Below are 144,179 nucleotides of genomic sequence, written 5' to 3'. Positions count from 1 at the left end.
GATGCATCCAGAAGTGAAGGCAGCAGGTGAGGGACCAGGATCAGCCAAGCACAGGCTCACCTGCAAGGCCTGAGCTTAAAGCAGCTCCCGAGTCCAGAGCAGGCAGCCCCCACAGCGCTTTTCACGTGGCTCCTTTCACATCAGTCATGTCCAAGGTTACGCAGCTGTGCCGTGGCACAGCCAGCAGTGCTCAGCACAGGCAGCTAAACTTTGACAAGGTTCCTGACACTAGGAGGGAAAATGTTAGCTTAATCAAAAGGATTGCTGCAAATCTCACTTTAATGTCATCCTTAAATAGTCAAACACCATTTTTTGTCCTCCATTCAAGTATCTCATATAATCCAAAGTCACAGGCCAGTTCTGGCAATAGCAAATGGCAGAATGCCTGGCTGTGTGGTCCTTCTGCCCTCAATTTTCTTCACCCTCTTTCTCTCTTTGTAATTCAGAAGGTTCTATTTTTTTCTGAGTTACCTTTCAGCCTGTGATCAGCTTTTTGGAGGAAAGAATACTACACTCACATAAATGGATTTGATCATGTAAGCACGCAACTCTTATTTACTTTAAATAAATTCTTTACCATAAATTTATATTCTGCAAACAATATTTCCAGAGCATATCCCAAAGCATCAGGGTGACTAAAAAAGAAAATTATGAGAAAATATCTCTTTCAAATTTCTTGTGACACACTAAACAGTGAGGAGGGAGCACTGATGGCCTCTTTTACACTGTTCAAAAGAGATATTTAGACCAATACTCCCCCCCCTGGCCTGGCAGAGAGGCTGGGCAGATATCAGCTAACAGGTATCTCCTGCACATTGTGGGGAGAACCCTCAACATGAGCCACCCAGAGACATCCAGGCATTTCCTTTTCTTTGCAGTCTGGGCTGTGTGGGCCGTGGAGCTTTCAGCCTCCCAGAGCTTTGAGTGTTTTGAGTTTGCAGAGTGGCACTGCTTGGCCACTCCCAGAATAAAGTCACCAGCTCAGCTGTAGGATTCCATAAACTCCTCACAGACCTGCTGGGGGACCCAGATTTTAGAGGCTCCTGTTTGTTCTCTTTGTAAATACAGCTCTTCCCTCTGTCTGACCACAGACACCACTGCCTGTTTTGGCACAGCCTGGTCACACAGAGACCAAAATTTAATGCCTTGACCTCACAGCTTGGAAAGGCTAAGACCAACACCTTAGCAGGACCAACCACCCACCTTCTGGGCCAGATTCCCCACTGTTTTAATTCAGAGCAAATCTGTAAAAACTGAAATTCTGTCATTTGATCCTAATTTATCACTAATCAGTTACAGTCCTTTGAGTTAAAGCAGTCAGATTTTACTCCTGTTAGCAGGAAAAAACCCAACCAAAATGAAACCAATGAAACACTTGCTGAACTGCACCAGACAGAGCCCAAGCTGCTGAACCTGGAGACACTTTAGAGCTGGAAATGGCCATTCCCAGGGCCAGCAGAGCTCAGCTGTGCCCCATGTCACAGGTGCAGTGTCCTCACAGCTCCCTGCACAGGAGGGACATCACTTCATCTCAGGCCAGACTAAGGACACGACACATTTTACTAATGGCCAGAATGAATGAATTCTTCTGAAGTCCACAGGTAGATCAGGTAACGACATCATTGTGTGAAACTGGTTTACCTAATGAGAAAACTCCAGCAGATTTACTCAGAATCTGTCCTAGAGTGATTTGATCTGACAGGTTGCTCTTTTCTGACACGGAGGTTTTTCATTGTTTTGCACCTCATTTAGTCATCAGTAACAGCAGAAAAGGTGTGGAAAACGACTGTCAGTTTTCCTTCACATTTTACATCCACTCTGTGGAAGTGTGAATGACTGTACAAGGTAGACAGGATTGGGGAAGCAGAATGCCGAAGTCCAGAATGTCGACTTTTGCAAAACAGGGTGCTAAGGAGACTGGCTCCTATGTGTGGTTTTGCTTTATTTCCAGGGAAATCTGACTGGGATCTCCTGCACAAGGGATAACAAAGCTTTTGTTACAACTTCTGTGGCCAAATGCTGCATTCAGGCACTGAGCAAGTCCCCTCTTGGGATTAGTGGGAGTTTTGTTTCTTTGCTGGCCTGCAGAGTTTGTTCCTTGGTAGATATTTAAAAGAAAATCCACTGAATTAAATACAAGTAAATAGTATAATCCTTCTGAGCTGGAGGAGAGGCAGCCAGTCCCACTCCCACCAGGAAAATGCCCCCTTTGTTCACCTGCTTATCCTGAGGGTTTGAGAGCACTGACAAAGTGAACCCACCAAGAAATGAAAATGAGTGAAAGTAAATGAAATTCAACTGAACTAAGGAATAAAATGTTTACTGTCAGCTCCCCACCTCACATCTCACATCCCACAAAGCAACAGCTACACCAATATAGTCGGGAAAACACCAATTTGTTAAAAAAAAAAAAAAAAAAAAGAGAAAGAATATGTTGAAGATAACTGCTCCATGATCAAACAAAAGGGGAGAAGTGCCACTACCTGCTTTGTAATTTGAATTTCTGTAAGTGCTGCCACATTAATTATTCACTAGCTGAGATATCTTTTATTAACCTAGTTAACAGCAAGTCACGGTAGATATTGGAGGTAGTTACCACTTAACACTGGGATTTCACAAAACCCTGAGGGAGCTGTTGAAGGGTTCCAGGTTACCGGGCTGAGGGGTCCCAGCAGCGCAGCCACTGTGCGAGGGTGCCCCGGTTACAATCTTTCCTCCTGCCGCTAGTCTATGCTGTTGTATAAAGTTCCAGCAGGCTGGGGAAACTCGCTCCAAATGCTGGGATGATCACTTTTGTCTCAGAGTCTTCTGAATTCAATTGCAGAACGGTTGGCTCTATTGTTCTGTTCTGTAAAGTATATTTAGCTTGCTTAATTAACCTATATTTCAGACAAGTCATGCAGGCATTCACCTAACTCTGTATATGCCTTTGTGATTAAACTTTAATGAAAGGAAGTCTAAAGTAAATTCCTCCATGCTGTGGTTCTGAAACAGACACACAAAAAAATCAAAACATAATACTTCTGTCAGATGAATTATTATTATTATTATTAATATTAGTCTGAATTTTATCTGCGAAAGAGAAAAGAATATGGATCAGAATGAACACAGGGCTGAGAGGAAAAGGTGTTTCTGGTTATGCTTAATAAAGGCTACTTCAACTGAAGACAGGTACAGAGATGTAAAACTGTTCGATGTGAAATCTGGATGGGGTGCAGAGCACAAGAGCTGCTACACAGCTGTCAGAAGAAAGTTTATATTTCTCTGTGATATGTATGAAAACCCACATAATTCTATATATGTGCATTTTCTCCTAAACAAATACACAGTGGTGCTATTCCTAAACAAGAAAAAAAATCAATGCCAGGCAGACGAGCGCTCATAAGCAGCCTTACAATGGCAAAGCAATATGTGTCCATGAAGGAAGAAAAAGGGAATAGATAAAAAAATAGATTTCACTTTCAAGCCTCTAGTGGATTCTTAAAAACAACTGAAGGAAAAGATCATTTTATCCACTGTTGGGAGAAAAATGCTTTGCCCGGTGTCCTTTAAACTTTCAATTAGAGAAACTTGAGGGTCACAAAATAGACATTTGTATGCTCTTCTGTTTTATGTTAAAAGATATTTTGAAAAGATATTTATTACTAGAATGTGATGAAGGTTGGTCTGATGAAACACTGGCATTATTATGATCTTAGTACATATTAATGAACTTTTAAAATGCAAATCATTGACCCACTAGATGGTCTCATGGTCTCATAAATAGCAATCTTTTGCATTCCAGCATCCAAATACCTAGTTAGGAGCTTTCCAGAATGCACATTATAGGTGATACAGACCATAACAAGTACTTTGGCAAGGGAAAAAAAGCCATTCCAGCCTATTGTGTCAATTAAAATGAAGGGATTTTTATGTTATGAACCATATGTTCAAAGAACATTACATGTAAAATTACATACAATCCTTCTGACTCTGAAGAACACAATAATCCTGGGACATTAGTGGATGGCTTCTGGTGAAATTTGATACTGGTGTTTTAGCTTGTGTCAAACAATCATTTGGATGGCAGCCATTCCTTCCCCTGTGCTGTGATGCCACCAAAACTCCAGAGCAGGATTAGGGTGGTTAGGAGGGAAAGCAGAGCAGGGGTGAGATCATTCTGGAATCAGGGATGGTGGTGAGGGTGTGACCACTCCCTTTTAGCCATGAATGAACAATTCCACTGGTGCTAAAGAGATGGGGTTTAATGACAGGACAGAGACCCAGGTGGGCACACACAGCCTGAGGTTGACACTTGAGCACAGATGCTCAACTCCAGGGTAGCTGCTGCAGAGGGAGCAGCCACAGTTTTAAGGAAACATTTCAACACAATTAATATTAAACTACAGAAAATGTTTACTAGTTTGTAAAATTATTAATTTGGTTTTTACTGATCTACTTACCAAATTAAGCCAATATATCAAAACTAATGTCTTACCTCTCTAATTATTCTTAATAAAGACTGCTTATTTCCCCTTATCAAGAATTCATTTTCTCTTTTCAAATTAATAACAGTCTGAGGTAACTCAGGAACCACAGAGCCTGATTCCAGGCTTATTTTTGGTCAAGTTAACCTGCAGTAGCTCCAGAGCTTTCATGTAGCAAGAATTACAATTCAGAGGAGAGCGAGATCTATCCCTTCACCTGTAGGCTCTTTCAAGAAAGTTCTTCTGGTCTAAACTCCAAGTCAAATTCTCCCACTATACTGAGCAAATTAAAACCATCAGCAGCACCATCTCAGCTTGTGCTTCTGAAGCCCATGCAGCCACATATGCTGATTTTCACCACGAATTTATTATTGAATTAAATTATCGAGAAAGGGCAGAAACAAAACAAAGCCATCCTTGGAACCCTATCTAGATTTCGGCAGATCTCAGGATGTTTCTCCTGGAGGTTTGTGTGAATGTCCTGGCTCTCACTTCCCTTGCCTTGGGGCTGGCCTGGGACCACTGCAGCCCTGGTGGGGTCTGGCACAGCCCAGCCTGGGAGAACACAGCAAGGACAATTCACAGCCTCTAGGGAAGGGGAAGCTGCCATCAGCAGCTCTGCCTGAAACCACAGGTTTTACAGGCACGCAGCAGGGGAGACTGAAGGCTCCCTGCCTGGATCCTGCCCTCACTCCTGTCACCAGCACAGGGTGCCTGGCGAACTGGGTGCTGCTGGTGGGGGCCAGAGGGGTCCTGACTCCCACCACTGTTTTCACAACGTTTTGCCCCAGTTTGACGCAGTTGTTTGGCTTCTGTCCATGCCTTTGAACGGAAGACAGCCTAAGATGAACTGCAAAGGAACGGGTGCTTGCCATTTTCTTTGGTTGTTTTTCCCTTTCCAAAGCCCTGGCTGCTGCTTTATAAATGCCCTTCTGACACACACTTGTGCTTGAGGAGGTCAAGGAACTTTTGCCTCTCAGAAATGATGTCCTCAGTTTATCCACAACCTCTGTACAGCGAAAGCAACTGCAATCAAATACCCTCCTGTTACCCAGCATTTAGCACAGCCCTGACCTGACAGTGCCATCCTCTCTAGGGAGGAGAGGTAATTTAGACTCCCTGATAGCTTTCTTCTGCCCAACTCTATAGTACTGGATGTTGCCTAATTATATCTGGACTGTGCTTTGCTTTGTATCTTTTTCCAAATTAAACCTCCCCTCATCTTTTTAGCACAGCTTTTGTACTCCTGCTTTGGCATCCCAAAGCTGCATCTGTACAGCATCTTCACCCGAGCATCATAAAAAATGCTAAATGACTTATGTAGGTCTTCTCACTTAAGGTCATTTCAATTATGGCAACATCAACAGATGTATATGTTCATTAATAAAAGTGTGATATGTGTTTGTGTCCCTCTGAAAGTTCAGTCAGAAAATTATAGATTATACTGAGACACTCCAGGAATTGCTGCTCTGTAAGTCAAATGCTCTATTATTAAAAATGTCATCCCATATGAATTTCATAAATAGCAAAGCCAAGAACAGAGTAACCATTTTAAAAAGTCTAGAGGGGATTCCATAACAACATTTAAATGCATTACTACTCAAACAATTTGATTGGATTATAAAATATTTAAAACTGCAGCTGTACTTGTGGTGTTTAATGTTGACTACTTTGATTTCTGGAATATCTTACCTAAGAAGTACAAGTTTACAAAACTCTTATATAATTAGACTATAAATATATAAGAAAATCTATAACCCATGAAAATACAGAGTTTCAAGAGTACTGTGTATAGCTGCACTATTCTACATATACAAATAGAAGAAAACTGAAAAAAGGACATTAAGCATCAAAGTTCATTTAAGACTCGCCCCTGGAATAAAGAAGGAGCTTATTTTGCCAGAGGTATCCTAATGACTAAGAATAAATACCACAAGAGGTGTAGGACAGTGTGTGCTAAATAGATATTATTGGCCAGATTCTCAGGTGGCGTAAACTGGCACTGATCCATTGTAGTTAATGATTACACTGACAAGTTTTGGCTTTAATTTCTTTCTGTGTCCTCTAACATTTTTTTCCCAGGATCTCTCTTACATATGTATTAGGTATGTTTGGGTTTATAATTAAATCTTCATTGACATTTTAAGCAGAAAGGACAATTTTAAAACCTATTTTTCAGGAGAATAGCTATGTATTAATCCACAAATATATACTGATGCCCATATGTTATAGATATCCTTTCATATGCTAACTGTACCCCTTCTGCCAAACTATCTGTCATCTGCGCTGCTTTACCTGGATCAGTGTCAAGACATAATTCATCCACCAAAGTCATGTTATTGGTCACTGAACTTGCACAAAAAGCAGCCTCATTTCAGGAGCACGGTGACTATTCTGAGTCCCTTTAGTAATGGCTGCTCTTCCAGCTGGGACTTCTTCTTCTGGCTTAGGCTGGGGTTAAAAGGCCAAAGCTTTGCAGCTCCAGCTCTGGGATCCACTCTGCAGGCAAATGTTAAAACACACCCACATTCTTTATGTGTGTGCAGGACATAGTGTGGGGTACCTTGGTCTTACCCCAGCTGTCCAAGGAATGCTCTAACATGGAAGCTGCCCCAGGGATCTTGTTGCTGATGTCCACTTGTGTCCTGCAGGACAGCCCAGCTAATGAGCTCTGGCAGCGTCCAGCTCTGTGTGTCCTGGCAGCAGGGGACAGCAGGCAGGGCCTGCTCTGCTTGACATTGCTGCACAGGGAAGAGCTGGAGGCGCACATGCTCTCACCCTGCATTTAAGCCTGTGCCACAGGGAATGTCAAAGCTGTAGGGATTATAGCAGACTCATCCCAAAACACACTCCTCAGGGTGATGGTTTAAACAGCAGCCTGGTTTTTGCCATAAGAGCACAGCTGTGACACGCTTCAACTTGAAGAGGCACAGGAACATCCTCCCACACCCTGCATTCCTTTATGGCCCTCATTTCTCAAGACATTTTGGTTTAGGCTATCCGATCTGCACACATACAAATTCCAAATGCCCTCTGAAACTTCTCTAATTGTGCCCACCATTTAGGCTTGGCACAGAAACATCCACACAGCTCAGCAAGCCAAATGACCCTGCAGACCCTGTTTTCCTGAGGGAGAGTCACCTGTATTTATTTCTGTTAAACAGAAATTAACTCGGACCTCCATATGCAACCTCATTTGGCATAGTTAATTCCAGATTCCAGAGTTACCATTAAAACAAAAAGCACTTCTTACCCATTGAAATCAGCGGGAATTAGGCTTCAGTAAAGCGCACAAGGCTATAACAAAGATAATCAAATGGCATAAGGATAATCCACTAATTGTTGAAATGAGGCGGAACATCTCCATGGCTTCTCAACAGCTCGCCCTGGGCTGAGTCGTGTTTGGAGTTCAGGAAGTTTTTATCATTTCAAAGTATGTCAAGCCTGTGCACTTGAGGGCACAGCAGGGAGCGGCGGGAGGGCTTTGCCTGCCCTGAGGTTGGCAGTTCTACTCAAGGAAATGAAGATCACCCAGTTCCAGGCGAGCGAGGGAAAGCTCCTCGTTCCAGATGAGGGCATGCAAACCCACCAGGCCTTCAAAACCAGGCCAGTGCCTAACTGGTACACATTCTGCTTCCTCCCATGGCCTCTGAAAAACCAGCCAGTCTTTAAAAGGACCACAGACTTGAAGTTTCTGTAATTTTCTTGGTTTCTATGTGATACGGAGGCCAAAGGCTGCTGAAGCAAATTAGGATCATGCTCTCAGTATATCTTTAAAACTATTTTGTTCTCAGCCTGAAAGCAGAATTTGACATTCAGTAACCTCTGTAAGTCCAAAGAAATTCTATTGACTTCACTGCAACTACTATAAATTTACACTCAATATAAGTGACAGTGGAGCTGTGCCACAAGTTGGTCATTACTCTATGAATTTGTGTGATACAGAGTAAGTCCAGCAATTATTTGTGGGGTTTGTATTTTAAATGCCTGGCTTCTTGGAGAATGGTCATTTTCATGAGTGGTCCCTACCCTTGATCATTTCAAATAGTTTTTGAAGCATTTGGATCTTAAAGTTCTCACTGACTTCTCGGAACATCACCTTTTCTCTGGCTGATTCTAAAGTTAGAGCTGTGCCCCTCAAGAGAAAAGTTCAGAAAAAGGTGCACTGGAAATTTGTGCATAGAACTATGTACAAAGGTGAAAACATCACAAAATTCAAGAAAATGTAATGCCAACAGAGCTCTTAACTTTTGTCTGCCTTTACTCCTCTCGCTCTACCTATGTGTGGTCTTCTTGGAAAAATAATTAAGTATTTGAAAAATATGTAAGCAAACTTTAACTTTCAGGTGTAGCATGAAGGAACCTGCAATACCTTTCTCCCTTACTACAACTTGTTAGGATGATCCACCAGCTTGAGGCCACAGGGTGGGCACTTACACCTGGAATAAGGTCAGTGTCCTCCTGCACTTATATAATATTTAGGATTTAATGGACAGACATCTCTCATTATTATGTACTTAAAAGTCTGCTATACTTTTACAGATGATCCTGTAAATCTAAATTAGAACAAAGACTATTTTAGAGACAAAAGGATCAGATATAAAAAGGCACCCAGCTTCAGTCTTCAACATTAAAGAAGGGTTTAAGACTCAAGTATCAGAGTAGAAGGGCTCTATTTTACCTCAGTGGAGTTATTCTTGATTTACACCAGCTTAGAATTAGTCCTCACAACTGGAAGAATCTATTCTACCAGGCTGGTGATGGAGGCATTGATCCCAAACAAATAAAATGACCTTCTCCTTCAATTACTTTGGTCTTCACTAATTAAAATAATTTTGCTAATGAAAGCTGCAAAAATATTCACACAATCTCATGAAGTCAGTCTGACCTTCTGCTGATGCTTATGATGATGGCAAATACTTTACTCACCAGAAAATGCAAAACCTGTAGAACCTCCTCTACAAGTTAAGAAGCCAGAAAATCTGAAAATAATTGTTCATGAGATACTTCAGTATCAGTGGCAGGTTCTGGGGACCTGTGCATGGTGACTTCAAGGTGCCAACACATCCTCCAGTCTCATGGCTTCATTATTTCTTATGACCTATGGATCCAATCCATGGGTGTGATTTGCAAACCACACCTGGAGATCCTGTGCAAATAGAGGCTACTTTTGTTGACAAAGTGTTCCTAGGGATGAAACTACTGACTCAAATAGGCAGTCAGAATTTAGGCAGAATCTCTTTTGAAAGCAGAATATTGAAATCAGAATGCTGAATGAAAACTGTTATTTTGAGAGATATATTAATACAAGTATCTGTAATGTATGGTTTAATGCTGGAAAATAATGCCAGTCACATGCTTGTTCACTTTATACTGATAAAATGTAGGAGTTTTCACACATTCTTAAGAGTTACAAATGTTAAGATCTCTTTTGTCAGCACTAGCCCAGATTGCAATGATGTTCTAAACAAAAGAAAGCATTTTGTTTGGGTGGGCTTCACCATTCCCTGCTGGTGAGCAAGAGAAGCACAGAGATTATTGCAGAATTCTCACACTGGTCATTTGAACACATCTGTGTTCTATAGGTATCTCATTCCAAGTCCCGAGAAAATACTGCCATACTAAAGAAATTGTGTTAATTAAGCAGCTGCTTCCAATACACAGTTCCCATCATGACTTTTCAAGTGTTCTGACACACTGACATACCACTTTTATTTGTGGGACAGCTTAAGGACCACAGCTTACCCTTAGGGCTCTTCCAAGACAAACCAAACCAACTGCTGGTTGAGCCATGCACATGGTAGTTCTTCCCAAAGTGAAAGGGAGGAAGACACACTGGGAGGGAATGGAGGTGAGGAAGTCTTTGCAACACAGAAAAATCCCAATTCCCAAAACATTTTAGATGCTGGAAGCAACAGTTTCAAACTGTTCAAAGTGTTTCAAACATAAAGCTGGAGTTAAAGGGAGGATCATTGAAGGGATTGACACCAAAATTATCAATCCCCTCCCCATGGTTTTAGTTACATTTCACATTAATCTGTACCTTCCAAAGATTTAGCTGTATGTTTATCATTATCCAGAATGAAAAATGTGTGCTAAATTCCCTGTTTCACTTTGAGGATTTCAACCTCTTATGTTGTGCAAATTCAGCAATCACAATATTGTATTTTAACAACCTTCCTCCCATAAAAGTTCTGATTCTCCTCAAACTTGGCACCACTTGCCTGGCAAGTGGGAGTAAGGATCACAGCCTACAAAGTCCTAGGATTTATTACAGAATGCATAGAAACACATGCATAAAATTCTTGTGGTCAAGAAACAATGACACATGGTCTGGTTGACAAGGTGGTGATCAGTCAAAGGTTGGATTTGGTGAACTCAGAGCCCTTTTTCAACCTAATTGATTCTGTGATTCTGGAACTTTTAGTTTCCATTTACCAAAGTGAAGAAAAACAAAAAATATGTAAGACTGGGTAGATCAGGAGTTCTGGTGTATTTAATATTTCCTGATTTCTATTGACAAAGGTTATCACCAATTGCTGCAGGCAGAGCAGCAGTCAGACCTCTCCTGGGGTGAGCATGCATATTTTCTCCCCAGCCCACGTTAGGTAATGTCTGGCATATGCTTTGAAGCAGGATGGTTTATTTCCCCACAAATTTTTTTCCTCCTGTCTTTAAATATTTGCCATTAGAAATCTGGATAGTCTTGTTATATTTATATAAATGCCAGTCCTTAGACTTCACTGATATCTTCTGGCAATGAATTATTTATTCTACGAGCGCACTGTATACTCGTTTTTAATGTACAACCCTTCAATTCCATTGCAAGTTCCTTTTGCTCATATTATAAACACTGCGTGGTGAAAATCAGCAGGGAAGAATCCCAGAAACCCCAATCCTAATAGATGCAATATTAACTAGACATCCCTGAACAAGTGTGTGGTTTCATACAGCGGTGTGTGCATTTTATCCCTATTTACTATTTGCACAGCTGCAGCATGCAGAGAACCACACAACTGTGGATCAGGGCTATATTGTTCCAGGTACTCTGCAGAGAGATTGTCACCTTCCTAAGGGCCTTGGTGCAGCACAGGACAACAGAAAATACCAGAGGTTGGCCAGATATGTTGTTATTTACAGTGCCCCTTCCAATGGCCTTACGCTGCCATTGCTGTGAGAATTTGTATTTTGAGTCTCACTTCCCTCCCTGCAGATGCCAAACTGCTCTGATTCACTGAGGCAACAGGGCAGCTGTTATTTGGCTAAATTCCCTGTAAACCGGTGTGCAAGGAAGAGGAATGCAGTGAAGGCAGAGGAATGCAGGATGAGCTTCCAGCAAGGCTCCTTTCGTCCTTCCTGCTTTCACAGGACCCACTGGGAGCACAAAGGCTGAGGCTGCACCCTCATTTTCCAAGGGCAGGGCTCTCACCCACCCATGGTCAGGTGTAGGGGCTGAGGGGAAGAAAGGGGAATTTGTTTGGGATACCATTCCATGTTTTAAATAGCAAAGCACAGGAATTGCCACCTACCTCCAACTGGCTCTGCATAACTCCACCTTTTTCTGCCTTTCTGGCATTTACAAAGGACTGTGTGAGGCTGCATCCTCCCTAAGCAAAGCCTTAATCAGTTTTCAGTCAGTCACTTTTTTTCTTCCTGGCAGCAGATATAAGGCCACACAGTCAAATAATGAACTTGTCTTTCATTTGGATATAGTTTATTAATGACAAAAACACTAATCCATTAATCAATTTAAAACAAGTTGGTAAATGAAAAAAATTCTCAGTCTCCTTTAGTAAGAGGATCACATGCATCTTAAAAGGGGGCCATTATCTCCATGGGTTTCTCAGCTGAAGTTAAAAATCTAAAAATGATTTTCATTCATTTCTCATTAATATGCAAAATTATTCAAATTAGATAGTAATTAACCATCTACTCAGTAGAAAACCTTTTCATGATAATTTATGATAAACTCAGTAGCAGCTTTGATTGAGATTGATTTTTGGTGTTGAGAAGCTATCGTGAATACAAAAAAGCACCTGAAAAAATATTTTTAAACACCTAACTTACAGCTCAGCTAATTATATGGGAACCGTGTTCACAGATTATTTCAAAGGAAGGCCTATAGGCAAGATACTAATGCTGAATGAAACGGGCAAAACATCCTTTGGAGTTTGTCCTACATTTCATCTTAAAGCTCAGCTTTCTTCACATCTCCCAGCCTAATTCATTTAGAATGTTAAATGTTTAGCGCTGTTTAATTCAGCGAACGGCTACAGTGGAACCAGGGCTTTGCTTGATAAGGCTTACAGGATTGCTTTCAAGATAAAACTGGTTTGAAAATCAAAATGCATTCAAGACAAACTGTTGTTTTACAGCACAGTGTTCCTGGGAATACCACTATGATTTGTAAACAGACTCCAGGTCTGGTTTTGCAGATGGTGACGGGAGGTCAGTGGGTTATGGGGAGAATTTGGTTTTGTTCTCAGTAGCAAAGATGAGCTTCAGGACTGGGGGCTTGGTGCTCTAAACACTGGGGACTGGTGTTCAGTAATGTGATTCTCCTGAGGTGGGAAAACCAGAGGGAAAGCAGCACTGACCTTGTGCTGCTGAAGTGGCGTTCAGGGACGGAAAAAACCCCACTCAATCCTTACTGCTCCTAGTGGGAATTGCTGCGAGCACCCATGCCAAAGAGGCAGGACTACAGAGGCAAGGAAAAACTGATATTCCTAAAGGCTTTTCCTCTGAACATGATCACAGAACTAAATGCAATCAACAACTGACAATCTCAGAATTCACATTCGGGGGATTTCGTGTTATTTAAATAATTACCCACAATAACAGGAGAAACGGGAACCTTGATGCCAAACCCCTTGAATTCTGTCATCAGGGAGAAGGAGGAGGGGAAGGATCAAGTTTCAGTTATGAGCTCTGGGACTGTCCCTGAGGTTTAGTTCCAGCCCAGATCCAGAGCTGAAGGTCTGTTCTCCAGGGTGAAATCAAGGCCATGCATAAGCTGCATCTCACCACCGGTAAATCTCTCCAGCCCTTAAACCAAGACCCAGAGGTGAGTAAACAAGTAACTAGCAGCAACAATAAACATGTAACTGGCAGCAAAAGGAAAGCTTTGAGCAAATCTCCACTCCTTTAAGTACAATGCCATCAGCATCCACACACATTAGGTCTTGGCTGAGTTTTATTTACTGCCCCACTGCAACCCCCAAAATCCTTTTGTTCATCAGTGCACTCTATAAATGTCCTGGTTAGTCAATAATCCCCAGCTGGACTTCTCAACCCTGAGTTATTTTTTTACTCTTCAATGTATTTGCCATCTTTTGACCTGGTACCTACTACACAAGCCAAAGCACACTGGATCTGACTGCATTGTTCCTCCTTATCCCTCCTGCCTGCAATTGCTTCCAGATGGTCCTGCGCTACAATGACTCCATTCATTCCTCCCTGGAAGGCCCAGCGGGTGCCAAAGGACAACCTTTCCCAAGAGCCCTCCCTTCTGCAGGCATGGAAGGGACCACATTCATCCTGGTCACATTCATCCACAGTCCTGACATGAGAATGTTTTCAAAGAGCGATAAAAAATTCTGTCAAGAAGTTACTGATGACACCCAAGTTAGTATTTCCTCTTCCAGGGAAATGGTGAGAGTCAGCTCAGACGTGGAACAATGGTTTTAGGATGTTGAAACCAAAAGTCCTGCTCAGGTGACATGTCTCAGATGGGCCTCAAAAACAAGCCATTCTGGAGAAGAAAACATCATCTCTCAGCTGACACATTTAACTACTGGATCAAAGTGAGGGGAGTAACATGGGGAAAGATGATAAACAAGAATTTCAGATGAACTGATGCAGTTAACAGTGATTTCTGAGACAGGAGAGACTAAAAGGAACAACAAATTGGTTCCAAGCTTCCACATCCATTGCTTTTCAATGATCATTTTTCCTACATTTTGAGATACAAATAAATTGAAGGTAGCCATATTTTTGACAAAAGCAGAAATAACAATTCTTTAAGCACTTATAAACCTCTTATTTTATTCCTTCCATTGTAGTATCTCAGGGGATTCCATAAGTGTGAACTTCTCAAGTACTGAAGTACTATTCAGCTTATTTTACTAGTGGGGAAATCGCAGCAAAGGACAGGTTTGGTTATGTGTCCAACAGTTCACAGAGGAAGTTTTTGTCAGAAGAAGAAACAGTTACCTAACATTAACCTGGAGCCCTCAGCATTAGTCACTGGATGTTCTCTGTGGTTAGGAGAGAACAGATGCCAGCAGAGTTTAGCCAAGTGAGTCTAGAATTAAACAAGCCCTGATAAGCAGTGCTGATAGGCCCTGGTGAACCACAGTAACATCACACTTCAATGGGATGTGAACTTTTTAATCTGACGGACAAAAGCTGAACAGCATCCAGTGGATGGCAGCCAACTCCTGAGGTCCAGCTGGAAACCAAGTGGGATCTCTCTGATCACTCTGCACCGCTTGAACGAGAATAAAGCTACTCAAGCCAGCAAGGCAAAGCCATCAGACCAAAAAGAATCAGAAAGGTTCTGCCTCCTCAGAGTGCTGGAACAAACCTTTTCCACGAGATGCTACACACATCCTGGTGCTCAGGTTACCCAATCAAAGAGGACTCAGAATGAGGGGGGATTGTGCATGGCCCAGCTGGGAAATTGGGCAGCAGGGACACCCCAGTAGCTCCACTGGGCAAAATCCCCTCAGTGTCAGCCTATTTACTCTGTGTCAGCGGATGAAGCTGTAGCTTTGTCCTTGTGGGTTTTCAGTTCAATTTCTTTCTGCTACTTGTGGAAATGTGAAACAGTTAACAACCTTGTTTCAGTAATATGCAATTCTGAGGGAGGAAAAATTGGGACCTAAGGAACCTGGCTTTTTTTCCTTCCCTTATTATAAAGTCATTTTTCAAATCACCTTTCTGACACATTTGTCCATATTGATTAGCTGCTTTTAGAATGACATTGTCTGACCTGTCTAAATCCATCAATTGCTCTCCTGCTGATGCTTCATTCCCAGGCTACTTTAGCTTCTAATGGTATGGTATGAATATTATTCATACAGTCTTTTTGCTGAAAAGATCAATAATCACATACATCTTACCTTTGCATTCTGGGTGTTGTTCAAGAAGCCCTTTAACTGGCCACAGACTCCTCTATTTCCCTTTTATCACCGTAGACTGTAAATGTTTCATTAGTAGCATTTAGAGAGTACATACTTGATACTATATCCCCAGGAGTTTCAAGTGAGTTATTAGGAACTTGTTCAGCATTAGGATTAATGCATATTCCCAGTAGTTTTCACTGCATTTCCATTCTGTGTGCCACAAACTCTACAGTTAAATATGTTTTGTCCACTTAGAAACTGTTTGGTAGGGAAGGCATGCCTTAATTGTTCCCAAGACATTGGGTAATGCTCTACTGATGGGCCTAAGGTTGAACTAATAGGCAAGTAAGATGGAGTTTAGCTTCAGCAGGTTTTAAAGTACTAATGAGGCACAATATAATGAAGTTAAGAACTTGTCAAGACAGGCAGTTCATATAAAAAGTTGAAATAACCTTTACATTTTTTTTTCTTTTAAAAAAACACAAAACCAACAAATCCAAGATTATCCCAAGACTGAGAGCATTTATTCAAGTTCAATATTTTCTGGATGAATAGAATTTTTAAGAAAGACTTTTTAATACTAAATGCCCTGGTTGAGCAAGGGGCAAAACATTTCTGCCTAAATATCAGTAGGTCAAATATACTTGCAAAATACAGAGTTTTTAGTCTGAAGAAAGAGTGAGTTGGATATCCTGTATTCCAAGCTGCTTTTTATGCAACTGCTTGTCTATATTTAGCAGCTTTGCAAGCTGGGAAATTTTAGAGCTTTAAAAGAACAAATACTGACTAGTCACCATTTTAACTTTATGACATTTTCCTGGAAGCCCTCTCAGAACAAAATCACAATATTCTAGGTATTTTAGTAACTACGGGACCGATTGGAACTTCATTGGATTTTAACTACTGCATGCTAGGCTGTTGTGCTCAGTAACATAAAATATTTCATTTTAATTTTCTGACATAAAAGTCTAAGTGTCCTGCTGCTGAGATGTATCAATCAAATCAGAGGTTCAAATAGAATATTATCTTTATGCTGGTATGAGAGGGAAAATGATGCTTTAGTTCCCAGTCAATCGGTACCAAATGTCTTCACAGTCACTAACAGATTTCTGCACACACTTGTGCAGAGCCATTACTTCAGGGTTCATAAAGTGGAACACTGCATTTCTGAGAAAGCTGTAGCTTTTTTTTTTATTTTTAGAACATAAAAATCTTGCTTGCATCAAAAAGGAAAATCCAAACTTGTCTTTAGAAGGTTCATTTTAAGACAGGCAATGCAAACAATTAAAGCCCAAGTGTTTTGTGGATAGAGATATTTCAGAGATGTTTGAGGAATGGTTATAACCTGCCCAAATCCATTTTTTTTTATGAAGACCACTGGAGAGCTGCAGCAATGGGTAGGGATTTTTAATTTTGTTTAATGTGACCACCTCTTTGGCCCTGAAGCACGTGATTGTTGTGGAGAGGTGGAATGAAGTATTCTCTGCACTTGAAAAGCTTATTTCAATGCAGAACGATGAACAAAAATGTCTAATTAATAACTATTTTGGCTTATATTACATTTACACTCTAAGTGTGCTTTTTCTTTCTAGCTTATGTCACCACTCAAGCTTAGCATAGGCTTTACAAATTTAATTTAAGACTGCACCAAATGTACATACCCCAAATACCCCTTCTAGTGGCTCACTGAACAGTGGCTCACAGACACTTTTCTTTCATGACCTATCCAGCACATGTTCAATTTCCTTAGTCAGCTGAAATATTCAAATCAAAGTTGCTGCTGCAATTAGAGAAAAAGAGGAGTTAGGGTTTGGTTGCGGTTTTTTCATGTCTTTCTGGTAGTAAAAGAATAAAAGCTGACTTAAGTGCTTAAATGTTAGAAAAAGTATGACCTGCAGGTAGAAACCAGATCTGGGGGAAAGAGAAAGAAAAGAACAAGTCCAAAAGATGAAGTGCTCAGCCTCCAGGCTAGGCTGCCTGCTGATTTCCCATGACTTGGTGTGGGAATGAGCACACACCAAAAGGCCTCTATCAGACAACCTACTCAAATGTGACTTTTTGCACCTCCCAGTACCAGAATCCTTCAGTTCCATGCTGTAGACAAGCAAGTGCTCAATTTCATAGGAATTCAGGATCTTCTTGAGTGACTTTCCCAATCCAGGGGAAAAGGACTCAGGCTCAGCACTCTGTGCTCCTGAATAAAATCAGTCTGGTTTAACCACTGGCCTGGAGCACAGTGGGGCACAGGCAGCTTTTTGCCCCTGGAAGGCACAGAGATCATTTCTGGACATGCTTTTGATGTTTCTCCAGGCACAAGGCCAGCTCTTCTCCCTCCCTGCATACTGCCAGACTGGGTAGGATGCCTCAATTTTCACAGACCAGACACCTGAGACTGCAGAAAGGCATCAGGGAACAAAACCTAAGCAGTGAAAATGTGCAAACTTTTGATGGTTTCAATTGCTTCTTACTGTTCCTTAACAAGTTGTCCTTTCCTAAGGCAGATGTGAACCAGAAACTTAAAGAGGCACAAATGAACCTCCCCAGGACTGGACTCTAATTGTTACTCTGGAGAATGTTTCCCTTGGTACCACCAATACACAGAACATTTCCCTCCAAACACAGAGATAATAATAATAACACTTTACTTTTGCTGACCCTTCACAAGATCATCTTCTTTGCAGCTTCTCCTACTCACAAGTCAGTTTGAAAGTGCTTCTGTCCTGTGCTTAACCTTGACCCAAAGGACAAAAATCATTGCACTTCAAGGAATGCTGCAGCACTTGTGCTCACCTTCTCTTTATTCCTTATTACTTCTGCCCACCACATCATGGAGTTTTCTATGAAGTACCAAGGAAGAGAGGGAGAAATCCAAGTAAAGGAATTGCTCTGAAGGTTTGCTGCAATAGAACTCATGATGTTTCCTTAGCAAATAACTGAGTGAGGCTTCACTAAATGCTGTTGTTGAGATTTTCACAGTAATATCCTTTTTCATCTGAGGTAGGTAATATTGACAGTGTTGCAAAGTAATTACACCAACAAAGCAAATATATGGCATTGTGCCCTTACAACTCCTCTTCTGGCTGCCCAGCATGCAGCTCAGCAAGCAAGGCTACAGGCCACTGACAGCACAAGAAATTGTTTTATTTCTTAATTGTGAAGCTCCAGGTTACAGAAATGCCACTCAGACTTGCTAAGCTTCCCAAATAAATAATTGATTATTTCACAGCTCAGTACAGTTACTGTACAAGCCCTAAAGCAGAGAGGAACAGGCATTTGTTGGCACTTAGTGCAGTGTGTTGGCAATCCAGTGGAAGCCAGACTAAATTTGTTCACTTGGTTCTTTCCCTCTCCAACACAGGCTCAATGTGGTTGTGGGAACTGCCAGTTCAATCAAAACCCACCTCTAGAACACACCAGCACATCCTTTGCAAGATCATCTTGCTTCATCACTGCCAGGAGATTTCTTGGAAATCTCTGGAACTCAGTGTAATGTCCCTTCAAATGGACACACCTTGTCTCACCTCGAAGGTCAACCAGTCCCATTTGTAAATCTCAGTCCCCAGATTTTATGCAATGTCACTTGGTCAAACCAATTTCCATTCTCGTATTGGAAGAACAAACAGTGCTCCTCAACATGGAGACAGTTTTTTAAGATGCTCCATCTCAACCAACATTTGGCAATGACAATTTACTCTGGTTAGAAAATGTAAGGATTTTTTACTGTTTACTCTGGGGAAAAAAAAAAGAAAAAGTTCCAGTTATCTGCTCAGTGGATCAGTTACTTGGGTTATTTCCCCTACAAGTGAAAACTGCCAAGCTGGCAGCATGGAAGTCTAAATCCCCTACAAGACACACTTGTTTAGTAAAGGAAACAGCAAGTTATGTGTCCCCACAGCAGAACTGCAGTGTTTCAAACCTCCTTTGGAAGGACAAGCACAAAGAAGTGGGACATAAATCCCTTGCAGTGCCCATTCCCTGCCTGGTCTGTGGCTCTCACTGCTAAGCAGAGTGTCCATTAGTGTCAGTTGTAGCGGTGGATTTGCACTACAAACCTTCTTCAGCCGGGAATTGGACTGCAAACCCATCCTCTCATTTCACACTGCAAACCAAAACAGTCATCATGCAGTAATAACTTTTGGTCACTGCTAACCCAGACCCCATCAAAGCAGTGACCTTGAAATGAAAAGGTCTCATCTCACTCCCCTTCCTTTCATTTCTCAAGCAGAACAGTAACACCAAGAGTTCTTAGGATTGGAAGGAATCCAAATGTAATGGGTATGTCATTGAACCTTGAGCTCTAAACTGGAAGCCAATGAGAATTATTTCCTACCGCTCTTCTCAAGGAAGATTGGAAACAACCAACCCTCCCAAAAAATCAAACCCTCAAGGATTTAGTTTTCAGCAACAGGTCAGGAGCTGAGCAATACCTACAAAACTCATCACCACTGACCTCAGGACATCTCTCACCACCAGTTGATAACATCCAACATTTCACTATGGCAACCACCCTTGCTACATTCTGATTTATATGTACAATATTGCAGATTTTGGAATCTGTCCACGGTAACTGACCACCTAAATTATTGAGTCCTTATTTATTTGAATTATTAGTTCAAATTAATTGAAAAAGCTTGCTCCTGAGCCAATGCTGCTCTGTAAGCCCTGTACAACTTGAGTCAAGTGGTAAGGTTGTTTGGAATAGCAGAGAGGAAATTTTAGTTTGGTTTTTTTATGTCTTATTTTTACTTTAAAGAGTTATAAATATCACATTAACTGGGTTATAATATAGATAGTGATCTCTTTAATTTCCACTCCTTATGGTCTGGTTTTTGGTTGGTTTTCTTGGTACAACACTTGCTGCCTTTTCACTTTCAGAAAATGGAGACTGAGAACTTAAAGTGAGATCTGTGTATAACTATATATACATATATGTATAGATGTGCTATAAAAATTACAGCACAAATATCTACATATGCTGTGTGTTTTAAACACATTAATCTAAGGCTCTGAAAATATCCAGTATGTGAGCATTCTACTTTTAGTTCCATGGTATTTAAAATGGCCAAGGCTGGTTTTTGCATTGCATATAAGGTTTTTTTCTGTTAAAAAATAATAACTATAAATCTGTTTTCTCATGCCCAAGTAGTCCTTTATGAGACGTGAGGAAACGCAGTGTGGATTGTCATGAACGGAGCAATAATCATAAAATTAGAAACAAAAGAATGAGACAGAACAAAGCTGCCTTTTTTTTTTTTTTTTTTAAAGATTCTAAATCACACACAAAACATTTGTTCTGCTCCAGCTCTTTGTGAACTAATTGGCTCTCCTGGAGGGACAGGTAATTGTACTTGACTACACAAGCTGTCCTGAAGCTCCCTTGGAAAGCTCCAGTAAGCTTCCAGTGTTAGCAGCCATCAAGGATTTCACAGGTCAGGCATCGGATCGATACAGCTAAAAGCAGCAGGGACTGTAATGTCGACAGCAGGTTTCAGAAAACGCTGCAAGTGCCAGTTTGTTCCCCTTCATGCAGAAGCTCAAGACAGCTTAATTAACCCTTGGAAAATAGAATTTATCCAGAGGCTCTGCGGGTCTGTACTGGGCCTTATTGGTGAGCTGCTAGCGGAGATGCTGTAGCTGGCAGCTCTGAATTCCCATTTCCCCCTTTAATGCTGTTCAGTTAGGATGCAAACAAGCCATGATTTTAGGAGAAGGTGCTCACCCTGTCCTGAGGAGCTGCTGCAGGAGGCCACGGTTGCAGCTGCTTTGTTAGAACTCGCCTGTGATTGCAGCAGGAGCCTGGCCCAGCAGGAGCATTGATCACTCTCGTCTTGGGCTCTGTGTGTGGCTGTGTGTGCGCGAGAAAAAAAGAGAGAGGGGGAAAGAGTCATCTCCCACAGGTCTAAATGCTTCTTTGCCCTCTTGTAAAGATGTTCCCTTGTTAGTTGTCTACTTTTACTGTCTTTTAATACCACATGGCCATGAAAAGTACAGACAAGGTAATTTTCCACATCCCAAAACACCTACATTTTAGAAGACAAAGAACTTGCCAGGGGTGACAGACCAGTAAGAAGTTAGCTTGTCTGATGTGATATTCAAATTTGTGTCTCCAATGTCAAGCCAACAGGCTGAAGGGTTTTCCTTCCACAGCTCTTTTCAAGCTAAGGAAATCTTCTAAGACATGCACAGAACAAGTATGAAAAAATACTCGAGTTACTGAGGCTTGGCAGTTTTAACACAGAAATCTGCTTGTGAATTCAGTTAAATTATTTATAATATAAACTACTTTAAAACATTAACTATACTTCGATTATGTGTGGCTTTAATGTCTATAATTTCAATTAAATCATGTAAATGTATCTTGTTCAGTTTACATTTACTTCCTTTAAAGAATGAAAACCTGCTGCTTTTGTTCTGGAACAGTGAACTCTCACTGGAGAAATGAAAGTAGACACCACTTTCTGTCTATTGGTTTGTTCCTGTTTCTGATGGTAAAATACTACCTGAATTGAGTAAGATGAGGGAGATAAAATCAAATTAGAAATTTGATTTTTTTACATGAGTGCACACAGATCATCGCATAGACTCACACAGAGACTTGTGGCATTAACTATGCAACCCTGAATCCATATTTTCATCTTCAATAACCATTAAAGACATGGGAATTTATGATAAAATACAAAAATGATGAACAACAAGCAACAAGGATTCTAAAAAAAAGCCAAAGCAGCCTGGACTATATTTGTGATTGTTGTATTAACACCCTCACAAAAATGGCACCCTAATAAACACTTGATAGGATTATTTAATAAATCTATGTCAGAGTTCCCCTGTCCAAGAAACTAGATGTTAATTTTTCAGGATAGCTTGTAGGAAACAGAGGTGTTGTTTCCTCTGCAGAGGTAGTGAAAGATGCTGCTTGAAGGTCTGTAAGCAAAGGGGAACGACAGGTACTTGACACATTTCAACCTGGCATGTTGCTGCCTCCTGGGGAACCAGAAGGTTCTGAGGTGGGCCCATCCCATTTGTATTAATTGACTCATCCACATTTGTATTAATGACAGGCAAGAAAAAAATAAACCAGTGCTGCAATGACAAATGCAGGAGTTAGAAAGGGCTGGGCTGTGTCCAACAGAAGTGAACAAAAGCAGATCTACTGGAGAGGGAGAACTTGGGTTTACTCATGTCACATGAGCATCTTACATACAGGCACACTGTACTCCCCTCGAGAAGAGGGTTTACTGAACAACTGGCAATGAAAAAAGACAGAAGTAGGTGACAGAAAAGAAGTTTCATGGCTGCTTACACCAACTGTGAGTCTGTCTCCAGAACTGGAGAAAACACCCATCCTAGTGTTTTAAAGTCTTTACTTGCAGTTTGGACTACAACCAGCACGTGCTTGAAGGGACCACAGAATTCAGCTGGCTATCTCTGATTTGTGAGATCGAGCAGGATAAAAGAAGCATTGCTAAACCCTTTGCCCCAGCTCTCAGGAAGGCTTGAAACTAGATTGAAAAATGTGCAAGATTTTGGTAGATGGTAGTAAGGGAAGGAAATATGATTACTGCTAGAATATCAATTAAGTAAGTGAACCTTTCTGACTCCAGAGCACTGGATTCCATGGAAAGATGCTGAGGTACACAGGTATGAAAAAAAGAGCTGAATTCTTCTACCTCTGCCACTATTCTCTTGCAGTTTCTGTTTTTCCTGTCACTGTATCTTTTTTTTATCTCCATTTCTAATTTTGTTTTTACTGGTTTGGGGTTGAAGTTCTTTTGCAATATTACCTTGTCAGGGCCTGACTGTACTGGAACTGCTTGGTGCCACCATAACACACAGCAACATCTGACCAGTTGCGGGGTGTGGGAGAACAAAGGAACAAAAACAACATGTTGGAAACATTTTCTTCAGGAAATGCAAATGATTTCTGGTGAAACACCATGAAGTGCATCTTAGCATTGTCTGACAGCTCCAGAATATAGGAGGTAAAGATCCTTAAGGAGAGCTCTGCTCTGATATATTCTAAGCTTAGTTACTCATTAGGACCTGGAAGAGCAAAATCTAAATCTGACATAACTCAAGAATTCAATTTTAATAATATCAACAAAGAGCTTTTACATTCCCACAATACAATTTAAAACCAAAATCCTCCTGTTAATTACCAGGGAGTGCAGGCTCTCCAAGCTTGAGTACCTATTTCTGTTTAAAGGTCGACACTTTAAGTGCTCTAAAATCCACATACTTGCTCAAATTGCCTTGAAATTTGGTGTGTGCCATGGGGACCCAAGGGAAGGTTAGAGTCATATGCTGAGGGTCACGTTTGCCTGGGCTTTTCAAGATATGCTTGAAAAAGCAGCTTTTTCTAAGTGATAAAATTCTGATAAACTGGGGTTTTTTTCTATTCTTGCATATCCTTAGCGGGTCAAACCACAGTTCTATACAATGTTTAAATGTGTGTAACATTCAACATCTGTCACCCTGAATAGGAAAGTGTCCAACTCCCCAATCCTATGAGACTACAGAACATCAGTATCCTGAAATCAATGGCTCCCACCTCACTGGCCAGCTTTCAAATGAGCTGGAGAGTACAAGAGGATGCCTGATATTAACTTACTCTGTGCCTGGTGGCAGTTTGCATTTGGTCCCCCAAATGAATTCTGAAACCAGCTGATTTGATATTATGAGTGATGGAAAAAATCAAATATGTATTTTATCATGTGGGGTAAATACAGTTAAAATTGTTTTTTTAAAAGCAAGTTACACATATGAATTCTTGGCTTAATGAGACAGGAGAAAAGGCCTGGAAATGGTGACTGGGGAGAATTCAATGTTTTCAGGAAAGTTAGAGAAGACAGACTCACTCATTAGTTTTATGCAACGTATTTAAAATTCCTGTAGCCATCCCATAATGAAAAAAAAAAAAAAAAGCCCAAATGTTGGGCAATGTGTCATATTTGTGATTTCTCTGTTAGTAAGCAGGAATTTCTGATTACATAAAGCATCTGCTTGCTGATGGTGTTGTGAGGAAAATATGGTAGGAGCTGATGACCATACGCTTCGTTATTCCCTGCAACAATTTGGTGAGGGGCTGTCTCAGCACGGGGCATGTGGTGTCAGCCTTCCAGGAGACAGCAAACTTGAGCTTTAATGCTGTTTAAGCTCAGAAAGTCTTATGTTTTATATAAAAGGCAAGATTTGTTCATGCTCCATGCACTGGGATTTATTTGTTTGTACTGAGAGCTTTGGAATTGGCAGTCTGGAAGAGGTCTTTACAGTCCAGTATCTTGGTTCCTCCTTTTCCACTTTAACATGCCTGTAATTTTTGGGGGACAATGCTACCACCAAAAAAAAAAAAAACCTTTAAAAATAAAGACCTTGTACAATCTTATCTACGTAGAATAGGACATCTATTTATGCTATTTATGTTTCACTGTGTATTAATCAGGAAAATGTTCTGAATAGTAACTGGCTCAATAATAAATGTGGTTTAAAAGATCTCCAACCTGTCAGTGTAGTCAGGGAGAATTAACTTAGAAGTTCAGGTGAAAAAAGTACTTGAAGAGAAAATTCCTATTCCTGTTGTTTCCAAGAGAAAACTTGGCTAGCACCAAAAATGGGTTGCTTAAGGCTGTGCTTGCACAAAATTTAGTCTAAGAAGCTCCTGATAAGGGTATCACTTTATTGCATGACTTTTTCTGCCACTGTTTTAGAGAACAAACTTTGAAAATCATTCTATAACCTTTTGGATTTGATCTAATTAGATTTTTACTATTTCACTCATTTATTTCCCTGATGTATCACATAAAAAGCATGAAAAAGACAAGCTTTACAAGTCAAAAAATTTGCTCCTTTTACCTTTTGTCTTTTTTAAGTTTAGTGATTTAACTCTTCTCACCTCTCATCACTATCATCCACATAAGGCCAAACGATTTTGGAATGCCAAAAGGAAGATCACCAGAGCCATGAAAACTGACAGCCATTGCTCTATCCCAGAATGGGGAGGCATAGAGGAATTGTACAGAATTAGCACAAATTCAGGTCAGGAAAATTCACCCTACTGCTCCTTTTGCTCACAGAGACAGAGAGAAGAGAGTTTTTGTACTTTTGAAAGGAACAACTGCCCTTTACAGCAGTTTAGGAGATCTGGCCTAAACACTCCAGGTGATCTAATTTGCTTTTCAAATTTCACCAAGATATACCAAGATATTCCTGAGAAGTGGAATGGCACAACATAAAATTATCTTTAGGCTTCCCTTCATTGCAGTGTGGTGGCTCAGGCAGTCTTTGGTAGAAGGGTGAAGGAATAAAAAATAATGATAATGGGATGATCAGCTGGAGAAGTCACCAACACCTTTCTGTAGGGACAGAAGAGCTCACAAAGCCAGAAGTCTCTGCTAATCACAGAATTCTGTTCCTCTAGGTAACCACCCACAGGTGAAGTTAGTCCCAGTTTTCTTTTTAGAGGTGTTGTGGCTCCATTCCCTGAGATTTTCAAGGCTGCCCCTGTGAAAGCCATCCTGGGAAACAAGCATATGTAAGAGGGGTTTTTTGCCTTGCTAGAAAGAACATAAGGACCATATGGTTAGAAAGGGACAGGCTTCAATTTCTTTGTCAGCATGAGGACTGTGCACACTCCAGAACAGAATAAAGCTTCTGAAAGCTGTGGGAGAAAATGGTTACTGTTAGCTATTAACTCTGTAATTTTCTACATGTGCTGGGCAAGGATCCTGTGAAATAGCAGGACTCTCTCTGCGGTTACAGGCACTATAAAGCAACCCTCAACAACTGTTTAGAGAGGAACCTGTTTTAAATCTTGAAAGCCTGGAATCACTTTATTTAGTCAGCAGTGGGGCAAAAGATGATTTAGAAATAGCTTCCTGGTGTGTCTGGAAAAACATCTGTATTTCATCATATAATGGAACAAATATGGTGTAGTTCAAATACAGGAATGGGTTATATAGATGATGTGTTCATTATAGGTACAAATTAGGAAGCTCCTTTGGGAAGATCAGTCTATTCTGAAGGTCACTGTCAGGTCAGATTTATTCCAAAGCAGCTTCTTTTTTACAGAACTTGGAACTAACACGCTTCTTTAATACACTCAGCTTTTGTTCAGCTGAGTTTTTATTTGTGTTTTGCTTTCTAAGTTCAGTAAAGCCCTAAACTTAGGCATATTACTGCTGTCTTTACAACATGCAAAGCCTTCATGCTGCAGTGTTACACCTGGTGAGAGCCAACACGTGCCAGTGCTGTCACTGCTCCTGCTGCTGCTCCAAGGCTCCTGCACTGCTCCTCCTGCACTGAATCCTGTATCCCTGTACCCCTGCAGCTCTGCTCCAGCCACAGGGGACATGTGGGAGCACAGGAGAAGCAGCACATCTGTCCCCAGCTGGATCTCACAGCACAGCAAAGCAGCACCCCAACTTACAGAATTAATGATCAGTGTGAGATGGAGCTGCAGAGCTTTCCTGCAATGAAGTGAGAGTGTGGAGAGCTCTAAAAAAGAATAACTGAGAGGCGAGGTGGGGCTTTCCAAGAAGAGGGGAGTGAAATGGGAAGGGAAAGCAAGAGAAGCAGAGGGTGAACATGCTGGCAGAAAGACACACAGGGAAGGGAAGGTCCATACATTTATGGCTGTCCATACACATCTGTTCTGGTGTTTGATACTGGTTGCCTGAGGGCCCTGGAAGAGCACGACTCCATGTGCATGTGGAAAGTGAAGACAGAGATACTTCTGCCCCACAAGGGACTGGCAGGAAACACGGCTGCTTATGTGGGCACAAACACCAATGTTTCTGTGCTAAAAGCAGGGAGTGAAAGTAATCAATTTCACTCCTCCTCCTTTTTTTTCAGTCAAAGTAATCAAAGCAAAAGTTTAAATACTTCATTGTGGCAAGCCAGGCTGAGGAAAAAGACACAAAATCCTATCTTTTCTTCTCTGAGCAGTTACCCAAAAGCTCAGGAGTCTTAAGAGTTTATTCTGACTAGAAGGCAGAACTGGCAATAGAGCTGTGCTTCCCCTCCAAGAAATTATGTTCCTCTGCAAAGAGCCTGGGATGCTCCATTCCCATGAAGGTGGCAGGACTCAACAAGAAGCATTATTTTTCCTCAAATTCTCAAGCCCACTAAATAGGCAGTAAGTTTTATGGCATGGTCACAGAAGATCTTTAGATCTTTAGACAAACAAATATAAGACATTTGAACATGGCAAGAAGTTGTGGATACTGTCAGCCCATGTTTCTGTTAGGATCAGAATTTACAAATTCTGATTTTCAAACCTGTACTTGCAGGTGACTGAGCATCATGTGAATGTATAATAAAAGGGTCTTGGTGGCATAAATGCTTGGAAGAATCTTTGAAACCTTTCACAAGAATAAATTGTGCAGGAAATCTTCCTTTTGTTTAATAAATTAAGCTTTCATAATACTAGACTGAACAGATTCTTTAGATGTTATGCAAGCCTTAACTAAATTCAAATTATTCTAGATATTCTGTTCTATATGTTACAATTTACTCAGTGGGTTTGTTCAGAATTATAGAAAAATGACAAATCATTAATAATTATAATCCTTACATGACAATTTAACAAGGGGTAAAAACCAGAAAAGAAAGCAAAGTAGTTGAAAGAATTTTCACTTGATTAAAAAAAAATAAATTAAATGCTATCTAAAAAGTTGGGTTTGTAGTGGGTTGGAATATTACATATCTGTCACAGAAGATACACTTCCATGAATTAAGAGATCATTTTTAATTATGTTTTGAACACTTCTGTTGTTATCTAGATATTATCTGATATGTCACTACGTTCTCGAGCTACTAATAGCACTGACTATTTCAAAAACACAAATGCACTTTAGAACCAAAGGCTTCTGATTTGCTACTTTTCTTGGAAATCAGTGGTTTAATTTAAACAAAACAAAACAAAAACTCAACTACAACAACAAAACCCCACATACAGATGCCCTGTGAAAAAACCCAAATTCTTATGGTTATTATATACCTTGGACAGGCATCTGTGAAACAGAGGAAAGTTTTGTGAAAATCTAAATACTGATAAAGGTGAGTTTGTTTGGTTCCTTTTGCTACCTCACTCTGCCAAATATTCATTAATTATGTCATCAGAGTAATTGTCTCTGGTACCTCAATGAAGCAGAGGCCTGAGATGTGTTTGAATTACACTTAAACCCTGGGAGTAACTTCAATACTGTGATCACACCAGGAAAAGCACGTGCTTGTACTCTCCTTTTAACTGCTTCCCTTTGCAAAAGTCCTTTACCAGTTTTTTTTCCCCTCCTTTTTCTGATAATCCATAATCTTCAGCCTGCTGCAGACAAAAGACTTGTACCTCAGTAGTTTGATGCATAAACTACAAAGCTTTTTGCTTCTTTTGCAAAGCTCCAAAACCTTCAAATGACTTCATATATGAGCGTCGTGTGTCACTTGGGACAGTCCATCCCATACCAGTCCATAGCACATTGTAAGCCAGGAGTTGTTTTATAAAAATAAAAATCCCCAAACTTGAAAGCTTGTTGTGTGCTTTAACAGAAGAATAAAGCTCTGAAGAGCAGCAGAACAATAATGCACTGAGCTTGGACTTTTCAATACTTTGCCTACATTTCTGTTTCACCTGCTTGTGTTCCTTGACTCATTCAAATATCAGCAAGAAAACGAGACTTATAAACACAGCCCTTTCTTTAAGCATTTATGGGTTTTACTGTGCATTTTGAACAAGCTTTTTGATATTTTCATTTTACAACCAATTAATGAAAGCCCACTCTGAGCTATAAAGAGGAAATAATGCCACGTTCTGACAGATGTTTTGCATGCATTCTGCATTTATTACTATGTTTTCACTTTAAAGCTGGAAAGAGTACCTGCAAATAAGACTTTGTTTATCTATTGCACCTCAAAAATACATCTTGGGGACCCCTCAGAAAAAGAAATGCAACAAGATCCCAAGACACCAAAAACAAAGTCCCTTGAAGGTACAGAAGTCTGCAACATTACTGCCCAAAAGGATATAAGCAGGTAAGTTCTTTCCTGATTCTTTTACTTCTCTTTTTACAATGCCTTTAAACCCATGATGTAAAATATCTATTACCCTTTTCCCACTTACTACACTTAGATGTCCTTTTGCCTTCTGTTCCCTGGATTTCACTGCAGGAACCAGGAGGTGGATGACTGTCACCAGAACCTTCTCCAGAGGCTCAGCCTGTGTCTTTATCCCCTGATTATTGCTTGCAGTAGTCTCATAAAGCTGTTTTGTCCCCAACTACAGAGCTCATTTGAAAGATGGCTTTTATACTTTCTCTGCTAAGAAATGACCTCTTGTCTAATCCATAAAATTCCTCCTTCCCTTAAAAGTTTTTTTTTTTTTTAAAAACAAAACTATTATTATGCCAGTAATTTTTCTTTTTCCATCAGGAAAAAGATCTCTCCTTGCCATCACAACAAAACTTTAAAAATCAAGTTACCCTTGAACTTCCCCAAATGGCCTTGTACAAAACATCCCGGGCTGGCTGATGAAAAGAACATAAATCTTTTAACACTCAGACACTTGGGTTCTGCCTTTCCCAACTGGAAATGATAATGACTTTCCCACCATTCTGCCTCGGAGTGCTGCATTACAGCGCCACACAGCCGCTGTGTCACGGAGGGCAGCGGGGCTCCAGAAGGACAGAGCTCAGCAGAGGAAGCCAATTCCTCGGAGAGCTGCGCTGCAGTCCCTGGTGGAGCTCATCAGCAATCCCAGGCACAGCTCCATTAAGGCTCTCTGCACTGACAGCAGCTGCCTGCTAAAGGAGATGAGCAAAGCCACGGGAGCACGAGGGTTTCCACAGGGCAAGGCAACTTTTCTGCCGTGGACTGACACCAAGTTTTTGCTCAGTGCTGCCAACACCCTCCAGAGAGGCCGTTCTCAAAAGAGATCAGAGGTGATCTGGGCAGTTACCGAGCACTCACTCTTTCCTAATCAGGAAGGATGCACAGGAACACTGATGAAATTGAAGCCTTGCATTAGACAAATACAAAAGCATCACAGTGTTTAGGAGTCAACAAATGCAGGAGTGCTCAGAGAGGGTATTTGGAATTGCCTTACTCTTCCTTTTGCCAAAAAAATAAGCCTGTAACAGTCGAGAATAACTGGGGACAATAAATACCTCGCAAGAACTAGAAATGAACCTCGCTCCCTTGTGCATTTAGCTATTAAAAAAGAGATTTAAAAGCCACAGTGAAACTCCACTATAGAGTCAAGGAACAAAGCACATGAGAGCTAGAGAATGACAAGATCATTGATAGCTTGAGGGAAACCTTGAGAACTTAGAAATAGAAAGAAAATTAAAATTAAGCCATTCCAATTCATCTAATTGTAGGGAACAAGTACCTTCTGCAGGGCAGCATTATAGACTGAACAGATTTCTTTTTGGATTACAAAATTATGTTAAAATATGGGGCACAACTGCTGTGAAACCAAAAACAATGCATATTTCTGATTAATACAGTGTGTACAGTTGAAAGGTCTAGAAATTCCAGAGAGATGTGAAGGTTGTGACAGCCAGTGTAATCATCCATTCTAATAATCACAAGCTATAAAACCCTCTAATTTCCACACCCAACCTACTTAATGGGGCCAAATTTGTGGCCTGTCAAAACTTGGTAGGATGGAAGAGCTGACAGGAACTGACTTGAAACAAAGATTACTTTTATAGCCTGTAAGAAAGACATTCATTTCACAAGACCCCTACAAATCTTCCATACCTCTTCTTTCACAGTCAGGATACAAAGCAAACCAAAATGGTTTCAAGACATTTTAAAGTCACCTCAGATTTGGAATGCTGAGGTATAGATTTGCTTCCTCTCACCCAATCCTAGGACTTGAAATTCATCTGGAATGGTCTTTTCTTTGGCTGTGGTGCTCCTTATCCATACATTCCTAGCATGCTGCACAGCACACACAGCCCCTCTCTGATGTTAGCACACTCAGGCTCCTCTGCTGTGTGGGTAATGTTTACCTTGGCTGCATTCTTGCTCCTTTACTCGCCTTGGTATTACATTTACAAAGAGCTTCTCTATAGATTTTCTGCCACTTATTAGAATAGGGAATGTTAAGTCCACTTTCTTGATGCATATTGTCCCTCTCATTTGGATTCAAGTGTGCTTCACTCTGAAAGAGTAGGGTCTGCTCTTAAACAAGGGAAAAGTGAAAGACTGTACTCAGTCCAGACTGGAGATGAGATCTTGGCTGCACCAGGGGAGGTTTCCATTGGATATTAGGAAAAATTTCATCACCAAAAGAATTGTCAAGCATTGAACAGGCTGCCCAGGGAAGTGGTGGATTCACCATCCCTGGAGGGATTTGAAAAACCCTGTAAATGTGGAGCTCAGGGAGGTGGTTTGGTGGACTTGGCAGTGCTGGGGGAATGGTTAGACTTGATCTTAAGGATCTTTTCCAACCTAAATGAGTCTGTGATTCTACTCTGTGTGAACAAAGGGATAGACTGGGATAGATTATTAGAGCTTAATGACCCCTTGATTAATTTGTTGTTGACATTTACTCAGAGGAAGCAGCAGAACAGAGAAGAGAGCCATAATCAAGGGGAAGGATGTCTCTGGAGAATGGGGTTTTGTGTGCATAAACAAAGTTAGTGCAAGCTTTCAAGGGTTACGCTAAACAGCTGTTTCATTATTTATGTAAAAAGTAGTAGCATATGACGACTTGGATTCTTGGAAGGAAATCTTTTTCCTTTTCCTAAAGACATGCCTCTGGATTCCTGCAAGTGATATTTATATCCTTAAGGGATTTCCTCAAATGCCTTCCTGTGGCAATCTACTTTCCATAAAGGCTCGATCTGATGAACCACTCAATTACAGTAGGTCATTGTAGTGATGTAATATCAATGTCAGGGACAGACACTTACACAAGGCACTTTCATCTCAGACAAGTAGAAAAATCATAGTAATTTCAGCTGAATTTATACTTAGTTACAGTGCTTTATTTTGGAGTTGTTTTTATCCTCTAGGTGAAATTTCTTAGGTGGAGCTTGACACAGTTGCAAACACTGCAGTCAGCACCACACTGGAAAGTTTCCTGCACTAAAGAATTCCAAGATGGTCTAAACAACATCTGCTTCCCAAATTTGTCTGTTCCCAATGTCAGAAGCAAACCCGTTCCTACCCAACCCACTGTGGGTACCCCCCACAGGCCACTCGGTGACCCTGGCTGCAAGGTGAACAACACAGAGCCTTGAACATCTCTTCTCTATCTCTATCTCTATCTCAGCCCCTGCCCAGGAGAGTTGTATGATCCACAGAGTCATGATGATGCCTCTTGTGATTTGTGCATAGAAACAAATCTACAAACTAGAAAGAGCTCTCCTTTGATCCCTTGATGCCAGCTCTCTCCATTCTCATCCAATCTTCCCACCTTTGGGAATGTTGCTGCCACTTGGGCTCTCTTCTGAGAACTTGACTATCCAAGTCCCCTTTGACCTCACACATCAAACACCTCTACTTCATTCCAGCACTTCAGAATGTATGGGAGACCCAAAAAAATGTCCAGAGCTGCCAGAATTATGGCCAGGGAGCACAAGATCGGCCACTGCACAGCTCCTTACAGACCCTCAAACAGGTGCCAGTGTCTAAAGAAACATTCAGCCCAACTTTCAAATCAGCCCAACTCAGCAATTCCATGACAAGATGGCATCAGAGTTAATAACTGCTGTGCTTTTCTATGGGAGCAAAACTTATTAGCACAAAAAAAGACTGGCAGACAAACAGCCCCTCAACACTTACTGCCTCTGGCACTAAATTTTGTAGTCCATTCATTAGCATTTACATTTACAGGAGAGTTATGAATCCACAATGCAGAGACTATGAGGCTCTGCACAAAAAAAAGTAACAGAAAGATGGCTTCTACTACCACAAAACATCCCTGCCTTGTGATCATAAACTACATTTCAAAAAGCTGACACTTCCACCTCCCTGTTTCTGCCATGTTTGCTCTAGGAAAGATCCAGCCCTAACAAAGACCTGTGGATGCCACCGTAACATAAGTCTGTTATTAGTGCAGATGAAAGCAATCAGGAGAAATGTAAATTGTTATAAAACTGCCAGACATTCAATAACAAACTGTTACAGTGTTCAAATGACAGGAAAGCTCTGGCCTTGAGCAATCTGATTGAGCTTTGAAGACTAATAAAGCTTCAGAACTGCTTTGTGTACTGGTGTTGGACCAGATGACCTCAAGAGATTTTTTTTTTTGGCCTAACTTACACAATTTTGTACAGTTGTAGTTACCAAAGTGAAATATAAATAGTCTTGAACTTTTATGCAGTATTAATTTACTCCTTTGAACTGTTACTTGTATAGATGATACAATTAATTCCATGAGCAAAATAAAAGCCTTCATTAGATGGGCTGTATCACAAAAATTTATGTATCATCTAAGGATTCAAATCGCCAATAAAGAAAATAATATAGCACATCACACCCTAATGCACAAAGAAATCAGATATTTAATCCAAAATCTTTATAATTACATTCTTTTTATCATCATAATAAATTTATATTTTAATATAAATAAATAAATTTATCTCATAGACTCTCCTGTCTGGAGACGGTGGTTTAATAGTAATTCTTGGATCCAGAGCTGCTCTTGCTTCCCCCTGAACTACGGATGCATCTCCACCAGTATTTGGGTTATTCTTTCAAAACAAAGCTCCTGACTGCCTCCCCTTATCATGCTTTGGTTTGTGGTACAAGAAAGTTGTGGAGTAGTAGAAATAACTCATTTGGAGTGAATGAAGCCATGTGAATTTTGGAGTGAATGTATCTAGAAAGGCATTTCCTGGTGAGTTCTAGAACACTGATGCTGTAGAGCTGAGTTGTCTTTTTCAACTCTGCACATCAACCAGTACTGAAAAATAATTCTGTGATTTACCTGAAGGGTGAGTAAATGTGACCCATATATGACTGAGGCTGGGAAGAGAAGCTGAATGTGATGGCCCACCCAGGGAAGAGCAGAGCATTGGCAGAGCAGCTAAAAGCCCAATTCCCTTCTCCCCTCCCTCCTTGGGCATCGAGATGGAACTGGAATGTCAGTAAATGAGAACTACTGCAAGCTCCTGCTCAGGGGGCCACAAGTTCTTTAGTGCCCCAGCATGGAAGGAACAGTTTATGGCTTTCCTACAACCTCTGACACCCTATTTGCAACTTTGAGAGATGACTGCTGTAACTTGTCCTAATGCCCACCCCCTGGCTTGCTCAGGAATTCACAGTTTCACTGCTGGGTCTATATAATACCTTAAATATTGGCAATCCAGTCTCTATCCAGCACTTAAAGCAAGTCTGGAGTGTACTGCAGTAAACCAAACAGCTGCACCCTACACAGAACAGTTCAGGCCTCCAATTGAAGCACTGAAATGAATCTCTCCAGTGCATCTTTATTGCACAGGGAGATGGCTCCAGGAAGACTCCACACACGGACAGAAGCATTATTTTTTGATGGAGGGATTGTACTCAGCTTTTAGAAAAGCAATGCTGAATGGTTTTCCTTCACTTGTAAGCACCATGGACCCAGCTGTCCCTCCCACACAGCTTTATGTATCGTTCTATGTATTATTTACTCTGGGAAGACACAGGGCCACACAGGAGTCAGAACTTGTTTATATTTCAGTTATGGAATAAGCTATTGATTCTATTGCATCAAAGGTATTTCTGTTTATTCAGCAGTCCTATGATCCACACACAATGAAAATAAATTTAAAAACACCTAAAAATGAAGTTCCAACTAAAATAGAGTTGAGACAGTTCCCCCCCAAACATATTATAGTTATATATTGATTTAATGGCTCGTTACTTTTAAAGTGACTGATTTTAAAACTTTGCACACAGTCACCTCAGCATTACAAAAGCACTGACAAGTGTACAAGTATGGAATTAGTGTACTTATGTTAAAGAAAATTAAGGCAGAATGCCCATCTTCTTAACATTATGTTTCTTTAATAGACACTCATTTTTCATCTTTTTTTCCTTTCAAATGTAAGAAAGCTTGAAAGCCTTAAACCAGGTTTCATTTAATAAGGGAAAATAAGAAGTCTGCCACACAGAAAATTACTGAATTATGCTGTTTAGGGGTTCCACTCTTCTCTTTTGCCTCAGGCTTTTGGGACATTAAGGCCACGATATAAATCCTGGTCAGTGCTTTTTTCTAAGTAGCAGAAACGAGAGTTTATTAGCATCACAGTGGTTGCCTCAATAATGACAAAACAGTTGCTCATTACTGCTCATTAGATTCATATTAGATTCATTTGCAATAGCAATACATCTTCTATTCATACTCGATTGCAAAACAACAGATATGATTTGACACCTGCTGTAATACAGAATTCATTAGGAAGTAATAATACAAATAGGATTTCAATGGATGGACTTAGTCTTCTGTCTCTGATGGGTCTAAAATTTGTCATTTAATGGAGAATTTATATAGGATAAATACCACAGCAGGCAGCCAGCTTCTTCAAATGGTGTGCTCCAATAAAATATCACACACAGAAGCAGACAAGCAAAGAGCAGACAGACACACAAACAAGCAAATTAACAGTACCATATGCAGGAACAGACATTAACTATTTCTTTGGATATCCCTAACAGAAAAATGCAGTTACTAACTTCTGGAGTCACAGGAAAGTGCAGAATGATGCATTTTCATCAAAAGATTAAGTCAACAAGTAAATAAGTTTGATTTTACCTTGAAAACTTCTGGGACAAACAGCCCAGGATGCTCCTCAAACACCTGTTAAATGCCATTGTCTTAATTTACTTGAAGAGTGCAAAACCATTATTGTGTCCCTACGCTTTGGAAGCACCAAACTAATAACAGTGTTTAAATGAGCTGAAATCTCTCCTTTTCCTAGAAAATCCTATGGGAAAAAGACAAAATTATCTCCAAACTCATCAGTTCTTGCCCCCTTTTTTTCCCTGTGCAAAGGATGAAAGCATATGGAAGCAATAGGTCTTCACACCATGAAGCAGAGAGAGGTTGATTGCAAAATGGAGCCCTGCATATCATAAAATAATTCACATTATAATAAATTCAGCCTCATTATTACCTCTCATGGTATTTCTGAAGGTACAAAACAAATATCCTGTTTCTGTCCTCTGCTCAGCTCTTAATTCAACTATTAAGTTAATTAATTCCCTACTATTTACAGCTTATGCAAAGGAGTCTGTTCCTATCCCTCAGCACACCTAACATCTGAAAAAATATAATTTTGCTTACTCTGCCTCTGGCAAGAAATTTCTCCACAACTTCTTATCAAACCTGTTTCTTACAAGAGCTGCTTCCCAGCAGATGGGTTCCTCTTCCACTCAATTCAGCCATAATCTAGCTCTGCTCTCCAGAGAAAAAACTGGGAATGGCCATTGCCCTCTGCATTGTCTGAGATAACTTCCATGATTTAACACTCAAGGACTGTAAAGATGAATTCTCCATGGAAGACTACCAAATATGTATTCTGAATTTCTTAATAAAACCCTTGATCTGATACAACCCAGAGTCAGACCAGACTTTTCTACACTTCTAAAATCAGATTGCCAGCCCATGGTCCTTCTGTGCCTCTCCTCCTTTTCCTCCAAACCAGCCATTTCCAGAGGCACAGACTTGCATTTTGTATCCTGAATTTCTGTTTTATTTCTCAAACACCAATACCCCAGTACCTCATAAATTTATATTCTCCAGAAAATTGTTTAAGGACACTTCTCTTTCTGTTTTGTTACTGAATTAAACAGGGCACTGTTGTCTCAGGACCTATAGAAAATGTACACTATTATTTAAAGGTTATTTCAATGTGCAACCTCCTATCCCTGCTCCTTATAAAGCAGAATTTATAGAAAATTCCCATACAATGACTCTATGAGGAGTATTAAAAACCAACAGACCTGTCCTAGTTCAGCCAACATTAGAACAGCAGTTACAAGCCTGGATTTTCAGGAGTCTCTATAAACACAAAAGGGGGGAAAAAATAAATAAAAGTCACATGAGTAGGGTAAAACCTCACTTGAATAAGGCAACTGCTTTTAAAACTCAGCTGTTAAGAAAATGACTAGCCTGATTATTGAAATCAGAGCCACAAACCACCAAATGATCCTGTTTCTCCTCCCAGAACTGCAATTCTGCACAAGGCATTGACTGCCCAGCAGTGGGGAGTGGAGCACGGACAGTGCCTTGCTTTCCTGGGCAGGCTGGAAACACATCCCATCCCTATTTTATTAGATCTGGTTGCCACTCCATCGCCTGTTTTACTTTTTTAATTTAAAAAAAACCAAAACATACCTCAAACCAAAAAATCAAAACACAACAAATAGAAAGGAGTCTCAACAATCAGGAAAGTCGATGGCTCCCTGATTTCTCCTGGGAAAGAAGGCACTGCCTCTTTTTCTCTGGATGGGATTTGAGAAATAACAATGCAAATATATTAATATTGCATGGTCGAGGCTACTTTCTATTAATATGCCATTAATACAACAACCTTTGCACTACATTTAAAGATCATGAAAATCAATATTTATTCTGAGGTCAGGGGAAAAAAAAATCAATCTTGCAGTAAAATGAGTCATATTTAATATATCCTATCAACATAATTAAGTTTATACATAAAAAGTAGCACTGATATGTGAATAATGAATGCCATGACAGATGAGTTTCCCTTCTTGAACAACTTCAAGTGGATAATCTCAGAAATGGAAAGTCTGGAGTGATTTATATATATGCACCTTCTCATCAGGTAACAGCCATGGCAAATATACATACACTAAAAATCTTGGTGCCTCAAACCAAGCCATCCAGACTGCTCCACATGGATAAAATGAAACAAATATGAAATTATTCCTATAAGGTCAGGCAGTGGCCGAACCAGGATTAGGATCCCAGGAATTACTCCCATAAGGGGAATCTTCCTGATCCTCTTCTCTGCTCTGAGCACTAGACAGTCTGCTCTCCCTGCAAATACAACCCATTCCCACAACACCAATAAACTTACATTACCTCTTCACACATTTCTGAAAGAAAATAAAAATGGATAAGAAACCACTTTTTCTTCAGTGGTCAGCAATTATTGCTTTCTAAAGGCATGAGCAATAAAACCTCTGACATCCAAGAGATGAGGAACACGCCCAGGGTCTGACCATCTTTGCAGTTACAGTGATAGGAACAGGGAGTAACATCTCATCCCAACAGCCATGAAAATGATGAGAGAGCAGCATTTTAAAATTAAAATAATTCCTCAGTGAGAAGACTCCTGACCCTACATTCTGTAGCTCGTTCAAAAGCCAGGCATTCCTTCTTACCTTTTTCAGGGCTTTTGGTGCTTTTGCTGCCAGGAAGTTTGCCTTCCTTGTATTAAGTTCCTGTTCTGGTGAGTTCAGGGTGTAGAGCTGGCTGCACAATTCCATGGGATTGGTAGCAAGGTGAGTGTTAAGGGAAGGTAAGTTCCAGAGGCTAAAGTGGCCCCTCTAGAAGTGTGGGAGTCACTCATTCAGGCTACTTTACACTAAAGCAAATGTCACCTATTGGCACTGTCACTGTACTTTAACAGCACTTCTCACATAATTTGTATATTTCAAATGAAAGTTCCCAAATCTCCAATCTTTTGTGTTTTCTTTAAAGAGAGGACTAATTTCTTACCTGCCTTTTACAAGTCTCTGCTGCTTTCCTCTGATCTGCTTAACACATAAACACCTCTAATAGGTTGAACTTACTGTGAGATGCAAAATGCAGGAGCTGAATACACGAAAAGCCTTAATCAGTCATGAGTTTGGTAAATGATGTCTCCATGCCATCCATATTGAGTGTCCATTACTCCTGGACATAGCACATTAACTGACTCATTAGCTATTTCAAACCATATGGACTTAGGTTTGGGTGGGTTGCTCTGATAATATCCTGAGGTGAGCTTCCTAATTATTGCAATTACGTGATCTCAATCAGGGGGCCAGCCACACAAAATAGAGTCAGGGAGCTCTGAAATGGGTGTCAGCGCACCCAGACAATGACTGAGCTGAGCAACACGGCCCCTGGATGTTGGAGCTCCCTGGATACTGCAAGAACTAATTACTCCCAAAGTTCTGAGGAACTGGCAGGGAGCATGGCAACAATGGAGCGAGCACGGCAGGAGCACGGGATCTGCACAGATGCAGGGACACAAATAGATTTCTCAGCATAAACTGAGAAGCAGTCTGAAATTTGATGCCTTGTTGTCAATGCTCTTAATACAGAGATGTTACATCTCTGGAGTAAATTTAGCCATGATATTTTAAGCATCAGTGAGATCTGGAGCAAAGCAGGGGAATTGAATGTGGGAGTGCTAAAATGCCAGTGTTAAATACCACAAAAGAATCACAATGCAACGGTGAGAGAAGCTACAAGTGCTCACCTACTGCAGGAAATTTAAGGGGCTTTGTGCATGTGACACTGCAAGATTTCGTGTAATTGACTGCAATTCTTTATATTCAACCTTAGGTTTGGGCAATGAGAAGAAAAAATTTAAAATAAATGGAAGATGGACGGAATGTTTAATGTACGGTGCTTTAAGACAAAGACAGAAACAAATACAGTTTCAGGACAGGTTTGATGTCTTATTAAACACTTAAAGAAAGCACTGATTCCCTGAGAATCTCACCACACTCTATAAATTAAGCCTGTGAACAGCTGATTGTTACTCTCCAGAACATATGCAAGAAAGAAGTTGAACTGGTAGGATTTGTACATTTTTCCTCTTATTAGCACACTCACATTTCTACTAGGATTTTTGAATTTGGTAGTAGTAGTAGCTATATCGCCTTGAAGGGAAATTGCTTCCATCATAATTAGGCTTCCCTGAAAAACCCAAACAACAAAACCACCCCCACAACTGTAGTTGGTATGGCCATTAATCCCCTTTATCACCTCCCCAAACTGCTCATTTGTAGTAACTGTGGGAGGACACCCGGCTTTACTGAACCTGCCTAAATGAAGATCAGTTTTCTGGGATTCTGCTAATTGGTTGATAAGCAGGGAAAAAGAAAAAAAGTCCCATCTCTAAAAAAAGAGGATTTCTTAGTCCCATCCACAAAACATGAGAATGTGCTACTAACAGGGTCAAAGGCTCTAGAATCAAGTTCCAATCTGCTTAGAGCTTTTCTGAGGTAAAGCCCTTGGTCTTTACTAATTTTTAAAAATATGTATGTGTTAATTTTGTGTTTTAAAGTGTCTGAAACCAAACCATAAAAATGTGCTGGTAACACACACCTTTTTGTGGGCCTACTAGTTATGGTTGTTTATTAATAAAAATCTGGTCCTAAAGTATAACGTCGTTCTTCAGGAGTGGCCTGGTATGTGCAGGAACTTTTCTTTTTAATATTTGCTTTTTATATTAGTCACATGACTAGTTTCTATTACATTCCTGAGTGGTTGTCTTTGAGGATTTTAACTTTTAATGACTGATAAAAGCTTGAAAATTTTTAACTTTGCATCTATTCTCTCATTTAAAAAAACAAAAACACCACAAAAAACCACACCAAACCCTTCCCCCCCAAAAAAACCCAAGCCTAGCAAACAAAACAACCTAACAAATCTACAGGTATTTCCTCACAACTTGTAGGATAAATGCCTTAAACCCTCTTATACCACATTTTAACATTAAATTGCACAAGTTGTGATAGAGCTCTAAGTTATTAAGGATGGTTCACTATTTCTCAACTCCACGAATTATTCATACTTAACCTGTCTGTTTGGTTTTTTTTCTTCTACCTCATCTGATTTGTTTCACTTTCTTATTCTGGTGAAACTTTGTGGGCAGGGAAAGACCTTGGAAGCAGGAAGCCCTTTCATAATACTTTCATTTCAGTTTAATTATGTGGATATCTCTTTGCAACAGATGAGAAAAAAAATTTTCTCCTTAAACAGAGGCTTGTCCTCTGATTCCCAGACAACTATTTTGAGGTAATTTTCTTCTGGAAAGATCCTTTACCCAGGTAACACATAACACTGACAACGGTGATGGTTTCTTTGATGCTGAACTGGGCATCTGTAGTTGCTTTTTTAAATAAACCAAACAACCCCAACACCACCCTCCTATGGTGTGTTTTGACAATGGTTGCAAAAGGGAAAAACTCTACAAAACGCTTTATCCAAATTTTGATTTTGCTCCCTTTATGGCTGAGCTTTCTGCTGGTGATTCTTCAGCTGGTCTTTTATCTATCAGTAACGATAAAACCACAGAGCCTGCCAAGACTGATGAAGCCAAAAGGATTGTTACATAAAAGCTTAATTTACTTGCAGCAATATGGGCTTTGCAGTTGTAATCTGTGTTACTACTTTTAGGTTTACTTGCAAATTATGTGGTTGCTGATGTTTTGAATTTTGCTCTTTTAAAAAAAAAGATAAAAGTCCCTTTATAAAAAAACCAAATAGACTTAAACTTTTACGTTTTATGCCCTCTTTTCTGGAAAAGGACTTGTCATGGTGTGGTGGTCTCCACTGAGGTCTGCACCTGGGTGAATGGACCCTATTGACAAAGCAAAACTTGCACAAAATGGTGGTTTGTGATCAAAGCTATGCCCTGGGATTTTGGGGAATTAAAACTCACCTCACACTGTCCTTTACTGCCAATTTACAAGGGGATTGGGCTGATGGACTCCTGGGTCAGCTGCATCTCTCCTCTGTCCCTGCCTGGAACCAGCCTGAGGCGGCCATTACCTCTTCCACTGAGCTGTTCTGGGGTGAGTTCCTGTGTTTCTGGGTGGAAATTGTTACCCTTGACCTCTGCCAGGAAGATCCTGAGGGAAAACCGAACTGGCCTGAGTGAGGCCTGGTACTGTGACAGTTCTGTGATTTGGCTGAACCTCCTGAAAAGCTGCACCCCAAATCCTGTCAGCTGAGATCTTCTTTTTTAACTCAGGCAGGAGACTGTCTGATCTCCGACTTCTCTATGCACGAAATAATTTTTAAAAGTTCCTCCCTCGCGAAGCGAGGCCTCAGAAGCGGGAGAGCGGGAACACCCGGGGCTGAGGCACCTTCGCGGACGCCATCTCCCTCTGCTCCTCCGTCCCTCAAAATCTCCCTGCTCCATCTCCCTCCTCTTCCATTCCCCGTAATCTCCCTACTCCGCCGATCCCCATCTCCCTGTCCCCGGAGCGAGGTGCGGCAGCTGCCGGGACACGGCGATTCTTCGACTGCCCGCTCCCCGCTCCGGGCCCCTGAGGGGAGGCGGTGGCGCCTCAGGGCGGGGCTGAGGGGAGGCGGGAAATGGCGCGCGCCCCGCCCCGCCGCGCGGGGGGCCGTGAGGAGGCGGCTGAGGGGGTCCCGGCCCGGGCAGTCCCGGCCCTGCCCCGATCCCCGCCCCGATCCCCGCCCCGGGTTTCTCGGCGGGAAGACGGCGTCCCGTTATCCGTTCCTCTTCCTCCTGCTGCTGCTACGGAAGTGCCCGGCTGGGAAGTTTGCGGCCGGCGGCGGGGGGAGGCCGAGAGGGCTCTGTGGAGGTGGGTGAAGGGGAGCGGGCTGAGGGGCATCGCCCCCTGTCCCTGCTCCGTGCTGGTGGGCAAAGTACACCGAGGGGTATTGTACCTTCTGGCAGCAAATTTTCAACAAACTTTCGTTTTCCCATCCCTCAAGGTACGATGCCGCCCAAAGGTCCCGCCAGAGGCAAGCTGCCAGTCCCGCTCCCTAAAGACATGATCCTGAAAGACACCGAAGGGAAAACCTGGAGACTGGGCAGTCAGATCGGCCAGGGAGGATTTGGCCTGATCTATTTAGGTAAAATACTGCTGACAGTTAAGAGGGTGACTTGCAAATTTCTTTGTAACTTCCTTAACAGGAAAAGGCAGTAACTTTAAAAAGTCTGTTTTACATGCTATTGGTGATCCTTGTTCGAGTGTGGTTTTCTGAGCTGTTGTTCCTGTCCCTTCCCGCTCATGATGCAGCGTATTCTCCACGGCCTGTCCAGCTCATTTTGCTGGATGCTGATGTGCTTTTCTGTGGCTCTTGAGTGGGGCAACCAAGGTGCCACTGTGTCAAACACCACCAAAGAGCACTGCCAGGTGATGCTTTTCAAAGTAAAAGTGCTTTTCTTAGCCAGGGTTTTGGCCTTATGCCAGCCTCGTGCTCTGTAGCCCTCTTTCGGTTTCTGGTTATTGGAAGTGTTGTTTTCTGGCCAAGAGTAAATTAGTTTTCATCCAGGAAATGAAGCAGTAACAATACTTAGCTGGGTGCTGCCTCTGAATTCCCATATTTTCAGCAGAGGTGGAAATGGTGTTCTGCATTTGCTGTGGCCTAGATAAGTTTCTGTGTTTCCTTCAGAAGAAGCCATTGCATTTCAGTCAGTTTGTGCTCTCTGAAGAGTGAATACTTCTGAAAGGCAGTTTGTAAAGCATTCTGGGTCACTGCAGAGGATGTAATGTATGTTACTGTTGCTGGTCTCTGCGAAAGAGCAAATCCTGTGTTCAAGGCAGTATTATGAGCTTGGGTGGTTTGGCTTTTCTTTTTTTCTTGGCAGCATATAGAAACTATATGTCTGTTTGGAACTAAGTTGAGCTTGTATGGAGCAGTGAAGAATCACCTAGAAGCAGTTTACTGCCTTGTCCCTGAAGCCTAACATGATCTTTTTAAGTTAGAGTGATGTTAATTCTATTTGGAATATAGGTATCAACTCCATAGGAATAAGGCATTAAAATTAATTAATAATTAGTTAATCAGTTAATTACTTAGTTAAATTAGTTCATTAATAACTAAGTACATAGTTAAGCTTAACTTAATAAGCAAGTCACTCCTATACACAAACCAGCTTCCCTTTATGCAGAAAATAGCTATACAGACAGCAGCAGCACATCCAGGAGATTCCTGTAGTGAGGTTTCTGCTTTGGATTCCTATGGCATTTCTATAGTTCACACTATTCCTCACTGCTCTGCAGACAGAACCAGTGGGAATGACAGGGGTTTCAGCTAACAGAGGAGATACAGAAGCATCAGAGGGTAGGGCACTTGTTAAGAGTATTTATTTTTCCTTTTGGTATATCCTATTACCTTGTTAAAACCTTTGAAGCATTAGTTGGTTACATCTGAGAGATGCAGTGTGTTGGGCACATGAGAGGTGTTACCACGAGGAAACAGCTTGGCACGAGCTAAGAAGTGAAGGTGTCTCTGAGTGCTGCCATTCCAAGACAGAGGAAGGAAGATGGGAACCTGCAGAAGTCTCCCACAGACAGAAGGGTGTGAGGGAGCTGGGGCTGCAGTGCAGAAAGCAGGTTTGTAGTGGGTGTAGCTCTCTATGTGTAACACATTAGTGTTGTGTTCCTGAGTCACTCAGAGCATAGCTCTGTCATTTCCTGTTGCAGCCAAATCTCACTGGACCTTGAGGGTGGCTTAGCACGTGGGATTCACACAGTTCCATGCAGATTTGAGTTTTCTGCCTGATCACAGAGCCCACCAAGGTGATTTCTTATATTGAGGTGTTTGTTGCAGGCTCCCACTGAACTGAGGTGGAGAGCAGTCAGTGGATTAAAATGAAAATACAATCAGGGACTCTTGGTATTACTAGTCTGTGTTTTTTTGTAAGTGACAGCATGGCTGAGGAAATGCAGCTGCCACTTTTGTAATGGTATTTGTGTTCATTTAATCCCTTCTTTCAGGAGGAACAGTGAGTGCTACCTGCAGCACTGAACTGAAGGCTCAGTTCCCTTTGTAGCTCATCAATTAAAGAGAAAATGGACATTTATCCTTAAGTATTGACACTGAAGCTTCTTATTTTTTTGTCCATCTCTTGATCTCTGATGAGTTTATACTAAAATATACCATTCAGCAGCTTTTTGGGGCCTTGATGCTACAAAATCCAGCTGTCTTTGAGACCCCAGGGGCATGAAGTAGATGACAAATTTTTGTGATTAAGATGCAGATGCTTGGAGACACCCCCTTTTCTCTGTGCTGTTCAGACCTGGTTTTAGAACATCTGGAGCAAGGTGTGAGAGGACCACTAAGTTTCAGAGAGCAGCTCACCCTGAAAGAGCTCTACAGAGGTGGGAGACAGGAGGTTCGATTGCCTGCCAGGTATGAAGAGCACAGCCCTTTTATGAAAGTAAAGGTTAACTTTGCCAGCTATAGCTTTTAATAAGTATTTTTACAGTAGCAGTGTAAAGATTTTGATGTGGTTGTTACAGCTTAATTTCCCATTAAGGGTATTCCATAGTCCATTAATCTGTAACAACGTTCTTGAGAAATTTTACGGTATCTCTGTAAAAACTATTTACTAGGGGTGCATTTTGTGGAATAAGGTTCTGTTCACTAAATCAAAACTGCTGAAAGCCATTTACTGACCCTGAGTCCTAGGATGCAAATGTAGGGCTTCAGAACTTCTAACTGTTTGCATGAAAGTTTCCACAATCTTCACGTTTGGCCCTGCCTCTCCAATGCTTTCCCTGGTTTTCTGATCATTCTATCTCTTTCCAATCCATTCCAAATTTTTGTGTTGCTGGTGGTGATTTGCTTTCAGGCACCTCAGGTAGAGCTGTTATCCCTTGGATAAGGGGAGCAGAATGAAGAGCACCTGCAGAAGGCTGTGACATTGGTGGTGTAACAACTGGTTTGGAGCCCTGTGGAGAAGAGTGGAAAATGAACCAAGAGCTGAGGAGCCTCACATTCTCTCGTTTATCTCTCTGGTCACAGCCAGTAATTAACACCAATCTTTATATAAATCATTCTCTAGTCCTGCTGCAAGCACTCTATTAATGCACAATTTGGAATGAAAATTTAAATGCAGAAAGGTCACACAATGTTTTGTTAAGGTTCCTCTGTCACAGTGAAACCTCCTGCATGCAGCACTATCTACTTGCAGGCTTCTTTCTCATGGAAAGGAGTGGTTCTGAAAAATACCAACTTTTTTTAAATTTATGTACAAATGTTTGTTAGATGGTGTCTTTTATGATAGAACTTAGTACATTGTAAATGTGTTTTAATTTTATGAAGCTCAGGAAAATAAGTATTGATAAAGTCATCATTGAATTGTGTCCTGCTTGGAGATCAGTATAGCCAGAGCACTGTCATTTCCTTGTGAGTTTTTTCCCCTCATGTTTTCAAGGAAGAGTGAAAGAATTTCTTCCTGAGCAGTAAACAGTGATTAAATAGGTGAATATTGTCTTTTAATATTAGGAGTACACTGAGCCCTGCTACTGGTGGAGGTAAGGAGGAGGTCTGGTGTGGCCTGTTCTTTTAAGCTTGGGTCATAGTGCAATCTAACTGCTGGCATTCTGGGAATCAGGCTGAGGTGTGAGAGAGATTTTGTTTCTGTTTCAGACTAATTTCCATGGATAATTTGTATAGTTATGAGCAGGGGTGTACCTGTCAAGGAAGGGAAGCATTGATGGAAGTACACTTGGTCCTATTGTTCATTCCTTGGTTTGCCTTGGAAGCTGCTTTAGCAATTGCTTCTGAAGAAACAAGGTTCTTCAGCAGTTGCCTAAATTAAAATAATGCAGCAAATTAATTAAAAATGCAGTAAAATGATACCAAAAGACAAATTCAGCCTGATTTTTATTAGCTCAATGGAAAGAAGAATCTTCATAGCAAAGCTCTGTAATTAAAAGCGCTAGCAGGTAACTCAGGTTAGGGATGGATTTTTCTCAACTTCAAGATGTTGACATGCATTGTACCTGCAGATGTGAACCTTAGTGTGAAAATAAATTTGTTAGTAGACAAACACCATTTCAGGAAGGGTCAATGTGCAAATAGAAATACTGCAAGCACCCTGCTTGTAGGCAAACTAAATCATAAACTTAGCCTGATTTTGCTACTCAGATATTACTTAGGGCTGACTACATGGTACAGGACCTGCACCATCTGTCAAAGAGAAAATACTCCTTGCCTTTACTAGTTTTTGCTGATGAGTGCTTCCTCTGGAATCTTCACCCTTCTTCTTTTCTTTTTCTTTTTTGGTGCTCTCTAAGCTGAAAGTCTTAACTTGAAAAGTGTAATTCATTTTTGCACAGTAGTCTAAATCCTGAAAAAAGAGATCATTGTTGTTACACTGTAGTGTTCTGCCATGTCCTGTATTGGGAATTTTTTTTCCATATGCTGAGTAATGCTGGGAGGTCAGGAGAGCAGTTCTGATTGATTTAATTTATTTATTATTTACTTTCAATGGGGGATGTAGGAGGAGCTTTGGAGGACAGCTAAGGTACCTGTTGCCTCACAGAGGACACTCCTTCAGTTGTCTTTGGCACCTGTACCCTACTGAAACTGGCATTGTATCTTCTGAGTGGGCACCATGTCAGACCAGCAGATGGGCTGCAGCAGAATCTTGCCAGAAAACAGTTTGTGCATCAAGTTTTAAATATTAGAGGCCTGGGCTCCCATCTGAGAGTGCTGTAAGAGCAGGCCATGCAAAGCTTTTCTGCCTGGGGTTAAAGGATGTGTCATCCCTATTCCAGCTTGGAGTAATTAACTTTGAAAGTCAAACAATTGGCTTCCATTGCTGTGGAATACAGAAACTCTGGTGAGTCAAGATTAAGGTTTCACAGAAGCACAAGTAAGAAATGTAGTGAAATTTCCTACCACTACTGAATGCTCTTAACTTGGAGGTATTTGGAATTACTGCAGAGTAGTTGAGCAGTTGAACACTATTTTGTCCCAAAATCAGTTTAGTTTAGTCTTGTGAAAGATGGGTTTTATGGAGGGTTATGTATCTGGAATCTGTATAAAACCCCTCTACATCCTTAAAGCTACCTGGAATAAGAATCCAGAATAAAACCTGGTCAGAAACACTGCTCAGCAGAGTCTGTCCAGGAAATGATGCTGCATCTGTAAAGTAACAGAGAAGTAGGTCTTCCTTAGGCTGCATTAAAAGTGGGATGTAACCACCCTTCAAACACTGTCTCAGTTCTTGGGAACTACTGGATGGTGCAGTGTCAGGGATAGGGAGGCAATGTGCTTTGTTTGCCTTTAAACATTTGCCTTAGCACCTCCCCTGTGTAGGAAATAGTTGTAATTGTGTTTAATAGCAAATCTTGCTTTTTATTTGCTTGTGTACATTTTGTTTTTAGTAATTCTATTGCTGCAACTTGGATCCTTTTTTTAATCATTAGATGCTCTGAGCAACACTCCTTCCCTGCTTTTACCTGTTGAATTTAACAGCTCTTGGCTTGACTTAACCATGGTCAGAACTTTTCCAGCTTTTTTATAGGTAACCTTTAACTTCAAAAATGTGATATGTTTGAGATTAGTTTTGATTTCTGCAAAACTTAAGCTGATCTCAGGATTAGCTAATGAATGGAACAAAGCAAAAATAAAATAGTAGCAATAAAATACTTTTATTCATGTTTTCCAAACAAATATATCCTCAAAATATCCAGCAATGGTAAAGACACCAGCTGTGGGCAGGAGCGGGACTGTTCTCCCGAACTGCCAAATCAATGCTGTTTTCTTTTCCACTGTGTAAACTTTGTCAACAAAAGTGGTTCTGTGAGAGCCATTGAAAATATTTCACCATATTCCAAATGTGGCTGCCACAAATTAACTGCTAAAACTACAACAAGCACGTTTGAACTGGCAAAGGGAACTGGCACGTTCCTCTGTCAGGCTGCAATTGTGCTGTGTGGTTGTAGGAAATGGCAGTTCAGCCACAAACACCCTTTTGTTACCATAGCTTGTTAACATTTAGAGAGTGCCATTAATTAAGGATGTGGCACTCAGCAACAAAAAGGATGAAATTCATGGTTGAAGCGGATGATAATGCCATAACTGCTGTGCTGGGTGAAACCTGGAAATCCTGGACATGGGTTAATTCCAGGTGAGATTCTTGTGCAGGCACAGCAGTGGGAATTTGCTAGGATGTGACTCTTGCTGCACTACTTTGTTTCAGAGGGCATTTTAAAGCTGTGTGCTCCTCACTGGCGTGGTAGCTGTGACTGGGGGAGGAAGGGAAAGCAGAGCTGTGCTCTTTGCCCTCTGCAAATGTTTTGTGAGACTTCTCTTGGCATGAGGGGGAAACAGGCACAGCCTCCTTCACAGCTACATCCTGCACCAGTGCTCCCAGCTATGCAGACAATGGTTTGGGTTGTGTGCCTGCATCAACACCCTCCTCCCCAAATGTCAGGGGTTGTGCATCTCTAGTTGATAAAAGCAGCATAAGCTGGGAGCTTGTACACTTGTTATGCTATTTTAAGGGGTTTTTTTTGAAAACATAATCTCACCATATAGTGCTCTTGGTACCCTCTGTGAGTACTTATCTGCCATCAGAGACCTCCTGCCTATCAGCACTGATCTCCTGCAGAGTCTCTGCTCACTGTCCTGCAGTCTAGCATTTAACTGATTGTAATATTATAAATAGCCATGTGCTACCACACAGAACGAGGCTAGCACATGGCTAATTACGAGTATACAGTAATTAACTATGAGCTAAACTCGCAGGAGAGTATGTGGTGGTGGTCTATGAGGTATGTAATCAGACTGTTTGTTAAACCTTGGGAGCCTTTCCAGTCTGTTAAGTAACTATACATAGTAATGAGACAATTTTTAAAAAAACCATTCATGTTTATTTATGGACAAAAAAATTGTCTATTTTCTGAGCTGTGACTGGAGTTTTGCTGGTTGAGATCTGAATGGGTAATTAAAGTGATGTAACAAAAGTACACATACAACTTCTGCTTATCTGTATGGAAGAGACTGATTGTCCCAGCATTATCTGTGTGAGAAATTTAGTGTTATTCACAGGGACTGTTGTGCCTTGTTCCATGTGTGTGCAGTAAAAATAACACCTTTTCTCCTTTTGGATGCTTGAATGTAACTCATTTTGTGGGGCACCTGTTTCATTATCTTGTTGAGCTTTGACTTTTCTCCCTTTTCACTTTGTAACCATTGCTGGTTATGTTTGGGGTTGTTTTCCTTCAGGAGCTGCTTTCAGTGTGACTCTGAAAGCATCCAAGCCAGCACAGTGTAAGAACCATGGGGGTGAAGCCCTTTTGCTGGGCTACCTCCTGTTAATTGCTCTTCTTCATTACCCTGACAGCTGTTACTCTGTTCCAGATTACCATGAATGAGGCCTCTCTTTATAAAATGTCAAGAAGTCTGCAGGGAAGTTAGATCAGCCTCTTTCAAACACATTCAAATTTGATACTTCCCTGCACCTATCAAACCTCTGTTAAGTAACTTGGTATTGAACTACATTTCCTTATCCAGAGGTTCTTTTCTGATCTGTGCCAGTGAAGGGAGCACATTAAATTCTGTTTGGATAATGTAATGTTGTTGAATGCAGTGAAAACATGTGGGATGTGCTCCTTTTACTAATGTCTTCTATTGACACATATTCTATATGTGGCCCAGAAAAATAAAAGACACAAATGCCTGTGCCTTCATTCCCCCTTCAGTACCATAATATGGTAAGAATAAAATGTACCAAAATTTCCCTTCTAGTAGATTTAACATGTGTTCTGAATGTGGCTGTTACTTGTGTGAATCTATGGATAGTTCACACCTTCCAGAGCCACGGTTTTAATATTTTGATTTTATTTTAGTGTGTTATTAGCACAACAGCATTCACATGGGGAAGTGTCAGTGGGGAGCCTGTGAGTGTTTGGGGTGTGTACACTGCCAGATTCAACCCAGATGCTGAATAGAGTTGAAGGAAGATGGCAGCTGGAGGACTCTGTTCATTGTAGAAGTATTTTTATGCCCTGAACATCAAAAAAAGTAAGCTTGGATGGTTTGATTAGATCCAAGTTTACTTGATTTTTATTATGCGGATAAAAGGGGTCTATTTTTGTGTGTGCTCATGGTTGAAGTGTTTCACACCTGGACTGTTGTTGGTATTTGATCATTATCAGTAGTTTGAAAGGGACATTTATTTCCTAGGAACTGTATTCTTTTTACCTTTTTTCAGTGATGATTCTAAAAGATGATTTAGTCTCATTAAATTTTAATCCCAGTGTAGCTCCATGTAGCTTCAGTAGTATCAGAGAGAGCTGATAGTTCTCTCAGGGTCAGAAGAAAATAGGATTGCATTGTCTGTGCACAGAGGTTCTGTCTCCTGGGCTGTAATTGGCACATGTGGTCAATTATTGTTTTGAAATCTCTACTTGCACTGAGAGGCACAATCCCTCAGCTCCCCTTTAGGCAGGTGGTGGCTGTGCTATGCCTAACTTAGGCCAGTGTCTAAATAATGCCAGAATAGAAATCAAGGTTCTAGGGCCAAATTAATTTGTGATAGAGGAAAGCAGACAATCCTGTCTAGAGGCATAATGTAGGTCAGAACTTTAAAGTGGTGTCTTTGTCACGACAGTAGATTGACAGCAACCAAATACAGTGGTTTTCCAATTGGCTGGAATGACTTAAACAGCTTCTGTCCTAATGGAATAGCTCATTGTGGTGCAAAGTGCACTGAGGACACCCTGCTTACTCCTTAATTAACATCCAGGGGAGCCTTCTGAAAACATGGCTTAAAACTGCTTCTCTACTTGTTGATTAAAACTTCTCTTGTGTGTGTTGGTTTTGTTTTATATTTCCTTGAACTTGGCAAAGCTCTGACCTTTAAAAGCAGGAATTCAGACTATCTTTTGGTGTGTATTCTTGGTTGCCTGACTCAGTGTTAGCACAGTCTTTGTAAATGGAAAAAATGTATTTGCAATTACATTTTGTTGCATACAGCTTGATCTCCATCTCTTTGTTCCTTTGCAGCATCCCCTCAAACTCAGGTTCCTGTAGAAGACGATGCAGTGCATGTCATTAAAGTGGTAATGTGTAGATCTCATTTCTAAATTGTTCACTTGCATACAGTTCTTTCTCTTAATTTTCTATCCTTATTTTCAGCTCTGGGGCTCTATTGCATGCTTGTGGCTTTTGGTGCTTTGGGTTTTTTATATCCTTTCCCTGCTTGGGGATATATTTGGCATTTCCATGACACACAATTTTTCCTTGACTTGATTTTTTTCCTTGATTACAGCCCCTCAACAGTTTAGTGAAGAAAATTAGGCTATGACCTCAAACACACCAGCTCCCCAATATTTCTGAAAATAGCGTCTTAAGCAGTATCTGAAAGAATCTGTGTTGATGAAAATGTGTTGCCAAACAACTTTTCTTTTTGGCTACTTAATAAAATTAAATGTCAGGTCACATGGGAGATGGGAGAAAAAAAGGGGTTTCATTCTCCTGGTATTTTTTATATGCTTTTCTTAAGAAACTCTTGTCTTTCTAATGCCTTTTATGTTTATAAAATAAATTATACCAAGTCTATTTGTTTCTCAACAGGAATATCTTGAAAATGGCCCCTTGTTTTCTGAGCTGAAGTTTTACCAGAGGGCTGCAAAACAAGAGCACAGTAAGTAATGTCTCAGCTCTGACTCAGGTAGATGTAAGGACAAGTTTGGGTTTAACTACTTCTGCTAAGACCTGGTGCTTTAGAGCTTGAAAGCCAGCTGATTTTATATACCTTGAACCAGTGGCAGCTGGTAATTGCTGTAGGTTTTGTTACTTGGGTGTTGTCCTTGTCCTTTCTGGTCAGAGGGGAGACCAGAATCCAGCCAGCCAGAACTGGGCCGCGTTTATTATGGGAACACTCCAGAGACAAGCCAGCCCTAGGACAGAGAAAACACCCCAAACCTGGAGGTCTCAGCTGCCTTTAACCCAATGTTATGTTCTTATTATTATTACAGTAAGAAAATGGATGAATCTCAAAAAAATAAGATGTTTAGGAATTCCAGTGTTTTGGGGATCAGGCCTGGCTGAGTACAAGGGAAAAAGGTAATGACATAAATGGTAACTAAACCTCAATTTGACTGACAACCCATTTTCAAATATGAAGATTTAATCCTTTCAATCTGACACAAACTTGCAATTATTTCTTAAAGGATTACTCCCTTTTCCATATTTCCTGATAGCTACAGGTTCATGGTCATGGAGAGACTGGGACAAGACCTTCAAAGAATCTTTGAAGATTGTGGAAGCAGGTTTAAGAAGGAGATTGTTCTGCAACTTGGGGCACGAATGGTATGCACAGAGAGACAGGAAATTGCTGTGTCTCAAATTTGCTGAGTTCAGCTAGAGAATTACCTTGCTAATACAGTTCCTTTAGGTGGATGCTGAGTTTAGAATTAAATGTGTAAATGTTATGTATTTTCTTACTTCTCTGTGTTATTTTAGGAAAAAAAAAAAAGGTGTTCAGTAGAAAGTCAAGACTCCCCTACAAACTGAAATTTGGTCAAACCAATTTTTTTTCTAATAGGTTAAAACACAGACCATCCACTTCAACTTGTGTGTCTAGACTGAGATGTGTAAGCCTATTCTCATGTTTCAACATGTATTGATTTTTTTTTTCAGTGTCTGAAGGGTATTGTATTAGACATCCATATTTGTCAAAGTTCACAATTGCATGCCTGAATGCCAAATTTTCAGTGTGATTGCTGAACACCCTGATCACACAGGCCAGGGTTTGGCCAGTTGCAAATACCAGTTTTGTTTCCAAATGGCTGTAGACTCACACATTCCAAAAGAAAGTTACATGTGTGCTCCTTTGTAACATGATTTGTGTTGTGAAACACTGTGAAATGTTGCTATTACTGAGCAGAGATGGATGGAAAATGGAGCAGAAGCAATGGTCTGAAGACAGAGAAGAGGAACTCTTAGACTGGATGCATCCGAAGCATCCTTTTAACCTAAATAATAATATTGTTTTAAAAACTGAAGGGATTTCATAGTCACATAATTGATAAACTTGTAACTCTCTTTGTGCTCTCCAAAAGTCAGGATTGGGTTGTCCTTTGTATGAGTTGCCAAGCACAAATGTGTTTTTTGATAATAATTAGAGCTATTGTGCCTCAGCAAGGAGCTGGAGGTGTTGATGCAGTGTGGCTGGGACATGAAATGCTGGTCATGGAATAACTGGCAGAATCAAATTTATGCCAGACCTTTAGAACTGATGGAGAACTTTCTAAGGGCTTGGTGTTCTCAGCATCTCCTCTGGTGTTTCAGTACTGGTTTCATTCTTGCTGTGGGATTTAGAAGCTGGTACTCAGGTAGTTACACAGGGGTATCTCAGGCAAAGTATGGCTTGTTTATGCTTTGCCATCATTAGTCCAAGCCAAATTTGTCAGCTCAGTCTGTAAAGCCCTTCATTCCCCTGGCTAAGTGGGAAATATTTGGTGGCAGGGTTAGGGGTAGAGTGGAGAAGATGATGATGTTCTGTCCTCTGTTCTAAACTCTTTCCTAGTTGGATACTTTGGAATACATACATGAAAATGAGTATGTCCATGGGGACATTAAAGCAGCAAATCTTCTTCTGGGCTACAGCAATCCACATGAGGTAAGTGTGTTTACTTATCTACACTTCTACTCTGCTGTTTATAACCATTGGAAAGTTTTAAGTTTTGCAAATGTTTTCTTCCACAAGTCACATATTAAAAGGAATTTCTGCATGAGCATTCACATCCCATCACAACAGATTTGAGACTGGCTCTGTGAAGCTTGGGGGCTGAGAAAGAAGCAGGACAAAGCTGTGCTTGGTTCCCTCTGTGTTTTGCTGACTGGGATTCTGCTATAGATGGGTAAACTAATGAAGAGGATAAATTAAAGGATAAACTAATTGCTGCTCTAGGTTATACCAATTACAGGGTATTAGTAGAGATTAAAGATGTAGCCCATTGTACTTTAATTCTTGAAAGTTCTAGATTTCTAATATTGCCATGAATTGTTTCCATGCCCTAACTCCTGTCCTGCTCATTGTAGTGGATAGAACAGGTAAGTAGGATTAAAGCTGCTATTCTCCAATACTCTAAAGCCAGCCTTGAAATGGAAGTCTTTGGGTGAAATGTTTTAAAAAAAACCCCTTTGGTCCTGTCATATTCCACGTGCTCTGATGTTTTTTTTTTCCTTTTCTTCAGGTAATAAAATCTAAGTATGCTTTTTTAATTGGAAAAAAATCATTTAGGAAAAAAGGACATCTCCAACTTCACTTAAATATAATTAGCTGTAAGCAATACTTCTTTTAATTTTGGTTTCTCTGCTGCTGTGATAAAAAAACAGATCTTACAAAGCAGCTCCCTGCCATTGGAGGTGAACCATTCGAGTATATCTGCTCTTTTTAAAAGCGTCAAGTTAAATGGCTGAGTCAAATTTAACTTGTCAGCTTTCTGAAAGATATCATTTGAAAAGCAGCATGGCTGTTTCAGACAACCCTGGGTTTATACAGGGGGAGCAGCCAGTGCCTAATCACAGTTTATGGTGTTCTGCTGAATCCAGAGAAGGAGGCTCTTTAGAGCCAAAACGATCTGCAACCATTAGCATAACTCAAATGACTTTTCTTTTGTCTTGGCTATTGTGTGTTTTTATGACAGTAAGAAATGCTGCTGTTTTTCACATTGCAATCACTTTGGAAGTGTCCACTTAGGGTAATCAGAAAATGTTAAGGCTTGGAGCTGACTTGGAATTGGGCAAGTTGCTGGGTGATTTTCTGATTTGTTTCATGTGTTATTTGTATGAAGATTGTGCTGTACTTGTAATTTGCTTTAATGATAGTAAATTTGTTGGCAGGTTAAAAATAAGGTACTTGTGAGTTACTGGACAGAGGTTTTATTTTCTAGGGTTTATTAAATAAAAGAAATCAGTAGATGTTCCAGTGTGAGTAGCTCCTAACTCAACATATACAAAGTGTACATCACTGCTGGGAGGTTTGCTGTAGAATTTTGTAGCACCAAAATTTCTCTTCCACTAAAATTATTCTGTAAAACATTTTTAAAAGTTCCCATTCTAGTTCAGAAGTGCTAATGAGGAGAATTTCTAATGTTTGTTTGCATTTCTATGGTGTGAATTAAACATTCATTCCTGTATGTGTGAAGTGTTTGTGCCGCCTTTCTCTCTCTGCCAACACAGTGAATAGTTCGATTGTCTTGGTCTTGGTTTTGGTTTTTTTTTAAAGGTAAAATGATCAACCTACTCTCATAAATAAGGAGTGAGAGCATCTAGCCTGTGGCAAACTCCAACTCAGAAATACAAGCCCAGGGGCTTCTGTAGCTCCAGTGGGAGTTGGCATAATAAAATGACCTGCCTGACCTAACGATTTCTGTGGTGAGGTTTTTCAAGAATTTAATGCCAGTGGGTTCTTTCTCTTTATGATCTAGGATTTTAAGAGAAAATATATTAAAAGTGTTCCAGAATTAAAGAACCTTGTTTATAAAAGAAACCAAAAACTCATCTCTTAAAAATAAAATATACCTCTATTCAAAATATAACTCTGTAATTTGTTTTGGTAAAGAGATAAATCTCTGTTCAAAAAAACAGGTGTACCTTTATACTAAACTTTATCTTTTTTGCAACTGCAGAAAGTCAGTGACAAATTAGTATGTAAGAAAACACATCAACAGTTACTAAATGACAGAAAAAATGCAGTTTTCCTGTGTTTCTGCTGCTGGTCTCTCTCTCTCTTCTGTAAATTAACCTGGTGAATTTAGACCAATACAAAGAAATGATTCCCCTTTCTGAAAGGGTGTGTGAAATCCATACTGCTATCCCCTACAAATAAAGTAAAGGTGCTGTCACTGTGTGACCTCCAAATGATGGTTAGAAATGGGGAGAGGCTCCCAATGGAGTGACCTCCAAGAGCTGCAGATGTGCTCGGCAGGAGGCAGCGAGGCCATTCCCCGAGTTACAGGTCACAGGATCAATTCTGCAGTCAGTGGTTCTGAGCACGGACCTGCACAGGGACTGACAAAGCAGCAGTGATGGACTGAGGGGAATGCACAGCCCATGAATCTCACAGAGGCCTCAAAGGATACCTGAAGTCATCAGACCTATAAATTACAGGTGGAGCACAGTCTCGGGGCTGTGGAGAGTAAAAGATAATTTGGTGCATGGGCCTAACTGTATGATAAAGCAGAACAAGCAGCATTGATAGGGACTGAAAGAAATTCCAATCCATTAATATCATTTAAATGGTGATACTATTAACTGCTCATCAAACAAGTGCTTAAAATCTGCATTTTAAATAAGTAAGGTTTGGGAGAGCACCTCTTGCAGACAATCACCTTGTGGCATTTTTTTCCCCATGGGTTTTAGAGGCAGACATGTTGCAGGCTCAAGTCTGCTTGGGTTTAAAAGCTTTACATTTTAATTGCATGTGCACCTCACTCTTGATTTTAAGTGTTTCTTAGGCAAGACAGTTACATTATAGAACTCTGACTTGATTATCAGAGATGGAAGAATACAAAATTGTTTCAGAAGATAGAGAAATCATGCATTGATCTTATGGGAAAAAGTTGCATGAAAGCAATTGTGACTTCAAGCTGTTTTTCGTTGTGAGGTGAATTGCTGTGATTCCTGCTTTTCAGCCCACTGGGACAGACTAAAGTGTGGGTGAATTGAGAAAAATTCAAATCTTTTCTGTTCTCCTTCAGGGCAGAGATGCCCTGTGCCCCTTCCCATCTCTCCATTGGTAACCTGCTTTTGTTTATGAAAGGTGCTCTTTCTGTCCTAATCACAAACTTCACACTTCCTGTCCCAAAATCAGCCTCAGTCTGCCTTTACCCTTTTTGTAGTCCAGTGTCCAGCTGAACCTGACAGCTCTGGCCATTGGCAACCAATCTGCCTCTTATTAGTTGGCATCTACTTAATTATTTACAGGCATGATGTAAACCTAGGAATGGAAAAACACACAGAGAAAATCACTGTACTTCATCCTTCCAGCAATAAATCTCCTGCTCTGTCCTTCAGGATGAAGGGAATACCACAAGAATCCAAGGGCCAGGCTCATAACTACCCAGCTCAGTGCAATTAAATATCATCAAGTGTACAAGTTGTAAGAATTGTGTATGTTTAGCAGATATTTAGCACTTCAGACACCAAGCACTGTGAGGGAGTCCTGCACAAAAAGGGCAGAGGATGGCTGAAACTGTGGCTGGCTGCTTGTGCTCACAAATAATTATTTGAGCCTGTGATAATTCACTTGACCAAGATGGGCACATTTATGCATGCATGAAATTAAAGGTGAAGACTTTAGAAATCTGCCTCATGGTTTGTAACAAAAATCTATTAATAACAGACCATGCTAAGCACTGCAGAGCCTGGTGCAGACTGGGATGTGTAAAGAAGAGAAAACTGAGCAAAAACAGGAGTTAAAATAAGTAAGTGAGTGGGAAGGAGTGTGCAGTGTACCACAGCTAAACCCAGCTGTTGTGGGCTTATGTCCCTGCTGCACCTTCAGCATCCGTGGGATCTTTTCTTATTCCAGTGTCTTGTTTGTCTTGATTGCTCTGCTCTGTTTTGTTTTTTTTTTTGCTCTCATTTGCTTTTTGTTCCCAAAAAAAGCATGCAGGTAAAAAATATTTATGATATTGAAACACATACTAAAACTGCCATAATTTTTCTCAGTATTTTTTAATGCTCATCTGCTTTTCCCCTTCCCTATTCCCTTAAAAAATCCACAACAACTATAAACTCTAAATGAGCTACCTCTACCATGTTCTGAGCAAATTTGGAAGGGCATGCAGTATTACATTATCAAAAAGTGACAACTGGCTATAAAGAACTATATATCTTTTTAATGATGAAAGGGTTATAATGAGAATTGATGAAATGAAATTAATGGTAATTTAAAATAACACAGTCATTCTGATAATGATTGTGGCAAGGTTGTAACAGTGCCTTGCTGGTTTTGTACAAGCTGAAGGGGATTGATTTTTGTTGGTGGCCAAAAGGCTTTGCCTTGAGAGGCTGCCATGTTTGTGGAAAAAATCTGATGTGAAAATTATGGAAGGGAGAAATGGCCCAGCTAGAAAGAAGCTGAACTGGAACACTCATGGCCAACTCTTGAGGAGAACTGCTGTGATCAGGTGGCAGGATCACCCTACATGTGAGTGGCTTCTTTATTTCCATCACCAGTCAGTGCAGGATAACTTAAAGTTACTTCTCACTTCTAGAGGGTTTTCAGTATAAATTGAAAACTGCCCTGCTGATACAGCTACTGAAGGTATTTTAAACAAATCCATTGGTTAAAAATGTGCTGCATTAATGGGGCTGCCTTAAAAGTAAAAAAGTACATAGTTACTGTGATAGGATAAGTGGGGGTACTTTTACATACTTCAGGTTTGACTAGCAAATATTTGTGTCTGCTTTCTGGGTGGCCTGCTGTTGGTATAGTTTGAAAGATCACTGAGGCTGGGCTGTCACATGGGAGTCTCTATCACATCAGCTGGCATGCCCAGCCCAAGCCAGAGAGCTGCCAGAAGTACTGTGGGGGTGTTTTCTTTCCAAACAGTTGAAATCTTATTTTCATGTAAGGCATAGCCTTAATTTTTAAAGGTATTTTATCTTCCTGTCCATGTCAGAAACCTGTGGTCAAGTAAAATCCAAAGCACACCACTGAATCTGGGAAGAATGCACCTCCTAGGCTCCTCTCTCCTTCCCAGCTCACAAAGGATGCAGAAGACTCACAGAACTTGGTATTTAGGGTAGTTTGAGTGAGCTCTCTGACTGTGGGCTCAGTTAGGGGGCAGCACCAGAGCATCAGGAATACTCTGGAGAAGGGATGCAGGAGGAAATCAAATCAGTCAGCCCAACCAAGCTGATGCCCTGTCCCAGATTTTGGAGGCATCCCTGCCTCTAGTCTTTAATCTTGTCTCCCAGTTTGGCTGGGCTGTCAGGTAAGAAACATCATCGATAATCTTAAAAGCCACCCCCCTGCAGGAAGTGAGCGCTGCAGCCTGGCTTACACGCTCCAGATAAGCTCAGATCCTGCAGCAGAAACAGTAAAACCAAGAGACCAGCAATCCCAGGATTTGAAGCTGCCTGGAGCACAAATAGGAATCAGTAGTTCAACAGAATGTGCTACAAAGTAATGCGTGAAGTTTTCTTGAGGCTTTTTTGGTTGGTTGGTTTTGCCTTTACACCAGGAGTGACATAATTAAATAGCAAGTGAGTGCCAGAAAAGTTTATTTTAGACTTTTTTAGAATAAACTGTTTTGTAACTAAAGAGGATACTAAACTAAGGTTCAAATAAGATGTTTTGCTTTATCATAAAATAAAATTTAGTAGAAGTGATCTCCGGGCTTTCAGATGATTTTCAGCTTTTGCCCCAGAAATCTGTGAATGGAATGATGAATGTGAGTGTAGTCAAATTTGGGCCCAATTTTTTTTTTTTTTTTCTTACATTGTTTGAACTCCATGTATTTTCTTCAGAGTAACTGGGAAACCACAGTTTGGTTCTGTGTCTTTTTAAAATTCATTCTAAATTCAGGAGGGGTTTACTGGGGTGGCTTTCTGATTTGGAGAGGGCTGGTTTGCTCTGCTTTGCTTTAGCCTACGCTTTTAGTAGTTTATGTAGGAACTTGGTGACAGTGGCATTCCAAAGGGTGGGACAGCAGCCCTGTGGCCACTGGGGCACTGGAGCCCCTTGTCCAGCCCAGCTGGGGGAAGCTGCTGCCTCTTCCTCTGGCTTTGGAGCTGCACAGTAGAGTTGCATTGGAAGAGCTGCTGGAAAATGCAAACGGGGGGAAGTGTGTGCCTGCTTAAGTCAGGGGAAGAAGGGGTCCCATAAGCAACGTGAGGCTGCATAAAAGGCATATTGCAGTTTATGATGTCTGGATGCCCACCTGGAGAGCAGAGAGCTCAGGAACAAAATAAAATGACTGAAATCCTGCTCGACTCTGAAATAAGATAAGAGTATAGTAGTGGAAGGATTTAAATGGGGAGGGCAGCTGTTATAGCCCCCAGTTGTACATATTTTATCCTGAGGCACCATTTGGTTTAATAAAATTTAGATCTAAGGCTGTCCTTAACCTATCAGTTTCTTAAGACTTAATTATAAAGGTTATACTTTCAAAGGACAAAAGCATTATTCATTTGTCTGTTCATGTCTTCCAGGTTTATCTTGCAGATTATGGACTTTCCTACAGATATTGTCCCAATGGGAACCACAAACAGTATCAGGAAAATCCTAGGAAGGGCCATAATGGGACAATAGAGTTTACCAGCATAGATGCCCACAAGGGAGTAGGTAGGTTTCTCTTTTTTTATTTCAGATGAGTGATTATAGAATGAGTAATCAGGCTGTGAGAGCTGCTGTACACAGGAGAAGCAGTGTTGGGGATTGCTCAGCCCCTGGTGTGGTGACCTCCTCGTGTGCCTGGCAGTGCTTCCCCAGGGCTGGGGGAAGGGACAGCAGGAGGGACCCTGAGAGGCTCTGCACACACAGCACTGGAGCAGCCCAGGACAGCCCTGAGAAGAGCTCAACATCAAACTTAATTGGTTCATGTTGGGAGCACTGGTTTGTGCTTGCTGTACCCTGCAGAGGCAGGATTTGCTAATGCTGCATTGTCAAGGAAAGGGGTTTGGAGTCTGCACTGTCCTTTAGGGAGAGCTGTGTCTGAGTGTCACCATCTGTGTTGTGGGAGGGTATTTCAAGATGACATTCCTTCTGCAAGGAGAAAAACCTTTTTTGAAGCCATAAAGTGTTAACTTTTTGAAATCTTTTTCCAGTAGCCTTTCATATATCTTACTTATTTAAACTCACTTTGATGGTATTGGAAACACATTTGCAGGTAAATTACATACATAGTCCTTTTATTGGATATTGATTGTACTGCCTTGCATTCCAAGGCAGACTTAATTCAACAATTCCCTAATTAGTTAAAGTCATAACCTATGTCTTGTATTCATTTACCATTAATTAAACCTTAGCTGTTTATTACACTGCAGTCCAAATCCAATAGCAGACCCATAGAGCCATGGAAAAGGGACTGGGAGGTCAATATTGAAAATATATGGTGTAAAGTCCCACTGATGGCTGCATTGTTCACAATCAATATGGTCAATGCAACACAACTTTCTTAGTTGCTATGTCAGCAAGACAAAAAGTCAATTCTAATGTTATGCTAGTGAAAAAAATGGTGATTATTGAAAAACTTTGACTCTTGCTACAAAAGAGTGTTTTTGTTAACTTTTCTTTCCCCTTTCCCCTCCTTGGCCCCCAAGATCATCTCAAGCAGGAGGGATGGTTTGCTGCTGGCAGCTTGGTGAGCATCAGTGTCACGAGTGAGAACTGCAGGAATTTGTGCTTGTTAATAGCTGCTGAACTGTTACCTTAAACTAATACTTTCTAACGAGTTTTAGTTGGCACAAACAACTGTATATTATTGCTTTTTCTATTAAAAGGACCATTGACCATGTAATGTAGAGGGTCTTGATAATTTGCCGGAGCTGTTAAAACCTGCAGTCGTTTAACTCTGGTCATTAGGAAAAATGAAATAAGACTGGCAAGTATTTCCCTCTAAGACAACTGTACCATTTCACCTGTTAGAAAATATTTTGTGGTGAGAAAAGCATCTGTTTTGGACTCTTCTGGCCTTCCCAAGCATGCAGGGTGTTTTCTGGAGACCTGGCTCTGCCTGCTTTGCCTGGTAGCATGAGTGGTGTGGCTGTGTGCTGGTGTTTGATGTGGATGCTCTCTGAAGAGTAGGTGGAAGCTGGAATATTTGTGATTTGGCTGCTGGGTAGTTACAGGAGCCAGTTTGGTAGTGTTTGTGCATGCATATTAATTCCTTTTATTTGAAGGTGCAAGGAAATTTTACAGACTTGTGTGACAAAAGGTGTGCAGAGAAAGCGTGAGGTAAACTTTGCAATCTGTGTCTTAGATAACCTCCTCAAAGAGCTAAAGTCATGATGGAATTGGTTAAAACCAGAGGACTCCATAAAAAGAAATATTCAGAAAGATAGTTTGAGGGAGCTTACACCCCTCTTACACTTGAAAAGTGTTTGCTTGAAAGCTGGAAACAAAAAATCCACAGATTTTTCTGGTGCTCCTGCTGGAAGAGACTGCAGAACATGATGTAGGATCTGGTATGTTGCAGAGCATCCAAACTCTTCACATGGAATGCCAGCTCTGACCTTCTGACGGTGTCCTGCTTTTGTCTGGGACAGTTAATTTCCATCCCAGTGGCTGGTGCAGGCTGTGCTTTGGATTTTGGGTGAGGATGACACTGGCAGCACTGGGATGTTTCAGTTGTTGCTGAGCAGGGCTCACCTTCAGTCAAGGACTGCTGAGTTCCCGTGCCCTGGCAGTGAGGAGCTGCACAAGGAGCTGTGAGGGAGCGTGGCCAGAACAGCTGACCTGGCCAGAGGGATATTCCATCCCCTGGGATAACAGGGACAGGATAAACTGGGGGGGTTGGCTGGGAGGGGCTGATCACTGCTCAGGTGGTGCTGAGCAGCTCTGTTGAGCATCACTTACCTGTCAGGGGGTTTGTTCCCTTCTTTACCTTGCTTTTCATTATTATTTTTAAAATTTTATTTCACTTATTAAGCTGTTGTTATCTCAATCCATAGATTTTAACTTTTTTCCCTGATTCTCTTTCCTGTCCCTCCAGGGAGGGGCAGGGGGTAAATGGCCATGTGCTACTTTAATCGGTGGCTGGGGTTAAACCACGACAAACAGCCTAAATCCATTGAGGTCAAACTGCCAGGGTTTCCCATTTGCAGCAGAGCTCTCAGCAGTGCAGGGAAAATCTGCATCTGCAGCAACTTGTGTTGGAGATTGCACAGGTTCAGCTGGCAGAACACAGCAATGGCTTTCCCTGCTCTCTTGGTGTGAGGCTGAGAAGCACAGAGATGTCCCAGGATGCTGAAAGACTTGCAGCAGCTGGGGCAAAGGGCTTCTTGGCTCAGCAGCCTCCTGGACTCCCCACTCGTGGTGGAGTCTCGGCACAGTTTCCTGTATGAAGTGAGGTGGGGTGTTCTGAAAAGTCTTTAAGGACTGCTGGCAAACAGAAGGTGCAGAGACAGCCTTCATTTTGGTGTCACCCAGCTTCTCAGAGTACTTTGTTATTTCAATGCTCCAGGAATATCATTCTAGTTGTTAAATGCTATTTTATAGAAATAACATCCTTTCCAGAGGGCATTTCCTGTGTGTGTGTGTAGCAACATTCTGACTTGCTCATGAAGCAGCTACTGAATGCATGCAGTGATTTGAGGGACATGCTGAAGCTTTAACAAAATTAGGAAGTTTTAGCTTTCAAAAGTGCCTTTTGGCAATGGCTTGGAGCTGATACCCTCCTTGCAGAGCCAGTTAAATGCATTCCCTTCCCAGTAATTTAAGTCAACAGCAGATTTTCTGTGGTTGGATGGAGAGTTTAACCCAGCTGTGTGCTGGGTTATTCCCCAGGATCTCTGTGGAGCTCACCTGGTGTAGAGCTGTGCAGTCCACTGAGATCCAGAAAGGTCCCCACCAGTGGCCACTGCAGGGAAGCACTTTGGGGTGGTGGGATTGGTCTGTGTTCTTCTGACAGCCTCTGCTAAGGCTGGGTAGGGTGTGCTGTTCCCATGGCAGCTGCATCCTTGAGCTGTGTTTGGAGCTCTCCTGGAACCAAGTAGGGCCCAGCCTGGCCTCTGCCACAGGATCCATCCCACACCTTCAGCATTCCTGGATCTGTGGCAGGATCCCAATGTGGGTATTTGAAATTGAAACCCTTTTTATTCTGTTGCAGATTTTTCAGGGCACAGCTGCGTCGTTGGTTTTAGCGTCGCACTGGAGTGTACTCACTGTATTCATTTTTAAAGACCAGCCTGTATAAACAGTATTGCATTTTGGTTTGTTGATTGATAATTAAGGAGAATTATATCTGTACTCAGTGTACATTTAAAAAATTGTTACATAGTTAGTGTTAAAAAGTAATATTTGGATCAATGACTCCTATGGATTTTTGTAGATTTTCTCCTCACAGAGGCATGCAGTCAATACCTAATTTCTCTGGAGATTTACTGCACTTAACATATTGAGGTTCTTTTAAATACTCCAGTCCTGTGCATTGAGTGTGTAAGCCCAGTTTTAATTTGCTATCATTGATGAACATAAGAGTATGAAGTGTCTATGCTGATTCCCTCCAGCATATATTTGTGTTTGCCATCGATTCCAAGCTGAGTCCTCTTCCTCTTCCCAACATTCCACAGTAACTCTGAGCAGTGTTGCCGTCTCTTCCATCAGTAGAGACCCCACTGGAGTCTGGGCAGGACTGATATCTACGGCTGCAGTAGTAAAAGCTGCTTCCCACAGGAATGGGAACTTTGGAGAGGCTTTTCTGTGTCCCTCCCACGGGGTTGTTGTGACGTGTGCTCTGTCTCAGCACTGGGACACTGCGTTTGTCCAGGGCAGTGCCAGCCTTGGGCTGCTGGCAGGGCAAGCCCTGCAGCTCTTGTGCTGGTTTTCCCCTCTGCTCCAGCAGAGCTGCTCTGTGCTGTTAAAAACCCAGCTCAGTGCTTGGCCATTTTTCCTGTTCTGCTGACTAAAATATGTGCAGGGTTCATTTTGTGCAAAAGGATGTGCAGGAATATAAACACCTATGCCTGGAAACACATTCTTTGGGAGCCTGCTCCCAGAGAACAGAGCTCTGAGTGGCTCTGGATCAAGAGGTTGATTTGGCATCTGTCCATGCATAGTTAGGATTCAGAGGGAGCCTGCAGGATTTTTTTTCTTCTTTTTTTTTGTCGGTCAAATGAATTATTGATCTGCTGCAGTTTGATATGTGTTTCCCAAAGACTGTGTACAGGACAAACTGTAAATCCTAAATAATAAAAGGAAAATATAACCAGTCTGGCAAAAAATGGGTGGAACTTTGCAGTGGGAAATAAATAAAAAGATGGTTTAGTTCCTGAGAGTTGGATTAGAAATGTGTGCGCTGCTGAGGAGGGAGCAGGAGGTGGTTGTAAGTGAAAGAGGAGTCACTAGCAAGGAAAAGATTGGATAGGCTTCTACAGCCACCTCTGGAAGCTGCCAGGAATGTTCAGAAGCAGCAAAAATAAGATGAGAAGCATTTACAACTTTGTCATATCTGAGGACTGTGCCTGGAAATTGGCTGTTTAATTTTGGCTGTTGTTCTCTACACCAGCAATTCAGAAAGGTAGTGAATCTCAGCTGCTTGTCCACCCCTACTTGTCAGGCCCTTACCTTTGTGATTCTTTTTTTCTGCCACACAGATGTGAAAGAAGAGTAAAACTTCCTGTCCCCTCTCCACTGCCACATGTCCTTACTGCAAGCTTGGAACCTTTTGCTTCCGACCAGGTACCGGCATCTCCTGCCACCAGCGTTTTATCTCCCGCCCAGATCTGTGCTGACATTCCCTTGCACCTTCCAGCTTTCCCATTCCATAAACTTCTCCCCACTCCCAGAGCAGGACCCCAACCCCTTTCTTTCAGCACATGCCATTCCACCAGTCCTGGTGATTCCCTCCTGGCAGCTCTGCTGTGCATTCCATGCCTGTGAACCCATCGAGTGTGTCTCTGTAGGATCCCAGTTTAGGAGAGGGAGCGTGGCTGGCACAGGATGTCCCTCTCTGCTGTGTCACAGGCTGGGCTCTCTGGAAGAGCTGTGCTCCAGCTGTGACAATGCCATGGATTTTTCCTTCCAGCAATCCGTGGTGGTGGTTACTGTCAGGGAGTGCTTGAGCCATGAGGAGAGCAGAGATGGTTCCTGGTTGCTGTTTGCCCTGTCTGAGGCTGGATAACTCTGTGGAATGGCCTCCAAGCACTAAAACAAATCTTTAATTTGATGGACTTCTCTTACCTCTTCTGTGGACCCACCCACTATTCCACTGGTCATTATCCTGCTGCAGAGAGCTCCTCAGACTGACTAGGGCCTGGGGGAAGGAATACTTCATTATCTGCTTTTTGGGGGTTTTTTGTCTTTCCATTTCTCCTGCCCCTAAAAGAGGCAGTGATTTTTGGCAAGTCTTGTATTTGTCTGCTTTTTAATCATCTCAGCCTTGAGTTTGTGATGATACATTTTTATCATGATTGTATTTCACCATGGTCATGTTAACCCTCCTTTCCTTTATGGGCTTGTGCATTACTGGCTGTGGTGTGAGCTCTGCTTGCTTGTGAGTTACCATAAATTCGTGTTCTGTAATGCCAGTGAGAACTGGAGGTGCCACTGCACATCCATGCAATGTGAGCAACCAAAATGATCCTGTTTATGAAAAGCTTCTAATACAGAAAACCACTAATAGTGAAATTATCATGTAGCAGTGCTAATTAAAAATAAGAGAATGTTTCATCTGTCACTTTTTGATCTTTACAAAAGGCTGGAGAAAATCAGCTAAACAGAGGCCATAGAGAAACCTTCCATTTTTACTTCTGTTTCAGAGGAGTTCTTGGGAGCAGTGGAGTTTTGAGAGCGTACTGTGGCTGCTATGATATCTCTGATCTATTTAAAAATAATAATCTGAATAAAAATTAGAGTGAAGACAGCTGCCAAATTCAGTGTACAGAGATACCTAATCTATTTTCTTCTAAGGTGAATTGTTATTCTGAGTTATTGGACCCTGTGCCTGCGTGTTGAGTATGTTTGTGGTATATTTAAAACCCTGATTTTGTTGATATGGTTGTGAGTTCATCAACTTCAGTTGAGTTGTTCCTGATTTATCTTGGTAGGACTGAGAATAGAATCAGACCTTAAATCTCTAAATTAAAAAAATTAAACTGTAAAGACATTGTGAAATAAGATACCACCAGTATGTTCCCATTAAATACTACTTCATATGAGACTAAAATAATAGTAAAAACATCCTGTGAGTAGAAAAGCAGAAATCAAACCTCTATTAAAAAAGAGAAAAAAAAAACCCAAACAAAAAACCAGCAATTTTTTTAGCAGAGAAGTAAGAATTTGATTTAAATAAGTACTGGTTGGAGTGTACACGCTTGTAACTGTGACAAGTTATCAAGCAGAATTGTTTTACTTTCACCTGGCTGTCATATTTAAAGCGAAGGCAGATTGATTTCTCTCTGTTGATGTTTATCAAGAATTCCTGTAATCTTCAATTGTGTGAGCAGATTTATTTTTGCAAGTAAACATATCATTGAAATTTATCTATTAGTGCTCTATTTGACGTGAAAATCTAATAACCCCATTGTCCATAGATAATACTAACTCGTTAAAGATTAATCAATTGCTTTTTAACAAGAATCTAAATGATTTAAAAGGTTGAGGGATTTAGCTTATATGGAGCAGAGAGAAATAAGCAAGTACAGCTAAAGAATCGAATGCTGATGTTTTTCATGTGGTTCTACAAAAACCCCATGTGATGTCTGTATTTGTGGTGGCCTGGGAGATGGAGGGGTAGGGGAGTGAGGTCTCCTGTGAAACATTTCCTGTTGCTGCTGGGCAGGGATGTTCAGCTCCACGTACCTTTGTGTCCCTGTGCCTGCTGTGGCTTTGGGCAGGTGTCAGCCAAGGCTCTTGGTTTGTCATGGCTTTGTCCCAGGAGCTGCAGGTGAGAGGGAAGGTCATTAGTCATGGCTGAACTGTGAAGAAACTTTAGTCTCTGGGATTGTTCTGTCAGAAAATTACTTCTCTTGGGGTAACTTCTGAAATCTGATTGGTTTGCTGTTGTTTATAGATGCACATCAATGAATCCCCCCCCTGGAAAAAAGCTGTCCTTTGGAATTCTGACAATTTCTTTCAAAAGGCCTCTCTCACACAAACAGGTGCCAGAAAGGCATTGTGAAAATTAGAGGATCTGCAGTCAAAAACGCTGGCTTATATGGATCTAATCTGGAATTGCCATAATGGAAAAAGGAGTTGTGAACACATGTGTGTGAATGGAATTGTTCCACAGTTACAGGAGATTTATGGCCAGAGAAATCACTACAGAACAGCAAGTGGTAGAGATTGTGTTTTTATTTTAATATGGGAGCCAAGTCTTGCATTAGGACATTGCTGAATCCAGGGCAGAAAATAAACGACGCCCAAGGGACAGCACAGCGGTGTTGGATCCAGGGGCCTTTAATAATCCCGAGCCTAACAGCAGTTAGGATAGGGAATGTATAAAAACTAATCTGCTGCTTTTGCAGTAATGTGTGTACAGGAACAAGGAACAGTTATGATGTGTTGGCACCGTGGCTTTTAGCAGATGACTTCTTAAATTAAAAGATAAGTTCGCCGAGTGACTTTCTGGAATTTATTTAATGAAGGCCCATAAAATATGATATCTGTTTACAGCTGGATTAACAGCACAGTGCTCAGCTACTGGTCTTTACACCAGATAAAAAGTACCAAACAAGTCTGAACTCCTCTTTTTTCTTCTTGGAAAGCACAAATTCATTTTGGAAAAGCATACATTTAACTTCTACATCTGTCTGTCTTTAATCACGACAAGCAGTTTCTGGTTTTGCAGATTCCATGTGGTCTTGACGTGCAAACTGTAGGCTGCAAGTCAAAGAAATCCTGCTGTGCTCCTGCTTGTTCATTTTTAGCAAGTTTGGTTTCCTCTGGGTAGCAGCAAGCACGAGCAATTCTGTTGGTATTGCACTTTTTCTCTAGGAAAAGCCAATCTATTGATTAACTTCAGTTTCTCTGCGTAGATGATGCTCGGGGATGGGGTTAATTTTTGATTTAATTTAGTCTCCTGTATTTGTGTCTGCTTGGTGTGCAGAGTTGTTCCTGAAATGCTTTGGAATCCTCTTTGGATCAGCAGAGGGAAGTTGACCCAGGACTTTGCGGAGCAGTGAGTGTGTTTTGGGCAGTGCAGAGCTCTGCAGCCGGGAGCAGGCTCAGGGAGTCAGCGCACACTAGATGGCAGTTTTGTCCCAGCATCCGAGTTCAAACGGCTCCGCGGGAGAACAGGAAAGGCCATCAGTGTTTAGTCTGCTCTCACAGAGTCCCTGCATGACCAATGTGGACCCCATGGACTTCCTGGAACATGTGTTAGCAATTTAGCAGCAGACATTTATTTCTTTGTTTTACTGCTTGGCTCTTTGAGAAAGTGTTGGTACTCAGTTATGGGCTGTCTGGATCATGTCAGAGGCCATGGGGATCAAGTCCATGTGACAGGCCAGACTGAGGAAGGATGGAGTTGGAGGAGGTGAGGAAGCTGACCCTCACTTGAGCAGGAACAAGTCACTGCCTGTCTGTGGCCTGTGGCCAAACGCCGGGGCGGTTCAGGTCTAATACAGCTGAACAAACAAAACACTTTGCCCATTTGGCTTCTTCATATTTCATCAGCACCAGCTCAATCAAAGTCTTTTCTATTTCCTAAGAAGAGGTTCCTATTCTTAATTGTATTTTTTTTTTTTCCTCTTTCCCCTTCCCCCTTTCCCACATTTTAGCCCCATCCAGACGAGGTGACCTTGAAATCCTTGGCTACTGCATGCTGCAGTGGATGTGTGGGAAGCTGCCCTGGGAGCAGAACCTCAAGGACCCTGTAGCTGTCCAGACTGCAAAAACAAAGTAAGAGCAGACCCCCCCCGACATGGACACACCGGCCTGGAGCCCTGCAGCATCCTCACTGCCTCCCAGCTCTGGGAAACACAGCTTTCCATGCTGTACAACAGCACCTTAGGAGAAAGCTAAAACAATTTTCCTTAATTAAGAGAGATGTTGGAAGCAGTTAAAATGGCAACTTTATGTGCATGTCTACCCTCCCTTGCATGTTTATGTCTGTGCTGCTGTGAGGAGAGGATGGATTCCAGTGCACAGTACACAGGCATTCTGTCTGCTGTGTATTTTTCCAATACTCTTTTTTTTTTTTTCCCAAGAAAACATTTGTAAATTAGCACAGGCCTTAGTGCACATACAGAAGGTTGTTGTGTGGTTCTATTAAACTTCATGGGTGCTTTGTAGAGACCGTAGTACAAACATCTCTTGGAGGTTTTTCCACATGTGCACTCAATTTATTTAACTTTCTATATGATACTTGTTTTCAGATGTTTTTCTGTAGGTTTTTAATGTTACATAAGCCTACTACCATTACAAACAATTAAATACCAAAACACTAAGGAGCTTGGTGGAAATCTTTCCTTTTTCCCAGTGTGACTTGGAGCTCACTGGAGCAACAGTGGATCAGTGTTTTCTTCCTCTGCCCTCCCAGCTGGGACTGGAGGGTGTTAATTGCACGTGGTACCTGTAGCAGAGGAGTTCCCCAAGTGTAACATCCCAATAGCAGGAGACAGAAAACTTTGAAGCAGGGCAGATCACACCAGAGGTGCCCAGCAGGGCTGGCTCATCCCTGGAATCAGCTCGCAGCTCCCGGCACGGGGAATGGGGGCTGCAGCCTGCGCACGGGGCCCAGTGCAGCTGGGAATGTTCACACCCTCTGCTATGGTTAATACTTCTCCTTCAGAAGTTCTGGTCATTACACAGCCCCCTGCAAGGTAACACTTCTAGAATTCAATGGGAAATCAATTTAATCAATCAAGCTGCTCCACTGAGTCTCCCCTTACCGTTAACCCTTGGATGGCTCGTCTTACAGGATGCTGAGCGAAAGGAGACTTCAAGGAAATGCACAGAAAATTACACAGATTCCACTTAGCAGAAACATCTTCTTACTCTAAAGAACTGCTTTACTGGAAATAGGTATCTTGCCCAGGTTCTCCCTCTTATCAATCTTCATTTTCAGGTTCCTGTGGGTGCTGGACTGCCCAAGATGAGGGCTGGTGTTATTCCTGTTTTTAGGAATCGATGCCAAGCTTCTTTTTGTTCCTGTTTCAGGACAGACAGGAATTCCACCTGTGGCCCTACAGTTTACGAGGCGTGTGGGACTTTAGGTGATGTGACCTCCCTGTCCCCTTGTGGCCCTGCCCTGCCTGGGTGTAATTTAGGCTGGGGCCATGTGCTGCATGGCAGAGGGGACCTGAGGCTAAATGATGGGAAGGCAGAGCAGAATCTAAATTCCAAAACAGAAATGGGAATCATCAATCTGAAATCAGAACAAGCCATTTCACTCAAAGGGCTTTTGTTTTTTCCTTCTAGAAAGCTTAAAATATGTGCAAAGAGAAAAAGTGCAGTTTTAGGTGAAGGCAGCAGTGTGCAAAGAGTTAAAAATGGAGCTGGTGAGGGAAGATCTGGGTTTAAAAGCAGTCCTGTGAATCATTAGCTATCCTGGAGGTCCACTCCCTTTGGAACTGAGACTTGCTGTCTTCCTAAATCCCAAATGAGGAATCACCTGCTCCAAAAGCGCGTTAAACTGTTGCACTCTGGTGTTGTTTCAGACTTATGGATGAGCTCCCAGATTCAGTGCTGAGGTGGGATTCTCCTGGAAGCAGCTGCAGTAAGTGTACTTGCACCTGTACCCTATGGCTCTTCAGCCTCTTGCTAAACACAGTTCAATGTCTGACTCTGGGGGGAGCAGAACAGAAGTGAAAGTAACCCAGAAATTGAACAAAGTCTTTGAAGAAAAAGAATCTTGTTCAGTCTGTGATGTGTCCCATGGAGTGACATAAGGGATCTTGGCCATATGTGATCCGAGGTGTTGGGAAGCAGTGACTATCTTGGAAACAGAAGTAGCTGTTAGTATGGAAATAGTAAGCAACTGTCTACCAAAGGTTTATTGCTCACAGTTTGAAAAAGCAAATGGATGCACAGTTTGTCTTGTCTTGTTTCTTTCCTTCCCTGAAATACTAAAGTAACCCAGGGAAAGCACCAAAGGTCAGTATCTATTTTTGATTTACCCCCTTATTTTCCTAGCACTTTTGTATTGGAATTATTGGAATGCACTGTGTATTAAGTAAAATTTATTCATGATGTGTATACATATTTAATAAATCTTTCCTGCTGGGATTTGACCAGATGCTAATATCTGGTGTAGTACTCCAGTTTTAGGATACACTTGGGTCTTCAGCTGAAAGAAAAGTTTGAACCCCCCATATGTTTTTCCTAGTAGCATTATTTCTGCCCATTCGGTGGTTTCCCCGTGTTTTGAACCACTTGATGGAAAAAATGTTGCTGCTGTTGGACTGTTTTGGGATGCAATCAGGAAAACAATAGTAGTATTTGTAGTAAAAAAAAAAAAAAGTTGTGTTTTTCCCAAGCATTCCCAGTATAGTATTTATGCAGATTAAAATAATACTGTTCAGAGTAATTAATATTTAAAGGGATATTGTGATCTAGCAAAGACTTTTCTCTTATACACAGAACTACCAATACTTGCTGATGAAATATTTTAATTTCTATCCTTGGATAGCTGTCAGTGCTATGGGAATCAGTGCATGAACATAACGAGATGGAGCACTTCAAGTCTGGCTTGTTTATCCAAGTCTGTCTTTTCCTTTTCTCCTCCCAAAAAGACAAGACATTGTCAGTTCTGTGTTTTGAGGGTGCCTTGAGCTGAAATAGTGTTGTCTCGTTTGGCAGCGGGGGATTGGCATCCGTGTTGGAACGAGATCCTTTCTGAACTTCTGGGGTTACACTCGGTGAAATTCACAAGTCAAATCTGCTCTACAGGTGAAATAGCCAAGTTTCTGGCCTCTGTTTCTGGCTTAGCTTATGCTGAGAAGCCCAAGTATCAAGTACTGAAGAAAATCCTGCTGGATGGCCTGGAGTCAAGTGGGATGCGCTACGACGGCCCTCTGGAATTTTCCGCGGGAGCAGCGTGCACACGGAATCACTGCGCTGCTAAGGCGTCCAGAGTGAGTGAGACAGCTCTGGCATTATTCTGACAGCTCCTGCCTGGTGTCCTCCCTCTCAGAGAGGAGGAAATAGTTAAAGCTCTCAAAATGAGACTGACACAGCAGTTCTTCTGCCTTAAATACACCATGTTTGTTAATTCCTGTTTCCCCTGGCTTTGCTAAAAAGTGGAATGTCAACCCTCAAGGAGGAAGAACTGCCATGAGTCCTTTTGACCCACAGGCTCTCACTTCAAAGCAGTAGGTCTGTGGAGAATGATTTACTTTCAGGATAATGGGCAAGTCAAGGACTTTGTTCACTAACATCTCGAAGACAAGCCTGAATGCCAGGCTTTTCCTCCGTCCCAGATTAAAAGCAAAGTTACCTTTATTAGTGACAGCATTTAATTCATTTCTTGCTTTTAGGCTGTTCTTTGTCATTTGCCTTTATCCTCCTGCAGCCCCAGTGTGGAGGAGATGTTCCTGTGGCTTTAGCTGGGCTGTCAGTGTGCACTGGCACAGGATTTTCCAGTTCTCCTGTGCTATTTTCCTCCAGTGCTCTAAGTTAATAAAGCCCAGCTTCCCTAAGCAGAGAGGGAGGTAATTATCAGTTTTGCTGGGAAATGTCAGTCCCGTTGTTGCTGTGCAAGTCCCCGTTTGCAGCAGCCCCGGGCGGGGGCTCTGGGGCGTGTGCAATAAGGCAGGGTCAGGGTCCCATCCATTTTTAATATTCCTGGTGAACTTTGGACCATCACAAGTGTACGTGAGCCAAGAATGCAGGATGCAAACTAATGTGACTGATAGGCTGCGAGATGAATGGTGATTCAAGTATCAGTGCACAGATGGTTCTGATTTGCTGAGTTTTGTAGCTGCTGCAACTGAAGACATAAAATATCCTTCTAGTCATAAATTAGCTCTTTGGAAGCAAAACCTTGGCACCAGAGCTTTACAACCTTCAATTAGTAGGGAAAGAAGTATTTGAATGACTGTGGTATTGACATCTGTAGGCCTGCATAGTAATCATTCCTAATAGAAGAGAATATCTGTTTGAGGGGGTTTTGCATGGCTAATTAACCACCAGTGAGAATATGTAATTTTTTCATGATCTCCTGATTGTCACCTTTCTCTCATGATACAATTAGATTTTATTGTAGCAAGTGCCTCACAAACCAATTGTCAGCACTATTTACGTATTGTGGAAGGCAGAACAAAAGTTCATGTTTAATGAAAAGGCACTGGGTTTTGATCTTGGTAATTACAGATACTTACTTTAGCACTTTTATTGACTTTTCTGGTTTTACACCCCCCTCCCCCTTTTTTTATTTTATTTTAACAAAACCAGAAGCTGTTTTGGTGATGGGACTTGTGTGGCTGTGATGGTGACCACTGTGCCCTCACTCAGTTGAGAAGTTTTTTTAAGTTTGCACTGTTTTGTGAACTGACTAGGAGCATCAGGTCGCTGTTAACTGATCTCCAACTGATCCTGCTGGATCTCTGCTTCACAGGAGTCTTTGATTTCTCAGAGCCAGACAATAAATAGTAAATCTATTTCCTTCTTAAGCCTGGTCAAAGACTCGACAGTCTGTGGCATAAAAGATGATCCCAGCCTTGTGGGCTGCAGGAGCTGCTGCAGCACTGGATATTTGCAAGTCACACCCCCCTGGAAATCCCTGGCTGAGGAGTGTCAGTTATCACCATTCCTGTGCTGCAGGATTCAGTGGGATTGGGTTTGATGGCCAGGAATAGGATCAGAGGGAATGCCTGGCTGTTACTAAATCTTGGCATCTGTCAGCACTTTCTCAGGGAAATCTGTAATGCTGAGTGTCTCACTTCTTGGAACAGTGAGAACACCAGGATCACCTGTGTATTACTGCAGCCTGTTCTGACACGAGCCTCTAAACATTCACTGCAAAACAGCTGCAGCAAGGCAATTTTAGGGTTATTCAAAGGATTTAAGGAGTACTTAAATACAAGTAGAGAGGGCAGGTAACTGAACTCTCTCAAAATGTGTTGCTATTTTCAGAAAATGCAATGTTTCAGTGCTGGATGACAGGCAGGCTCTTCCCAATGCATCTCTTCGTGGCACTGCCTGTAGTGATCCTCGGCCTGACTCATTTCATGTCAGCATTCCCTTTCCCTCTCTCTACTCCACCAAAAGCTTCTCCCATTGAACAGACAACCTCAGAATAGTGGGAGCCACTGCAAACAAGGCACTGCCTCCTCACTTGTTGCTTGTGAGCAGGATCTGACTGCAGCTGATGTCCGATTCCTCCTGTACCAGTTTGGTACACAGGAAACGAGGGGATTTGGAGTTAATTCCCTTCTGAAGAGCAGTGAACACCGGGAACAGAGGCTCCTGTAGCCCCTTGATGATGTGAAGAGGATTGCATGGATTTCAGGATATTGCTCCCTGTATAGTATCTGAATCTGATCTTGAGGTGGCATAAGAAGTGTAGCTGTGTCTATATCTCGATTCTTGGTTCCAATTGCACACCAAGGATAGGTGATAAAATATTATTTGCTTTAATTCTCAAATTTGTTTACCACATTTTTTGGCCCTGGATAATAATTTTCATCTTCTCCCCCTAGAGTGAAAGTGCTGATGTTGGGGCAAAAGGAATGTGGAGTCAAAGTGTGTGGAAAGCCAGGTCACTGCTTGCTTGATCTTGTAGAAATCAGACTAAAAAATAATTGCATTAATACCAACCTGTAATTTCATTAGGATGAAATATGGCCATTTTTAGTTGTAAACCCACTTATTTTCATTGTTAGGACTTTAAATGAAAACTGGAAGTTTTGCTCTAAGTCCAGTTTGGAAAGTGATGCAGTTGTTTAAGGGTGTATATATGATAAAGATAATTTTTTTTTTGTGTGTAATCTGGGCTTTTTTCCCCTGTACAAAATGCTTACTGTGCACCCCAGGTTCGCCTCCCAAAGCCTCCAGCAAAACCAGCTCAGCAGAAGGGAAAAAAGCCAGAAGCTGAAGAGCCTGCCTGTCCAAACAAAATGTCTGTGGGGGTGACAGGCACACAGCTCCTGGGAGAAGGGAAGCCAAGTACACGGAGCAGGAGGCGTCTCCAGGCAGAGCTGCAGCAGGTGAGGAACTGGGCACTGCAGCAGCACCCAGATCTCCCTGTTCATTAGCTCCACGTTCATCTCTTGGGGTGGGCGAGGAGGAACAGGGCTGGAAAAGAGCCAAGGGCTCTGTCACAAACTCCAGGAGCTGGCAGATGCTTGCTGGCTTCCAGTAATCCAAACAGGAACCCGAGTCTCTGGTAGCCAAGGGTGTAAGTGCCAGGAGGGCAATGCCTGACCTGCCCCAAACCTGGGGTAACTCTGAGCTTCCTGAATTCCTTTCAGCACACAGAGTTACTGTCTGTACCTCAGCGGGCTCCCGTGCCCAGGCCTTCCCCAAAAGCAGTGCAGCAGGAGGAGGACACGGGGCACAAGGACCACTCCAGCTGCCTGAGCAGGCCCCGCACCCGGGGAACACGCTGGCAGTTCCAGGAGGAAGAGAAGCCGCTTCAGTTTTACACTACACGTCAGGAGCCTGAGCACCCAAAAAAGGTGAGGGGTTTGGTGTTCCTGTGGAACAGTCACTGTGCTTGAGAAGGAAAGATCAACTTTTCAAAAAACAAGAGTTCCAAAAACCCCTCAAAGCCTCAACTACATGTATGCAAACTCTGTTTGCCACGAACACTGAAGGTTTGTAGGTGATTACCTGTATGTTCTACTGGCCAGCATTATGTACCACTGCAGTTTGTGTAGCTGCAAAGCCAGACTGTCATTTCCCAACTCTTCTGTCTCCCTTTGTGCACCCTGTTGTTTGCTTGGTACAGACTTGGTAGAGTTCAGCAGTTTCCTTCTCTGTGTAGTGGAAAACTTTATTAGTGCTCGTTATTTAAGTCTTTAAGTTCTGAGTTTTACATTAGAGGATTTTAGCAGCTAACAAACTCACCTTGAATATTATTGTTAATTCAGTTAATAGTTAGTTAATAGGCTGAATTAATAGTTTTAGTCTTATTCTACAACTGTACAGGAAAAAAAAATGAACAAACAAATCAGTTTTAGTACAAATAAAGCAGCACCATGTCCATCTGTGATCACCCTGTGCTCCTGTTCTCTGGAGCTCTGGTATATTTTAGTGAGGGGATTCCACCCTGGTTTTCTTTCCTATAAACAAATAACTTGGTTAAATGAGGACAGTTTCTAATGAGCACAAAAATGCAACTTTAAAGGTAGCTTTATGATTAATCCAAAATTCTTTGCTTCAAGCAGTCTGACCAGCACTGCCTGGAGACTCCGGTACAAGCTGGGAGAGGGAAGCAGCAAAAGCACAGCTGTACCTGAGAGCACCAGGCAGGACAGTGGTGAGCAGAACCATCCTGGGAAATTTTGGCTGCCAGAAGGGGAGATGGAGTCTGACACATCAAACACAACTTTGGAATAGGAAAACATTCCAGTGTTACTTCCTAGTCCTCATATGTAAAGTTTTTGCAGAAAAGGGACTAATCACTGGGCCAGTGGTTAGATTTTATTTGTGTTTGGATTTAGTATTCCTAATGGAAAAGCTGCTATTCCAATAGGATTAAACATGCTGTTTCTGTGTAGAACCATTCTGTGGTACTCACTGAATATTATGCGTAATAGGGGAACTTTAAATGGGTGTCAGATAACATTTAAGCCATTCAAATGAGAAAGTGGAGAAGGAAAAAAGGCAGGAGTCTCTTTGCTTCATTTTACAGAATTCCTCTCACTTCTCACGTAATTCAGGAGCTTGGTAATGGAAAGCTCTGTAGGAAACCAAAGCTGTCCCTGGCACTAAGGGACAGTGGAAAAGAGAATCAAGTCTTGGCTAAGAGAGAAGTGGGATTGTGGTGCTGGGGATCCCTTTCAGAGGTGGAGGCTGGCCAAGGACAGCATTGCTGCTGGAGATGTAGAACAGCCCCACTGCACCAGTTTATGTTCCTTGTGATGGGCAGAAGTTCAGCTTCACTGTGAAATGCAAAACTTACACAAATCAAACCAGCACATTCACACTTAAAATCATATCTTGAGCTTTTATCTTGAGGATAAATCTTTATTAGCAGGAACATAGGAAAGACTGAATATATTAAACGTTTTTTGGAAACAAGTCAAAGACAGAGAAGAATTTTAGCTGTAGATTTCAATAGCAAATGTAGATAATGTCTCTTTAGGAGGTGTTTAACTGTGCCTCACGTTACACACTTACCATACAATATCCATACAAGTGCAAATTCCAGAGGTAAGACTCTGTAAGAATTGTAATGCTTTCTCTAGGATAACTTAAATAGCTCCATGGCATCTCTGGTTTTTTGATTCACATCTCACTTCATATTAGCTTTATAATCACAGCTTTTTTTCCCCTGCAGGAAGACACTGCAAGAGAACTGCCACCATTTGACCCCTACAGAATACTCTCAGAATTCCGAAAGAAACACAATCACCTTGTAACTCCAGTTCCTGCAGCAGCATCCCAGGCTGGTGCTGACAGCACTCGTTCCTCTGTCTCTGCTGTGTTCAGGCTGGCATTTGCTGATGAAACCTACCCCTACACTACAGCTGTTCTGGTGCTTCTGCTGCTCATTGTCCTCTCCTTGTTTCTGCTTTGATGTTGCTGTTCCCGTGTCTTCAGTGGGAGTGCAGTGGAGCTCCCACCACACAGTTTTTTCCTAGAGTTTCTTCATTGAAGATTTCAGTGTCAGGGGCTTGAAAAAGAAGTTTTTAAATAATCTTGTCAGTACATGCCTTGTACAGGCAAGTTCTCATCTGCACTCAATAGTTATGGATTCTCTGAACTATTTGTGCTGGTTTCTGTTTTAAATTTTTTTGATTTTTTTTTTTGTTGTTGTTTTTGACTGAACCTTTTGTTACAGCATTAAAAGTACCATTAAATACAGTGGAGTGTAGACCTTAATTACTCTGGCATTAGTGTGGGGATGTCTTTATACTATGTCAGAAAACCTTTAGTTAAACACTGACACATTTGCCTTTTCCACTCTAGTTCACTCCTACTCCTTGGATTTCCTTACCTTATTACAATAGGGACATTCACCAAAGATGACATTAAAACTCTGCCTGCTGGTGGGAAGACCTTGTAGCCACTGCAACACAAGAAGTGGGTTAAAAGTCACATTGGTTTCATCTCCATTTTAAGAAATGTCTATTAATTACCAGAGTTCAGCTGATGAACATCTGACAGTGCACATGCAAAGTCAGACGGCAGTTCCCTTTCCCAGAGAGCTCCTGTAGGAATTGGGGGTGGCAGGACAAGTGACTGCCATAATGTTCCTTATGGGCTCTTGCTTACTGCAGAATTTAAGTGGGCAGTGCTTGATGTGCAGAATGTGCCAGAAAGCACATTCTGAGCAGTTTGTGCCATTGGTCACGTCACCTCATAGAGACAGGCCTGGTGGAAGGGCTGCCCACAGCGAGGATCGTCACACACTTGGTCGGGCGCGCTGCCGTCCAGCCGATAGGCGTAGCAGATCCCACAGTCCTTGCCAAAGTCCTGGAACACAACAGCACAGCTGAAAGGAAGGGGTGGGCTGCCAGCACACAAACAGCTTCACCTGTCGTTTGCTTTTGCACTTTTTGTTGGCTGGAATTATTATTTTCTGCCTTTAAGACACACATGTTTATGTCACAATGGTGCAGTGGCACTGGGTTCCAGGTGTGCAAGACTCAATGGGGTTATATTTCATGCCCTTACTGAATTATATCTCATTTAACAAGCATTTTCATACTTTTGGGCACTTTCTGTTTATTAACCACTATGATTTGTCATTATGATTCGACATTAGACACAAACCTTCAGTCAGATCTTAATTTAGAAGCTTCATGAGTGAAAGCAAAGCTCATAATCCAAGTGTTAAAGCATTTTCAAAAATTAATTCCCAGTTTGTTTGAAATGCACCAGTATTTGGATGGCCTCTTGTCCCCTCTAAGCAGCTCCACCTAATTAGAACTGAAGTTATCAACATCCATAACAGAATGTTTGGATTTTCCACATCTCATTAGCCACACTGGAACTTCCTCTTTTCCTTTTAATAGCGGAGCCTGATATTAATGGCCTGACTGCTATGGAGGCCACAGGGAAGTGTGCACCTCCAATCAAAGGTTAACAAGTTCTGACAACTGTTGCTTGAAGTCCAGAAGTACTTTGACAATGTATTAATGCAATTACCTCTCAAAAGCCCCTGATTGTCCCTGGCTCTTAGAAAGTGACCATTTAAATGTGACTAACTCAGCAATAAGGACTGATTGTTAACCAAAACCAACTTACACTTTTTTCCAACGTGGCACGAGATGGAAAATCAATTTCCAGGAGCTCTCTTAAGTTTTGTAACAAGCTGATTTCTGGATCCCTGCAGGTGGGAGAGGGGGAGAGAAAAAGCCACACGAGGAATGGCAAACACCATTTGGGTTTCTAGCCTGCTTTATCAGAGACACTCACCACAAGTGCATGTTGTTGTTGAGTTTTTCTCTCAGAGGGTTCACTTCTGCAAACAGCAGACAGGAATAATTGCATCACCCCAGTGAACCTCCCAGGTTTCAGGTAGGATTGGATCAGACTGAGTCCAGAGGAGAAACAAGTGGAATTTGCTGCCTTACCATGGTCTGCTCCAAGGAAATAACACTCTGGAAGCATGTTTGGATGGCGAGGATCTACCTCTACATTCACTGAGACATTGTTCCCTGCAAGGAGAAAGTGAGGCCATGAGGAAGTTTTGCAGTCAAGGATTTGAAAAAGGAACAATTTTTAAAAGCAGGTTTAAATTGGTTAACTCAGGCTGGGTTTCATTAGGATAAATAATAACAAAGCTGGGAGGTATCCAAATGATTGTACAAAATATCGGTATACATCAAATATTTACATTTCCACAAACTGTTATTAAAAATAGCAACTGATTAAAAAAACTTGCCAGGCTTGTGTTTCTTTTAGACTTGGCTTAACCTTCACACTTATTCAGAAATAAATGTCATCAACCCAACCTAGATGACAATATCCATTCAAAATTTTGTTGAAACTTTAAAGGTAGAGACTAATTCATTTTTATCTTTCATAGTCAAAAAGAGAAGCCCTACCCCAATACTAAGCAGCAAAAGTCATTCCCCTCCCCAGCAAACTCCAGGACACAACAATGCTGTATATTTGAAACAGCAAATATTTGGTTTTACAAGACACCCCATCATCCCTGGAAGGGCTCTGTTGCTCAGAGGGAAGCAGCTCAGTGCTGCTCTGGATCCAGCTCCAAAACATCACAGCAGAGTCTGTTCTGAACAAGCCCAGGTGAAACCCAACCCTTTCTGTAATTAAAGCTGTGTTAGGCTTTCCATCCTGGAAGAGGTGGGAATGAATGAACTCAAAGTTCAGTGGTAGCTGAAGGTTCTCTGACAACAATGGCTCAAAGCCTCATCCTTCCTCCGCTCGGCTGCTCCGGGGCATTTTTGAGGCTTTTCTTCCCTTTTCCTTGGCCTGTGGCAAAGGGCAGCAGGAGCAGGACAAAGCCCCCCTGCCTGCACACAGAGTGCTGTGTGACCCACGTCATTCCAGCCACTTGCTGCACTTTTCCTGTCCTTCCCTGCACTCTCTTGAAGCAGCTCCCCTCCAGCTCCTGCCGCTCTCCCTCCACAGCTGTCAGGGACAACGTGGCTCCACTCTGTATTCTCACATTTCTAAAATGTGCTGTTGGAAAATTGGCACTTTTTGGGCAAAGTTAACATCCCCCCAACATTTCCAGCCTCTGACAGCTGCAATTACAACTCCTTATCTTACATATATAACTATAAAATTCCTTATCCTGTGTATATTAAGACCTTAAAATCAGCATATAAACTGAGGGACATTTTCAGGTGGTTAAGAGGGAAGCCTCGCTTTCTCTCTTTTATTTCTTTGTCCTTTCCCCTTGCCTCCTTTAACCCCCTTTTTCCCCTTGGGCTGCACTCTAATACTCCATCCACTCCAGGATAGGATCAATCTAAGGTTTAAAAATCAGGAATTTGTGATTGAGGTAAGGGCTTCACCTAAGCTGATTTTTACAAATTACTGATTTTTCTAGGGTTACTCAGCTGTTGACAGTTCCATGTTCATAATTTACAAATACACAAAGTTTTCCTGCAGAAATTTTCATTTTTCTGACACCAGAAAGTTGTGATGAATTTCCTAAACAGGATCAGCATTCTGTTATGGAAAGTTATTTTTTTTACATGTAAAAGAGTTCTGTCTTTGGTTTTTGGGCTGCCTTTCCTTTCCCAAACCCAAAGAAGCACCATCTGATGAGACAAGCAAAACAAAACAGCTCCCTGAGTTTTATTTCTCAAATCCACTGTATCCCTTTAAATCTTTTCCTACCTATTGCAATTCTTCTGGTTGTAGCACTCCGTGTGGGATTTTCTGGCTCAAGCACCCATGTCTTCCCATCGATTTCATCCAGGGCATCCCAGAATTCCTTCAGGGACTCCAATGCTGCCAGGAACTGATTGTAAATGTCTATTAAGGAGTTCTAAGAAAACAAGAAATTTAAACAGATTTCACTGAGTTTCCACCAGCAGCCTGAGAGAATATTTAAAAACCAATTTGTTATTTTAAGGAGTGTTGAAATCCACATGTGTGTCCCAGTGTATCGTGATAGCATAAAACATGGAATATCACCTAACAACCTCATCATTATCTCCAAATTAAGCAGTATAAAAACAGGTGCTTAAGATCAGCTTTCAAACTTTGTAAATAAGGCACGAGAAGTAGAAGCCATCTAATAGCAGAGGATTACACGTGGGGGATTTCAATATTTGAGAGTGGATTACACAGAATCAGAAGCATCTTTCATTAGACAGGACAGCGATGCAAAAGAAATCGTTTGAAGTCATCAGTGGACAAAAAGAAGCCACCACTTCCCCAGGAAAAGATTTCTGCAAGAGGAGAAAACCCTTGGTGGTCAAGTGAACCCTCTGCAGGTGCAGATGCCCAGAGAGGGACAGATCTCAGATACCTTGAGGTTCAAAGGAAAAAGCAAATTAAACGTTCTGTTCTCAGACAGGTATTTTTCTATGAATTAAACAAAATACAGAAGGAATGTTTTCCTTTAATCTGTAGTGATTATTCCTTTCTCACCTGGACAAAGAGCAGCAAATTATCCAGGTGTTCTCAGATGAAGAAATAGCATTTTTCTATGTAATAACTTTCCATATTTTGTGAATGCATATTTTAGAAAGAAAGGGTGTAGCTTGGAAATAAAATTCTACATCTTTTCCTGCTGTTGTTAAATTACATTAAAGTAGGAAAGCACCTAAGCAGAGAAGTGTGAATTCTGCCAATCTCAAAATGTAACGCTTATTATCTTTAAAAGCATTTTGTTACTTTTATTATACCTGAAGTGATATAATAGTGTCAGTCACTTAACCACATCTTAGAGTATAGTATCTTCATCTTAAGTACTATTATTTCCAGTATTTTAATAATTTTCACACAGTCCTGAAATGTGATCTTTTGTGCTCTGATGACACTTAAATTAATAGCATAATTTTCTGGTACTTGCAACAGTTGCTTTCCATTTTGATTTTTTACATTTTTCTATATCACATACAGATAAATCCTCTAATAATCATTTTTATCTTTATCTTCTGGGAATTCAAAGGGTTTCACTAGAAAAAAGAAACATCAAGGGATTATAACCCACAGATAAGTTTTAAAATCCAATTAATTTTAATACTAATTGTAATTTTTCAATGATGTTCCTTAAAAAGGTAGTTAAATCTTTTTTTTCTACCCTGTTCATTTGATCTTATTTGCATGCTTCACTGATGTTGCCAGCTGTCTCCTGCTATATACATAAATGCATCTATAGCTATTTAAATACATCACCTGCTTGTCATGCAAACCATGAAAACTCCAAGATTCCTTTTTATTTGATTAACCAACTAATTTTTGGTGACTGCCCTGCACTTTTAGAACAGCCTGAGATCACACTTTGGTCTAAATTACACCAAGACCATTGTTAATAATATCAAACGGCACAAACTCTGTTTCATGGTCCCCCTTATACAAATGAATTAGAATCTGTATGAAATGTGTCAAAATTCTCTGGAAAAGAAGACGTCATTCAGACTGTCACTGCTGCTCACCCTGGCTGTAAAAGCACTCACAAAGCCCAACTGGTTCCTCCACCCTCCAACACACTGGCTTTGGTGGGTCCCAGAAAGTGTCACCCCAATGTCACCTCTGTGTTATCAGACTCCATGGATCCCACATCCATTTCCACCACCGACTTTGTCCGGGGAAAATCAGATACTTTGGGGTCAGATTATCCTGGACCGCCCTGTCTTGGAGGGGAACACTTCTCTGTTACCAGGAAAGTGTCGTGTGATTGCTCAGCCTTTTTATTTCCATTTCAAACCTCTGCACTCTCATCTCCACCTCATCACCAGAACCTCCTCATGCCAATTCCTTTCTTCCTTCAATTCAAATATTCTCCCAAGTCCACCCTTGTTGCCCTTACACCATTTCCTCCAATCAAAGGAATAAGAAGGAATGGGAAAAAAATCTACTCTAATCACTCTACTCTTGGTTCTTATTTCTAGAGCCACAGAGGCTGGGAAGAATAAAGAGAAAAATCTCGAGTCTGTGCCTGCCAAAAAACCAGTGAAGCCTTTCAGGAGCTTCTAAGAAGTGCTGTAACCTATATGGATGTTCTGCCAAATTTCAAGCATCAGCTCCAAATCCTGGATGAACTAAATAGTAATCAAATGGTAGTAAAAGAAGTTCTAATTAAATTAAATCCAGAACAATTGATCACAAATTATTTTTGAGATTTTTTGGCTAAAATTCTTCCTAACACAAAATTTGCTTATCCAAAATTAAAACAACTGCAAAGCCCCCTAAGAGGAAAGGTGAAATAGCCTGAACTATAGGTGCCATTACCTTCTTGACCTTCATGAATTCCTAAATAAAATACAATTTAATAAAGCAAACAGTCATTAACTGGAAAAGGGATCACCTAAAGAATTTATGATTCCTTAGATTTGTTTGGAAACAGTTTCTCATCAGCAGTAGCTTAACAATTTCCCCTCTCCTTAACAGAAATCAAGCCAAGACACAAACCTGAAATCTTTATAATAAAGTGTCTTGTCAACAAGCTCCATTTACAGCTGGTGCCTGTGAAGTTCCTTTGCCAAGAAAAAGCACAATTACGATGTTTTTTATTGTGTTTTCACCTAAATAACCCAAGAATAATCTCATCCTCACCACTCCACCTTCTGCACCTTGCATTCCCGTTTCCTTGCCGGCTGCTGCATGACCTCATTAGTCATTAATTTCCACTCCCATGACCTTCATGTAGCCAGCCAGGTGGGCAGTGGTCAGTCTGGAAACCTTGCCCTGACGTTAGACACCCTGATTCTGCAGAACTGCACTTCCAGCGTGTGCTAAAATTGGAGACAGCACATTTATCTGGTTCTTTAGAAAAAGGCTATAACAGAAATAAGTGGATGTTCTTGCACTTGTCATTGAGAAGCACTCTGCATTTATTTGGCACTTAGAACAGGAGCAGCAGCAGCAGCATTGCCCTTGGTGCTGATTTCTTACTACTCTAAAACGTCTCCTCTGAGCCAGAATCCACTGGCTGTTGCTGCTCATGCTGTGAGACACCTGCACTGGCTACTGGGCTTGTCATGACGCACAAAACCCCACCATCTTCAGCTTGACATTGTGCAAGTTATAATTATTCATCCAAATGAATATGTCAGAGCAGCAGCAGCAGACCTCTCATCAGAGCAAAAGAAAAATACATCAAAACATTATCAACCCAGCAGGAAGACAGGGACCATAAGGAAAATTACCCATTTTTAATATGGATGCCATAAAGCCATGTCTATTATTATACGGAAGGGGAAAAAAAAAAAGAAGGAAAAAAACCTCAACAACCCCTCAAGTTTAAAATCCATGAGCCTGAAATAGGCAGCAGCACACACAGGGGGTGGGAAAGAAAAATCAATTACCTGCAATCTATTTATATTTTCTTTCATAGGAGTTTATATTCTAACGGTGCCATTGCACCAATTTAGTTAAGCCTTGTCAATTTATACTTTAAAGGCGTAATATTAAAAGTTTAAGACCAATTAGTACCAAAACACCATGTTATTTCACTGGAGAAGAGGTACAGCCTGTTCTTTTTCCCTTTTAGGAACCAAAATTTTCATGCACTTGAGTACCTGCTGAATTCTGCTACCAGTGGTGTTGCAGCATTATCTAAGCTTAACCCATATTTTATCACCGTGTGAGGGCTGCTCGCCGCAGTGATTCCCACACATTTGGAAAATAAACACAATTTACACAATTACCAAAGCCATTTGTCCCCACAAGTGTTGGGTTCATGTCACCCACACACATAAGGTCAATTTGCAAAAGCTGCTGTACAGCTAAAGCATTTCTGTCTGCTGGTATTTGGTTCAGGATTAGAGCAGGCTCTCTGCAGCTGGAATTAGTGTCGTGTCTCATGATTTCAAAACAGGCTCTTCACTTACACACAAACACCTTTTGTTCATGTTTTCAAATAGTCCCCAGGTAATTCTAACTGTAAAAAGATTTTAAGCATCACAGTGTTGTATCTTTAACAGAGGATTTTTCCTTGGCTGTAGTTCCAGTATCAGTATATCCACCCCCATTTTTAACTTGTCAAAGGCTGCTCCATGTCAGGCTTTTCCAGAACATTTTATTAAAACACGAGTCCATCTTTAAAATTACTAATAGTAAACACAGAGAAGCAGTCACTGTCAGGGATGTTTGAAATGTTGTTAATTTGAGGCAACATAAATTGCAAGGCTGTAAAATTAATAAAGCACTGTTGAAAGTATCTATGAGGCTAAAAACAGCACTTGAAATCGTGGCCAGAGTGTAGGGACTCCAGTAAAATTTAAGGGGAAAACATTTATTTAAACTGTTCCAAACCATACCAGAGAATCAAAACCTAAAATTACATAAATAAATATATTTTTCATTTGCAGTGGTTGATTCTTGCAGTTATTTCCTCTCAATATTAGTGGGTCTGAGGTGACACACGAACCTTGAGCTCTGCAGAAAAATTACATTAAATTTAATGGTTTAAACTCATCCTGCTGCAATCTCCCAGCCATGTTCCCTCTGAAAGTTGTTATTTATTGCTGGGTAGAAACCCTTGTGAGAATTAGAATTATCAGATGAAATAATTTATATAAAATCTATTTTCCTGATCGAAGTGAAATTAAATATCAATTATTTTCTACATATAGTTCAAATCAACTTGTATCTGAGTGGTCACATTTAAATCCATTTCACCAAGCACACATGCTCTACTCAGGAAGAAAGCTACATGAAATAATGTGAGAGACCCACAAAAAACAATGTGGTTCTTTATAACAGCAATATCAGTTAAGCTGTGAAATCAGAATTTAATTAAATACCTTCCTATATAGATTATAACTGGAAAAGTTTTATTAAGTTACGAAAACTCTGTAGGCTAACAAACTGGGGGAAACTATAGGATAACTCCTTTTTTCAATGTCTGTCAACTTTAGAGGGTGTTTCTTTTCTAGAAGAAAATAATTTTTTCTAAATTTCACTTCCTTTCTACTTTCCCACCACAATTCCTGGAGAATTTTCACTCCCATGAACAGCTTAAAAAAACCCCACCAACCAATACATACAACATGCAAGATATATTTCATGGCAAGGAAGATATTTAAGGTGCTATGATAAGCACTATGAAGTTGAGTGCTAATACATTTCCATGAGCATGTACAGAAATAAAATGCACACAGGGAGAACAGCTGGAGTTAAAAACCAAACCCAACCCCTTGTCACCACCCTGCCATTGCATATGTATTTTTTATTAAAAAAAAGCTGCCTAGTCCAGTAGTTACCTGTGGCATCCAGGAAACAGCAAATGGAACAGGAAAATCCACGAGGCAATCTGGTGGTTCTGTAGGATACTGAGGGAGGGAAATAAAATACAGTTTGGGATATTATTTTTCTTAGCGATTTAAAGTCATACTGATACTCAACTGCCAAATTTAATAACAAAATATGAGCATTTAAAGGATTTTGAGAACTTGGCTCTGAGAGGAAACAGTTTGCAAAGCATTTTCAGGAATACTTATGAATGTTAATTATCATTTAAAGAAGAAAGCTACATGTAAATGTTTCATATATCAGTATTTAGTAAAGGCAGCAGAATCACAATTTTCCGTGTTCAGTGGTCACAAAGGCACATTAAAGAAACCTTAAGACACAAAGCATGAAATATTTTTACAAGTTTCTCCTCAATTACCCATACTGGATGGCAAAATTTAAAAATCAGTCAATTAGTCAGTAACTAATTTTCATTTAAGCTAAACTATTTGTTCTGATTGGCAATGTTTTGTTTTTTAAAACTGAAAGTAATCTAGAGTACTTAACTATTTAGAAAGAGACAAGTGGACATAGAACCAAAATTAAAACAAACCCTCAATCCAAATTAAGAGATAACAATAAGAAAATTTTTTAAAAGGCTGTATTAAAAAAAAAAAAAAAGACAGCCATAAAAGGTTTGATAACACCTTAACTTATTACAGTTACAATCAAATGTGTGTGTCAGAAATTGTCCTATCATTCCTTAGGACAATTTAAACAATTATTAAAAACAACATTTATATTGGCTTTCTGAGCATGCAGCTAACTTTATCTAGAGAAATCATTTTCATACCCTTTGCCAGATCATTCAGATAATTACCAAAGTGTCTTAATTACTACACAACAGGCAAATCCTTGCAGTGGCCTATTTGAAGCCTTGGAGTCTGAAATGCTCCTACACTGATCTTAATCAAAGCAACAGCATAACAAAAATAAACACACTTATATTAAAGTATGCTATCAAAAGAAATGCCTTCCCAAAAAATACTTCAGCCAAGTCTTCTCAAATATAGTGTCAGTGTGTACGAAGGCAAATCAAATCCCCATGTCACCATAACAATGTTTCACACACAAATTTTGTCTGGCGAGTTTAAATGCCAGACATGGTTTCAAAAGGACAAGTAATTGATCTTTCCTCATCAAAAACACTTGAAAACAAAATGAAAAAAAAAAAAAAGAAAAAAAGAAAAAAGATCATTACTTACTAAAACAGACAAGTCTGATAATCTAATCTTTTTATTACATACACCTTTAGTTTTTGGATGGTGCTTTCTTCTGCTATGAGGAGTATTCAGCTATTTTATTATAATCAAAAACCCCACAAGTTTGTCCAAGGACAGAAAATGAGAACCTCCATTCCCTCAGCACAGTGCTAAGTTAAGGCTGAACAGAACCAGCCAATGCACAAGTGTCAGTGTTTGACCATGGGAAAAATGAATATTGCCCTGTGAGTTTTTCTGCATTTTTATACTTTCAAACAGTAAAAATACTTTACTTCTGTTGTCCTAAGAGCAAGAAAGCCTTAGGGCAAGAGGCTGCACCTAATTTCTAGTGTCACACAAAGCATATTTATCCCTTATAAACAACACAACCTGGTTCTTCTCCTTGCACATTAAATAGACCATAATTGTACTTCCTGATGGATTTTTTTCCATCAGTGTATTTAATAATGGACTGACTAGCAAATTAATTATGCACTCATTACTCTCTGCATGTAGAACAGTTTTACTCTTCTTAAAAATCCACTTGAGCAACACTCATTCCCAAATGGTATTTTTCCCCTCCTTTTCCCCTTCAAAGGGGAAGCTTGTTCATGTTATGTAAGACTAAAAAACTCCTGGTTTCTAGAAAAATAGGATGCCTGTGAAGGTGGGATTTAATCCTACAATACTGTGTCCCCTCCTCATGCTTTCAAGATTATAACTCGAGATGACAGGCCATAGACAGTCCCAAACAACAACACCCAGACACTTTTAGATCTCTTTTTGCCCTGGACTGATTTTCTGAAGACAACAGTTATTGTCAAGCAATTGTCACCACACAGCCTGGATATTCACAGTCTCTGATGAGAGATTTATGCCTTGAAATGAGACATTCTATAAAGAAATGTTGTAATTTGAGTTCAGTGATAAGTACCAGGAAGAATTAAAATTGTTCTCTTTCTGCAAATGCCATGGGTTTGATTTGCAAGTACTGTCAAAATGAGACATTTATTTAGACTAAAACGAAATAATTTTTCTGTCTGACTTCAGTTTTTCATAAATCTTTACATCTCTGACTTTAACAGCAAGACTTGTTAATAACCAACCCAACATCTTCTAATTCTTGTTCTATGCACAGTCTCTGGATGGAGTGATAATGAAGAAATGTCTCCCAGATGGCTTTGTCTGCAATCCAGTAAAATTAGTGCAATATTAAAGTGTTTTTCATGTGATGCACTATTGCATCTTACAGATAACCATAATCCAATATTAATTTTAAATATAGTTAGTCTGAAAACCCTCAAATAAGGAAAATATAACTGACCTATTACCTTGCAGAACAGACACACCAGCAAACAAACCAATCCTTTAAAATCCTAATGAATTAAGAAAAATCGATTTATTTCAAGGAAGCCTCAAGGTATTTTGTCCCACATCAATTTACCTTTGCATTTAACTTGAGAGTGATGAGATGCTGTCGACCACAAGAGTCTTCAGCTTTTAACTTGACTGTGGTCAGCCCAGTGTCCACATAGGCCACTCTGGAAGAGAGAAGAAAACTCTCAGAGCCCTGCAAGAAGTGCAGTTTGAAAGGTCTGCAATACCCTGATTAGTCTGTTACAAATATTAATCAGAGGGAGTCCTATATGCCAAGCATTTCTGCTGCTGCAGATTTACTGCTGTTAATACACCAGCCTAGTGCTTAATGCAGTCATATATCTCTGGGTTATTTACAGCGTGTGTCAGGGCTCACGCTGTGGTCAGTGAGCACCGTGTTTCAGTTTTCCATCACCGGAACCTTTGACACACACAGCATGTTCCTGTCAGCCTCTACTTATGTACACATTAAACTTCCTGTCAAATCTTTGATCCATTTCTGCAGTTTCTTACTCTATGAGACTTTTATGCTCTTGATTTGCTTTTCTCTTCAATGAAGTTCTCTTTTATTATCAATACTATTATTGTGGGAAATTCAGTGCATATTGGTTCATATTCTGAAATCGATTTTCTGCAGAAAAGAGTACCCAAGCAGGTACAAAATGAGTTATTTATGATGATTTGCCTTCATTTCATGACAGTTTTACACTGTATTCATGCACCCTAGCAAGCAGAAAGTATATACTAAATGTGAATGAGTTTTAAAACTTCTGAATCTTTGCTTAAGATGTAACTGGTTCGTGCCTCCCACCACACTGAAGATGGATACAATTGTAAAATATATTGTTCTCTAAAGGTGGATTCTACTTAGTAGCTTCAACAACTGCCAAAAAGGTTCAAACCTCTCCATATATTTACCAGTAAACTGGGCATGTGGATATTTTGGCATTTTTACTATCTCATTCCTGTGTAAAGATAAAAAGCAGTCCAAGATAATTGCACAACTTATCACCCAGACTGATGGAAAGGTGTAACAGAGTTCAGAGAGATCATCTGCTTGCAGGCCTAAGCAACATTTATTTTTTTTAAATGCTACATACTAGAAAAAGTCACATGGTTCTCTCAAATGAAACTGGCAATGGAGCTGTAGAGGCTTGTGGAAGAAAAAGTAGATGTACACTAAAGGGTTGCACATCCCTACAAAGGAAGTGGAAAGAAGAAAATTATCTGCATAAATGAAATAGCCTCAATAGGAGGAAACTGAAAAATACAGATAGAAAAAGCAGTAGTGGTGGTAAGAAGGGAGAGAGAGATTATTTCATGTTTAAGGCTGATTAATGCAATATTAAAGAGACCTGCAGATTTCTGGGAGTATTTCTCTACAGCAGCTGAAAGAAAGACAAGTCTTGATAAAAGTGTCATTCAACTGGAAGCAGTTAAACTTGATATACTTAGAAAGAATTAGAGGATTCTTTCTCTAACTGGGGGAGAAAAATCATTAATCCTGCTTCATTCCAACTTTACCTCAAAAGTGTATCAGTTTTATAAAGATGAGAAACTACCTCTATACCACCCCTCCATCTACTGCTTCCTGGGCTGGGGAATTCCTGAAGCAGCAGCTAAGGCCCAGCACAGATACTGCAGTGAAAAATGCAGCAGTGTCCACACCAAAGCACAACTGGAGCCTGCAGCACTCTGCTGCAAAGATCCACAGCAACGGAAAACAGAAAAATTAAAGGGATGCTGCTGAGGTGTCTGGGATTTTACCTTTTCTGACATTCATCTTGTTTGGACCACTTCAATCTTGATTTATAAGAAAAGTCTGGATTCTTTCAGTTTAAAGTCACACTTTTTGTATAAACACATACGGAATTGTGTACATAGGTGATATTTCACTTAAACAGACTTTTATACCTCTCTAGGCTCCATCGCTTTATCACAGGGAAAAAAAAAGAGAAAAATACAAAAAAAGGAATAAAAGAAATCAGCATAAAGATGGAAAGCCTCAGGTAAATCTCTGAAGTCCAGCATGACAGATGAATGACTGAGAGTACAGGACCAGGCAGGATTCCCTGGAAATGGAGAAGGCAAGGGGAGAAGATATTTCGTATGAAATAAACGGCGAAGTATCAAGCAGAAGAGCTTTGAGATTTGAGACAACATGGACTTAAGAGATATTGGCAACCTTTATGAATCCCCATGAGGGTGATAAAAGTTCTAAAGGTGTTTTATAGTTGATAATTTGCCTTCCCAGGACACTGTCAGTGACTCAACCAGCTTCATTAAGGAGAAGTGTTAGAAGAGCGAATTACTTCCGATTTTTCAGGTGGATTTGGGTGCAGTCAGCTTTTGGTATGACCCAAAACTTGCTAGGAATGAGTAAATCTGGGGTACACAACAAGCAAGGGTTTTTCCTAAAAAAAATATCCTTAACTAAAGCTCAAGGTGTGAGCAGTGATTGCTCCTCACTGCCAGCACCAAACACAGGCAGTTCTGCTGAAAGATCATTGCAGGATTTTCTTTAACTGCCAAGCAAATAAAGCATCACTCACAACTCACAATCAGTCTCAGTTAAGAGGCTCTCTTAGAGAGTCACTTTAGTGTTAAAAGCACTCCGAAATCAAAGGTGTGACTTGCTAATGGACTTCACATTGCCTGTCCAGGTTATTCTCCTTCCAAGCTGGAGTAAACCTGATGTGATTCCCCATGTGCAGCATAGTCCTTTGATTAATCACTGACTTTCCCAACCTTTCTTCAAGATTTTGGTTTTTTGGGTTTGTTTGTTTTTTGTTTGGTGTTTTTGTTTTTCATCCATTTTGGGAGAGCAAACACAATTGAAAATTTATTTCCCACATGTTTAAGAATTTTTACCTGATACTCTCAGATATGAGTCTGTGAAATTTAAATAGAGTATGGCACAATTACATATTAACAATGGCAATCACTGACACAAACTTTCAGCTGATTTCACAAGGGTGTTTTAAATCTTTAAATAAAAGTGGGCCCTCAAAGCAAATTCCCACTTAATGTTAATCACATCTTGTTTATCTGTATAGAAATCAGATGGGAAAACTCAAAATTGCTCTTACACCTAAGGCTTTATTTAATTTAGCACAACATACACTTGTTAAAGTTTTGGGTTGAGTTTTTCACATTCTCCCACTCATGAATTTTTTGGGTAGATTTACCTTTCTGGGGAATAAATAATAAATTCCTCTAAGAAGATCGTTGTGCTCTAAAGAACAGGTTCTTAAAAAGTTATTATTCTAATCCTAAAAAACATATGAAATGTTTTTGTTAAAACATAAAGGTACATGACAATCTATAGCAATAGTCACAACCAGTTGTACAAAATAGGGAAAAAGAGAACTGCTAATATTAACATTAAATATGTTTAATATTCCAGTAGTTTATGGGCCAAAGAAGAAGTGATTTCTTAATAGTGAAACTTTCAGCTCAGTTATTTGAGACAGAAAATATCCCTTCAGTTGATACAGGTTTGTTGTGTGTTTTTAATTTAAAAACAAAGCAAAATCAGTTTCTGAATAGGGTAAATGAACAGAACAAGCACATCTAATATGTTCAACTCACAAATACAGAAAAGGAACAGATTTCTAAAGATGATGTTTGTTAAGAACTAAAATAATCATACCTATTCCAGCCCAGTATTTCTAGATCTCTGACAAGACAGGAGTAGTATTCTGGAGGCCGTGGGATGTGCAGGTCTTGTGTGTTTTTTAAAGCAATTTCCTGTTTAAAAGAACATTAAAAACATCGTTAAGGGCAATTTCAATATTTTTGCATCTATTTAGCCATGTGATTTTTGCAATTCATTCGGAAATATTAAGCTTATGTAAAATTAACTGTACATTGCATTTGTTTTGTTATAGCCTCCAGCTAAAGCAGACAAAGAAGCTGTTTGGTAAATTACTTCAGATACTGGTAATGAAAACATCTGCAATTTAAAAAAAACCCCACAGATGTTGACAACGGAGTCTTCAGATGCAAATATCAAATGTGCCTCTTTTTCAGCTAATAAATTTGAAGTCAAGCATCTTGACTGAAAGAACATTTCAAAAGAAGGTTCTATTAAGCCCACAGCTGTCTCCTGGGCTCCACTGCCACAAAAGACAACACATCTATGATATTCCCCATATTTTACATATATATATATATATATATATATATAAACTTTATATAGCAATCAAAAAACAAAATCAGTTTCTCAGTTTTAACATCACAGGATCCCTTAGAGTAAGTTTTGGTACCGACACTCATCAAGAATGTAGTAATGTCTCAGAAAGAAGTTTTTACTGAAAAGTTAACATTACTGCGAAAAATAAGCCCTAACCATGTGTTTCAGTTGTGTTGTGCTACTTGTTCTCTAAAAGTGCATTTAAGTTAAAATTATGCTTACAGAACACACACATTTGTGACATTTAGAATAAAATCATTAATAGTTTAAAATAAAATAAATTTAAATGAAAATATAATTTATAAGACAAGTTTAACAATCATTTCTGCCCAGTTCTCCCACACCATCATCAGTGTTTTCATTCTCTGCATTAACTGAGGATCACTATTTTGCCATTTTGAATGAATTATATTTTCACTGCATTCTCATTTTCTGAGTGCTTGTGTAAGTAAGCAAATAGATTGGAATAACTATTGTAAAATATTCCAAAATAGACATTCTTATTCAGGCCCATTCCAAGCATAGCAAGGCAGCAGTGTAATGCCAGGAGGAACTTCTGCTGCAGTTTTGAAGAATACTTCCTCTGTTTTGTTCCTAAAGTAAAGTAGGTTGGATGAAGTATTCATCAGCAAGAATGCCCATAGAATAATGTTTTACTATTAGATAAGAAGTCCCACTTTCATGGTTATTAAAGGGTTTGCTACTCTTCAACCCCAGACCTGAAAATCTTTTAAAAGAATAAACAGCAGCCTCTGAAATATTAGGGAAAAAAAAAAGCTTTCTGCATGTATTTGTCAAATTGTTACACAGGTGAAAGCACCTTCAGCAATCCACTGACTGTATAACCCATTGTATAATTATAAACCTGCTTTACCATCCAGAAAATAACAGGAAATCCAAGAAAATCACTGTAAAGAGGATATCTATACTGAGATCCCTTTCTGGGATTCTAAATTTCCTATAACACTCCAAATTCCAAAGAATACAGTCACTTAAAACAGGATATTTATTCAACTATTACATGAACAGCATATATACAAAATCACTTCTTTTTATTAAAAAAAAAAAAAAGCTATAAATCTATGGAACAGTAACCTGTAAAAACTGAAAGTGAAACCCAAAGCTCTAAGAGCTTCCCATGTCCCACACATGTATTCTGCCACTCACCAAAACAGTTTTCAGTTCCACCATAAAGCTGACAAGATCTGGGCAGCTCTGCAGCCTCTGGAGGAAAGAGAGGATTAGTTAATTTTCTGCAACTCATAACCTCTGGTGGGTCAGCCCAAATCTTTTTCTGGTACTGTCAAACTAAACATAAAAACACCCAAGTGTACACCACATGCTTACATTTTTCAGTTACAGAAGAGAACTTCCAGGAAACTTTACAGGGAATTAAACATCTCCTGGCATCACTCATTTATGTATTTATGAACCCACATCCATGAGATACAGTGTCTCAACCAACACCTTGGCAAAGGTTCTTCCTTGGAAACAAAGTATTCTTTGGGACTCAAAGGCTGCTGTATCCTCACTCCAAAGCTTCCTTTGGGTACTCAGGTGTAATTTAGATCCAAAGAATGAACTGAGTCTATTAAAAATTAAAGTGAATTCTCTCCTGTGCATTAAATACGTTAAAAAAAGAAGACAAAATCTGTTTCTAATTGAGAGAGTACAGAAAAATTCCAGTAAAATGTCATCAGTCATTTATTAAAAATTATTCTAGCCTGATCTCTAAAAAATAGAAGTTGAATAAAAGTAAATATTCACTAAATTCCATCCATTTCTCATTATATTTACTTGCAAATCCTCATGCATTTAAAAATAAATCTTGGCTCTACAATGAAAGGGAGGCTCTTTAGCCCTTTTAGAATAGGTGTACAAGCACAAGCTTTTCAGAATCCTTATAAACAATTATTTAAGACTGTTTAATAATCATATTTAAATAAGTGGTTTTAAACTTGCATACCTGCTTTAAAATGTGCCGATATCCATGCAGGATCTTCTTCAGATGCCAGCTGCACTCTATCCTAGACAAACAGAGTTTTGTACAGATTTTAAGTTCACAGTACATGATTTTTAGAAGACAGCAGAAAGCCTTCTACACACAACTACTTTTCTTGGAAAAAAAACAAAGGAAGGAAACAATACTTCAAAACTGCTTTGAGTTTTGTGTTCAAAGTTACTTAAAACTTCCAAATGTCACTATGCCAAAGCCCATTAAAAATTAAGCATCAACCTGCAAAAGCCCGTTCTGTGCTGAAAACAACAACATAATTCTTGCAAACGAGTGTGACTTCATAAAATCCACTAATATTTAAAAGTGATAACCTGAAAATGTCAAAGTTACCTGTAATGCAGTTTTAATTACCCAACCTAGAATGTAATAAAGCTATGGAATACCACATCTGCTCCCAGTTTGGAGCTGGCTGGCCCAGGCAGAACCATGGAACACAAAGTTAAAGGCTCACCCATGTATGTGGATTAGCCCCTTTCATCCCACTTCCCACAGGCTGCTGGGATAAACAGAAATAAGAACAGAGCTTTTAAGGAAAAGTTGGGTCATACCAATTAATACACAGAAACAGCAAACAGAACATGAAGTTTAAAAGCTCTGTTAACCATCACTGCTTAAATAATTGCTTAAATTTACAACTTTGCACTGAATTTTCTGTTTCCGAAATGGTCACATATAAATGATCTATAAATATAAATGATATAAAAAATATAATTTTTTTCCCAAGTACATTGCTTCATGTATGTAAATACAACCAATTAATTGCAACATGTTTCAAAGTTAATTAACAACAAAATATTTTGATATAGGCAATGCTTATTGTCAGCATTTATTAACACTGATGCTGTGCAATTTTGTTGCAAGGTTAAGATGAAACCAGTACGAATTAACCAGTGCAAATTAATTAATAACACTGATATTGGAAAAAAATAATAACTCATTTTCATATCCATTATTGCTTTTATCAAAATTAACTTTGTTACATCACACTTAGACGAGACATAAAAGTCTCTTTCTTACCTGGCATTTTTCAGTTGCAAATCCACTGGAAGCAGTATCCTGATGTGGAAGTCTCTACCCTTGAAAAGAAGTATTTAGTTAATAGGAAGGTTAGAAAAGAAAAATATTAGACACTTGTGGGAATGATTCCCCATCAGATCAGCTACTAAGGAAAAAACTCTGTCTTTTTTGTCTTTCAGGAATATTATTCAGAATCTCTTTCCTTAGGGATAAAAAGCAGCATGAGTGACAGGTACAAATAATGTTGATTTTAATTCTGAGGTTGAAATACTCTTGACCTTTAATTCACAATATTCAGTAAAAACTCTTCAGTACATCACATTTCATAAAGCAAACATAACACCTTTCAGGAGAAAAATAAACATTATCCAAATCTGGACAAGACCAAAACACATAATTTAATCCAAGTCATGCTGCTGTACAAGAAAGTTTATCTTCAACTCAAGTAAAAGTCAAAACAGACGCTTATCTATGAAATAACTACACTAAAAAGAACCTTGGGCACTGATCCACAGCACATTTCATCAGAGTTTTATGAACTGTAAACAAAAACAGTCCCAAGTACATAAATTTAATTTTTTTTCTTGTTAGTGCAATCCACACGCGGCAGCTTCTAAATCCCCCCTACCTGTATTTGCAGTCCTTATTGAGGCCCTCCTCCTACTTTCTTATGGGATGATCAAAATAAAACTGAAATAAAGAAAGTTGGTGAAGCCCCGAACTTCTCTTAAAACTTTTATTCCAGACCCTATCCCAGCTCAGCACACCTTGAAGCTGGGTTCCCAGCACAAGCAAGGCATGGACACGCTGGAATTAACCCAGGGAGGAGCTCTGAAGGTGACCAAGAGCTCAAAGCATCTCTCACACCAGGAAAGCCTGAGGGAGCTTGGGCTGTTTAGCCTGGAGAAAAGAGGGATCAGGGAAGGTACAGCCAGACCTGAGTGACACAAACTGACAGGCTAAGGTCACAGAAATACAGGAAATATCACCTGAATGGAATGAAAAAAACCCTCATTTATAGATAAGGGGGATCAGAGACTGGAACAGGCCATCTAAGAGGTTGCACACTCTCAGTGCTTGGAGATGTTCACAGCCCGACTACAAATGGCCTAAAGCAACCTGCTTAAGGCAGAGGACCTCCAGAGGTTCCTTTCAGTCCCAATGTCAGCTACGTTTTTGACAACGCTAGCGGACACAGCCCATGTCTTTTGCCATCTACTTAGAGGAATAAAGCCCCACGCTATTTCTAAATTAAAATACACCCGTTCAGAGCTCTGTGTGATATTTTAAGGAGCCACAGAGGCACAGTGTCAGTGATGGCAAAGCTGGGTTGGGAGCATCCTCCTCATCCTGCCTCAGGCGCTCTTCTGCCCCCCGCCCCGCGCTTTCCGCATCCCGAGGGACGATGCACCGCCTCAGCTGAAGCCTCACAAGTAAATAAAAGGAAAACATCCGCCATCAGTCATTTATGTCAACTTTTACCACAGGCCATAAACGCGGGCACATTCAGCCTTGCCCCAAAACCACTTTCGTCAGCGCAACTAACCCAGCCCAGAAGGCAGCAGGAAGCCATTCCCTGGGCAAACCCGGGGGACCGAGGCGGGATCCCTCAGGGCAGGGAAACGGCATTGCCCAACTCACATTCCCAGTGGCTCAGCCAGGAACTCCGGCAGGGCGGGAAGCGCTTCCCCCTCAGACCAGGCGCGGCACGGCGGGAAGCGCTTCCCCCTCCCCAGACCCGGCAGGGCGGGAAGCAATCCCCCCCTCCGCCTTGGAGTAAAGTCCGCCGGCCAAGCGGCGCCCGGGCTGCGGTACCTGGGCAGTGACAAAGCCCTCGTAGGCGGTGCCGCGGCGGTCCTGCGGCAGCAGCAGCGGGCAGTGCCGGAGCAGAGCCCGCGCTCCCGCCATGTTCCCGCCCGGCGCCGCCGCCGCCGTTCGAAAGCGAGGCCCCGCCCCCGCCGGCGGGCGGCGCACGCGCCCGAGGGGAAGGGCGGGGCGGGCTCGTGAGGGGCGGCGCGCGACGCTGAGGCGGGCGCGCACCTGAGGGGACAAGCGCGTCACTGAGGGGAGGAGCGCACCTGAGAGGAGAGAAGCCGAGGAGAGGAGCACACCTGAGGAGGGAGTACACCTGAGAGGAGGGAGTACACCTGAGAGGAGAGTTGTGTCGCTTAGAGGAGCACAGCTGGAAGGGGGGGGGGGGGAGCGTACCTGAGGGGTGAGGTGCGTGTCACTGAGGGCAGCGCGCCCGAGGAAAAGAGCACACCTGGGGGACCACACCTGAGGGGAGGGATGTGTCGCTGAAGGGAGCACACCTGAGGAGGGGAGCACACCTGAGGGGAGGAACTCCCTCGAGGGGTGAGGTGCGTGCCACTGAGGGACGAACGCCTGAGGGGAGAAGCGCACCGCGCTGAGGGATGCGCACCCTCAGGGGAGGCCCGCGAGTCCCGAAGGCGGGAAACCCTGAGGGAGAGCCCCCGCGGCTTCCAGAGCTCCTGAGGGGCAGCTTCCATAGAACCCCGAGGAGCAGCCCTGTCTTCTCTCACAGCAAGGAGGGGCTCCCGTTACTTTGAGGAGCGTCTTTTCCAGAGCGCTGAAGGAGCACGGCTTCCCTAGAGCAGAGCCGGGGTTTCCAAGCTATTTAGCACATCCTGAGGGGACTGAGTTAAGTTAAGGACTAGCTGTTATGTACGGATAAATATTAAGTAAGGCTCATAGTAGTCAGCTGGCTGTGTCATGGAGATTTTTGTGCCACCCAGGGCAAGGGGTTACTTGATTTATCCATTCTTTTCTAGGAGTCAATGTTTCGTACCATAACACTTTGAGGGTTGTAATAGTTCCTTTGCCCACTCACACAGGTGTTGGGATATAAACCTTCCTTTCTTTTCTGGGTGGATTGCTGCCAGGACCTGGCAGCCAAAGTATGTGGGGAAGTCTGAGGAGAGAAACTTAAAACTGGGGTTTTTTGGGTATGTTTCAGAAGGCATCAAAACTTTTCACATCACCAAGACTGAGCAACATGCAAAACTAAATTTCTGCCCAAAAAGGCATGTTTAAGAAAGAAAACACTGGTGTTTTTTTTCCCAATTTGATATATTTGAGCAAGAGAACAGTCTTTTGAAGAGATAGGTGACTTACTGCAGTCACAAAAGAGGTGTGTGGCACAAGCAACTGTACTTGTGGGACAGGAGGTAGATTGAAAGAGAAATGAAGAAAGCACACAAATGTTCACACCTGCAACTAAATCCTGTTCCCTTAGCCTGGGAGACCCATTCAGGGATTGCATCGAAGTAGAAGAGTCAAAAGCAGTGAAATCCTTTTCAGCTTTATGTTGCTGTAGAGGCTATTGGAAATATAATATAAAATGCACTAGGAGGCAATAGATAGGTGAAAGAGTCCTAAGATTTGGCGTGTAAACTCATCATAGTAAGATTTTCAGGAATATGTGATACTAAATATGTATTCTCACCACTGTTTACCTTTTTTGTATACCTTGGAAGTATCGTGATTTCCACACTTCCAGGAAACTATCAGTGTATCTGAGAAAGAAAGAATCAGTTCTGTGCAAGAATGATGCTTTACTCACCAGTTTGTGCTCCAGAAAACCTTGGACAATGCAAGATTGTTACCAATACAAGAAACATTTTCTAAACATCTGCACGATCAAGTTCAGCCCTTTTGTAGTTTGCTCCCCTGAAGCTGTTCCTACGCCTTCCGCTACCCAGCGTGGCACACCACGAGCAGTTCATCCAATGTTTCATAGCAATTTGTATCCCTCGTGTTATCTATTAATTTAATTTTGACCAAAACATTTCTCCTCTTGAGCTGTTTTTGCTCAGTATGCATTGCACTAGAAATTACCTTATTTAATTGTGAAGTAGCTCTGTACTTTACCAGGTCCACTGATTATTTCTTAATTGCATCAAGTGCAAATTGAAGGCAGGGATTTTTTTCTTCTTTTTTTGGCCATGATTATCTGAGCCTCTCGCATTAAAAAAATGTCAAGTCTCTTTAGCCAAGTGCATTTATAGAGTAATGCATCTAAATAAAAGTACCATAAGATCAGAAGCATTAAATATTCTACTACTGGGGTCCAGAAAACATTAATCATTATCTTACACTGCGTATACTTCACACTTTTAAACTTTATAAAGAAAAAATGCAATTACTTGAAGCATCATGTTACTTTGATCTGGCAGACAGACCAGCATTTTTAAAACAGAAAAATTGAAAAACAAGATCAGTGAGAAGTTGGACAGTTCTGCTCTTCACAGGAAAAGAGCACTGATCTGATCTTTCAGCCACAGGCCACATATACCAATTTAATTACAATTATTGTTTGCCAGAAGAATCATAATGGAGTACATTATTAATTACTTGTCCATTCAAATATCATATTCAGCCAGTTAAGCTATCTATAAAATCATGACTCCGGTGGCAAAAAAGGGAATGCACAGAGCAAACACTTGAAAGTACCAATTTATGGGCTAAATTTTGTTAGTTAAGTTATCCCACAAACAGTCAGAAAGAAAGTGCATTCAGCAGTCAGAATGCAAATAGAACCACATTGAAATAATGTGGATGTTTTAAGAGCTGATTTTTTTTTATTATTATTTATTTAAGGATGTTATGAAAGGCAAGAAAATAACAGTGCATTGTTCTCCAGCATTAGTGTCTCCAACAAAAAACAATCCATTTAAACCCATGCAAAATGGCTAATACTGTTATTGCTGTCCTTTTTCATAACTCAGTGTCATTTTATTCATCTCACCCCTAAGAAATGACCTTTTCTGTGCACATCCCCACCTTTTCCCACAAATCCCCTGAGTGACAGAATCTCATCCTAATCCCATTTCCATTTAGATGTTACAGGAAAGCATTGTAGACCTTGGAGGCAATAAGTAATCATAATGGAAAGATAATAATATGTTTATGAAATCTGGATTTTAGAATAGCAAATTGAAAAATTACAATAGTATTTCAAGCCACTGAAGGTCAATGTTACTAAGAGCAAAAAGCCATCGATCAAGTGTTCTCAAACTTTTCTAGTTTAGACTATTTTTTGACACAAAGCATCTCTATTTCAGAGAGCAGCACCTCTCTCCTGAGGTGATGCCTCATCTACCTAGCAGTCACACAATCTGCTGTTTTAAACAGTATTTAGTCTGTTTTCCTACAAAGAACTATTTTTCTAGTGCGGCATTATTTTTTAAGCAGACCTAAAAAAAAAACAGCTAACAACTTCCCAGGCCTCTCCAAAGTCCACTATAGACTCCAGTTTAAAAATTCCAGCCCTTATTAATTCTTAAAGGTAAAACAATATGTAGAAACTCATAACTAAATATACCAAAATACTACTTTGAATATTGTGTAGTTGTAGGTTTTTTAAAAGAAGGTAAATTTGCTTTCTTGTGCCTAAAAGCTACAGAGTTGTACGTACAGAAGACCAATGAAACTTAACTGAGGTCCTAGACAAAAGAAGAAAAAATAACACTCCAGCCTTGTCCTCAACTAGTTAAGCAGCTTTCCTCTCTTGAGTTTCAATTTTCCACTGTTTTGAGTGCTCCTGGCATTCCTGGCCCTGCAGCCTCTTCTCCCTTCTGCCTGCTCTGGTTCCCAATCAATGTCCTTATACAATGGGCCAGTTTGGTCACTGACCAAAAAGCTAATGTGTTTTTATGAAATTCTTTTTTAGATGGCCTGGTTTGCTGAAGCTGTGGCAGAAGCACTAGAGATGACATGAAGAGAGTATCAGGAGGGCACATTCACAAGCCAAACCACCCTTTTTGGAAGCGAGATGTTAGATCAGACAGTGGAAGAGAGCACAGGTGAGAACCACCAGGCTTCCCCTTCTATCACCATCCTCCCAGGCCACAACCTCTTACTGGCACAGTTTCTACAGACACCACTTCCTTTGCTTATGCCTGGAGAGATAGGACAAGGGAGAATGGCTTCAGAGTGAGACAGAGGAGGATTGGATTAGGTGTTAGGGAGAATTTATTCCCTGTGAGGGTGGCGAGGCCCAGGCACAGATTGCCCAGAGAAGCTGTGGCTGCCCCACCCCTGGAATTGTTCAAGGCCAAGTTGGGCAAGGCTTGGAACAAGCTGAGATAGTGGAAGGTGTGCCTACTCATGACAGGTTTTGGAACTAGATGGTATTTAAGGTCCCTTCCAACCCAAACCATTCTGTGATCCTATTTGCATAGAGCTGTCTTACAGTCTACTTTTATTCCTGGCTATTTTAAAACATTTCTCATCATTAGCAGCTCACAAGCTCAGAGATTCTGGACACCTCCCTCATAGCACCTCAGTACAACGCAGTACAGCTGTTCACAGAAGTGTCTAAGCAGCAAACCTCTCTGTTCTGATGATTTTGAATGCAATTATTCTTCTGTATTTAAAGATCTTTAATATCATATCCAAACCAAGAGCAGTGATTGATCTATTAACAGTATAAAATGATTAAGTAAGCATTGGCTATTTTAAAAATGTCTTGGGACTAGAGGGCTCTCAAAGCTCGTGTTCATCTTTGTATATATAGGCAAAGTCCTGGCACTCTTTTTGGCAGATGACCCAGCAAAATGACTGATGTATGAACATTAATGCATTCACATAAATTAACTCTGCACATAAAAAACACAGAGCCTTTAAGCCCAATTACATCTTCCCCAATTGTACAAATACTCCCTTTGCAGTCAGTGGCAGCTCAGGAAGATGAGGCCAATCCATATGTTATATTGATTCTAAAGGCACAAGAGTATGCAGTTAATCCCTTTCAAACCTTGCAGAGCACAGGCTCTTGGAGATCTTCCAGGCAGCCAGATGAAAGTTGCCTTTCAGAACCAGGGGCTGTGTGTTGTTAGAGATTCCAAAACATGCTGGGCCAAAATCTGGACTTGCTTTTACCAGTGTAAAATGGGACTGTTCCAGGAGAGATCTGTATATGTGCACTGATATAAAACTGATCATTATCTTGCAAAAAAGTGTATAATACTAACATGCTTCCCTCTTAATGTCCAAGAAAAGGAAAGATCAACAAATGAAAATGTTTTCTTCCAGCTAGAAGTTTTATAACATCTAAAACATGTCAGATGGTTTATGATAGTTTTTAGGGTCTTTTGTGCTGCTAATAAATTTTACCTATTTGAAGATAATTCAGATATCAGAGTAAGGACTGATGTGCAAATCTTCCCAGGTAGGTCAAAAAAGGTAGGTAGAAAATTACAAACCCACACATGAATCTCCTGTGGAGATATGGCTTGAAGCATCCAGAAGAGTCATTACAGATGAGAAACACCTTTCTGTAAAGCTAAAGGTGCAACCTTTAGATGCATCCACACTGCATTTCTGTCCATCAGCAGCTGCCAAATCTGAGTATTTTGAACTTCTGGTATTTCACCTGGGTGTTGGCACTGCCTGTTTGTGGGATTCTCTGACTACAATACACAAAATACAATCCCATCTTTCCAGCATAGCTCAGAATCCAGGCTAACACCCAGAATCCAGTGCAGAATCCTCAGATTTGACAGTGTAGCCGGATCATACAAGTAACACTGAAGTTGAAATTAGCTAGTTTACAAAATAAATGTATCTGTATGGTGTTGAAGTACATTCTTATGGCTAAGTTACAACTCTAGTACCCATTTTAAGTCAATGTTGTCTAGCAAAATAAAATTAAATTCCTATGACAAAAAATAAGGGAAGTCATTAAGACAAAATTGTATCACCAAGCAGCAGTTTCAAGGTTTCTTCAGCACACTTTTGAAAACTTGCATAATAAAAACTAATTTTGAAGCAAAACAAAATATGTTCTTTTATAAATGTCACAGCGAAATAAGCATGCAAACCAAAAAGGACCTAAGAAGTCACAGAAAAAACCCAGCCATTTTCCACAAATAGCAGTTGATAAATTGGAGCAAATCCATTATTTTGTCTTGGAAACAAAGGAGATAAAATTTTAAATTTAGACAGAACAATAAGTATTATGTGATCAGTGGCTTAAAATTTCATTGTAGATGTACCTTATGAAGAAAGCTGCTGTTTGTCTAGATCAGTTTGTGAGCCAGAAGATGCAACTCCAGGGATTTTTCACTAAGCAAAAAGTTTACATTATAGCACTTTATTCCATTTAACTTTATAACAGTTTTAAGCAAACGCCTAAGAGGAGCACAGACCATAAGAGTAGAGAATACTGTGCAGAAATTAGAAATAAAAGAGGAAAATGCATAATGTATGATGTAAAAAGAAACAGATAACGAAAATTAAAAGGATTTTACTAGAGGAAAACAATTTCATTTTATTGTAAAGCTCTAAATGAATAAAATAAAGTCTTTGAATGTGAAGATGATTAAAAAGACAAAATCATTAGCTAAAGATATTTACAAGTTTAGACTTTCATTTTGATTGTAATTTTAATTAGCTGGACACTAGGGGGGATGAAAATGAAAGCCTACATCATCTACTTACTCTTTAAATTGCATTCCACCTTAATTTTCTGCTCTTCAGTTCTTAATTTTCTCTATTTTTGTTCTAACTAATCCGGTTATCAGAATAAAGTGATTTTCTCTCAGCCAGGTTTAACATTCAGTTTCTGAGTCTGTGAACCAAAAGTTCATCCCACTGCTTCAATTTTTATTCTTTCAATAGCAGTAACTCTCCAGGAAACTTTTCCAGTCTTTTGTCTGTGCAGCAGGGTGCTTTATGTACACACGACAGTTATGCAGCTAATAACAAAGGATTCTATTTTAAAAATAATTATGTTCCATTTACACAGTTTCCCATGAAATTTACTCATAAAATGCAGGATGCACCAAAAGATTAAATGCCATTTTCCTGTTCATTAAAATAATTTTTCTAAATGTAACCCAGTTACTTGCCTTTTTGTCTTGAAGGAACCACATGCCCAAGCAGCAGTCAGAGACAGTTTATTCTTAAATAAAAGAACTAATTCCCTTCGGGCTGTCTCTGTAGTGTGCACAGTTAACTCCCAGATTTATGCCCATGTCTCAGGCCATGGACAGACAGACAGACACCCCTTTTAATGAAAAGCCTGATTGTGGAAAGGGTGTTAAGGTGACATCAACACGTTGGGGATTTCATCTGCACTGACCATGGAAGGTGTTCTGTAAAAGGGAGCAAAAGCTGGTTTTCAGCCCTTAACCTTGCCAGGTTAGCTGGTTTGGGCTAAAAGTATCTACCCTACAACTGACGTGTTCTCTTAAAGGTCAGCAGGAGAGCTCGTATTAACTGGGTACATCCTTGTTCCTTTCTGAATAATTTATTTTAGGAGAAATTCAGTCCTAAAAGAAGTCTTATATACCATTCTTATACTAGCTGGATAAAACTCAGAAAGGATAGTTTGATCTTGACAGGATAATTTTCTCTTTGTTTCAAGCAAGTGATTCACAGGCCTTCTTGCCATGTCCTCTTCTAAAGAACAGTGAGGATTCACTCAGGGCCTTTTTGTAAGAGTTTCCACTGAGAGAATAAACAATCTTCAGCAAAGCCTACAAATAGCTCTCTCTACCTGGGAGTTCTTCTCATGTTAGTGCCATTTTAGTTTAGATCAGCATTGTGCTTTTGAAGTGAATCTTTGATTGTCCTGATGTTCTGTGCTTTGATTCACATCATGATGTGGTATTGAACCACATGAACCAAATTCCTTTTGGATAAAACTCAAGTGGAAAATGCTGAAATGCATCTAATTCTCTCCATCTGCAAATGTCCAGTCAGTCTCTTAAACCCAGCTACAGCTTTTTTTTTTTCTTTTTTTTTTTAAGTTAAAAAAAAAAAAAAAAAATTAAAAAGTGCCATAGATACCACACCCTCATCACACATTTATTTTAAATTCACATTCTTCCTGCTCTGCTAATGCAGATAGAAGTTTAAGGATAATCTACTTCAAATTCAGCACTTTTCTATTTGCAGTTTTACTTCTCTTTTATGGGAGTTGATGTTCATCATCTAGTCACTCTCTCCCAACTAATTCTAATAGGTTCAGAACTCTGTCAAGATACAGTTGTCTGTTCTCTGGGCAGAACAGCCAATTGCAAATGTTTTATTTAAAACCAAAGGTCCAATTACAGGACCAATTTATGATCTCAGTCGAGCCAATATAAATCTGATCTAGTTCATTGACTTTAACCTGACTGCAGTAACTTTATTCCAGATTTGCTCATGTGTAATGAAATTGAGTTCAGACAATGGCTCTGATTATTACTTTTTAAAGAATTAACTAGTAATAAAAGTTGCAACACAGAGTCCTTCCACCTTAGGAACAGGGCTTCATAATTATCACTTGTGGGTCAAAAGCATATATCCAGTACAACACTATTCAAGGACCAAAGTGCTTTAAAGATTTTGCTTAAGAAAGCACAAGGTGGGCATGGCAAGACATGAGGATTTCAGCAGCACCATCTGAAAATAAGGACAACATTGTGATTTTTTTTTTCTCCTGTTCATACTCTTATAGAAACATAGTAGTTTTCTAGTGCATCGTTAAATATTTGGTAGAAATCTGTATGCAGTTTGGGTTTCTTTTAAGACAGAGGAAAAAAAATACTCTCATTTTTTGGCCACTCTGCACCATGTGGTTAAAAAACCCAAGTAGGCACATATGGCTTCCATAATGCACAGTACTGCATAGTCATTTTCCAAATCAGAACTCGAAGTATGTCTTCAAGTTTTAGGTGTAGACTCCCCCTCAGATATTTAGCACTTATACCTTCTTTTCTCTGTTTTATTGTTATTTATCTTTCTGGAATTTCCTTTAACAATCACAGACAACTTAAAGATTTTTATTCAGTTCAGGGTTTTGATTTTAGAGCTTTTTTGTTTGGTTAGTTTTTTAAACTTTATGCAGTGGAGTAGTTTCAATTTCCCTATTTCCTAGGGGAAGAAAAAAAAGCAAAAAACTTTAAAGACAAGACAAACTCTGTCAAAGGAAGAATACGGCAGTGATACTCTTTGGGGCTTTCCTAGTCAGTCTAGTACCCTGGTTTCTGTGACAGCTACTTGTGAATTGAGAATAAAGGAATAAATATTCCCCTTTTTCAACTTACTAGCTTAGACTAAGAGGGAACAGAGACAGAAACTGCTGACTGCAAGAACTGTGGATAAAGCACATAGGGACTGAACAAAGGGTCAAACCAGGATTCAGCTGCTTATACTCAAATGACACTACATGCCATACACTAGATATAAAATATTAAATATACATTACAAATACACATGTTGGAGCTAAAAGTGAAATACCTGACACTGGCAAAATTGTCCTACCTGATAATCAGAACACGCCATAACCTGGCATAACTATCAATTTCTGAGCTTATGCTGGCCCTGGGCTTAAGGCTGTCTTTGAGTGCTTGAAATTAGTTTCAGGTGCAGTAATCACAGAAAGAAAACATGTGCAGGGACATAACTTTTTAAAGAAACAACAAAACTGAAACAGGTTTAGAGAATTATCCATCAAATTACATTTTTAAGAGTGGCTATTAAAATGTTGATGAAAGAATATAAGATGATGAGTCAGGGACACTAAAAGACCAAACACATGGTTCTACAAGATATTACACTGAGCAGTAAGAATTTCACTTTATAACCCAATGTGATTAAACAGCATACTGCTGAAAATGCAGATGTTATACTACTACAGTAAAAAAAAAAAAAAAAAAATAAAGAAAAGTTTTTTAAAGATTTTTCTAATTAAATCATGAAAGATCACAAAGAAAATAAGGAGGAACTTTGCTAAGACTGCAGTCATGTAGAAGGACTAGGATTTAGGGCTGGTCTTTGAAGTTTTCTTTTTCAAACTACATGGCTGTGAAGCTATTGAAAGCTTGAAAGATTTTTCTGGTGAAACCCTGCAATGTTAGAGTTATGTTGTACTACTCAATAATATGTGTGAGCTGTTTGTAAGGAAGGATTATTTTAAAGGAAAATCTGTTTTCATATTGACCTTGGACTCTTATTTCTAAGGCAGCTAAAGCAAAGGCAACATTCCCAGCAGTGAAAATTCCTGCCAGGAATGTAACATTCAAATCTCAGTTAACATATTTTAATATGGCAGTGATAGTGATAGAGAGAAAAAAGCAAAATAATTCACTGATTTTTCAAAACAGAAGTTTTACTATATAATAATTTGTATAATATATAGTCCTTTCAGCAAGAACAGCAGGATTTGTCAAAACATCATTTGTATATGGGATATTTTTATTTTAATGCCTGATTTCTTAGGCATTACACAATAGACTTTCTGAAGTGAAAGAAGTTGGAGCATTCTGTAACATTTTTTAGGGTTACAAGCATATGTCAGTAAATATTCAAATAGTCCCTATTTGAACACGGCTGAGATTGCAAACCATGCTTAATCTTAAAACATTCCAGTACCTGCAGAATTGTGTCTTCTGTATTCCAAAGGTTTTCCTTCTGCCATTCAACCTATTGCCATTATGTATTGTTTGAAGGAAGTGCTGAACCATAAGAAGTCATGGATGAATATGTTCAAGTATTCCATGCACACACTTGGATCTATTTGTACAGGGTCAAGTCTAGCTTTCTGTCACTATTTTCTTCTGTATAACCAAATTCCTTCAGGCTGAACAAAAAGTGCATTTCTGTTGAGTCTAATCTTCTTTCCCCTACAGAAATTCCACATTCTGACTTGGGAGCTGAATTTCCTCACTACCCAGCAGGTGAGTAGTAATTACTTGATTCCATGCTGTCCATACCCTTCAAAGTCTGCAACAAGATACTCTAAAGATCAGATGTGGATAGAATTGTGAAAAATGTTAATTCTTGCAAACCTCGTCTGAAAAGAGCTGAAGGAATAAATTCCTTATAGAATTAGACTTGCCAGGCTTCTTGGCTGATAGCCCAAACTGAAAGCGCTCTTGTGTTTGGGAGTCTAAATGTGATCCCTTCACCTCCTGTTCTGGGGAACCACTGTAGGTTGTTCTCTTTATTCCAGTCTTTCTTATCTCTGAAGCTCCTGTAAGTTTGTTTGTTGTTTCTGCACAGTGACCATACTATTAACCCAGGCAGAAGTATCTAAATTAACTCCAAATGATTGAGCCATCTGGAGAAGTTCAGTTTATATTTAACTCCAAGAGTTAATTGGGTTTTACGTGGCAGAGCTGCTTTAGAAAGCTCATTGGGACCTATAGCAATGTGGTGTAGATTTAATGCACCCCTATGCATTAAAGCCTCCATCAGACTCATTACCTGTGGTTTGTACATCCATTTTGGTAGATAAATTTGTTTAATCATATGCATTTGCAGTGGGCTGTTATAGCTAAGTGTGCTTCCTTTTCCACTGCTTGTAACTTTAGCCAGTGGCATCTCCTCCAGGAAAGAACACTTTGGCTTCATCCCCATAACATTTTAATTGCTCACTAAATGAATCATGTTTAGTATCTGAACATTGGGTGGCTGTTAGTTTCTCTGCATATATTTACCACTGTGGCATTTCACACAATTTGCAAAACTATTGCTTCTTCTAATATCATAAAATATTTCTGAATTCCTTACTTATGATCCTTTAGAGATTGCAAGTGTAATGCAGTCTTTCCCCATGTCTTTTCATTCTGAAATATTTTTTTTTAAATGTTTAGTCTTGAATTTTGTCTTAATTGAGGGAAACTGATTTTTTTTTACTGACTTGCATTTCAGTTATTTTCCAATGCTTGCTATTTCATTTTAGAAATACTTTTATTATCAGTGTAAATATTCACTGCTTTTGTAATACCCAAATTACTTGATACATAATAATATTGTAAAATTTACAGCAAGACATTCACCCTCCAAACAGTTACATGGAACTCAAAATGTAGCAGATTTAAAAGAAATATTTTATGACAATATTTGTTTTATACTTATCTAGACTGTATTTGTTTAAAATTTTGCTGTAAAAATGTTTTTATAATTATTTTAAGAGAAAAATATCAACAATTATTCTTAAAAACTTTCTCTAATTTTTTTATATAGAAGGAATGATATTTTTATAGAAAAATAGACTAATCATAAAAGGATATTGTCTTTCTCACAATACTTCTATGGCTCAATTAAAAAACAAAGCCTGAATGAAATTGTTTTAGGCCTGCCTTCTATAATGTTTCATGTGTAGGATTTTCCCATCTCAAACATTCTGCATTGTCACATGTATGTTTAAAATATCCCTTCGTGGTCCCTCCATGCTACTACTTTAAAAAGGAAATATTACTACTCCAATAAATTTGGGGGGAAAGATAAATGTTTATTTGACTTTTTTTTTCCCTAACTGCCCAGCAATTTCTGGCTGCAGTGAAATATGGGATAGGTTTGAAATCCTCTGGGTTTATGGCATGCAACAGTGTACATGATTTCTCTTTCTTTTCTCTTATTGTTTTACTGTTCCTCTCCCAGGAAAATCTGGGAGTGCTTCAACTGCTCCCAGGGTTGCAAGATTCCTTCCATCATGAGGAACAAAGCTAAGTTCATATTCTCTACTTTTGCCATGATCCCATTTACTTATGATACTTTATGATTAAGACAAGAGGGTTTTCAATTAGAAAAAGTTCTCCCCAAAACCAATTTTCTGCAGAGATCAAGGTCATGACAGTCTATGCTCCTCTCACATCTCAGCATGTTCTGGCTCACATGGATCCTCAACAAAATTCTGGAGCTGATACACCTAAAGAAGGCATTTCTTCCCTGTTTTTGAGACAACCCAAAACAGAAACTCCAGCCAGTTAAATGGAAATTAAATAGAAAAATTAAATGCGCTCAACGTACATCATCCTAAAACACCTGATATTTTAAATCTATGGCAAATTTCAAGAACATTTTTACTGTCCTCCCTACATTACCTCACTTGGATCACTTGTCTTTCAAAAGACTAGTAAACCTTAATTTGCTTTAGCAGCTTTGAATGGATTTTTATTGTTTCTTACCACAGCCTTTCAACTCTAGTAATTTGAAAACTAAATATGAACTGCAAAACTCAATCAATCTTGTAGTATTCTTTTAATATCAATTTCTGTATAATTAGCCCCCAAACTGTGTTCAATTACTGACAATTATTCTCATGCACTTTGAGGGACAACACTAATTTCACAGTTAGCAGCATTTAAAAGGAAGGTGATTCAAACACTGTATAAAAAAGTCCCTCTCTCAAGAGCTACAGAGCATTGTTGCAGACTTTGTGAGATAAAAAGGATTCCAGTGGTACAGTATCAGAACTCAGATTTTACAACCCCACACGTGTGTGTGATTTTGTCTGGCAGGTAGTTTGTGTCAGTATTCTTTAAATGCTAACTAAGCTTATTATAACTTTGGCTGTGTCCTTTTAAAACCAATAAAATTATGGAAAAATCCATAGAAATTGATGTACCAGATTAAGACTAATGATTCAAGTGATGTAATTGGGATTTCTTACATCCATTTTTTTTTTTCTTGGGTTGTCTTACAGATATTTGAAGCATCTCTCTTATAACTGTTACACAGTGCCTTCCTTCACATTATAAAAATCATGTTTTATGACCTTCAGCCCATTTTGTGTCCCTATCCTATAAGAATACAGGTGGAAGGGATTGGTGATGTCATGATGGTTCTATGGTAATCATGTACAGCTCCTGTTCCAGTGAGGTCACTGGAACTATCAGTCACTTTGTAGGGACAAATTATTTTTGTTATATCCATTTTGTTGCTGGGCTCTGATGGATCTTGTGACAGCTGGAAATTCTATTTATTTATGTGCATATTTAAAATGCTATCAATAGAGCCCAGAGCATTGACTGGGTACTCATAATACAGAGTAGTAAATATCCAAATAAAGAAATAAATCAAATGACACCTTCCTCAAATGAGAGTTACAAAATGGACCTAACAAATATTGATAGGGAGCAGTCTTCAGAAGATCTTCTAAATTATCTTGTAAGTCCTATGAAGATTAAGCAGAGGAGACAAGGAAACAGAAGAGTTATTGTCAAAACAGCACACAGACACTTAACAACAAAAATAACAACCTTCTGTTGGTAAATGACAGCCAATCTTGGCTCTAGTGTATATCTCAATGATCCAAAGGAAAGTTATGTGATAAACAAAATTGTGTGCATTGTAATTTCTGAACACACTGAATAGCTGAAGAATAAAGACCAGTAACTAAATTCATGCAAAGGATAAGTAAAATGTTTTTATGCTTTAAAAGTAAATTTTGCAGAATCCTGCAAACACAGAGAAGTGTGTTGGTTTGTTGTTAAGATTTCATTCTTTATAGAAGGCTCTAATTTCAAGTGAAATGATGATTCAAACCTTTAGATTCACGATTTTAACGTGAATCAAAACCAGCCTACAGTACTAAAGTACTTGCAGGTTTTTGCAGTATTTTTTGTTGGGTTGGTTCAATTTTTTTTCCAGAAAGCTGAGCAATAACTTCCTTCACCTTTATGGCATAGCAATGCCATCATAAGTCACCAGGAAAAGGTCAAAATTTTATACAACCTTAAGAGTCAACAACAGATCATGCCAGTGACTACTTGAGTAAACATGAGGGACAAGATGAGAATGTAACAATAAAAAAAACCTCCATATCATACTCAGACAGCAGCACTGGAAAAAAACCAAGACCAGCTTGGGAGAAAAAGGTGACCAAAATGCAATGGAGTCCCTGAAGGACACAAGTAAATGATAACTCATACGCTGAGTAGGACCTGTCTTTGGGGACAAAGGGGAACTGTGCATGTATGAGCCCAGCTGGGAAAGGTGTGTTAAAATGCAGAATAATCCAAAGCCCAGTAAAAGCTATAAATTTTTTTTCTACCAACTTGGGAGGCTTTGGGTGATGATCCCACAGGTGATAGGAACAGCCTCAGAAGCTTTTGTGGACTAAGGAAAGGTAAGTTCTCTCCAGAATTCCACCACATGTACAGGGGCAGGACAAGGAAGGAAACAAGGAAAGGTAAGATTTCTATAGGATTCTAGCATTTGTACAGGTACAGGATTGAAAATCTAAATGCTGGTAATAACACTGAACAGTCCACAGCTTCACAGCAGTAGTTATCCTCTCTAAAGTGAATAATGTCTGTGAGAATTAGGGGCAAAAATGATTTGTAAAACACATTGCAATGTTTCTGGTAAGATCTTGTACAGTGTATCAAGTAAAGTATAAGAATTTCAAAATTGGGTTTCACTGATCTAGCTAATTGCAATGATGTTTTTAGCATTTTTAATCTAAATAATTATGTGAATACTGTAATTTGAAACATATTTAAAATATTTAATGCATTTGCACGAGAGAACACTAAGGATATTTTGTACCAGGTCACATAGCCTCAACAGACATTTTAAAATTGAAAAAGTGAAACAGCAAATGACACAATTTAGGTTTCCAAAATTGAGCAAAAGACAAAAGGTCTGGTTAAAACAATGAGGCACAGGATCTCATAGAGAAGACTGAATTGTATTGTAAGTTCACCTGCTTTTGTTTACCTATTGCAGTGATCCTGGTATGTACCAAACAATATGTACAGCAATATCCAGGCACAATATAGTGAGTTAATAATGGAGCTTCAGTCTTAACTGTGAATTCCCTTGCATTACTTGGTATATTGCTGATACAGATAGGGTTTTGTGGCTTAATTCGTGGCAGCACATAGGGTGTCAGCTGGAAATCCATTTTGTCGTTGTAGAACAATATACAGAATATAATAAACCCATTCCCACCTTCCCATTCTTTCCTTACAGTAGGAAGCCAACATTTAGAAACCCATAGCAAACAAACACCTGCTAAGCATAAATCACGAGCACAAACACAGCGCTGGACAAGTTCAGAGAGATACAATGGGAGAAAAATCCATGGAAAATCTTAATAGTCATTAGGAAAATCTAACATTTGTTTCACAAACTGACAGGTGGCTACTGAATCAACTTCAGAACAACCATAAAGAGAGAACTGGTTATTATGCCAGTAAAACTTAAACAGCAGAGCTTTTTAATAAGCCGCACTCTGTTAGGAGTACACTGAGGGAGCCCAAGCAGGAAAAAGCAATAATCACATCTAGCAATAACAAGAGGATCAACTAATATCCATCATAATTTCTCCCTGTTTTGCTTCTCCCTATTAGTATGACATATAGTAGAAGCAGAAGCAGCCTAACAAGATACTGAGCAAAACAGGTGCAGAAACTAAAGCATCTTCCATTTAGAGAGTCAGCATTTTTCTTTGAAAAAACCTCTGTGCACTGTGCAGGTTGGAGTCTGGGTTACCCATTGCTTATACCCATTGTGTGATGTGTGCACTATTTTATCTCTTCCTGCAGAGTTTGGTTGTGACATACATAACACATGTGCCCATAAAGTTACCCAGAAAGGCACTGAAAAGGTTCAATATATGTCATGGCAAGCATATTTCTTTGTTAATTCCATAAAGACAGTCTGGAGAAGCCAAGTCTCCTACAATTTTTGTGTCCGCAGTGGGGAGAAACCAGCACATTGCATGCTATCATTATCACAGAATTATGGTGCACTATGTAATACTTTTACTCTTGCCAGAGAATGATAGTGGAAATGGCATTGCCCCATTACTAATGCTTAATGTATGACCAATCAGAAGCTGAAAATCATATGACCAGTGGCAGCTTATGCCATCCCATCAGTTCGTAAATTGGATGCAGTTTGTCAGATGGACACAATATCCCTCCACTGTAGGTGGTCTCTGTTTCATTAGGTTTCAGATTGATGGTAGTGAACAATAATCCAAAAGTGTGCAATAGGTACATCAACCTCATTTTTCATTAACAGTGCTTCCCAGACATATTGGGAGCAGGTACAAAACATAGATTTTGTTTGGCTTACTTTGATCCGTGCAGAGACTATTGGGTATCTGACTTCACTGTTGGAGGCTTATGGTTTCGGTTAGCAGAACCTGGTACAGCAACTGAATGAGGTGTTTTTGATATAATCTATTCATTTAGGTGTGATGCAGAAATAGTGGGTGGCAAAGCTGCTAATTTTTTTTTTTTTTTTTTATGAATTAATGAGCAACCAACAATTTATTTACATACAAAGCACTGCAGTTACTAGGGGACCTTTCTAAATTATGGGGTAGATACAAGAGTGGTAGTGCTTTTTTTTTTCCTCTTTATTTCCCAAGAGATTAACAGAAATATTGGTGCATTTTTGCATCTTCTAAAAGAAATTAAAAGACTGAAAGTCTTTGCCAGGGTTACTGAAATGACAAACAAACCAACTACTGCTGTATCTTACACAGTTTTGACTTATAGGGATATGTTTTACTTCACAGTGAAATAAAGTAGAATGCAGTGTTGTTCAAATAGTGAGTAATTGAAAAGCCCTTTTTAAAGCAGAGGCTTTGAATCCCTGAAAATGATATAATATTTATAAAGCTGGCAGAAAACTGATATTAGACTCTGCAGCAGATGAGTAAGAACTGCTATCATCAGGACTGATCGGGTACCACACGCTTTCACTATCTTCAATACTGTTTTCTTCCTAATTTGTATATTAACACAGTGCATGTACATTATTAGTGAGTTAAACATACATATTTTAAAAATAAAATCAAAGCTCTAAGTAATATATTATGCAGGAAAAATAATGTTTGAATGTTTAGATGAATGGATTTTATTATGCAGAAGCACATATGCTGTTAATCATGTAACATCAAGCTATACATGCAGTCAAGATAGGCAATACGGTTTACTCTTTGGGTGCATTTGTTATCTCAGTGTATGAGATGTTTCCATCTACAATATTTCATTGTCTCTTTCTAAGAAATGTACCTCTAGGCCCTGAAGATTTAAAGAATCCTCCTCATTTGCACAGCACGAACATGAGCTCTGTTATGTGTGGGGCCGGGGCGGGGAATTCTGTGTGTGCATGTATTTGGCATGAATTTCTATGGAATATATGGACGCAGGCTCTCACATCATGCCACTTTTCCAACAGCATCTCTTATCATTGTTTAAGAATATCTTTTCACTTTCATGCTTTTCTCTAGTTATTTAACATAACTGGGCAACTTTTCTTCTGAAGTTCTAAAACATGTGTCCATCGCCCTGGTTTTCCAGCCTTGAGCAAATCTCTTTAATAGATCACTTTCAAGATGATGATACATTGATATTCGGCTTTAATTAGTGTCATGAAAGAGAAAAAGCCCTTCAAATGTCAATGGCTTGCAAAAGTTGTTGGAGCATCTTCTTAAAGCAAATCTGAAGGCCTGGCCCTCAATATTTTTTTTCTTTCTTTCACATGATCCTATTACAGGAGTTTTTTTGTAAACTGGTGTTATAAACGATTATTTTTAGTTAAGAGAAGCACCAGGAAAGATTAAAAAATGGATATAAAGACATTCTGGTTCTTGATCTTCTTTCTTCTCATCTCAACCTTTAGAAAGTCTTGCTGGAAGAACACAAGGAACAGCGGGAAGGTTTCTAACAGATCTTTGAGACCTCCTTGCAGTCAGATCCCAGGGGAGCTAGAACAGTATACCTCTGTGGTTCAAAAACTCTTTGGGCCAGAAAAAGGGGCCTTTATCTGCTGACATTTCAAACATATTCAATCAAATATTGATCTAGAAAATCAGCCACTTTTTCTCTAGCAAAGAAATTAAATTAGTGCTACCTACTGAAGATCTACAAATGGTTCTCCTGAAGATAATGATAGTACCCTAGGCTGTTCCTAGGATCAAAAGTTTTTATGGACACCAAACTGATTTAATATTTTCTGTAATGCATGGAGAAAAAAGGGTGAAAGATCTGCTTGCCAATAGTAATGTGCTGGAGATTATCTCATGTGGCGAGTCCTTGCATCAAGGAGCCAGGCAGGTTTTTCAAATCCATCTCATCTTTGGAATAAAAGAAACACAATGTAGCCCATTTCACCTTAAACAAAGGTTTTCATCACGAGAAATATCTGACACCTCTTAAAGTTGGTGCTGGTAGCACATGCTCCTCTAAGTCATAAACATTTCCTGTCTCTGTTGTGTTCTATTTCAAGATGTCCCTTCTGCTGCTTTGGAAGAAGTGAGAAGTCTCTTCTTCATACTCTAAACACTAACAGACTACAAAACATGTCTAACGTGCAACAATGGGAGAAAGATTCCTTAAAATATATTTCAAGTCCCATTGTTGAAACATTCTCATCACTTGTATTATGAAAAAAGGTAGGCTGTACAAAAGAGCACAAGGGTTTAATGATTTAATTAGTACTTCATTCTATGAATTTACTGGAAAAAATAATGAGGCATTAGTTCTTATTAAAGCATTTCTCACATTCTCACTCGCAAAATCATGTCTTGGGGATTTAACTACACTGAGACAAAGAACTGAATTGTTACAGGTCAAATCAGTTAAGGGTGGATTTATCACTTCTCTCACTTCTTCATGAAGTGCATCCAGTTGATGATGTTTTGAAATTCTGACAGTTTACATTTATCACTGGATATATAAAACTGGATTAAATCTATGCACAAAGAAGAGGCACTTGGTAATGTTTTATAAATGTATCAAAACATCTTAGAGTTTCAAAAGACTGTCTTCAAATGGAATTAGTTCAGTGGTTTGGAAAGTTAAAGCTTCACCAAAGATTCAACCAGTCCCATCTGTTGTTTGGTTTGTCTGATTTTGGATTCTGTTTGACTTGTTAATTAATTCCTGCGTTTAAACTGTCTATTAAATATTTTTTTTTAAAAGATAATTAATTCCAATAATTCCATATGCATTACACAGAATTGTTCAGGTTGGAAGGGACCTCTTGAACCATCTAGTCCAACCCCCTGGCTCCAGCAGAATTAACAGGAGATGCTTGTCCAGGACTGCTCTCTGTTCCCAGAGAGCTCTACTTCTAAATTAACCTGATCTGGTAAATAAAAGTTGTCTTTCTGGGTTTCCATGTATATCAGGGCATCCTTATACCCATTTATCTATTAGAACTCATTGAATATGTCATAAAAGTATGGATAAAGGCAAACTGTCTATTAATTTAAGTCTAACCTTTCAATCCTTCAGGAAACTTGAAGATATTAAGTAGTCAGAAAGCTGGAAACAAAGCCAGAAATTTCATGTCCAACAAACTTCCTGTATCAGTCAAAAAAAGATTTCACTTCATTTTTGTCATGGATCAATCCAAGTAGGAGTTACAAAAAAGAGGAAGGAATGAATTCTCAGTTTTCACCATAGTAGAATTTGACATCAAGTCTGTGATATTCTGCAGCAAGAGGGACATAGTTTAATATATTTTTTTAATGAACTGGAAAAAGGGATGAGCATTGAGGTGATAAAATTTGCAGGTGACACAAAATTATTCAGGTTAATCAAATCTGGAGAGGGTAATAAGAAACTTCAGAAGAAAATAAACAAGTTAGGTGAATGATCAATCTGATGGCAGATTAAGTTCCATGTTGATATATACAAATTAATGTAATTTACAAGGTTGGAGTTTTTAAAATCTATTTTTACACCTTAGTGAGTTCTAAATTAATTGTATCAAAGGAAAAGGACCAAGAGAGCATTGTCAAGAGTACATTAAACTCCTCCACTTGGCATGCAGCTATAGTAGAAAATTTTGGTACAGGAAGGAAGAATAACATGAAAAGCCCCTTGATGTCATTAGATTGGTTCTCCTCTGCATTTCAAACACCATGTGCAATCCTGGCCATCAGCTGCAAACAGGTTTGCAGAAATAGAAGCAGCTCAGTTCTCTCTGGCAAGAATGCAAAGGATAAGGAGGAAAGACTGGAACAACTGGCATCACCAGCTTCACAAAAGGGCCCCATGGTAGATATGATAAAAAGCCATGAAATAATACCTTGATAAGGATAGTTAGGATCTTGTCATATGATAAGAACACTCAGGGAAACTTAAAGCAGAATACACACTCCTCAAATAATGTGGAGCTTGTTGCTGTGGGATGTTAGTTTGGCAAAAGTAAAAAAGGGGATTGGACATTTCCATGAACTCAGAGGTCTTAAACTCTGGAGATAAAGTTTTCAGTTTGCTTTTTTGCTTTGCAAAGACAATTCTGCAGGAATTGTTTTTACCTAGTACATTGAGACTCTTTAATCATAATTTTCCTCAAAGTATTTCCTCAGGATGATAATTCCTGAGTAAGGAATTAATGATTAAGAACATCTGTAGTAAGAAAGAGAAGCCTAAACTGAGAGTGAGTGATAGACAGGAGAAGAACTCTTAGGTAAATACAGCCTAAATGCAGGTAATGGACTTTTAGTATGGGTCAGCTGTGCTTTAATTGTGAGCTAAATATAACTGAATTCGTAGCCTGCAAGCAGTGACACAGATGGCTAAAGAGCTGTCCTTGAGGTAATTCAGCAGCACACCAGCCCTTCTGAAGCATGTTCAACTCTCTTTAAGGAGAGTTTTCACTGGACTGTTTAAAGGTTTATTGCTATTGAAATGGAATCCAGAGAAGCAATTAAGAGCCAGCAGTGCTGCACTGTAACCAGAGAAGAAGCCCTATACAGAAGCCACTATACAGAGTGGTGAACATGATGTTTAATAAATAGAAATTCCAAGGGATTTTCACAGGTTACTGGAGTGGTGACATATGTTATCAACTTGCTCACCATAGACTGGGATATGATTTTACACTGTCGTGTCACATCGGCCCATGATAACCAGAAGTCATTTATTTCCTAACAAAATAGTAACTGGATATGACAACCTGTGTTGCCTCATGGTGAGGTTGTGGTAGTATTTACTGATAATGTGAAGTATAACTTGTGTCATCCATTATATTTTTCAGTAGAAATTCAGAGCATTTCTAATCTAAAAATAACATGTTAGCTTTTTTTGGTGTCTTTTCTTTTTGCTTGGTACTATAATAAGAACTTCCATCACTTGCATATAGCTTACACTAAAAATTATATAGCAGTTCTCAAATTAAGAACTACTGTATCTTCAAAGCACAATAAGTAATTAGACCACTCTGTTTTTATAAAATATCTTGCTGTTTAGCTCCATTTTTTTGCAGAAGTAGGGTATTTGTCTGTCTGTCTGTGTTTCTGCCTATTTGGTCTCTTCTGCTTTTATTTTTCTAGGTAAGATATAGCAGTTATATTTTAATGCTGCAGAAACTAAAATGAGCCATCCATTAAACTAAGAATGCATGGTTACCATTCTTCTTTTATTTTCCTGAGAAAATGTAAATAATTAAACTTGACTTCAAATAAAAAGATGAAGTTAGCCTTCCTACTGTACCACAAACATTTTTCCTTTATGGTTTGTCTAGCATGATGATAATCCTGTACTCTTGCTAGAAATTATCACATAAGAGTTCTCTTCATTTTAGTCCTTTTGCAAGGTGGATGCAGTGGATGTCTACACCACAATTTAAAAGGCTTTTCATCAGGCTTCATTCTTGATTTCTACTGTAAATTCCACAAGCTACAGTAGTTTAATGCAGAAGCGTAGATGTCCATAAAAAGCTGGAGGGAATGGTGTAAGTTATAATGCTGTTATAAAACTGTCTGTAATATTAACACACACTGTATATTAAATACACAAAACTGTTACAATAACTTGAAGGTTGAGACAAACTCATGAAAACAAATAAATTCTTTAGGACAGTAGGCAAAAGGTTGTTCTTTGCAAAAAGAATTAAATGGAGTTGTACATCAGTCCAAATTAAACCCCCCAAATAAAAAGCTTTTTCCGCTGCTCATGAAGTCTATGCACAAAAATCCATCCACAAAATAGATTTTCCAGGGAGGTCACTCCCCTCCATGCAAATTTAGGTGCCTGATGTGTACTGGGGAGAAGGCAATCTCCCCATATATGAGCAGAATGAAAGGACCCTTCACTCAGCATCTCAGAGCACCTGATCCAGGTGCTCTCTGACACTGCAGAGGAGCCTGTCTTTCCACATGGATTTTATAGGAAGCACTGGGACACTGAACTCCTCACTGGGACAGTGTTCTCAGTTATTGTCAAGTATCAGGAGGATGAATATTTCCCTGCTGCCTGCCACTTTCATACCATTGGCCCTCTCAGTCTAGCAAATCATGTGAAAACAGAACTTTGAAAACTGCATGTAAAAATGGAGTAAGAAACAAATTCATGCTCATACTCTGCTCATAGTTACATTATTGTAAATCCAGAATAACTTCTTAGTTTAAAAAAAGAATTATCCTATGTCATGTGAGGTGAGAGTAGGATCTTCTGTGACCATAAGTAAGAAATTCTCTGGAGCAGCTCAAGACAAATAGACTGGTTATCCCATAAACTAGATGGAGTTTTTTGCAATGTTTTAATTTATTAAATGAAATATAATAATTAAATAATTAAATTAAATATAATAATATAATTTAAGCAGAAACAACCTTGTTATTGAGTGTTTGTTAGGTACCATGAAGAACCAAAGAAGGGAAGAAATCCAGTTGGTTCTGTCTTGGTTATTTTTTTAAAGATTACACCAGTGTAAGGAATGTAAGCACTTCTCTCCTCTACTCTGCAGTTCTGGTCAGTACCATCAGGGAAAATGAGCTGATTTGCTGTGCTGAGCTGGTTGGTAATGTTAGAGCAGATTCCAGTGCAGCACTAAAGGATGTGCAAAACCTCACTGTTTTAACATTGATTTCTCAGGCACACACTATAGGTCTTTAATGTGCAGCACTAAGACAGACTTAGTTCAGGGTAGGACAGAGCACTCAAATTTAATTTACTGAATTATGAATTTTTTTCTCCTCAATTTATAGCATTACCAGCTGAGTGTAAGACTATTTTACATGGTAGGGTCTCTCATTTTTGGCCTAGCATAGTGCCTGGCTTTTAAAATGCCTCCTAAAACCACTCCACATTCATCTTTTCATGGGTTTTTTGTCTCTTGAAACATGAATAGAGGGAAAGTACAGATGTGCTTAGGCAGAATTGCATTGAATTAAAGGTGGCTGCCATTTTAAGTAGTCCCAAGGTCATGAATAGCAAAATATGAAAATTTCATCTCTTTACTGTTGGTCGAAACCCTAATATGTTCCATGACCCTACACTAGATTCAACATATAAAATGAGAGCAGCGCAATAAATCTCTCTGTAACAAGTATTACACATTATGAGAAGGAAAACTTAGATCAAGCTTCTCCTTTGAAGTTTTAATGGACACTCCAATTTGATGACAGCAAATCACCTATGCTTGTAATAAGTTTGCAAAGCCTGGAGCAGCTCCAGTCATCTTGGGCTGTAGGTCTGGATGACAATTAACTCAGGCAACTGCAAGATTCAAAGGGCTTATTCAAATAGTCCAGCTCTGGCCTTACCAGGCATGGCAGGCAAACTTTTAAAGACTTTTCTACCTATGAAAGAGTATTTCTAGCTTGAGCTGTTCATAAGGATTTTGTCCTGTAATAAAACTGCAAAATCTTCCAGTCTGAAAAGGATGAATCAGTTTGTGCTGCTTTGTTCCACCCTTGTGCAAGCCAGAAGAAGGGGAAGGGGGAAGAAGGAAAAAAGAGAGAGAACACAGCAGGGGAAAGGGAAAGGAAAGCTGGATCTTGGAGCTGTGTGTTTCTCACTGCTCTATGTAAATACATCAGGTCCTACCTGGGAAATCCACCATACTGTATGTCTTCTTCTGTGGAGAAAATTCTGTATGAAATGAGGGGGTTTTGTTTAAAACGAAACTTAAACTTGAGTTTGCTATTATGACCCAAATCTTTCAAAGATTTATGCAAATATTTACCTCCCTGCATTGCAACTCTCTTGATTTTGGTGGAACTGCCAACCACATGTGCAAGCAGTAATTTGTTTAAGTCTGTCTGATAATGAGCATCTAAAGGCTCTGAACTGAAATCGTTCTCTCTTTGCATAGGAAGGATGAAACCAAAGTAATTCTGTTTGTCTGTGTGTTGTAACCACAGTGTTACGTACCCTGTAGACATGAGTCTCTAGTGATTAAAAGTGCTTTAAAAGGCAGGGAAAGTCATTCAACATCTGTAAGATTAAAAGAGGAGAAGGCAGCACTGTACATTTTCAAAAATCAATTATGTAATAAGGATGTAGTTTACCACCAGAAAACACGAGGCAATCATTTTAGCAAGGCTGTTCTTCCTGTTAAAACATGGGAATCTGCTCCTGTCCAGGCATAGATCTCCTTCTCTTATCCTGTGAGTCAAAGACAACTTTGATTTCCTCGATGAGCCTTCTTCCTGTGTGAATGTGACGCCACATTATCTTGGCTTATATTTTTCATTCCCAGTTTAACAGTTATAAGCACCTTTCAACATCAAATAAGAGCAGCAGGGTAATCCAGATAAAAGAAAATTCTTCAACCCTAAGAGTCTGACTCAGATTTATATACCAGTTTCAAATTTCTGTTCCTCATTCCAAGACTTGCAACATTTCACAAGTACCATATAATGTGCTACTTGATTGGCCTTTCCAAGGATACAATGTGCTGCAACACATTGTACAGAAGTTTTATAGGTAGGCATCCCTACCACTTCTGGTATTCATAGAAAAAATATATCATGGGCTTCTCCTTCTGTGCTCTACAATCTTGACATTTCTTAATATGAGGTTGTCTTCCAAGATGTCAAATTGGTTTTGAATTATTTTATGGTGTTCTCAGTTAAAACATTGTCATGTAAATCAATCACATCCTCAGTTCTCTGTCAGGGAACTACAATCTTGAAGTACAGCCTTCAAATGGAATCAGTACTGCTACTAGATTTCGTTGTAGGAGAGCAACCATCAGTCTGGGATTTGTTACTGTCCCAGGTAAAACCTTTGCCAATAAATTACTGCCAACGGTATGAACATTGCAAGTGAGGTTTCACTTGTTTAACCTTGATCCTAGCTTTGCCACTTATCACTGTTAACCAAGCAAATATCACTATTACTGTCCTGAGCAGTTCTCAACCCCTCTGTGGTGTCTTGTAGCTTTTTCTCCCAGCTGAGCTGCTTTCCTAGCAGGTTACAGAGCTGCACCGTATCCAAGCTGACTCTGGACTAAGAGGAAAGTGGTTTAAAGCACCATTACTGGTTATTTTCTTAATGCTACAAAGTTTCTTTAAGGGTTTTATAGAGACCCATTCTTTATAAATTATTTCCTATGTCCCAAAGCTTTAAGGTTTACAACTGGTAGTTAGACCATAATTTTTTAAACACCTTTTGGAACATCATCCATATGTGTTCCAACACATTAAAATGTACCTACAATAACTTCATTTTGAAGTAATTTCTATTAATCTTGTAACATTAGTCAAATATTTATAGATGCACCTTCAAGTGTCACCACTTTATTCTCAGGAGTCAGTAACTGGTGATAAATTGCTGGTGAACAATAATGGTACATTAGAGTAATCCATAATTTTGGAGACTTCAAAGCTTCAATGCAGTTGTTTCTCCTTCCACAGGCAATATATATGTAATTTTGCTACTTTTCCCCCTTTTAGATTCATAATGTATTTCCTGTTGTCTCTTTCAATGCCCTCAAATCCTGAGGGGGGCAATCTTGTAATTACATGCATTAACTCTATTATATTGTGAACTTGTATGATTCTGCACCCACAGAATGAGGAGCTGCTGTGTTCTTAAATGCCAGCTACTCTTTAACTGTAAAGGCACCTACTATTTTATTGGAACTATTCTTGCTTTATTACTGTAAACAACTTTGATCATAATGATGCCATTTGAAAGAGCTGATCAAGCTGAGAAAAATGACACCACAGTCATAAAGTCACACTAAATTTTGCTATTAACATTTTATAGTGCATATAAGGAAGGCGTTCCAAGTTGCAACTACAGACAAAAGAGAAAATTAATTTCACATAGAAATGTAGATTTAAGCATTAGCAATATACCAGTACAATCATTTGCACCATACTCTTAAGCACAACAGATGACCCTCTCTGTAGACAAGAAAGCCTGCTGGGTGTCACATCTTAGATGAATCTGTGCTTGCTCTGTGGCAAACATGAGAATATATTACAACCCTTATCCCTGCAACAAAGATAGGATGATTGAATTAGGAGGAAAAGAAAGAAATATCATATAGAATGATTTGAAAAATTATCAGAAAGAAAACTCAGTTCACAGGAGAGCTCTTGATAGAAAAGAAAGCCTTAGTTGAAGTCTGAAACACTTTTTCCAGCAAAACTGATCACCTGATCCCTAGGATAAGTTTGCATCCTGAGATACATGCAAACAATGGAGTTTGGAAGCAACTGCTGAAGTACTATTCTTTGGTCACAATAGAAAACTACAATAGAATTTGGGAAATTTTGTTAAAAGTAGTTTAGTTAGGGCTATAAGGTACAACATATGTTGTGAATTCACCAAGGAACTGCAAGTGACAAATCCAAACAGTGAAGGAACTTTGCTGTAATACAGAGCAAAATGTAACAGGGTGAAACTAAATGGCAGTTTGTAGAAAAGATTTAAACAAAAAACTGTTTAAATGTCAGTTAATGAAGTTTGATGTGCAGGGCTGGAAGCTGCCTTTCATTAGGGTAATTTTCTCCAAACACATCCTCAAGCAGCAATAAATGGGAAGTCTTTGGATTAGGGTATCTTGGTGTTGCTTCACTACAATAAATGTCTGGGGAAAAGCAATGTCACAGGAGCACTCCTTATTCTTTGTGGTTTCCAGCTGCAGGAAGAGCCTTTTTTATGTATTTTCAGTTGCCCAAAGCTATGACAGTGATTGCAGTTTCATGCAATGGGAGCTCTTGTTGGCCTTGTCTTACTGCAGCAGTCTGAACTGGAGTAAGGGGGGAAAATACCCAGCAGTAGGAAAGTGAAGTAGAGGAGATCCAGTTCCAGCAACTCTTGGATCTCTCTTTGAAGGCCAAAAGTGCTGGAAAGGAAAAAGGGTCAATGTCCGAAGATCAGCAATTTCAAAGGAGTCCAGGTTCACAAAGCAGCTTGGATGGACACCATGATCCAGAGACATAACCATGGAAGTGCAATAAAATCACCTCACTTCAACCTCTGACATGGCTTACTTGCCTTGGTTCCTAATTACTATAAATTTATTTTATATACTTATTTATATAAATAGTGAGCTTTCAAGTCAGAGGGCTACTTAGGTCTGTGTCCTTTTCTAGGTGCACTGCCTTCACTTGGCCAAGCCCAAGATTCAGCAGAAAATCAATGCATTTAACATTTAAGAATATCAGAATTTAGGAATATAATTTTATGAACATTTTACTTTTTCCCAATAATGTAGAAAGCACCACTGTAGAAGTAAAATGTAGAAGATCCACTGTTTTAAGAATGCATTTTTATTTTAATGTTAAAGCCTGGTAAAGGGAAAAGAGACTTGGTAAACTATTAAGCTTCCTAAGTTATGAAATCTCTCAACACCAGTTGTTGAAACTCTCTGATTAAGTGAATAAGTCTGAAGAGAGTGTCTACTTGTGCTATACATCAAAAACAGCTTATGTAAAAGAGTGCAAAATATCTTTGGCAGGACTGCTGTCCACTAATGTTGATCCAGCAGCACTGATCCTCTGCTATTTTTTAACTTTATCTTTTTTTAATGTAATTTTCTAGAATTATGCAATTATCAGTAGTTTGGTGATTTGGTTGCTGTATTTTGGGACCTGTATTTTTCTACTGTTGTATGTAAATGTTGGTATCCATGGCTTTGGGATCCAACCCTCCCCGATAGCATAAGATTTCTTTCTGTACTTAAGCAAGTAAAATAGCTGACAAACAAAACTGTGAAGAATTTATTATTTATGTGGGGGAAGAATTCTATGTTTGAAGACTGATTAATGGCACACCAAAGAGAACAGAGATAAGAAGGAAAAGAAACAGCAATTTTTGAAATATCAGATATCTTACATAGAGAATAAGAAAAATAAAACATGAGGGCTAAAAAGAGAATAAAATAAAGAACTGAAGAAAAAAACCCGAAGTCCTAAAGCAGGGAGCTTTGCACCATTCCTCTGACATTCAAGCTTGATAAATGGCAGCTTGGTTATTCCACATCTCAAACGTCCCCATTGTATATAAAGAGAAAGATATGCATAAATGTGTAACCAACCTGAGTGTGTCTAAACCAAACCAAACCAAACCAAACCAAACCAAACCAAACCAAACCAAACCAAACCAAACCAGACCAGACCAGACCAAACCAAACCAAACCATAAGCAGATCTCTCTAAAGCCATGGTAAGAAATGTGCTGATGCATGTGGAGAGACCATCTGATTTCTTACTGACACTTTTATTTCTGTAACAGGTTTTTGTTTATTCTTCAGGGCAGAAAGGCTGCATTTTTTCTTGCCTTAAGCTAAATTCTCTAAAACTGCTAGGCAGGAAATATAATATCCAATATCCTACTATTTCTCACTTCATTATACTAATATAGTTTCACATACAATGAGGCAGAAATAATGAAGAAAATATGCTGTAGCAATGAGTCTTTATGTGACTACTTTTTTTAATAGAGTCTTACACAGTGCATATTCAGGTCCTTTATATGAGATTTTCTTTCTATCTCTATTCTAATACATTTAATTGTACTTCTTAGTGAAGAATCTAAAACCCAGCACCACAATGGCCCTGATCCTCAGCTGTCACAGGACAGCTCTCAGCCTTGCATGAGTCTTCCAAGAAAAATTTTTGCTAATGCCACAGAATCCGTAGCTTGAGCTGGTGCAACTGTGCATTAAAGAAGGGCCTGAATTTTTCTAAGGACTCATCTGAAGGATGAACTTTAAAACCACTATTCTGAAACTACACTGTGGTGATCTTCACTTACTTTGCATCCTTGCTGTAAAGGTTGTTCCAATATCAGAATCATTTGTGCCCCACAACAGGCACAGACCTGAGGCTTTCACAGCAGAAACCCCTTTGAGGGCTGTATTGACTTCAGCAATTGAAACAAAGGCTGTTCAACAGTGTCACAAAGCTTTTTGCAAGGAAACAGGTATAAAATATTTTCTTATTCTATATTGCCTGCATTTCTCTGATACTTTGCTCCTGTGAATACCTGAAGCCCTCCAACAGTCCATGGCTTTTAGGAGTCAGGAATCCCAGCTGTAAATGGAAATCTAGGCTGAGAAAAGGCCCTGATTGGCATCCCTGGAGGCTGATGACCTCCATTTATCTGTAAGTGATAGTGCATAGGCAGGAACTCTGTTTGCTCACTTCTGCAGAGCTGCCAGCACTACCCAGAGGAGCCCATGTGGGGCTTCCAGCACCGTTCATTCCCCATGCCCAATCCCCATACGTGTGTGAGACTTGAGCAAGGATGCTAACCTGGATCACTCCAATGGTAATTCCTGCAGTGTGAACACTGGGGACACAGGAATTGGATCAAACCCAGAAAACTCACTTAATCTGGGCCACAGACACAGTTATTGGATAGTAATTCCTCTTGGTCACTGCTACCTACAGCTGAATTCAACCCAAAGACTTAGAAAGTTCCTTGTAAAGTATTTGTTAACTCAGTCCAGCTGGTCTCCCTGGATATACTTTTCTAAAGCTATGCTTCCAACTCAGTTGTCATTATTCATGAGGCTTTCTGGAAGTGCTGATCCTTGCACTTATCTTCATCATTCATTTTCTCCATTATATTCCATCTGAAATTGCATCTGCTACTTGTTGATTGATAAACACTGGATATATCTCCTAAGGGCTCCTACAGTTTCAAAATCAGATTGGATGCTATTATTATTTAAGGCAAATGTATCATTAGAACACACATACAAATAGTGCAGACTAATACATTACATATGAGGAAAATATTTTTGCTGTATGGAAACCTTATTCCAAATTTTCCAAACTCTAAGCAAGCTTACAAAACTTTAAACCATTCTTATTGGTTTAAAACATAAAAGCTATTTGACCATTACAAGTACTCTTTCTGTCTGTTTTCCATAAACTGGATTTAAATATATTTACATCGTTCTTGTGTAGAACATAGTTTTATAATTGTGTGGTTTAAAGATGATTTTTGTCCAGCATAATGGAACAATTACATATTTTAATGTTGTTTTTCTGTTGACTTTAAGAATTTACTCCCTCAGATTAATCTACCTTGCTTTAGTTTCTCCACTGTTGACTCCTTTCTCTACAAACAGTTTGTCTTTGAGGCATTTTTATCCTTTTGTTTTCAATACTGTCAGGTCACAGTACCATAAAAACTTACAATGAATCCTGACAATTAAACAAGGCAGTTTAGATTGTATTTAGTGATTATTTGACCCTACTGGATTTTATCAGCACTGCTCATAGGGAAATAGGTGCGTAGATGAGATTTCCAGGGGTTGGTGGGTAAGTCCCAAATGTAAGAAAGGGATATTCCAGAATGATGACACTGGTTTTGCATCATGTACACGCATGGTTTAATGCAGAAATTCCATCTTCATCTGACACTCTCTTTGTCTCAGCGTTTTATGTAGTAAAATGGTACAGTAAAACCTGATAGTAAATAACAGTAATAGTAAAACTATATAGTAATAGTAAAATAGTAGATTGTAATAGTAGAAAAAAAAAGTGTTAGCAAAAAACTGCTAGATGGCAATAGTAAAATAGTAAAACTAGATAGTAATAGTAAAACTTGATCATAAGATGCAGTGAATGAATTAAAAACAGGGTAAATGGCAGAGAACAAACTATAAAGTGATAATAGATGCAGAAGTATCTCATTGGCATCTCATTTTTAATATATTACACAGTAGGAAAAATTGGCAGGTTTACTCATCTTTGCTACAGGCAGAGCACCCCCAGGAAGTAATTTTGAGTATCTGACTGATTTTCCTGGATGGGTAAATTTAGGTTCCTTCCTTGGATAATCTAACCTGGATTGTTATAGGACTAGTGCAATAGAAGACTGGAATACTGCTTCCTTAAGACATTGTTTCAGGGGGTATTTTGCACTTGTGGAGCAAGTGAAAAAAGGAGAAAAATCTGTCAAGTGAACTATCAAAAGGAACAAAATAAAAAACAAAATAGAGATAATAACACTTCAGTAGAATCACATGCTCTTTTGACTATCAGTGAATCTCACAAAAGGCTTTCCAGAACTTTGAAGGATAAAACGCTCTCACATGTTGGCGTCAGACAGCTCCGCGCAAGCCGGGCGTGATGCATTTCAAATGGAAAAGCTGTCCTCTCCCAAAGATGGAACTTGATCCTGGCCTGTGTTACAAATAAATACATAAGTAACTGCACAGTAATTGCCAGGCAGTAGGGAGGTCACAGAACAGAGGGAACAATCCCTTTTGGTGCAGAGATGGCTTTCCCAGACCCATGGCAAACACACATGGCAATCTGGGAAGTGGAAATTCCACACTGGATCATATCAGCGGTCCAGTGCTCTGTCTCTACAGTGAGTGGCCAGCACCAGATGCTTCAGTGGAATTTGCAAGAAAACTCATAATGGACAATTATTGAATAATTTGCTCATAGGGGAAGTTTCTTCCTAATCCCAGACAGCTAATGATTGGTTTATGCCCTGAAGCATGAGGGTTCATACATCTCCACCCCCAACCATTTTTATCCTATCTAAGGTATCCCTGGGTGCTCTCATTATCCAAATAAGTGTATAATCCTTTTTGAATCCTACTAAGCTCTTGGGCATAATGATAGCTTGTTGCAGCGAGTTCAACAGGCTAATTATGCATTGTGTAAAAAAGTATTTCTTTTTATCAGTTTTAAATTTGTTTCTTTTCAATTTAATGGATGTCACTTTGTTCTTACATTATGGGGAAGAGTAAATAGGAGCATTCAATTGACCTTCTCCATACCATTAATTATTTTATATCTCTATCATGTCCCCACTTATTAATTCCCTCTTCCAACTGAACACTTCTCATCTTTTAAATCTCACTTAATATGGAGGTTGCTCCCTGTCTCTGTTCCTTTCTGCTGCCTAACTTTGGGCTTCTTCTATTTCCTCTACATATTTTAAGATGGCATGACTAGAAATAAATATTATATTTGGGGAGAGCGTGCCAACAATGTGTATAATTGCAGAATTACAATATTATCATTGTTTTCCATCCCACTCCTTCTACATTCTCACATTTTGTTTGCTTTTTTAACCTCCACTGCTCATTGATCAGATGTTTAATTGAGCTGCCCGCAGTGACCCTCAGGTCCTTTTCCCAAGTTGTTACAGTTAATTTAGAAGCCAGCAATGTGCATGAGCAATTCAATCTGTTCCTTCCAATATGTGTATTTTCATATTTGTCAATGCTGAATTTGGCTGCCATTGTGCAGCTTATTAGGTCTCATTGAACATCTCTGCAGTGCTCTGTAGTGCTGAGTAACCTAAATAATTCTTTGCCATCCAGAAAGTTTTCCACCCTCCTGAATGCTTTTTTCCAAGTGACTGAATTTATTTGTCATAATCAACCATAAGACAGTATTTCTGGTGTACAACATGTAGTCTGTGGCTGGAAATGTGACTATATTTGATTAGGTATCTGATAGGACATAGGGGTTAGAGTAACGAAAATTTCCAAACATAAAAGCTAAACCCTACCTGGAGTTATCCATGAAATTAACTCTGATTGCCTAATGAGTCCCCATTTGGACATGCACCACAACCACAGTGAATTTCCACATAATGTGCAATTTGTTGTGCAGTCATAACTATCTAATAACATCTTATGCAAAGAGACAGAATTTTGCTGAGAGCTGTGTATGAGACTTTAAATAATACTTTGCATTTCAGTCTGCAAAAGCCAAAGTTGTAGACTGTCCCTTCCCAGTTTGTATTTTGCACTGGTTAATACATGGCCCCTCCCTGGTGGTAGATCAAGGCAGCCACAGCCTTGGTCAGCAGGAGATTCTAGGTGTTTAACTCTTGTATTTCTCTTGTGCAACAGAGACTCGAAAAGTTTCTCTTTACATGCACTTTTTTTTTTAGTATTAATTAATCTTCATTAATAAGATCACATTCTAGTTTTAAGAGTGACCTGAACTTAAGGATTAACAAATTTAAAACAAAAAGAAGTTTCTGCAAGTAAACCAGAGAGTTAAGTTCTCAATTCCAAACTTGTACTGACAATTCAAGTGGAGCATTATCCAAAGGCAATTTTTGTTTACCAAGAGTAAGAAATTTCTTTGGAGAACTAATTTTTTTTGCACATGTACTGTTTTTCCAAAAGTAATTACAATGGTAAAGCTTGCTTTTATTTGTGGCCTCTTGCAACCCACTCCCCAGCAGGTTTTTCTGTTTTGCTGCATTTTCACATATCTCCAACTAATTTACATTTTTAGAGAGGCCACACAGGGCACAATAAAACTTCCTCAAACATGATGTTGATTTGAAGGGTCACTATGCCATGTTTTTGTTAGTCTCTCATTTTCATGAACACCACATTGATGTAAAATCTTAGCAGGCCCATATACTTTTAGTTGGGCTGATATGAGAGCTCAGGGAGACTGTGGGATGTAGCACATACCCTTACTCACTTTGGGATATTCTTGCTTCTTAGCATCTCTATTCCTCTAAAATTTAAAGCTCTTCTGTACCCTCTGACAGATAAAACCAGCCAAAATAACACAAAACAGAGGGAAAATCTGGAAAAAAAGTCTGGAAATATGGCTTGTCCATCCAGAACTTGTACTGCAGAGAATTTAAAGCAACAGACATGCAAAGCTGATTTAAAGAACAAAATGTTAATGATCAATTTAAATTATTCTAATTAATTAAAAGGCTCTTTATAACTAATATTGTTATAGGCACAATTTTTTAAAAAATCACAACAAGCTATAAAAACATCTATGTGGAATAAGAGACGTGAACTCCATTCCACTATTGTTTTCATTTAGCATGCCTACAAAGAAATTTATTTACTCACCATAATAACACAGAACTTCAGGATATGCTCCCTGTTCTAATTTGCAATTTTCATGTGCACTAAAAATTAGTTTCCCTACTTCTTCCTAGTAAGTGATATGGATTGTTGCTGACAATTGCCAAGAAAGCAGTATATTAAAAACCTATCAATTACTAATTACTTCCAAATATTTTATTAACTGCATTATGATAATTGAACATTGGATATTTTTTTTTTCTAATTGCAATACACCTGTTATTTTTCCCACTTACAACTGAAAACTTAGCAAATTTCTTCAGTTGATATGAGATCTCTGATATCTGTATCTGCAGAAGTTTCTTGTGAGTAAATATGAAGAATAAAGAGAATATTTAGCAGTTACAATTAACTGGCATGTGACAATAGCTTTATGAATGGCACTGAAGAGGTAAATTCTACACTAAAATTTCCTTTCAGGTGCACTCTCAAACCAGTGTTAGGAATCTTCCAGTAGGACAGTTGATCCTATTGAACAACCCAAAAATAGCATTCAAATAATTCAGTCCTTATAGGACTGAATCCTAAACCAAGTGACCAGCAGTACCAAGCAGTATTGTCCTGTTCAGCTACAGATTCCAACACAAATTGATGATCCTCCACTCAGAAATCCTTTAGTTTGAAAAAGAACTTTTCTGTTAACAGTCATGTAAATAAACCCATTTTAAAAAAAAGCCAGATAACCTGATTTCAAATGTAATGTGAATAATCATAATACATGACGAATTGTCTCTTCAGAAAATGTGCCTGTAAACCCTGCTGCCCAAGAGCACCCGAGTGCACAGTTTGAGAGATTACAAATATACAAGGTTAATGTGATTAAAATTAGCAATAAAACCATAAATAAAACAAATGGGTCTGCGAAGGCCTTGCTTAAAAATAAATATAAGTCATACAGAGACACAGGAATGACATGCTACAAAAGGAATTAGCCACAGAACAGTCATAGTGCCAAAGGCCATCTGGAATGAAAGGCATTTTAAAAACAAGGGGAGAAATAATTTGTGATAATATTAACTTATTGTGTATCTCTCTTATCCAACTTTTCCTCTCTGTTACCCTGCACCAGCACCTACCTGGGCAACTGAAACTCTACATGACCAGATTTTACCATTCAGCAGACATTCTCCTAACTGGGGAAGCAAGGGGGACACTGTCTTTTAGAAAAGAAATTCTTACTTTTTCAGGAAAGGGCCTTTTCATTGCCAGTTCCTAAATCTCCTTGTCTGCCTTAGTTTTAATGTTGTCAAATAGTTTAAGTTTTAACAAATTTCCATATCTAAGAAGTGTAAAATCACTTAAACTTTAGAACAAAGTCAAATATTGCCGGGAATTAATGAAAAAAGGAGACAATAAAGAAGAAATCTTAATTTCCTGCATTATGGCCCATTCTGAGAGTGAAGAGAAATGCTGTTCAAAAAAAGAGGTCTGTGAAAACTGTGCTGAGGTGATATAGACTGGGTGCCCAGAATAAGATCCTGTTAATTAGTCAGGTTTTATTTTTTGAGTAAACATGTTCCATAATTTGAGGAACTACAGAATACTTGGGAGTCTGTAAACCTATGAAAACTCAGTAACATAGTGTCCATTCAATATTGATTATTACAATTCCAGTATCACATCATAAAACTGTCCTGGGAACTTTGTCAGGACACCAGATATTCCCAGAGGCCTTGGATGTCTGCTCAGACCATCACTGGGAGACCAGGGACCAGAATTTCCAGTCAAGATTTTGCCTGGCTTTACCCCAATAAATTCCTGAGATTTCTGTCCTCCAAAGAAACTCCACAGTGTTGGAAAAGTTAGAGTGAATATTTCTGACCTCCACTACCAACCTATTACAGTGTCCTGATCACAGGTAATATTTCCAGTATTACCCCCTTCTCTTCCGTCTCCAATGTCTGTATCTCTCTTCCTGGAATAAAGCAAGGTCCAGATACATCCTCTGCCCTCAGGGCAGGGTGGATCAGCTGGCCAAGATCACACCGGCCTCAGATCTCCTCTGAGCTCTGTGTCTTGTCCCCATGTCCACACAACAGAATTATTCTTGTGTCTGTGCTCCCAGGAACGGAAACAGTGGGAGAGTTTGTCGCTGTACCACAGAGAGTGGCGTCGGGGCAAAGAGAGCATTAAAGGCGGGATGGTGCTGGAGGACTGGAGAATGGTGGGAGGCAAGCTTAATGCAGTCCTGTCCACACAAATCAATCCAAGTGTGGCCTCAGAACTGAGCCAGGGAGCAAGTTAGATATTGTGCAAGAAGATAATATAATAAATGTAACATAATATTATATAATATGATATGTATCATATCATTAATATAATACAGTACCCACACAGAGAACAGCCAGGCTTGCTTTCGGTCTCAGCACACAGTCTGTGGCACCAGCCACACAGAAGGTGAACCTGTAAGTGGCCCTGCAGATGACCTGCCTGAGTAACTCTGGCTGCTGAGTAAAGGATTGTTAGGGAATGAGGGCAAGGAAGTCTGTATGGGCGGGTGCCACAACGCAGACGTGAGGAGGTGCAATTTCTGGGATAGATTTATCATGCTGCAGCTCCCACTTGCATTCATATGCATGCATCCTGTTAGAAATGTGATACCAGATGCTGTTTCCTGGCAACAGGCCCAACACCCCCTTTCTCTTAGGTGTGAATTTTGACAACTCCAATTCACTGGAGCCCTAGTTATGTTATCTTTTCTAAATGCTTAGAGACTAAAAAGACCTCTTGCTCTTTCTGCCATGGACTTATGTGCCACTCGGGCCAATTTCCAATGCTGTATTACTCCAAAAATATCTCCTCTTATGTGTAGCACTATTACTACCACTAAATAGGGAAGGATGGAAACATTCTGAGTCGAGCACGGATAACACAAGTCCTTTTTTGCTGTGTTGTCAGTCAGAGCTGTTGTTATGCTTGGCATATGTCACATCAATGTATAAAAAATGCCCGCGTCAGTCAAATGCATGTTACGTGTAGATTGGATGTCAATCTAATGTTTTGTATTAAAATCAGTGCCACAAAACATGCACAGCTTTATAAACATCACTGGGGAGATTCTCATTTGGAAGCATACAGCTGCTTGCAGTCAGCACCTGCACAACACCTGAAGAGCTTAGAAATACTTGGGAAATTAAATTTCAGAAGAGGGACACTAAAATACCAAATTTCCTTCTCTGTTGTTACTCACAGACCAAGGGGAGGCCACCTATGCCACTTGCTTCTCCCCACGGTTTATCTGCTGCTAGGAAAAACACAGAGAAAAGCTGAGTTTCCAACGAAGGGAACTGCAGAGCAGGGGGTGCTGGGGCTGGCACAGCTGACACTGTGGCCCCTGTGTGAGCTGAGCTGTGCCTGTGTGAGTTCCACACACAGGAGTGGGAAAGGTGGGAGAGGTGGGGACAGGGGCCAGTCCCAGCTCAGAGCTGGGAGCTCAGCAGCTCTTCCAACCCTACACAGACTTGCTGCCATGGGAGAAGCTGGGAGGCTTTCAGGGCAGATGGTCACTGGGTATGGACTTGAGGTCACTGTAAAGCTGGTCCCAGCAACACTGTGGATGTTTCCTGAGGAACTTTTTTCAGCCAAGCACAGCCCAGGTGTAACAACTGCACACACTTTTGCTCACACAGATGCTGTGGCCTGGCTAATCCAACAGCAGTTTTGAGAATAAAAGTTGTTTGCAAGCATTAATTAATCTTTGCAATGAGGGCATTGCTATTAACCCTGTTGTATGTGTGGGTCACATCTGTGGTTGGTGCAGGCTCATTCAGTGCTCTGACTCCCCTAGGATGGTTCCAGCTTGTGGCAGTATGGATTTTGTCTAGAGACACTTCAGCAAAAAACAGACCAAGGATTGTTAGACAGATATTGGGAATTCTGGTTCTGACTGTGCTTCTAATTCTCCAAAATACTTTCACTGATGAATCACGTAGTCAAAGAAAGCAATCTTGCCTTGAATATGAAGCCATCTTTTTGGTCATTCTGAAAACTCAAGAAATGTATCATTTCATCTGCTTCAATCACCCATTGACTGACTGGGCTCAAGTAATTATTGAATAAGAGGTGGCCTGTTGTGGCCTATTGCTTGCCCATAAATACTTATTTTCCCAGTGTGACATTCTGTAGTTAATCAAATGAAATCTATTCACATCTTCCATTAAATTAGCAGACTTAACTCAAAGAAACTGCTTTGTAAATTATAAAACAGCCAACATAAACGTGAATAAATGGGGAAAATGTTATATATTTCTGGCTTGTAAACACACAAGAGGTTGAAGATTTACCTCTTGTTTTCACAAAGCAGTAGGCAAAGCCAGTGACTCCAGTTCCAAACAGTCTTGGGGTTTGGTCAATGTCTTCTCTTTTTTTGATTCTGAGACACCAGATGTTCATGAGAGAAGGAGCAGAAAATCCCCTCTGTAACCCCATTCCCTAATTCAGGTTGTTACTCTTAGAGGGAAATCCATACATCATCTTTGTATATTAGCTAGAGATCCCATGGAAGAGGTAAAGATGCAGAAAATGCAAAAGGCCAGGACAAAGAAGTGGGAAGGAGGGTGCTCAGAGAGGCCTGAAGTTACCTCCTTTCCAAATAAACAGAAACCTCCACCAAAATGACCCTGCAAAGGACTGGTTGGAGACAAATGGACAAGCTCACAATAAGTGGCTCTGCAGGCAATGTTCCTTAATCCTTTAGAAAGGCAGTTGGATTGTGCTCCAGAAGTTCACCAGACTGTACAGCCTCCCAATCCCAACAAAAAGGGAGTTAATGGCATCAAACCTCATGCCAGGGGTTGTGAATGACAGCACTCAGGCTTTTAAAAGGCAGAAAAAAAAAAGTATTAGACTCATAAAAGAATATACACATTTGGCATGAAAAGAAAGGCATAAATATTTTGCAATGGCTCCTGGGGCTTGGACAGAGAACACTGTAAAACAGTCTCTTTATCTTTGCAAGAAAATATATGCTCATTGAAAAACTGCTGGATTGGGAAAAAAGTGATTTCCTTGCAGTGTTAGAGCCCCAAAGACTTGGTAGCAATTTTTCATCATTTTGTTAATTTTCACTAATATGACAAGTATGCTACCAATATGATTGTTCTGTTTAAAAACTAATATCACTATTAATATGTTACAGTGATGAATTACTAACAATAATCTATCACGAAGGAAAAATAGTGACATAATTAATGCAGTGTTACTATTGTGCAATAGCAATTTGTTAACTCGGTGCAAAGCACTCAAAGAAAACTTTATTTTTCATATTTTCTTCTGTAATTGCTTTTACCCGTATTTACAGTGGAAAGATCTGCTTGCAAAAGAGAAACTCAGCACCTGAGTCTTTTCTTTTTGGTCCTGTAGATGCAGGCTCTTGGACTGACAGATTTAATCTCAACCTTACTTCAGAATCTGGATATTATCTTTTTAGGCAAGACTTTTACTGCTGATTTTAAGATCTTTTCTCTACTCCCTTGTACAACAGTGCAGTTTATTACAGAGCTCTCACATTGCAACCATTTTATGACCAGGGGATACATTGTCATATTGCATTGATTAAAACACTCCCAGTCTACACATGATTGCTTTTTTACACACACATTTCAAATGCAATCTCAGGGAAGGTAAACTAATACAGAAAACAGCTTTGCAAAGAATATAGTTACTTTACCATAAAGACACCTCCCAAATGAGAAGAATGGAGGAAAATGCACATATTCCCTTTATTTGTACTTCTTCCCATAGTTTTAAAAATCTGTGACATTCTTTCAAACTTTTTCTGCAAAAGAGCTTTTACAGTGCTCATTTCCAGCACGAGATACCCCACCATAGATATCATAAAGATCCTTGAGTATGGATCACATTATTGCAGCTATCTGCACACTTTCTCCTATGATCCTTTTACTTCCATCCCCACTCAGGCCAGTAATTAGTGTCCCTCTGGCAGCCTTTTCCAAAGAGTGGGAAAAGCAGCCTGCTCCCTGCACAGGTGAGCAGGGCAGTCAGGATGGACTCGGCCATGGATCTGCTGCATTTGGGTCTGCTCACTCTCGAGACAGTGACTGCCACTTACCCCATTTGTCACCAGCACTGCAGGGTCCTCTCTGCTCCTGCTCATCACATCGGGGTGTGATGCAATAGTTAATTATAAAATCAATCATTAGCAGCTCTGTAAAGTCAGAGGAAATACTATCACACAGGTCTGGTGTGATTTTCCATAACTTCCCACAGCTGGAAGCAAGAGGTTGGAAAATTCTGCCCAGTCTGACTGGTGAAACTCTCTACCCAGCAGTTAGTGAAAAACTGCAGGATCTATCACAGGATCCCTCTAAAATATAGATTAAAAAAGTGGATAAAAACCACTATCTTAATTACATTTATTTAATACTACCAGTAGCTCTGCCATTTTCTGGTCACTCTAATAAAAAAGTTTAGTAATAATAATAATATTAAACCCTGGAGCACATAAAAGTTTGACTTGGTAAAAATATTTCTCAAGCAACTACTCAGCTGGTTTTATACAATGGAATTCATTCTGGTTTAAGTACTGCATTTGTTTCTTAAATGGATAAATAGAGAAATGAAATTTAAGCTATCCAATGTAATCTTGTTTAATAAAAATCTGCATGTCATTACCTCCTCTTTTTATCTACAGAGCCAACACAGCACTGCCTGAATATTCCCAAAAATGAATAACACAAACACAATTGTGCAAAACTGTTTTTCAAAGTGTAACAAAGACTTTTGCCCTCTTTAAGCCCACATGAAAACTGGCTTTGCTGTTCAGTGAGCCATATCTAAGAGTGCAATAAAAATACCCTTGTGCACCCACAATGCTTAATTTTCACAAAGTTTTATGCTGAAATAACCCGTTTTTAAAGGATTGAAAGCAACATGTTTCTAAAGGCATGTCTCAAATGCTCTGGCATGTCCTTTTGAAAAGCTAGTGGAACGAAGACAAGATCTGAAAGCAGTACAGAATGATGGCACCATTTGGAACCACAACAAAATTATTTCTATCTTCACTCTCATTTAGGGAAAAAAAAAAAAAAAAAAAAAAAAAAAGCCCAAGAGCTGAGTATGGATTAAATATAGTAATTCAAATCTGGCTGAGAAGCTGCGAACTTTTATGCCAAGTTCTAGCCTGGAATGAATTTAAATGGTCACAAGTAAAAAAAATCCACAAAGGGGAGATTGCAATGAAATCCTGGCAGGGAAATAAAAATAGCATCATAAGCAAATAGCGTAATCTTAAAATGGGAAGCAGAGAAAGCAGAAACTGGTAAATATTCTCGCACTTCTGTGTAAAAGAACTAGGAAAAAGTAGGACAGCAGAGCTGGGGTCACTGTGGGAAACCAAGTGATGGTGCATGTTTTGGTATTTGAAATACAGGATTGAGGTCAAATTGTGAGGGGTGACCTGAGGGCTGCAGAACTATTGAGAGCAACTCCAAGGCCTGCATGGCAATTGCTCCACTCTAGCCATGACCCAATCAACTCCCAGTATCTTACTGTAAAATAGTTACAAAATACCTGTGCAGTTCTAAAATGTAACTTGTAATGCAACCCTGTATTCCTATAGACTGGCAGTGTAATACAGATGTTTACTCTTTTATTTTTTTCTGTGCTCACTGTACATACTGAGTTCCTTATCCCAACAATTAGCAATGGCTTTACGAGGGATTAGTGAGATTTAGAGAAGGTTTGAGGGTCCAAACTGGTGATCTCTTTGCAGAAAGAGGAACTCTTATAATATTTAAATATTTAAATCATAATATTTAAATATTTACAATATTTAAGGTACAGTAAGGCACAAATGGTCAGTGTATTTCCAAAGCTGAGGCAGCTGGCTGTGGGACTGGTACCCACAGGCTCAGGGCAAAAGGGATTGGGAGCCCATCTGATGATTGCTAGCTGTCATGGAGAATTTTCTCTTTATTCTGTAACAGGGTGAGTAAATCATCTTGTTTTTCTATATAATAACTCTTTAGATTGTCCTTGCTGTATTGCTCTTTCTACACATCAGCAGCAAAGGCAATGCTGTACATTCTGTGGCATTTGAGGACCTCCTAGAAATGATTGAGTAGGGAGACATCAGGAGGTGGTGCTCTTCCTTAATACAAAAAGGAACAAAATAAAAACCATGGAGAATTTCTGGAGTCTTTGGCACAATTCCTGGGAGATGTGATGCCTAAAATTCCTCAAATACCCCATGGGAAGTGTGGGGTACCAGGTCCTTCCAGGGCAGCTGACAGGATTGGTGCTGCACTTCAAGTTAGCCTCCTGCAACCCTAGGCACTTCCAGTGGAACCTTGGGACGTTGGGATCTGATAGGATCAGGTCTATGAAAAGGGATTTATGGACATTGATGAAGTGCACCGAGGTTTTTTTCAAGTAGTAATGACAGGAAATACACTGGTATTTCCAAATAGAGACACTTGCTGCCAAAGTAGGGCTGCAGGTGGAACATGTCATGCTAACACTTCCTGTACAGTTCCTATAATAAACCCCTATTTCCCGACAGGGAATTCCCGCATAACAACAATAAGAATAGATAATAATAACATGTATGCTTTCCTGTCGAGCTTGAATTTTGAGGAAATGCAGTGAAAAAACTTAAGGCTGGAAGTTTCCACCCGTCTGCCCCCTGCGCACAGCATCCTTCCCTCTGGAGCGGGCGATGCCTTTGGAACCGCTGCCTT

General features: G+C 39.9%; 2 protein-coding genes across 4 annotated transcripts; one reads left to right on the top strand and one right to left on the bottom strand.

Moving 5' to 3' along the window:
• Positions 1–42,928: 42,928 nt before the first annotated feature.
• VRK2 (VRK serine/threonine kinase 2) lies at positions 42,929–79,579 on the top strand. Of its 3 annotated transcripts, XM_058836078.1 has the most exons (15): positions 42,929–43,102; positions 43,236–43,376; positions 52,278–52,333; positions 52,848–52,917; positions 53,252–53,339; positions 53,477–53,585; positions 54,805–54,897; positions 61,446–61,578; positions 70,674–70,794; positions 72,555–72,613; positions 73,786–73,970; positions 76,869–77,042; positions 77,307–77,513; positions 78,225–78,316; positions 79,340–79,478. In XM_058836078.1, the coding sequence occupies exons 2-14, from the start codon at positions 43,241–43,243 to the stop codon at positions 78,294–78,296; spliced, it is 1,503 nt and encodes a 500-aa protein (XP_058692061.1). In that variant the 5' UTR covers positions 42,929–43,102; positions 43,236–43,240; the 3' UTR covers positions 78,297–78,316; positions 79,340–79,478. The 3 variants fall into 3 exon arrangements, with proteins under 3 accessions (XP_058692061.1, XP_058692060.1, XP_058692059.1); XM_058836077.1 differs by lacking the exon at positions 78,225–78,316 and having other exon boundaries at positions 42,931–43,102; positions 73,825–73,970; positions 79,340–79,579; XM_058836076.1 differs by lacking the exon at positions 78,225–78,316 and having other exon boundaries at positions 42,932–43,102; positions 79,340–79,579.
• On the bottom strand, positions 79,539–100,651 carry FANCL (FA complementation group L). The gene is made up of 14 exons (XM_058836079.1): positions 100,514–100,651; positions 98,699–98,757; positions 97,631–97,691; positions 96,832–96,888; positions 95,122–95,219; positions 91,537–91,633; positions 88,863–88,931; positions 83,323–83,473; positions 81,582–81,665; positions 81,424–81,469; positions 81,253–81,334; positions 80,362–80,478; positions 80,000–80,071; positions 79,539–79,675 (listed from the first exon to the last, which is right to left on the bottom strand). The coding sequence occupies exons 1-14, from the start codon at positions 100,604–100,606 to the stop codon at positions 79,640–79,642; spliced, it is 1,122 nt and encodes a 373-aa protein (XP_058692062.1). The 5' UTR covers positions 100,607–100,651; the 3' UTR covers positions 79,539–79,639.
• Positions 100,652–144,179: the final 43,528 nt, after the last annotated feature.

The sequence above is a fragment of the Poecile atricapillus genome, chromosome 3 (assembly GCF_030490865.1).
Source record: "Poecile atricapillus isolate bPoeAtr1 chromosome 3, bPoeAtr1.hap1, whole genome shotgun sequence".
Lineage (NCBI taxonomy): Eukaryota > Metazoa > Chordata > Aves > Passeriformes > Paridae > Poecile > Poecile atricapillus.
Note: the sequence above shows the minus strand (reverse complement) of the source record. Positions and strands in the feature narration are given on the sequence as shown.

Excerpts from the sequence above, each read along its gene's own strand:
- VRK2 (XM_058836076.1), top strand. The coding sequence starts at position 43,241 with ATGCCGCCCAAAGGTCCCGCCAGAGGCAAGCTGCCAGTCCCGCTCCCT. Across the intron at positions 43,377-52,277 it reads ATTTGGCCTGATCTATTTAG|CATCCCCTCAAACTCAGGTT; the intron begins GTAAAATACTGC and ends GTTCCTTTGCAG. Across the intron at positions 52,918-53,251 it reads GGCTGCAAAACAAGAGCACA|TAAGAAAATGGATGAATCTC; the intron begins GTAAGTAATGTC and ends TTATTATTACAG.
- FANCL (XM_058836079.1), bottom strand. The coding sequence starts at position 100,606 with ATGGCGGGAGCGCGGGCTCTGCTCCGGCACTGCCCGCTGCTGCTGCCG. Across the intron at positions 97,692-98,698 it reads TTGCAACTGAAAAATGCCAG|GATAGAGTGCAGCTGGCATC; the intron begins GTAAGAAAGAGA and ends CTGTTTGTCTAG. Across the intron at positions 83,474-88,862 it reads CTGTTTCCTGGATGCCACAG|AACTCCTTAATAGACATTTA; the intron begins GTAACTACTGGA and ends TTGTTTTCTTAG.